General features: G+C 45.2%; 4 protein-coding genes and 2 pseudogenes across 9 annotated transcripts; 2 read left to right on the forward strand and 4 right to left on the reverse strand.

Moving 5' to 3' along the window:
• Positions 1–289: 289 nt before the first annotated feature.
• On the reverse strand, positions 290–16,167 carry DERL2 (derlin 2). 3 transcript variants are annotated; one of them, XM_059668983.1, is made up of 7 exons: positions 16,013–16,166; positions 14,897–14,962; positions 11,433–11,506; positions 8,894–8,987; positions 7,801–7,996; positions 7,460–7,550; positions 290–793 (listed from the first exon to the last, which is right to left on the reverse strand). In XM_059668983.1, exons 1-7 carry the CDS (start codon positions 16,103–16,105, stop codon positions 688–690), a joined length of 720 nt encoding a protein of 239 aa, XP_059524966.1. In that variant the 5' UTR covers positions 16,106–16,166; the 3' UTR covers positions 290–687. The 3 variants fall into 3 exon arrangements, with proteins under 3 accessions (XP_059524966.1, XP_059524967.1, XP_059524968.1); XM_059668984.1 differs by having other exon boundaries at positions 14,897–14,959; positions 16,013–16,147; XM_059668985.1 differs by lacking the exons at positions 290–793; positions 7,801–7,996; positions 8,894–8,987; positions 11,433–11,506 and having other exon boundaries at positions 7,485–7,550; positions 16,013–16,167.
• A 150-nt stretch (positions 16,168–16,317) lies between these two features.
• Positions 16,318–21,862, forward strand: MIS12 (MIS12 kinetochore complex component). 4 transcript variants are annotated; one of them, XM_059668990.1, is made up of 3 exons: positions 16,320–16,591; positions 20,123–20,179; positions 20,378–21,862. In XM_059668990.1, the coding sequence occupies exon 3, from the start codon at positions 20,416–20,418 to the stop codon at positions 21,034–21,036; it is 621 nt and encodes a 206-aa protein (XP_059524973.1). In that variant the 5' UTR covers positions 16,320–16,591; positions 20,123–20,179; positions 20,378–20,415; the 3' UTR covers positions 21,037–21,862. The 4 variants fall into 4 exon arrangements, with proteins under 4 accessions (XP_059524976.1, XP_059524973.1, XP_059524975.1 ...); XM_059668992.1 differs by lacking the exon at positions 16,320–16,591 and adding an exon at positions 16,650–16,813; XM_059668991.1 differs by lacking the exon at positions 16,320–16,591 and adding an exon at positions 16,804–16,938.
• A 6,929-nt stretch (positions 21,863–28,791) lies between these two features.
• On the reverse strand, positions 28,792–115,042 carry LOC132218168 (NACHT, LRR and PYD domains-containing protein 1-like). The gene is given in 17 exon segments (XM_059668997.1): positions 28,792–30,228; positions 30,231–30,496; positions 30,946–30,990; positions 34,809–34,950; positions 36,366–36,491; positions 36,980–37,239; positions 58,240–58,463; positions 60,837–60,996; positions 61,576–61,667; positions 63,269–63,355; positions 70,763–70,933; positions 73,174–73,344; positions 88,131–88,301; positions 93,935–95,558; positions 96,328–96,429; positions 114,118–114,474; positions 114,817–115,042. Coding segments are annotated over 17 exon segments (4,053 nt in total). The 5' UTR covers positions 114,818–115,042; the 3' UTR covers positions 28,792–30,174.
• On the reverse strand, positions 75,633–76,145 carry LOC132218166 (small ribosomal subunit protein eS25-like). The gene is given in 3 exon segments (XM_059668994.1): positions 75,633–75,907; positions 75,910–75,936; positions 75,939–76,145. Coding segments are annotated over 3 exon segments (372 nt in total). The 5' UTR covers positions 76,078–76,145; the 3' UTR covers positions 75,633–75,701.
• On the forward strand, positions 97,996–103,556 carry LOC132218470 (cytoplasmic protein NCK2-like; annotated as a pseudogene).
• Positions 115,043–118,964: 3,922 nt separating the features above from the next.
• LOC132219278 (phosphatidylinositol 3-kinase regulatory subunit beta-like) lies at positions 118,965–120,018 on the reverse strand (annotated as a pseudogene).
• Positions 120,019–128,723: the final 8,705 nt, after the last annotated feature.

Genomic DNA, 128,723 nt, shown 5'->3' on the forward strand with positions numbered 1-128,723 from the left:
GGAACCACCCTAACCCACACCATCTGACAACTTGACGTTTTGTAAAACCCCGATGAGAACGAACTGTCTGCACAGCATAAACTAATGTTCCTACTGGAGCTGCCATTCTGAATGAGTAAGATGTATCTACAGTCGCATATTATCAGCCGCATATTTCCAATCTTGAAATGAAATCCAGTCGACAGCTGTGGAGACACACGAAGAGTGGGCATGTAAACTGCTCCGAGCTCAGACCTGTGCAGGAGAGCTGGAACACAATCTCATCATGTAAAAGATCACACACAAAAGCTTTAATTAGTGAGAGAGAGATGGAACTGTTTTATTTTGTCCTCTCTGAAACTTCCATTTACACCACAGCCTCGTCTGTCAGAGGAGGAGGACAGAGCTCTGCCTTTCACCACAGAACTCGGCACGCATGTACTTGTTCGAGAGAGGTGGCAGGTATGTTTCTCCAGTTTTTGGCTCCGAGAGATTACACTTTCAGTACCAGTGCAGTGAGGAACCACCGGCAAACTGCTGGAAATGTCTTCTGGATTAATCAGTGTACCATTTCATAAAGTGCTTCTGGAGTTAAAATCTGTCAAGCTGTCAAAAGTGTCCACACTTTTGCAACACAAAGGATAAAAGAATCCCAATGGGTATGTCGTGAGTCCTTCCCGGCTGGGTCTCGTTATTGGCACTGCTGCTCTACCCGCCGAGGCGCTGGCCCTCACCCCAGGCGAAGCCTCCTGGCCGCTCTTCAGGTAGTGGATTGTAATTTGGATCCTCATCTGGTGTATCAAAAATAGCTTTCCTAAAAAACAGGAAACCGATATAATTTAGTCCCAGAATGATCTCAGGTCCTAAATGTTGCAAGGTCGAAAAGATCCCATGAGTTTTCAACCAATGGACTAGCATTACATCTGCCTACCAATGAAAAAGTTATATATTTTCAAAGGTATTTACAATTATTTCATATTTATGTTAGCTTTTACCTCCTTTACTAATTTTAAGAGAAAAAGAGGAAGGGAGACAGAGAGAGAAATACCATTGGTTGCCTCCTATATGCACCCTGACCAGGACTGAACCTGCAACCTGGATATGTACCCTGACCAGGAATAAAACCAGCAATCTTTCTATGCAGGGAATGATGCTCAACCAACTGAGCCATATTGGCCAGGGCCTCCTTTACTAAAAGAAAAAAAAAAAAAAAAAATCGTTTTTTTTTTTTTTTTTTTTGTTAATCCTCACTTGAGGATATTTTTCCATTGATGTTCTAGAGTGGAAGGGGGAGAGAGAGAGAAAGAGAGAAAGAGGAGAAGGAGAGAGAGAGAGGCATCAATGTAAGACACTTAGATTGGTTGCCTTCCGAACGCGCCAGGGATCAAACCCGCAACCCAGGTATGCGCCATTGACCAGGGATTGAACCCTTTGGTGCACTGGTTGATGCTCCAACCACTGAGACACAAAGGCCAGGGCTCCTTTACTAATTTATTTATTTATTTTAATTTTTAAAAATTTAATTTTTTTTACTAAATTTTTAAAATATATATTTTTACTGATTTCAGAAAGGAAGGGAGAGGAAGAGGGATTAAAAAGTCAAAGATAAGAGTAAATAATAATAATAATTATTATTATTATTTTTTTTTACAAAGAGGAAGGGAGAGGGATAGAGAGTTAGAAACATTGATGAGAGAGAAACATCAATCAGCTGCCTCCTGCACACCCCTTACGGGGGTTGTGCCCACAACCAAGGTACATGCCCTTGACCGGAATCGAACCTGGGACCATTCAGGCCACAGACCAACGCTCTATCCACTGAGCCAAACCGGTTAGGGCAAGATTGGTTACCTCTGCATGCCCCCTACTGGGGATCGAGCCTGCAACCTGAGCATGTGCTGTGACCTCCTAGTTTATAGGTCTACACTTAACCACTGAATCACACTGGCCAGGCTCCTGTACTAATTTTTAATACAAAAGCAATACATGTTAATTACAGAGAAGACAGGAAATATATGAGTAAAATATCCAAAATTCCCAGAGATAATCATTTTTGATGTTTTCATTTTTCTTCCAGAACTTTTATATATTTAATATTACAAAACCTAGATCACATTCCTGTTTTGTAACCTGATTTTCACCAAATTTATCATGGATGTCTCCCCACAATCATTGACAGATGAATGAATAAACAAAATAGAATATACATGCAATGGAATATTATTCAGCCTTACAAAAAAAGGAAATTCTGACACATGCTACAACAGGGATGAATCTTGAAAGCAGTATGCTAAGTGAAATAAGCTGGTCACAAAAGGACAAATACTGCATGATTCCACTTACATGAGATACTTAGAGTAGTCAAACTCATGGAGACAGAAAGTAGAAAGTAGTAGTTGTGAAAGGATGGGGGATAAAGGGACGGGGAGTTATTGTTTAATGCAGCGGTCGCCAACCGGTAGTCCGTGGACCACTGGTGGTCTGTGAGGTCTGAAAAGTTGGCGATCGCTGGTTAAATGGGCAGAGTTCAGTTTTACAATATGAAGAGTTCTAGGGATGAATGGTGGTGATAGAAGCACAATGTGAATGCACTTAATGCCAGAGAACTGTACCCTACAAGTGTATAAAATGATAAATTCTATGTTATGTGTATTTAATCACAATTAAAATTTTAAATAAATTAAATGTCCAAAAACTTTAAAGCAGCATCTTCTATTTATATTCCTATTTCTAATTGTACTTGCCCACAGTTGATAAAATCAGAAGTGTATCTGAAAACTTCTATTATATATTGGGCTCAGGAAAAGAATCTGTATTTTAATATGAGCTCCTTCAATTCTTACAAATTAATAATAAAAACAGGAGCATTTGAGATCTTGGTTCCCAGGATGTCATCAGTTTGATTCAAATAAACTCTTACAAAAATTCTCTACAGCTTTGGACAATTCTAATATGAACACAACTTACTTTCAATTTTGTCCCCAATATCAGGCAGACTACAGTAAACATCATCTCCCAAAGCTTCCTGTGCAAAATTGTTGATCCCACTGTTCCAATGAATACTTACTCCATCCTCTTACCCAATAAAGATACCCAAGATGCCCCCCAGTGATCTATCTTTTCACAACCTGCTTAAAATCTTCTCCCCTCCCCCACACTGTACAACCCCCTTCAGTGTTCACAGCCCACAACTGGGCAATGGTTCAAGGCTGCATTTTCCTCTGCATGGGTACCCTATGAGAGGCCCATAGCGAAATCCACTACCATGCTCAACCTGTTTAAAACCTTTTAATAGGAGTTGTGCCGAGAACCTTTGCACTCCTGCGAACCAACGTGGAGCTCTCAGGGCTGGGAGCCTGCAGGCAGTGGCCTGCAACGTGAGTGCCATCTCAGTGCCCACCACACCCTGCATGTGGTCCTGGGGCCTGAGGGAGGGCGATGGTAGGAGGCTGTGCACTGGCCCCAATCTGCTCTCAGTGCATAAGTTCACAGAGAAACATGAATGAATAACAACAGAAAACGGTATTGGAACAGCAGGATCAACAATTTTGCACAGGAAGCTTTGGGAGATGATGTTTACTGTAGTCTGCCTGAAATTGGGACAAAACTGAACAAGATGAGTTTGGTGTTTTGAAAAGTGTGAAAGCTGCTAGTGAACTCTACTCTCCTCTACCAGGAGAATTAACTGAAATTAATGAAGCTCTTGCAGAAAGTCCAGGATTTGTCAACAAATCTTATTATGAAGACTAGAGGCCCAGTGCACAAAAATTTGTGCACTGGGGGGGGGGGGGGCGTCCCTCAGCCCGGCCTGTGCCCTCTCGCAGTCTGGGACCCCTTGGGAGATAACGACCTGCTGGCTTAGGCCTGCTCCCGGGTGGCAGAGGGCAGGCCCAATCCCTAGGTGCAGCCCCTGGTTGGGCTCAGAGCAGGGCCGATTGGGGAGTTGGGGCGCCGCCCCCTGTCATGCACAGAGCAGGGTGGATTGGGAGGTTGTGATTCCACCCTCAGTCACGCTCAGGGTACGGCCAATTGGGGCGTTGTGGCACCGCCCCCTGTCACACTCAAGGCAGAGTTGTGGCGCCACCCCCTGTCACGCACAGAGCAGGGCCAATCAGGGGGTTGGGGAGCTGCCCCGTCATGCACAGAGCAGGGCCGATCAGGGGGTTGGGGAGCTCCCCCCTGTCACACACAGAGCAGGGCAGATCAGGAGGTTGGGGCCCCGCCCTCTATCACCCACAGAGCAGGGCCGATCAGGGGGTTGGGGCGCCACCACTGTCACACTCAGGGCAGGGCCGATGGGGAGGTTATGGCTCTACCCCATCACACACAGAGCAGGGCCTGTGGGGGGGGGGGGGGTTGGGGCGCCGTCCTCTATCACCCACAGAGCAGGGCCGATCAGGGGGTTGGGGCGCCTTCCCCTGTCAGGAAAAGAGCAGGGCCGATAGGGAGGTTGTGGCCCCGCCCCCTGTCACACACAGAGCTGCAGGGCAATCAGGGGGTTTGGGCGCTGTCCCCTGTCACAGTGATCCCGGTGCCGGGAGGCCTCTCAGCTCTTCTGATCCCAGTGCTGGGAGGCATATTACCCTTTTACTATATAGAATAGAGGCCTGGTGCATGGGTGGCGGCCGGCTGGTTGGCCCTGAAGGGTGTCCTGGATCAGGGTGGGGTTCCCCACTGGGGTGCCTGGCCAGTCTGGGTGAGGGGCTGAGGGCTGTTTTCAGGCTGGGACTGAAGCTCCCAACTGCTCCTTTTTTTCTTTTTTTTTTATTCTGGGCCAGCTTTAGCTCTGAGGCTCCAGCTCTTAGGCCTCCACTCCTGAAAGCAGGTATCTGGTTTGTTTCGGTTCTATAATCGAAACTCTGTATCAACTCCAGCTCTGAGATCCCAGCCGTTAGCGTCTATATTTGTTACAATGTTTGAAACTGCAGGCTCAGAGGCCGGAAAGGCAGGCGGGGAACGTTGGAGTCCTCCGTCACTGAAGCAAGCAAGCCTCATGTTAGTTTCAAGCTGCCTGGCTGCCGGCCGCCATCTTGGCTGACAGTTAATTTGCATATTGCCCTGATTAGCTAATGGGAAGGGTAGCGGACATACGCCAATTACCATGTTTCTCTTTTATTAGTGTAGATGTTTGGCTGATGAAGATGACACTGAGCAACCTTTCAGAACTAGATGAACTAATGAGTGAAGCAGCATGTGAGAAATACATAAAAGCCCGGCCTGTGTGGCTCTGTGGTTGAGCATCAACTTATGAACCAGGAGGTGACAGTTCAATTCCCAGTCAGGGCACATGAGCGGGTTGCAGGCTTGATCCCCAGTAAGGGGCGTGCAGGAGACAGCTGATCAATGATTCTCTCTCATCATTGATGTTTCTCCCTCTCCCTTCCTCTCTGAAATCAATATAAATATATTAAATTAAAGAGAAAAAGGAAAAAGTGTAACTTTACAGTGGAGAAGCCTCACTGACACCTTAAACAATCAGTGATTATTACCACTTTGACAAATTCAACAACCTGAAATCCTGTCCTAATAGGCTGCAATTAGAAGAATGCAATGTTACCTCTCAACATTTCTGCCAAAGATGCAAAACCTGAACCTAAATGTGAAAGAACATTAGTCAAAATGGGCCTATAATCTTCACAAATGTCTATGTCATGAAAATCAAGGAAAGCCTGAAGAGCTGTTCCAAACTGAAGGAGACTAATGAGACATAACTAAATGCAACCTCTAGAGCTGAGCTAGATCAAGAACAATGAGGACAACTTCCCAGTGTGTAACAGGGTTTCAGGATTAACGTTCGCTTACTGATTCTGACTGTAGAAGAAACGTCCTTATTTATAAAAAACACAATTAAAGGGGGTCATGGGGCATTACACTGACAATGTACTTTCCCCCCTTACCCAAGGGGGGAAAATCCTTTGTCCACGATCTTTTGGCTATCAAACCAGGAAAGAGTAAATATGATACCCCTTGCGTTTGACGAGGATGTGGGAAAGGAACACTTCATATGTTGCTGGTAGAAATGTAAACCTGAACATCCATTTTGGGTGGCGCTTTATCAATAAATAAAATAGCAATTCCACTTTTAGGAATTTAACCTTGGAAAATAATCATGGATGTGTGCAAACATTTAGCTTCAGGTATATTCATGACCCTAATCATAGACGGGAAAAACAAGAGCTAATGTCAATGTCCATCAGTAAGGGATTAGTAAAATTATGTTATATTCATACCAGGTATATTGTGTAGCTGTCACAATTTCGTAGAACATTTATGATGGAAGAACAATTATGACACATTACTTAAAAAGATTATAAAAAGCATTTTTAAAAAGTACACAGACAATAAAAGACTGACGAACACATAAAAAAGTTAACAATGTTATATCTAAGAAGTGGGATTATGGAGAATTTTGCTTTCTTTATTTTGTTTAACTATTGTATAACCAACATTTTATAATATAAAACTTACATTTCATTCCTCAAGTGAACTTTTTAATACAGTATATCCCAAGGACGCAAAATTCTGGAGTAGAAAGAGGTCTTATGAAAGCTCTATCCCCAGGAAAAATGAAGTGCAAAAAAGAAGGGACTTGCTTAAAATCACAGGGCTGGTCGGTGGAACGGCCTACACCTGGTTTGTAGCCCAAAGCTATTTCTACTCTAAGGCTTATTTCTACCACTGTTTGTAGTTTTTGACTTAAAGATTTTTAAATTATTATTGACTTTTAGAGAGAGAGGGAGAGGGAGAGAGGAACATCAATGTGAGAGAGAAACACTGATCAGCTGTCTCCTGCATGCTCCCTACCGGGGATTGAGCCTGCAACCTGGACATGTACCCTGCCTGAGAATTGGACAGGTAACCTTTTGCTGCACAGGATGATGCCTAACCAACTAAGCCACACCGGCCAGGGTACTGCCACCTGTTTGGAAGGCCAGAAACCCCACCATTAAAAACTTTCCTCTAGAACAGTGGTTCTCAACCTTCTGGCCCTTTAAATACAGTTCCTCATGTTGTGACCCAACCATAAAATTATTTTCGTTGCTACTTCATAACTGTAATGTTGCTACTGTTATGAATTGTAATGTAAATATCTGATATGCAGGATGGTCTTAGGCGACCCCTGTGAAAGGGTCGTTTGACCGCCAAAGGAGTCGCGACCCACAGGTTGAGAACTGCTGCTCTAGAAGGTTTTGCCCATTCTGCTCTTAGCTCTCTATAAACTCAGCAGCTTTCATAAACCCACAGGCTCCTCTCTGGAGCAGGAGGTGCTAGTGGTCATCCTGGACAGCAGTTAACAAGTCAGCCTCGGGACATCCTGAGCCTGTGAGCCTCCCTCCTGCCACCAGCCTGGCACTGTCTGCTCCTCCCACACAAACACTCCTCAACTGCCGCGAGATGGCTCAATCTGTAAATATTTACTGACCTGAACACTGATCACGGACCTTGTAACAAAACATGTAACTTGGCGTTAAGTACTCACAAAATAGATGGTGTTTTCAGAATTCTTATTCCACCAGGCTGATTGGGAAATACATCTTCCAAGAAAAAATATATGTGTCCGACTGCAATACCTAAAGTCAACCAGAAATAAAGGAGGGAGAGGATTAAAATTTTAATTGCAAGGGAATCTACCAACACAAATTCCTTATATTTAGGAAGAAATATCAGTATAGTAAGAATTAGAAAACTAATATTATAATCTCTGAGCATATAACTATTAAATAATCCCGTAATAGCTATTATATGAAGGCCAAACATGAAAAATAGTGACAAAATAAGTTTATAAGTAACGTAATAGAAAAGCAGTGATAAGACTCTTACCCAAGAGGTCCACAATGATTGAGTTCCCCAACAACAAGGAAAAGCCCATGAGCACCCAGGGCAGGAAGGGGGCCTGGAAATTGAGAAGGCCGAAGAAGTTCATGCGGACATACGGGTTCCTTCGGCTCCACACGTAGACAAGCATTATTGTAAAGGCCTGGCCCAAGAAAACTAAGCTCACAAACAAACCAAAAATCTAGCAGATGGCATTAAGGAAAATATCAACATTAAAATGTAATAGGGAAGACTGGGCAAGAGAACTAAGGATTGTGTTCTAACAAAAGTCTGAATTAGGAAAGCTAAGCATTAGTTACTTACATCTTTAGAAGAAAAAGGCCTGAAAATAATTCCCCAGAGCAATCAGGCAAAAACCTGCTTAGGCCAAATTATCTGGATTTCAAAGTGTTATTCTGCTTTCATGAAGTTTTTGTCTTTTTGGAAAATGTGTTAATTATTTGGTCAATAATTGAACTGAAGTTCACTCACCATTAGCACCTTTACATAGGGTGAATAAAGCCAACTGCAGCAAAACCATCTTGTCAGATGGACTACATTCAAGTCTGTAATATGGTTGACAATTCTTTCTTTTTTTAAATAATTTATCAGTTTTGGTAGTAACCAAATAAATGTCTTACCAACTTTATTTAGAAGTGAAGCACACCATGAACAATAATATAGGGTACCCCAAAAAATGTATATACATACTTTGAATAATTATAAAGGCAGTGTTTATTCAAATACACTTCACTTTCCAAACTGAAAATGCTGTTAAAGAGTATGTATACATTTTGGGGGGGAATACACACACACACACACCACATCTTCTTTATCCATTTATCGACTAGCAGACAGTAACCCACCTTGGTTAGAAGTTCCTCTGACGTGCTCATAGTAGAAAAGCATCCTGTCTAACCACTAGGCTTAGAAACTGTCACATAAAGTGTGCTGTACAATCAACAGCAGTACCCTCAAGCTAAAATCTGGAGGTCTCTGCTTATTCAGAATATCTAGTGAATTGTGGGAGACAGATGAAAAACTTAAGAAAGAGAGAGGTTGGTAAATTTTCCTGTTTGTTCTATTTGTTGAAGGATACAGTCATTAAAAATCCACCAAAAAGGAACATAAATACAAAGTCTGCTGTCCGGCCTCGGAAAGAGCCTTCTTCTAGCATTCGACAGTAACGGTATCTTAGGTTCCAGGTTAAGAAAATGTTAAGCACACAAACATGAAGGAAGTAAAATTTAATGTATCATGTACATTAATGTAATACTTGGACTCCATATCATTTATAAGTCAAGCCTTTTTTTGTAAGAATGTTTATAAGTGGTAGGATGGTTACTTCTCTCTACATTTTATGCAACTTCATATTTTACAAAAACTGTTCCGAATTGGGGAATCAAGCCAGATGCTGGATAAACATTCCTCCAGTCACCTATTAAACCCTTTCAAACTTGTATCATCTTTTCCACATCCAGCCACACCACAGTCTGCGTCACCCTTGCTTTTGCACACCTAACTTGGAAGAAATCTGCATCAAGAAGCCTTGAGTGGTAATCTACTTCTTCAGGCTGGTAGAGTATTTCTATATCTCAGTTAATGAAGTTGCATTTTGATGAAAAAATTTAATTATTAGAAACTTACCAGAATATACCATATAGGAGACACAGGAATCCATCCTAGGGCAGGAATCCTATCACTCCCTACATGGCTCTCAGGCTACTGCAGGTTGAGGTGAGCTGTCCCTGCCCTCTTTCCAGAGGGTCAGGGTGGAGGAGGAAGATCTGCTCAGTGGCCCCAATTACCATATGACCAGAGCACAGCTCTTCCCGTCTCTCAATAAACTGGGACGCGGCAAGCCTGGCAGACATTATGGCTCTGTCTTTTCAGCCAGTAGAACCAGCAACTAAGATACAAGATCTCAAGTTTCCATTCTTCATGAATCCACTCCCAGACCTGTATCAAAGCTCTATCAATTATCACTATATTCAGCTTGTGTTTTACTAGTTTCTGTTGATGTTGCTTTCTAAGCATGCATCAATCAAATCACTCCTCTCCCTTGATCAGATTTGCAAGTGACTTAGAGGCAGACATGTACTCATTTTATGGTTAAACTAGAGACCTGATGCACAAAATTCGTGCCAGAGTAGGCCTTCCTTTCCTCTGGCTGCTGGCACCAGCTTTCCTCCAGCACCCGGAGCCCGAGCTTCCCTCCGGCCCTTGGCAGGCACCTGGGACCTGGGCTTCCCTTGCAGGGGGAAGGAATTAGCATATTAGCTTTTACACTTTTATTAGCGTATTACACTTTTATTATTATAAACTAGGGGCCCGGTGCACGAAATTCATGCACTGGGTGTGTGTGTGTGTGTGTGTGTGTGTGTGTGTGTGTGTGGAGTGTCCCTCAGCCCAGCCTGCCCCCTCTCACATACTGGGAGCCCTCAGGCCTTGACCCCCATCACCCTCCAATCGCAGGATCAGCCCCTTGCCCAGGCCTGACGCCTCTGACAGAGGTGTCAGGCCTGGGCAGGGGACCCTCATTTCCCCCCATCACTGGTTCTGCCCCCAGCCCAGGCCTGATGCCTCTGGCCCAGGCATCAGGCCTGGGCAGGGGACCCCCAGACCCCTCCGATTGCTGGCTCTGCCCCTTGACCAGGCCTGACACCTCTGTCAGAGGCGTCAGGCCTGGGCAGGGGACCCCCAGCTCCCTGCGGTTGCAGGCTCCGCCCCTGCCCAGGCCTAACGCCTCTGGCTGAGGCGTCCGGCTCGGGCAGCGGGGACCCGCAGCTGCAGCGGCCCTGCGATCGTGGGCTCCGCTTTAGGCCCAGGCAAGGGACCCCTAGCTCCCGGGACTGCCAGCTTCGACTGTGTCCAGCTCCCATCGCTGGCTCCACCCCTACTTCCTGCTATCACTGGCCAGGGTGGCAAAGGCGCCTGATTCTCCGATCATGGCTGGGGGGCAGGGCAAAGGCGGCCCCAGGGCCGCCTTTGCCCTGCCCACCAGCTCTTAGCTCCCCCCTGGGTTTCCGATCACTGTCAGTGGCAGGGGGCTTCTTCCTGCTTTCCCTTTTGCCTCCCTGCATTGTGCCTACATATGCAAATTAACCGCCATCTTATTGGCAGTTAATTTGCATATAGCCCTGATTAGCCAATGAAAAGGGTATCGTTGTACGCCAATTACCATTTTTCTCTTTTATTAGTGTAGATACCTCCCCTTTGAACCAGCAGTGACCTACAAACACCCTCAAAACATTACTATCTGACCAACTACTCTGCACCATTGAACCAGTACCTAGAAGTTACAGCTAAAATGTTAACAAAGCCTTAGCTGGTTTGGCTCAGTGGACAGAGTGTTGGCCTGTGAACTGAAGAGTCCTGGGTTTGATTCTGGTCAAGGGCACATGTCCAGGTTGCAGGCTTGATCCCCAGTAGGGGGTGTGCAGGAGGCAGCCAATCAATGATTCTCATCATTGATGTTTCTATTTCTCTCTCTCTTCCTTCCTCTCTGAAATGAATAAAAATATATTTAAAAAAAATAACATGGTAACAAAAATAACAGGATTAATAGTTTCAACTTAGTATTGTATTTCCTAAGTGAACCTAAAGTTTTTATGCTAACCCCACTTAATAAAGGATACAGAAATATCATGTTAAATAAAAAATTGAATCCAACAGGCCCAAAAAATAAAAAATTGGTAATTAGCCTCCATATCTGTTAAAAGAAAAAAAATCAAGAGAGAGGTAGATTAAGTAAAATATACCAAGAAACACTTCCATATTAAGACAAAAGGGATATCCTCTGACTATGATGGTTGAAAGGCCATGGCTAGGTGATACGATGTTCTGAACCAAAAAGTGGGGCACAAAATCTGACACTGGATTTTGAAAGTCTGAATGATGTCACTCAACTCCTGAAATCTGTAACAATAATAGGACAGAAATCTTGAAATTGTGATTGTCTTTAAAAATACAAAACAAAAAAAAGCCCACACCTGCGCACTCTCCTCTCGGGAGCACACTGCTCCTGAGCCTTTCTGGTTCCCTCTTCTTCCCCCCAGGCACCTGGTACCTTTGCCTTTCTCTCTCCTAAGCTCCAAGGGTCCTTTTCTTTTGCTTCTGTAACTTGTTTCCTGAACCTACACAGCCCAGCTGGCTCACTTCTACTACCTCTGTAACTTTCTAAATAAACTTTCTCTTATAATTTGGGAGAAAAAAAATGCCCACACCACATGGTTAGGCAAATTATAGAAAAAATTTGATGCAAAGACTAGGTTAATTTGCATATTAGAAAACAGTGCTTTCATATATGTAGTATCACAATTTAATGAATCGTCTTGAGACACCAGAGAAAAACTCCAGGGATCTAATACAAATTACTAAAAAATGTTTCTATATTAAGTAGCCCACAACACCCAGAGTAAAGAGTAATTGTAAAGCAAATATTCAAATTCTAGTCTGAACAAATAGCTAACTCCCGCCCTGGCCAGGTAGCTCAGTTGGTTGGAGCATCGTCCCAATACGCCAAAATTGTGGGTTCAATATCCAGTCAGGGCATATACAAGAAGCAACCAATGAATGCATTTAAAAAAAAAAAAAAGCCAACTTCCTACAAGTAAAGACCTAATGCTCTAATAACTAGAGTCTACTTGGTAGATATAAGGACACTCATGTTCTTGTTGAAAATTACTCTTCCCTACCCGACCCATGGAGCTCACAATAAAAACAACTTCTCACAATGGTAGAGCACTTAACATTTTAAAGTAGTTTAACATATTCTAGTAGCTCATGTGATCTTAATCTTGTTTCCACCATCCCCATTTCATACTAAGAATACTTTTAAAATGGCTTGCCCAAGAACACATAAATTGTAAAGGGAGACTCTGAACTCCAACCTAAAACTTCTAACTCCTAATGCTGATTCACAGTATCAAGAATTTAACCCCAGGCAAAATCAAGCCAAGCAATTATTAACCCGAAGCAATACTTGGGTGGAGCTACAGCACCAAGCAAAGGCCATGAGTATCAAAGGAAGAAGACATGACAAGAGTCCACAGGGCTGCTTTAAGTATTATTAAACTCTTAAGAATTGCTAACTAATAAAGTTGAAACAATTCAGTTCTGCAGTCCTAGACTTTAGAGCCCGCAATCTAGCCAGGACACAAGCATATAAACAAGTGCAAGTCTGAGATAAGAGATGCTCTAAAGGAGTGGTTCTCAACCTCCACCTGCTGTGACCCTTTAATACAGTTCATGTTGTGGTGACCCCCAATTTTATTGTTACATATTGAATATAATTAAAGCATAGTGATTAATCACAAAAACAGTATGTAATTATATATGTGTTTTCCGATGGTCTTAGGCGACCCTTGGGTCGTTCAACCCCCAAAGGGGTCGAGACCCACAGGTTGAGAACTGCTGCTCTAAAGGAAGCATTTACAAATACCCTAGGGACACAAAAGAGATGGTTACATAAAAGCTTCTCTTGAAAGGCAACTGGAATTCAGTGGGTATAAAGTGAATGAAACACACTTGAAACAGTGAATAGCATGTATAGAGGCAGAATTACTGGTTTTTGGGTCTCTCTCCCATCCCAACTATAGCCTATATGAACATCCTGGAGCAGGAAAGACATCTCTCTTTTAGCACTGTCATTACTGGAAGGGACTGCCTTCCACTGCAATCTAACAAACTGGCGTGTCATTTAAGATGTCAATCTTTTGAGTTTTTGATGGATCACCTTAAAAGCAATAATAGAGGAAAGAGCATTTGAGATCTTGTTCCCCACCCCCACACTGGCATATTTTGTCAGTTCGGCTTAAATAAAATTCTTATAAAAGTTCAAAAATAAGTAAATAAAATAAAAGCACTAATAGAGTTGAGGGTCTTTCCCTCCTGGGGGCACGCTCACACCTTTCCCTCCTCCCATTTCCCCCCCAGGCACCTGTCAACTTTTGTCTTTCCCTCTCCTAAGCTCCACGGGTCCTTCTTTTACTTCTATAACTTGTTTCCTGAGCCTATGCAGCCCAGCTGGATCACTTACTTTTTTAACCTTTATTTATTGATTTTTTAAAATTTATTTATTTACTTACTTATTTTAATCCTCACCCAAGGATATGTTTAGGGAGAGGGAGAGAGGGAAGGAGAGGAAGAAAAGGAGGGAGGGAGGGAGAGAGGGATGGGGAGGAGAAAGAGAGAGAGAGAGAGAGAGAGAGAGAGAGAGAGAGAGAGAAACTCAATGTGAAAGAGAAATATTGATTGGTTGCCTCCTGTATACCCCTGACCGTGAATTGAACCCCAACCTAGGTAAGTGCCCTGAACGGGAATCAAACCTTCAACCTTTTGATGTACAAGATGATGCTCCAATCAACTGTGCCACCCAGCCAGGGCTATTTATTGACGAGAGAGAGAGAGAGAGAGAGAGAGAGAGAGAGAGAGAGAGAGAGAAAAACATAGACCTGTTGTTCCACTTATTTATGCATTCATTGGTTGCTTCTTGTATGTACCCTGACCAGAGATCAAACCCGCAACTTGGTGTAACCAGACACCGCTCTAACCAACTGAGCTACCCAGCCAGAGCTTGTAACTTTCTAAATAAACTTTCTCTTACAATTTGAAAATAAATAAATGAATAATAAAATGCACTGATAGAGCTGAATTCCAGAACTGGACAATGGTGATAACACCAAGGTGGTGGGTGTGCCAGGCGGCAAATGCACAAAATAAAGGGAGAATCTTGTGAGATTCTCCCTGGTCAGTCTCTCAAATCCAATATTAACTCTGAACTAGTGATTCCTAAATATAGGAACTGGACACATCAAAGCAAATCCATGCAGGAAACTTCAAAAAACTCCACACCGATTCTTAATTCCTAACCTTGGTTATTCTGACTTAGTGCATGAGAAGGAGCTTGAGAAACTCTTAAACATTCCCAATGAGGCCGCAGAAACACTGTTTATACTTCCCACAGTAAGACTTATAATCAGGCATTCCCACTGATTTCTCTGAATTCTTTTCTGAGGTAGTATATAGCAGGCTTTGCTACGAAAAAGTAAGAAAAACAAGTTTAAAAACTGAAACATCATGACTGCGATGGACCACTTACTTGGAAGTGTTTAAAGATTAATTCAGGATTGAAGTACAGCTGAAAAGGTGTGATCAATTCCAACTGCTGAAATAGAGAAAGAGCTCCTTAAGCGAATCAAATCAAGAAGTAACATTTCATCATCTACGATGAAGGAAGGATTAGCAGAGCTAGCAACTTCCAACTCTCAGTCACTTAGACTGAATCCTTTAAAGCCGCCGGGAGGGGCTGGTAAAGAATTCTCTACGCCTGGTACAATTCTGTATGTCCTCAATACCCAACACAGAATGAAAGTCTGTTCCAAATTGCAGTAGTTGAGGCTGGCCTGAGGGCATGGGAGGCAGGTGGTGATATACATCGTAGATATGGGGCAAGTAATGAGCCGCTGCTCCGAATCTGCCCTACAGTTGGGTGAAGCCACACATCTCACTCAAAAGAAATGAGACTCGCCCGGCCGGCCAGCGTGGCCCAGTGGTTGAGCATCGACCGAGGAACCAGGAGGTCACAGTTGGATTCCCAGTCGGGCCACATGCCCAGGTTGCCGGCTTGATCCCCAGTGGGGGGCGTGCAGGAGGCAGCCGCTCAACGATTCTTTCTCATCATTGATGTTTCTATCTCTCTAAAATCAATAAAAATATATATATTTTTTAAAAGAAACAATACTCAAGACCCTGCTTCCAGCGAACCTCTGTAATCACACTATTTTAAGCCTCTTGCCTCTGGACAAGTTCCAGCTTTCTATCCTCCATATCTAAGTTTCTTCATAGGCGGACTTTCCCCCACTAGTCACCGCGGTACCACTTGGCCATTGGTGCCACTTGGCCATCGCCCGGGTCCCCAGACACGTTTTCTGGGTGGGCGGCTCCCGCCGCGCCGCCCTGACTTGCGACAGGTCCGGCCTTCCTGTCTCAGAAACTGAGCCGCAGTCCTGATCCTCCAGCCCTCCCGCAGCGGCACTCCCTTCCCGGTCCCCGGCTAATCAGTCTGAAAGCAATTCCGAAGCCCCCAGTGCGCCCTGTCCACCGCCACCCACCCTGAGACCCAACCATCTGGGCTTCCCCGAGGCCCAAGCCCGCCTCCCCAGGACCCGATTATTCCCAGCCCGGATCGTGAGAAGCCGGCGCTGCATCTGCTCACCACGGCGGCGGTGGTGAGGACGCAGGCGGTGGTGTAGGCGCGGCTGACCGGTGGGATCTGCAGGTACTCCAGCCGGAGGCTCTGGTACGCCATCTTCCCCACCGCCGCCTGCCCCCGCCCCACTTCCCCTTCCGCCAGTCAGCCCAGCGGCGGGGCGGGGCCCAAGAGGCTTCCCGTTACCCTGTCCGCTGCCGTCCAATCGGCGCCGCGCAGCCTGCCAACCACCAATCGCAGGAGCCCTAAGGAAAGCCATTCGCCAATCAGGAGTTGCGTCTCGGCGGCGACCCAGCCTGGCTTCCTCACCCGCCCAGGTCGCTGAGAGGAGAGTCAGTGCAGTTTCCTTCCGCCAATCCCCGCGGGCCACAGCTAGCTGGCTCGCCCGGCCCCTGTCAGTCACCGACCGAGCAGCCAGCCAATCAGGAGCGCGACATCATCCCGCCTTGGCCCTCGTTCGCTGAGGCGGGCATCGTTCGGTGTTTTGAGCCGCCGCGCCACCGATCTCCGGCAGCGAGAGGTGGTTGAACGGAGGTGGCGGGAAACCACTGTTTGATCGAAATTGCCTCCCTCACGGTCGCTTCGGTAAGTGCCGCGGGGCTGCACTTTCTCACAGGAAGGGAGGGGAGGAGAGGAACTGGGTGAGGCATCACCGCGGGGCTCTGCAGCCGCTTGGCCGGCGGGGCCTCCGACCTGAAGGTCCCGGCATGCAGCGGGGTCGCGGGGCCCGACGGGAACCGGTCCTCCGACCGGAAGGAGTTCCTGCTGGGCTTATTATCTGCCACTCTGTCAACTCAGTTCGTTGCGGTATTCCGGGCACCTCGTGTGTTTACTCTGCAAATACTGATTGAGCCGTCTTTGTCCTGCCCTGAAGTCTAGGGCCAGCCGGGAAGCTGAGACGGGCCCGTGATAACATCCTGAAGCGGAACTCGGTCGGTGCCTGAAAAAAAGGCCCTGATCGTGTTCAGGGGAGGGGGTGCGCCACCAAGGAAGTGTGTTTAAACTGACCCCTAAAGGAGGTTTGGCCACGGCATCTTACCTTGAAGGGAAGACGTCACAGGGGAAAAAGTAGTTCGGTTTGGTTGGGAAGAGTAGTCAGATCTTGACAAACGAATAAGGAAGCGCTCAAAGTTTAGGAATAGGGAGTGGCCGTCAAATGTGGTAGTATGTAAGGAAGGAACCAAACCAAAGGGTGAAGAGAGTGGTTTTTACAAAAGATATGAACGGGTGTTCACGGGAGGAGAACCCAGAAAGCTAACATGTAGGAAGCAGTACCCAATTTACTGGTAATCAGAGAAATGCACTAAAAATATTTTTGCCTGCTCCTCAAATGTCGCCCTCACAATTTTGATAAAAGAATGCTTCATGTACCGCTTACCCTGGTAAGGAAGAACAACGGGCCTTGAAAGAGCTTTGGCCGTGTCTCCTAGGGAAGAAAGGCAAGATGGGAATGTTTTGAGAACTGCAAGTTCGGTTAAGATGGACCTTTCAATTTGGGGGCTTGATTAGGATTGGGTAGAGACCGTGACACGACAGTACAGGATTGGCAGGAACAGCCGAGGCAGGGGTTTCAGAGAAACTTAGGTTCTGCTTGTTGATGCTTCCCATTGAAGAGCTGATCCACCTTTGGGGCAGTTCAAGCCATTAGAACAATGAAAATAGACTGGTTTCCTAGAATAGGAAAGTCACGCTAATGTAAACAGTAAATTGCTTGTTGGGGTGGGAGTGTAGGTAGTTTCAGTCCTCAGTATCCAACTCGTGTGTGGGGCTAGATGGTTTTGGTTCTCAAAACACAACACTAAAGCAATTGTATGTCTACCAGATTGGTAAAAATTAGAATGCCTAATGGTGTTGGCAAAGATGTGAGAAATTCTCACATACTGTAAGTGAGAGTGTAATTCATTGTAGGACATCCCCACCCCCAGCAATGCTCTAAACATTTTGGCAGTATTTAGTGAAATTATGAGAAAATTCTTTGGCCAGCAATTACTTGCTTGTGTAAATACCCTCAAAGTCCCTAAGGAGAAATCATAGAAGGGTGTTTATTACAGTATCATTTCTGGTAGTAAGGCGCTGAAAGCAAACTAGGTGTTTGTCACAAGGAGAATGGACTTTAAGTGTGGTATGTGCATATGATAAAATTGTTGGTATACTTCAGCCAGAACCAATGAGGTAAACTGAAGGATAATAACGAAGTGATTGCAAACATAAAGGAAAATGTAAACATACATATGCAAAACTGTATTTTCCAACAAAACCGTATTTTTCTTTTTTTTTCTTTTTTTTATTGCTTAAAGTATTACAAAGGGTATTACATATGTATCCATTTTATCCCCCCGCCCTAGACAGTCCCCTAGCCTCCCCTATCACCCAGTGTCTTATGTCCATTGGTTATGCTTATATGCATGCATACAAGTCCTTTAGTTGATCTCTTACCTCCCTACCTCCTGCCCCCCAACCCTCCCCGGCCTTCCCGCTGCAGTTTGACAATCTGTTTGAGGCAGCTCTGCCTCTGTATCTATTATTGTTCAAAAGCAAAACTGTATTTTTCAACAACATATATATCTAAAACCTGTTAAAGTTGAATTAACATTAAAGACAAATTGAAAAAAGCATATTTAGAAACATTAGAGGGGTGTTGGGGAGGGATTGAGCAAAAAAGAAAAGTAGAACTCATGGACATGGATAACTGTGGTGATCGCTGGGAGAGGGGAGGAGGTGGAAGAGGGCATAGAGGGGATAAATGGTGATGAAAGCAAAACAAATGTTAGAGTAGGTTCCTAAGGGAGATGAAAGGTAGAAGAATAAAATAAGTAAGAGAAGACCTCGCCTGAAGTAAAAATAGAGTGAGTGAAATAGGAAGTATTATCTATCAGCTCGATTGTGAACATGTGAAGTCTTTAAAACGGACAGAATGTGGTTAGTAAGGGTTGGGTGATGAAGGCTCTTGCAAGCCATGTTGAAAGAGTTTTGAACTTGATCCTGAAGCATAGGGCAGTGTTGAGGAAATAAAAACCCTGCCAACCCAGAGACTCCTCTCCACAACATTTAGAAAAGAAAGTAGTTTTATTAATGAATAGTCATATTCAGATTACAATGCACTGTAGATAATTTGGGTGAGATTACAAAGACAGAAAGGAATTTTACCTTATTTATGCAGCCAAGCAATTACAGCCATTCTATTTTAGTCATTGCATATATAAATTCTCAAAATTAATGGCATCTTCTTATAAAAAGATTTGACTGTACCATTTGCTTCAAATCCTATTTAATAAAAGGCTAATATGCAAATTGTCCCCAGGGAGCGGGGTTGGCCCACCAACTGTCCGCAGCCCCTCCCCCTGGCCAGCCCCGCCCACAACTCCCTCCCCCTCCCCCCACCCCTGATTTTGGGGGGGGGGGGGCAGGCCTGCCAGCCAACCTCCTGCATCCCCTTCCTGGTTGTGCATGAATTCATGCACTGGGCCTCTAGTTCTTTCATAAAGTTCATCCATCCTAAATTCATCTGGTAACTGAGGTATCCATTTATTTTGCTAATTGTCTTTATCTGAAGGAATAATGAAACTTCTCTTATTTCTACAACAAGCATCTGATTATAGCTCAGGAAAAAAATGCCTAGTGTCACTCTCACAGTGACAAGGAGATAGGAAAGCTATTTTCCGAGATGTTTACAGTGTAAAGTAAAGACTTCTAGACCCTTGAAAAAACACATTGAGAGGTTGTAAAGCTGACAAGGCACTTGTTTAGCTACTAACTGCGATTTTTTTCTCTGTTGGCTAGGTTGGAAGGACAGAGAGATGAGGACATTGGCAAGGGAGTGGTTAAAGTGATGAATGGTGGAGCCTAAAATGGTTACGGAAAGAAGTGAAGTGGGATAGATTGAGTGCAAGAAAGAGAGGATCAGAGGATTGAAAGTCTTGATGATTAAGGTGTAATGTGAGTACATGAATGAGAGTTGGAAGAATAGCATAAGAAGTTGTCAGAAAATAGGGCATTTGGGGAGAGAATTTGCAAATATCAAGAGCCAGGTGGCCAAAAGAGTGAAGCCATTGAATCTCATGAAACTGTGTCTCTAGGGCTGCTTAGGTTATTTGTCTAAATTTGAATGTTTTCTAGGATGATAACAGATTTCAGAAGACTGAACCACAGGCCAGAGTCCTCAATAAATGAGAGGTAAGGAAAGTGAGAGTCTAAGGGAGGTTATAGATGGATAGAAACAGCCTCAGAGAGGCAAGGGTTGGCATCCTGTTGTGGATGAGTGAGGCTGGAATTGGCATTGGGCATCAAGGAACACAAACTTTTCTCTCTATAATGTGATTTATTACTTTCTTCAGATGATGTAATCTAATGATATTTCCTTTACATTTGCAGATTTTTCACAATCAAAATTAACAGCAAAATAAGTCAAGATGTCTGTCGATCCAATGACCTATGAGGCCCAGTTCTTTGGCTTCACACCACAAACTTGCATGCTCAGGATTTACATTGCATTTCAAGACTACCTATTTGAAGTGATGCAGGCTGTTGAACAGGTTATTCTGAAGAAGCTGGAGGGCATCCCAAACTGTGAGATTAGCCCAGTCCAGGTTCGTAAGTGCACAGAGAAGTTTCTTTGCTTCATGAAAGGACGTTTTGATAAGCTTTTTGTCAAAATGGAACAGCTGTTTTTACAGTGGATTTTGCGTATTCCCCCAAACATCTTGCTTCCGGAAGATAAATCTCAGGAGATGCATTCTTATAGTGAGGAAGAATTCCAGCTTCTCCAGAAAGAAATTGAACAGTTACAGGAGAAGTACAAGACTGAATTATGCACTAAGCAGGCCCTTCTTGCAGAGTTAGAAGAGCAAAAAACTGTTCAGGCCAAACTTAAACAGACATTGGCTTTGTTTGATGAGCTTGAAAATGTTGGCAGAAATCATGGGACTAGTGATTTCAGGGACAGCTTGGTGTTCCTGGCCCAGAACTCCAGAAAACTCCAGGATATTAGAGACAATGTGGAAAAGGAAAGCAAAAGACTGAAAATATCTTAATTTCTAAATAGTAAAAGGAGCCAGTCAAAAGTTGGTCTGTATATTTTGTTGGATTTTCTTTGAACTCTCTTGTATTCTACATTTTCCTTCTGTTTGGTCCACTCCCCTGAAGTATCTGTGTACTACTCGAAACTGATCTTTGAAGCATTTATTCCTTATAGGCCTCTAATAGGTGGGAAGGGATTCTTAATCCATTAAAGACTCATTTGGGGCTTGATAAAGAAATAAAGCTTTCCATGGCCAGTCAAAAGATATTTGTAAAAGGTGTACTTTGGTCATGAGTCCGTTGTAACCTTGATCCTTTTTACTTATTCTTTAGATGAGACCAAATGACAAAAAGGTTGAGTGGGTGGCTTCTTTTTTTTTTTTTTAAATATATTTTCATTGATTTCAGAGAGGAAAGGGGAGAGAGAGAGAAAGATAGAAACATCAATGATGAGAGAGAAGCATTGATCGGCTGCCTCCTGCATGCCCCCACTGGGGATGGAGCCCGAAACCTGTGCCTGTGCCCTGACTGGGAATTGACCTGTGACCTCCTGGTTCATAGGTCAACACTCAACCACTCAGACACACCAGCCAGGCAAGTGGGTGGCTTCTTTATTAATCAGCCACTACACTGTGGGACAGCCAACATAGAATATGTGCTCTTGCCCATAATTTTTCTTACACCAGGAAGTTGATACGTAGTTTAAAGAAGCAAGTAACAGAAAAACAACCATAATCTTTAGTAAAGAAGAAAGAAATTTTTTTTTCTAAAATAAATCCTTTCCATGACCAAGGCCCTGATGGTGTTAAACAATTTACTGTCTTGGAGCCCAGCAGTGGAAGACCTTGGACAAAAAAGAAGCAGATCTCACTGGAATAGAAAAGGAAGCCTGGAACATACCCAATAGTTATGTTAACTGACTGACTGGCATTTATGCCATTTTTTGTTTGTTTCTTTGTTAATTCTCACCTGAGGATACTTTTCCATTGATTTTTAGAGAGTGGAAATGAGGGGGAGAGACAGAAGAAAGAAACATCTATGTGAGAGGGACACATCAATTGGTTGCCTCCACCAGGACCAGGGATTGAGCCTACAACCTAGGTATGTGCCCTTGACTGGAATCGAACCTGGGACCTTTCAGTCCTTGGGCCGATGCTCTATCCACGGAACCACACTAGCCAGGGCATATTTATGCCATTTTTAAATTCGTACTTCAGATAGTTTTGGAATTTTTCTTGTGCCTAATATTTTAATTAACTTATGTATTCACACTCATAAGTATCAAATATTTATTACCCTCAGTGGGAAATTTTAGCTGTGTCTTTTGCTTAAATTCAAGGGAGTCTGATATATCCTTTTATAATTAATCCATGTAACATGTTAGGTCTCCCAAAAAAAGGGGAAGATTTGGCAATAGTTACTCTCAAGGTATTTCTTGTGTCTTCCTAAAGAACAGGATTTGGAGTTTCTCCTTTATGTAGAAGAGTAACATAGGGTGTTAATATTTACAATTAAATATTTATAGATTTACGAAGTCTGTGTTTACTTGGAATATGCTTATTATCAAAGAGTTCTTTTCCCAATCCTATACATGAAATACAGATGTTTTTAAAGGCTTTGATTGTCGATTTTCTGCTGTATGTAATGTCATGCTGTTTCCTTCTTCAATATTACTTTTTGCCCAAATGAAAAAAAATTTCCCCCCACATTTGTAGCTATTTAAAATCTACTATTGACTGGCTTGAATGGTGATTCCCCAAATGGTTTGTCCATGTATGTTGTGATTCCTGGAACCTGTGACTGTCCTTATTTGGAAAAATGATCTTTGCAGGTATAATTAAGTTAAGGATCCGGAGATGATCATCCTAAATTATCTGGGGAGGTGGGGTGGCTAAATCCAATGATAAGTATCTTTTATAAGAGAAAGGCAGTGAGGGATTTGAGACAGAGGTGGAAGCATTGTGACAAAGGCAGATGCAGCCACAAGTCCAGGAATGCCAACAGCCACCATAAGCTGGAAGAGATAAAAGACATGCTCTCCCAGAGCCTCCAGAGAGTGTGGCCCTGCTAACGCTTGCTTTGGGTTTCTGGCCTCCAGAACTGAGAATGCATTTCTGTTGTTTTAAGTCACTAAGTTTGTTATGGTAGCAACTGAAAACTAATGTACTTAGTGAAATTAGAATATTAAGAAATCCATAAGGATGTAGAGTGCTATTAAGGAACCAACGGCTGAGACCTGATTGGCCCCAATAGTCAGGATAGTAAACACTTGGTTACCCACTCTGCTTCATTGCCGCATCTCCCATCCAGCATCAGTCTCAACCAATTTCCTGCTTCCTTCTACATGGGTCCTATGATTTTGCAATATCAAACCTTCAGTTTCCCTAAATGCCTGCTCCCAAGCTTTCCCTTGTATTTATCGGTTTATTCTCCCTTAAAATATGCCTGTTCCCAACTATATAAACTTTCCTCATCCAGTTGCTGCAGTGACAGGGCCTGTTCGGGAGACAGTTTGGCATGGTATTAATGGAGAGTGGCCATTACTACCAATCTTAAAGAAATAAAAAGAATTGTAAGGAAATACTATGCAAGAGGTTCTGCACTCAATTCTGATGAGGGTTTTCCCCACACCACCAAGCAATTGTATAGGGCGCCATCTGGATAGCCTATAATTCAACTCAATCTGACACTATCTACCCAGAGATAGCATCAGATTACACAGGTGAAGGGCTCAGCCCTACAAAGACTGCCCTTCAAATGCCAACGACAAGCCTAGGTTGTTACCTATGCTGACTGACTGGCTATAACTCAGAGGTTCCAATGACCCCCTCCTTGGATTTAATTACCTCGCTAGAATGGCTCACACACTCAGGAAACCTTTATTCACTAGATTATCACTTTATTACAAAGGATACATGATCCAGTGGCCAGGTGAATGATACACAGGGTGAGGTTTCAAAGGAGCGTTTATCCCCATGGAGTTTGGGTGTGCGTGGTGGGGTTCTGGTTACCCAACCTAGAAGCTTTCCAAACTTTCCTTTTGGGTTTTTATGGAGGCTTCATTACATAAATCATTGGTCTGCTGGTGATAAAAATATAAGCTACGACAAGATAAAGTACATTTAAGTTTATTCAGATGCTTTCATTTAATATTCAAGTGTGGAAAAGTAGCCAGCCACATGGGCGAGTACTGGCTTGAACTAGCTGGTCAGCAAGGCTGTTCCTCTAGAGCAGGGGTGGGGTACCTTTTTTCTGCCAAGGGTCATTTTGATATGTATAACATTCGTAGGTCATATAAAATTATTAGCCTGCTACATTTGGTCAAACATTTCATTAACTCACCCCTAATGCCTTGGCAGGGCCAGACCAAATGATTTTGAAGGAGGTATAAGGGCTGGGCACCCTCCCCGCCCCCAACTATAGATAAATCACATTTTGTTTTTCCATTCGCCATTTGATGAACATTTAAATTTGGGGCTATTGCGGATAATCCTGCTATGGACTTTCATGAACAAGTCTCAGTGTGGATATATGTTTTTACTTCTGTTGGGTGGAAACCTGGGAATGGGATTCCTGGGTCATATGGTTGGTGTACATTTAACTTTTTATACACCTGCCAAACTGTTTCACAAAGTAGCTGCACCATTTTACATTCCCAACAACAGTGTATGAGGGTTCTATATTTTTAAAAAAATGTTTTATTAACTTTTTTTTAGAGAGGAAGGGAGAGGGATGGATAGAAACATCAATGAGAGACATTGATGGGCTGCCTCCTGCACACCCTCTGGGCATGTGCCCTGACCAGAATTGAATTGGGGATCTATTGGTTCAAGGGTCGATGCTCAACCACTAAGCTACATCAGCTGGGCAAGGGTTACACATTTTGTACCTCTTTGCCAACTAGAAGCTCTTATAGCTGGAGTTGCTAAGCTGTGAGAACGTGAGCTTGCTGATACTGTTACCAGAGAATTGCATGGGTGGAATTTCTTCATTGCTAATGGAAGTGGGGTTCTTAAGACATCTTGAGAAAAAGAGTTTTCTAAGACTCGCATGAAAGAATGAGTGATTTTTATTTGTGTGCAGTTCTATCCCTTGGTTTGCAAAGTCCCATTTCCCCTAAACCAGTCCTGGGAAATGTGCAGTTGGGGCTTCAGTGGAACTAGAGGAAGAGCCAGCGTCCAAAGGTTTTGTTCCATGGTGGAGTGGAATCCAGCACAGCATCCAGCTAATTCCAGTCCATCAGTCCATTGTGTGGGGGGTCCACATGGCTGTGGGCCATGTGGGCAAATGCAGGGGAGCATGTCCCACATCCTCCTGCAACAAGAGAGCCAGGAGCCCAGCATAAGAGAGCCGAGAGAGAGAAAGCTTCTTTGTTCAGGAGTTTATGTATCTGAGATTTCACGCCCTTGAAATGACCATACCCTTTCTGGCCAATACCCGGTTCCCAGGTGTGACTGACAGGTAATCTCTTTCCCACATCACCCCAACACACTGGGCATGCGTCTATTGTCCAGTCCCTTCTGCCATTAACCTGCAGTGAACAGACCTGGAGAATGTTGCAGCTTTCTGGCACTAATGGCATGCCTATATTATTTGGCCTTTCCTTTACTACTTTCTGGTTAATGAATAACCAAGTTATTATAACAGTATCAATACCAACAGCCATTCATTTGTTGCATCATTTATTTAATAAATATTATCTGAGTACTCACCATTATGTGTAGGCTCTGACCTTGCAAGAAGTCCCTAACCTCTGTAAGATGAGAGACAGCACCCAGATGATATTGTTTCAGTACACTGAGCCTGGTTCCCCCTGAGCCTTTCCATTGCAGGAGGTGGGGAGTACCCTGATGATAGTTGGAGTTGGGTCTGCAGCAACTGGCAGGGCTTGCCAGTGCACCCCTCCAACCCACTGGGACCCAAATAAGTCCTAGTGCTGTTCTCCCCACATTCCAACCAGCCTTGGAAGCCTGAGTGTAGCGTAGGTGCCAGGAGATGGTGGTGCCAGCAGTCTGTGGCAGCACCAGTGGAAGCCAGAGAAAGGCCTGGTGGATGCCAAGAGGGTGGGAGGATGGTTCAGGTGGGGAGCACAGAAAGTTCAGGATACACAGATACAGATGTGGATGTAGGGAGATAGGAAAAGGAAGAAGGGAAGAAAAGCAGCAACTCCTTGGCCATGTCTCTGGGTCTTGGGACTGTGGGAGCCTTTATTTTGTCACTGATTTTGCTTCTAGTGGCTTCACACTTCCATTTTCCACATATATTATGTATTAGTTGTTTAATGTATTAAGTTAAAAAAAAAACACAGACCCCCACAGTAATTGTTTCTTTTTTTTTAAAGGGGAGAATTATGATTTTTTTAATTTTTTAAAATGTATTTTATTGATTTTTTTACAGAGAGGGAGGGAGAGGGATAGAGAGTTAGAAACATCAATGAGAGAGAAACATCCATCAGCTGCCTCCTACACACTCCCCACTGGGGATGTGCCCACAACCAAGGTATATGCCCTTAACGGGAATTGAACCTGGGACCCTTGAGTCCGCAGACTGACGCTATCCACTGAGCAAAACCGGTTAGGGCAATAATTGTTTCTTTTAAAAGGAGAAATAAAATCTTGGGGAAGCCCTGCGCACAGCTGGGATCCTGGCTGGCCCTATGCATTTTTTCTTTCGGGTCAAGCTCCGCTTTTGCCCCTCTGGCTCCAGCAAGCAGCTCCCATTCCCTCCCTCCTGCGCTCCGCGTCCGGTTGCCATGAAAACAAACAATGTTTTCGCGCAGAGACCTCCCAGACGCGGGCCCTGGAGCTCCCTGGGGTCGGAACCTGTGGGGAGCCAACATCTGCCACCAGCCGGAGGCAGAAGGAGGAGCCAGGAGAAGCGGCGCCTGGGTTGAGAGGTCCCCTGCCCGAGGAGGAGGCTCCCCCACTGGACCATTTCCCGAACCTCTCCATTTTTACCTACGAGGCCGTCGCCTTCTCCATCATCTCCTGTCTGTTTACCTATACACCTGTACAGGGTGCCTGAGGGGACAGGGTGGGTGCAGGGCCGGTGGGGGTGGGGGTGGGGGTGGGTTGAGAACGGAAAAGAAGGGCTCGCACTTTGTGTTTGGGAGACGCGCTGCGCGCACTTTAGCTTTTTTTGTTTGTTTGTTTAAGAAAATGAGATTTAAGTCTTCTGTGAGATGGCTTTTTTGTTTCATTTTGTTTTTCCGATGGCTCATAACTTTTATAACATTTTTAAGGGAGCCACTACTCCCCAAAAGATTAAGAATCACTGCATTATTATGCCAACACCAAGACCTCAACTCCTATCTATTACCATCAACGCCCCACCCCATCGCAGCTCGGAGAAGCCGCCTCCTCTCCCCTCCCAACCCCAGGGAAGGTCCCCCTGTTCCCGCGCCCAGGTAGGGCGCCATCGGAGCCGAGGAGAAGCGGGCTTAGGTCCCGCTACCCGGCCCCCGTGGTTCTTAGGAAGACCTCGACTTCCCAGTACTTTCTACCCTCGGCCGCCTCCCGCTCCTCTGCGGCCAGCTCCATCCCCCCAATCCCCACCCCCGGTTACGGGTCCCCGCGACGCTGCTGTGAAGTGGAGCTCCCAGGGCTGCAACCCCGCCCGGTTCCCAGTTCTTCAGCCCCGCTGCCCCCTCCCAGTCTTCTCCTTGGACCCAGATATGCGCGCAACTAAGCAACAGCCCCGCAGAAACATGGAAAAACACCAAACTGTGTCACCGTGTTCCCGACGCCCCGGCCCTGGGGGCCCCGCCCAGAGTCTGGGAAGGACCTCACACAGGCGCCCCGCTTCCCAGGTCCGCGCTTTAGCTTTTATGTTTCCTTTCTTCTCCGCTTGTCACTACCTTTGTCCATCGGTAGGAATGTCGAAGCAGCTGCCAATAATAAAATAAGGGTCTATGTTTGCACCTGAACGTCAGACGAGAGGGCAGTTAGATCCCAATATTTAGAATCTTGGGGTGCAGTTGGGCCCCGTCTATAATAGGATAACGTCCGCGGACCCATCCACTTTGTGAGGTGGGGGCACGCGCAGGGAACCTGTCATTTGTGTTTAGGGCGCGCACAGCCTCCAGACTGTTCTGTAAGGGATGAGCCTACCACTGCCCGCGGCCTTCCAAAGAGGCCCGTGGAGAGGGTGGACGCCCTGGCCCGGGCTGGGCATTGCCCAGGAGGAGGCAGCTGTGCCCTGAGCTGTGCAGACAGGTGTTTGAGCATGGGAGCTGGGGGCCTGAGCGCTCAGGGACTTTGCGGGAGTGCAGGGCACAGTGAGCGGCCTTTGCTAGGGTGGTGCCCCTGTTCCCACCGGACTGTGCGTTCTTCCTGCTTTAGGCTTCACTGCAGCCACCACCATCGCTTGGGAGCTGAGCAGAGGCCCATCGCCCGAGGAGCTGTCCTGCCAGGAAGGGACGCTCCTCACTGAGTGCTGGAGGGCGGGACCAGAGGCTGCAGACCTCCTGGACACAGGCCTGCAAGCCCTTAGCTTGCGGTCTTCGCAGATGGGGGTCCTGGCTGGGATCCTCCAGACTGTGGCGGGAAACCTTTTACCGGTGCTGGGAGGAGCCTGGATGATGAAATCCAAGAGCTAAAGTAGCTCAGGTGGAAGGTGGTGTTCCTGTGAGGGGAGGCCTGGGAAGGAGAAGGACTCAACTCTCCGGAGGGAAGATTGGCGTGTGTGTGTGTGTGTGTGTGTGTGTGTGTGTGTGTGTGTGTGTGTGTGTGTGTAATGACGGGGTGGGGAACAGTGGAGGTGGGGGACAACCTACACAACTTGTAAAAGAGCATTGTCACTTGAGAATTCATTCGTTGCTTATTCAGCAAACATTGCTTCAGTGTCTGCCCTGAGCCTGCTGCTGTGGTAGGCCCTGAGGGTGCACTGACGCAGGGTGCTATCAGGGGAAGTAGCGGGAATGTGGTCATTGGTTTTGACTGAGGCAGTGGATATGAGAGGGTCACTTTATTAACTGGGCTGGTGCAATTGTTAACGGATGCACAGGATGCTGCCCAGTTAGAGGCTAGAGGCTTTGTCGGTGTTGCCAGGTTTGTATCCAAATGACACTGCATGGTGCGGAAATTGTCTTGTGGGAGCCGGAGCAATAAAGCTCTTTTCTTTGGGCACTGACCAGCCCTGAGCTCACTTTTGCATGCCCCAGGGCTGAAGCTGCCCAGTCAGGGAGGACCCAGGACCTTCCTCCCTTGAGCAAAGGCAGGGATCCCTGCCCAGGGTGGACCTGCCTTCTCAGGCCTGTTCTGAAGGGGGTGAGGTGTCATGGGAGCGAGGTGACAGGGAAATTCTAGGGGTGCAGAGGGGATGGCTGCTGACACTCAGGCACTAGTTAGTAGGGGCTGGCCCTGCAGGACCTAGCGTCCTTCCTCCTGGCTCTTCTCTGCCTTTTATTGACCCATCACTTTCTGGGCTCACCCTTTCCTGCTCCTGCCTCCCTCTTTTCCAATAGCAGGCCTGCCCAATAGTCTGCCTTTGTCTTCCCATTAGAGCTTATGGCTTCCTGTGCTGCCCTCTGTATTGTCTCACAAGTCAATACACTGTACAGTCTAAATCTAACATCTCACACATATTTCTCAATCTTAGGCCCTCTGTCTACCCAGTATTCTGCTTTACTGTAGTGTAGTAGCATGATACATAAATGTAGTATTATGATATAAAAAATGTAGTATCATGACATATAAATATCTACTGGTCCCTAATGATAGGGAGGCAGTCTGGGATTCCGTGTGGCATCACTGAGCATGGACATATAATTCCCAGCAAAGTTATCATCAATGATCCATAACTTTAGGGCATGAGGCAACTGAAATGGCAATGTGTTTGTTTCTTTATATATTTATCCTCACTGAGGACATGCTTAGAGAGAGAGAGAAAGAAGAAAGAAGGGAGAGAGGGAGGGAGGGAGGAAGAGAGAGAGAGAGAGAGAGAGAGAGAGAGAAGAAACATCAATCAGTTGCCTTCTGAACCCGAAACCCAAGTATATGCTCTGACCAGAAATGGAACCAGCAACCCTTTGGTGCACAGGATGACACTCAAACAACTGAGCCACTCCGGCTGGGTGATGGCAATGTGTTTAGACATGAAGAAACCTAGACCCAAAGCCTGGACAGTCAGAGCCAGGACTCAGAAGCACGTGTTCAGACTTCAGCTGCCGAGCTGGTCAGTAGCCCCGCTAGTCTCCTCCACTGCGTCACTTCTCCCCGAGATCCTCAATTAGGTGAGGATGGGTCTCCTTCAGGGCTCGGTAGAGTTGATCTTTGCAGGCCCAGTCCCAGGACTTGCTGAAGCTGAACAACATCCTCATCTTGTCCGGATTTGTGGGTTCAGCCCGCACCCTCTCATACTGCTCCTCACTCAGCACCTGTCCATGCAGCTTGTCCAGGACTGTGTCCACTGATGTCACTCGAGTCACCAGGTCCTCCCGATGCTGGTCCACAAAGTGCAGCAAAGTAGGGGCATCTGGGGGGGGGGGGGGAGGTGAGGCCAGTAATGAATAAGAAAGGGTTTCCATTACATCCTCTCCCCCTAATTCCCCAGCTGAACTCTTCACTCCCTTTATCTGCATCCCTGGCTCCTCCCTGATCCCCACACATTTCCCGGACCACCAGAAAGGTACCTCTGCCCTCCCCTCATGTCAACTTCCAGCCTAGCATTCTGCTGAGCTAACGGTGGGGGTCAGGTTCATGATGGAGACATTTGAGATTGTTCAGTGGAAGGTGCAGGAGCCATGATGGGCAGGAATAAAAGGGATGGGGGAGAACTCTGCCCTGGGGCACACACCTCTGCAAGGACTGAACCCTTGTGAGATTTAATGAGTCCCCTTTCTTTCTCTCCACCCTCCCTCCAGGACCAGGTAGCACACTCCAGAACTGCCATGGCTCCTGTGGCCTCTAACAGCTGTCACTGACCTGTCAGGGCTTGAGAGACCAGGGGAGCTGCAGGTCTGATGTCCCCTGGAGGAAAAGAGATATGAATAAGCATCAGTATCAATGGTAGTTATTAACAAATGATAAGCCTTGAAACTCCTACCCACTTTTCTCTTTTGAGATTTATTCTGAGAACAAGCTACAGACTAATTCTGATAGAATAAGGATTAAGGGTGGCAAGTGCCCTTAGAGACAATGTTGATGAATCATTTCCTCATGCCTATTGGGAAACTGAGGCCCAGTTTTCCCATTTACACCCCTTTGCACAGGGTTTAATTTTGTCTTGGCCTGAATGAAACTCTGGTGGAGAAATAGCCAAGACCTTTGCTAGATATCTTCAACAATGAGATCTCCTTATTCTGAGCGTAAATCTACCTCCTTGACCTTTTTTGCACTTTGATTCCCACACTGTTTGTTCTGGAGTCTGATGTCAGAATCAAGAATTAACATCAAAAAAAAAAAAAAAAAGAATTAACATCAAGAAAATCTTAGCACCTCAGAGTAATTGGTAAATTTCAATTGAAAAAAACAAAACAAACAAAAACAACAACAGAAAGGGGATTAAATAACTACTTGCATATGGAGAGGAAGAGGGAGTCCACAGCAGCCTCTGTGGACATGGCCTGAGGTTTGAGCTGACCCAAGTTCAGTGTGGACAGGAAGTGAAATACAGGGGAGCTCCAGTTGTGGTGTTGGGAGCAGAGGGTTCACTTGGATGGAGGGAGGAGGGTGTCCCATGTCCTCCATGCTGACTGGACAGTCTTAGAGTTTATCCTGACTCATCCTCAAATGGGCACATCTACTGAGGAGGCAAAGATGTTAAAATCCAAAATGTAAGAGGAATGATGGAAGAAAATAGAGATGTTAAACTTGCACAGGAGGAGACTTAAGGGAGGCTATAATCCATCTTCAGGCACCTGAAGGGCTTTCCCATGGGGGTGGAGATAAATTCTTTTGTCAGCTCCAAAGAGCAGGATTAAGGAGGTCATTTAACATAAGGATAAATTATAACACTGCTACTATTTATAATAAGGATAGGGAACATCTAGCCCAGTGGTTCTCAACCTTCCAAATGCTGTGACCTGTGGGTCGAGACCCCTTTGGGGGTCGAACGACCCTTTCACAGGGGTCGTTTGAAAATACACCCTGCATATCAGATATTTACATTACGATTTATAACAGTAGCAAAGTTATAGTTATGAAGTAGCAACGAAAATAATTGTATGGTTGGGCGTCACCACAACATGAGGAACTGTATTAAAGGATCGCGGCATTAGGAAGGTTGAGAACCACTGGTAGCCCATGGGCTGTATAAGGCCATGACATCATTTGGTCTGACCCTGCCAACACATTAGGGGTGAGTTAATTAAATGTTTGACCTAAAATAGCAGGCTATTTTGTGTGTGTGTGTGTGTGTGTGTGTGTGTGTGTGTGTGTGAGTGTGTGTTAATCTTCACCTGAGGATATTTTTCTATTGATTTTTAGAGAGAGTGGGAGGGGGGAGGAGAGACAGAGAGAAACATGGGCTCCAACCATGTCCAGGGATAGAGCTGCAACCGAGGTCCATCTCCTTGCCTGGAATCAAATCCAGGACCCTTCAGTCCATGGGCTAATGCTCTAACCACTGAGCAAAACTGGCTAGGGCAGTAGGCTAATTTTTAAGTTGATAATTTTGTATGGCTCACAAATGATGTTATACATATCCAAATGGCCCTTGCAGAAAAAAGGTTCCCCATCCCTTATTTATAAGGACCACTGCATGAGATATGCATTTACATCAAGGATGTACTCATGGCCCACAGGCCAACAACTAATATTTTTTGAGGCCCAGCCAATATAATGGTATGTAAGAAAGGTTTTAATAAAAATTTTGTAACTTAATTTTTACAATATCCTGTTATACATAATTATTAATGACGAGCTAAAATGTTCTCTAATGACTGATTACATAATTATGTTGCATTTATTTCCCTTATGCGCCTTACACATAGGTGCACCATTTCTCTCCACTAATACTAGCAGTGAATATTTTAGCAGCTGATTGCCATGTCATTAGTCTTGTACTGACTTGTTTGGTGTGCACGACAGGAAATATTTCGCTTTCTGAGAACAAGAAAAATAAGTTTGTTTGCATTAAACTTACTAATTTGTGCAGTTATTCAGTATCTGGTAAGTTAATATTCAAGAAAAAATATTAAATTTTATTAAAATGTTCTATTATTTTATGTTAATGATTACTCATTTATTTTAGCCCTTTGTATTCAGCATGTCTCTATTGAAATAAACCTACATTTCAATGAAAATTAAAGCTTTTATTTGCGGCCCACATAAACTTAATCCTTGTTTATTTGGCCTGTGTTAGCTTTTGAGTTTGACATGCTTGATGTACATAATTTATTTAATCTTTCCAACAGTCCTACAAGTTAGGCAATATGACCCTCTTTTATAAATGAGGAATCTGACACTCAAAAGGGTGAAGTCATTTTCCCAAGATCACCCAGCAAGTAAGTGCCAGAGTGAGATTCAAAGGAGGTCTGATGCTGGGGCTGATAGTCCACACTTGTGATTGCACCGGAGCCAAGACGAGTAAAGACCATTCTCTTTCCCCTCCCTGGACAGCCTGTTGTGGCACCTCAGGAGGCAGATTCACTACATATATTTTTGATATTGTTAATCCTCATCTGAGGATATTTTTCCATTAATTTCCAGAGAGAGTGGAAGGGAGGGAGGGAGGAAAGAGAAAGAATGAGAGGGAGAAAGAGAGAGAGAGAGAGAGAGAGAGAGAGAGAGAGAGAGAGAGAGAGAGAGAGAGAAAATCATAAATGTGAGAGAAGTACATTGATTGGTTGCTTCCCACATGCACCCTGACTGGGGCCGGGGACCGAACCTGCAACCCAAGTATCTACTTTTGACAGGGAATTAAACTGCGACCCTTTGGTCCATGGGCTGACACTCTAACTACTGACCTACACTGGCGGGGGCCAGATTCACTAGGCTTTAATATTGAACATGATCTGCTTTTTCCTTGAAGGAATTTTATTTTTAAAACATGAATTTATTATTGATTGCAGAGAGAGTAAGGGAGAGTGAGAGAGAATTAGAAACATCAATGATGAGAGAGAATCATTGATAGGCTGCCTCCTGCATGTCCTCTACTGGGGATCGAGCCCATAACCCGGGCATGTGTCCTGACTGGGAATCAAACCACGACCTCCTGATTCATGTATCAACCCTCCCCCACTGAGCAACACCAGCGGGCCCTAGAAGGACTTTTGAGGGATTTTGCTTCTTGGCGTGTTGGTGCTGGTTTAAGACACTGTAAAGTTACATTCATCCCTAAAAGTTCATTATTTGATTTCCTCTTGTTTACTTTGAAGATATCTGAATGATCCAGGGTAGTGTATGTGCTATTGCCATAATTGGCTTAATTCATACAACCATATAACTGTCTAGTTCTTATTTTTCATCTCATATCCAATCAATTATGAGAAATTTTGCCAAATGTCTTGTGGGTGTCAAAATCTGTTAAATCAAGGGCAGTATAGAGACACCATGGTGCATGGGAGAGGAAATGGAGCTTAGAGTCAGACCAACTTTAATTCAAATTCTAATCACACCAAACGTTATGTAACTAAAAAGAAATCACATAACTTCTCTGGGCTATTTCTTCTCATCAGCAAATTTTGATCTCTCTCTCTCTCTCTCTCTCTCTCTCTCTCTCTCTCTCTCTCTCACACACACACACACACACACACACACACACACACACACACACACACAGGCAGACTCTTTTATTGACTTTCTGTTTCCCACCACTGAGCTCTCTGGACTTGTCTTGACTTTACCTGATTTCACCAAGGCCTTCCATACCACAGTCTCATCATCTTTGCTTTTAATCTCCAGTCGGATCCCCGACACAAAATGACCAACATAGAACTCAGAGAAGAGCTGCGGGTTCCCAGGGCTTCGATAGCAGAGCTCCAGTTCCTGTAGAAACAGTGGTGATGTGAGAAGCCACCATTCATCCTGCAAGTGAGGTGTCTCCCCCCCGACACCTTCTTGGCGCTGCTCAGCCCCATGGGGACCCTTGGATGATCTCTACTGAAATTAATGCCACTTCAGGCTCTGCTCTCTTCCTCATTTTCCATAAATCCTAACTCAGAAGGAAGAGGACATGGCTGGGTACCCCATGGATGAGTCAGGACTCACCCATAATGTAGTGCTCACACATCCTAAACCAGATCCTTCTCCCTTCATCTTGAACCAGATCCTTCTTTCTCCATCTCCCCCATCTTGAACCCAAATTCTAATTTTTCCAGCCCAAAGACTGTCTTCTTAATGGATCCTAAGCTTGACATATCTTTTTTAAAAAAAGATAGTAACATAGTAGTTTATTATCATTACCAAGTATTATGTATTTTTAAAGTATATGTATATATACTGCAGAGAGGAAGGGAGAGAAATAGAGAGATAGAAACATCAATGATGAGAGTGAACCATTGATTGGCTTCCTCCTGCATGTTGGACTGAGCCCGAAACCCAGGCATGTGCCCTTGACCGGAATCAAACCTGGGACTTTTGGTCTGCAGGCCGGCGCTCTATCCACTGAGCCAAACTGGCTGCGTAGTCAGCAAACTGCGCCTCGCGAGACACATGCAGCTTTTTGGCTCCTTGAGTGTGGCTCTTCCTAAGCCTTAGGAGTACCCTAATTAAGTTAATAACCGTGTACCTACCTATATAGTTTAAGAAATTCTTATTACAGACTAATCTGATGCTGCCATCTCTGCTGAGTTATCCACATACGATCTCAAAATTGCCAAACTTCACCCCATTCCACTTCAAAATGAGCTATTTCAACAATTATACCTTCACACTTGCAGTGTCTGCCCTTCCCAGAGAGAAAATGTGTAGAGGTTCCCAATCATAGACTTTCCCTGCCTTCTGACAATACCAGATCTAGACCAAATCTCCATTTCCTTAGATCTTCCCCGTAATTACCCAACTAAGGCCCAAATCCTGAAATAGGTTCTTTCCGCGTCTCTTGATATGAGGGGCCCCACGGTTCCCATTGGTGTGCGTTCTCTCACTGCAATGACTAATAACCCCACTGTGTTCAGCTACAGGTGTTCTCCTGTTGGTTTTGCTTGAAGAGCATCAACACCCTATAGCCCAACACTTCTCACTTCCCCTGTCAAACCCCATTGTTATCCTTATCCTGAATATGAACCTGCCTCTTACTATCCTCCTTTCTCCCAATCTCTGAAGCATTCCTGCTTACCCAAAATTCCACTCGCTGTCTGCCCAACCCTAACTGGACCTGCCCCTGGGGAAGCTCTGAAACCTGCCTCACAGCTATTCCCAACATGACCTCTCGGCAGGGAGGGGATATCTAGACTGCTCACCTCAGGGATTATTTCCAACCAGTCTGAACCAGACACAGTATAGCGGGAGCCCAAGTAGAGTGGTGTCAGCGGGGGCGGCTTGCGTATTTGAAAAAACTGGAACTTCTTTTCTTCATCATCTATGGCCTAAGGGGCATACAGACATTGATTAACAAAGGAGGGTTTCTGTGGTCTAACGCAGAGATTCCACCCTATGGAATCTGGTCTGAATAAGGTGAGGTGGTGTTTCCACATATTTATGTGAGTGAAGGGGTTATACCACCCATGAACTCTCCCACCCCAATGACTGCTACACAGAGATCCCCACACTTGGCCAGTGCTGTGTTCAGGGTGTGAATTGGTAGAGAAGAAGTGAGAATGGAGGAGTGGGTGCAGCTCTGGGCATGGAGCCCCCCCTCCCCATCCCCCCAACCATTTGACTCCTGGAAAGAAGCTGCAAAAGGTGTCTAGCAATGAGTAGTGAAGCAGTGAGCCCAGTCGGTGGAGGCCTGAGGGACAGGAGACCAGTCCATGTCCCATACTTAAGCCCAGTTGACCCATCTAGGGGGCTCCTGGATACATGTCATGTCTCTGTCAGCCCATCCTAGCCTGCCCTTTCCAGCTATTGGGGCAACCTTTCGAATGGTGCAGTCGCTGGGGATTATGTAGAGGTGGAAGTTGACTTCCTCGGATTGGAGGCGATAGTAGAGCAACACATTGGAGATGACAGGAATGCACAGGGCTGTATGGATCATTCTCAGTAGAACGCCTATGGGGGAGAAGCTAGGGTTCTCCAGGACTATGTAATGTGGCTCCACACTGGCTGGCTTCTCCAGAAGTATCCCATCCTCTTTAATGTGGGCCACTTGGAACCAGGATATGTCCACATGTTGCCCTGAAAAGAATAAATTTGAAAGGTGAGCATTTGGTGCCCTCACTGAGTCATGTATGCCTGGGGCAGTGGAGTCCTTAGGCATAGACTCAGTGGCCTATCTGGGGAACCCAGCAAGGAAGGCAGCATCCTGGGTCTGGGTCTTTTTGGGGTTGTGGGCAATAGGTTTTCCAGAGTGGGAGCATCACAAGAAGCCACTCAAGCCAAACCTTTACAATAGCCTAGCTTCTCCATATTTTTCCTCTATGGGATTTGGCTGTGTTCTTGGCTTCTCAGCATTAGTTGGTCAATGTCTTCTTTTCCTTTAATGCGTGTGTTTAATTGTTTCTAAAGTCTATGAGCTACTCGATAATATTCTTATACATTCCTTTTCTGCCCAAATCAGCCAGAATTGGTTTCTTTGATTGCAGCCAAAATCTCTGACCAGTTTACCAGGTGTGGACATTGTCACCATGATAGAGAGCTTGAGGGATGAAGGCTGGTCATGGGAGATACACTGGCCTAAATGTCAGGAGTCCTGGCTCCATCCCTGTGTTGCCTGGCAATTGCTGCAATGCAGGCCATTTCTGGGCAGCACAGGGGCATCCAGCAAGGCTCACAGGCCCTTGGGCTGCATGGGCACCAATCAGCTGACTGATTTAATCCCAGGAGTAGCTGTGGAGACTACAGCTAAAGTTTTCTCATTTATTAATTCCTTTTCATGTGTGTGGAAAAATAATATCATAGTGGTGTACACCACCTGACAAAATGCAGAAATATTTACATCTGATCTTACCAAGCAGTACAGCTATTATTACCATCTTTCCCTTTTCCATTAGTCTTTCTCTGCAGCAACACCCTTTCATGTTTTCATTTTGAACCATGTCGCTTTGTCTTTCCCAAGCTGGTTTAAATTTCCCCAAGAGCCTGTGGACCTTTCTAATGACTGCAGTACTTGATCCCTCCTAGTGGATGTAGCATCCCTAGTTCACTGCTTCTTGTTGTAGTGTTGAGGTTGCTTTCCCCTCTTTGCTATGATAGATAGTCCTGCAATGCACATGTTTCTGCAGAGAACTTTTTATATTTCCCTTGAGCTATTACCTTGGAATTGTAAGTCCCAAGAGATAAGAAGGTGTGTGAAAGGATGCCAGATTTTGCCAAATTGCTTCCCCAAGAGGTGGTGCACTTTGCACTGCCTTGGTGACACTAATTGGATGATGTCACCTCGCCCTCCACAGAACTGGAACGTCCTCATGTGTCAGATGGGGGAACTGAAGCTCCTGGAGGGAAGTGCTTTTGCGAAGGTCATGAGTCAGCTACAGCTCTGGGCTGAGATCCCTGCTCTCAGACCACAGTTCGCAGCACTTAAATTCTGCGCCACACTAATTTTGACTGAATTCTGGATGGTGTTGTGTGTGTTTCCAACTTGTCTTCTTGCTAATGTACCAGCTGTCCTGGCTTGCCTAGGCCTGAGAGGGCTAAGAACTGCACGTAGAACCTCACCAATGAGGGTAAAAAGCAGCTAGTGCCAAATTCCTAAATGAGGCCACTATTAGTCACTGAGGTCATTGTTTCTAGGACAACAAGAAGCTTCAGCTCAGACAGCAGGTGACAGGGTTTCCTGAGGTCTTGGTTTCCTGGCTGGGCTCAGCACAGTGAGCTACAAGGAGACTTTGTGCATTTTGCCTCTTGCTTTTTATATAGCATCCCAAAGGAATAGTCCTGACTGGTTAAAGGGTGAGGTCCAGAGTTTGGCCTAGAGAACGCTGGTGGACATGGGCTTGGGTAGACCTGGGGTGAGTATTGGTGTAGCTCTGTTCCTGGTGGTAATATACCTGGGTTAGAATCTCAACTCTGAAAACGGGAGAAGCGGGACTGTCTGGCTTCGGTCAGAGCGAGGGCAGCTTTCTCTCCGAGCTTTGCAGCGGGTGCTGGGACTCAGAGAGGCAGAGCTCCTGGGGACAGGACTGAGAGCCGCCATAACTGCTCTCTCCGGCCCACCCTGTTGATCCTGTGCGACCCGCCTTACCCAAGCCCTGCACAGAGGCATTTGCCGAATAGCCTCAGGCAAAGGCTAGATTAGCACCTCCCTAGAGGACAGAAGTTCTCTCACTGCTGACACAGCTGATTCTCATAGCCACTTGGCCTGGAGGTCAAACCCTCCCTGGAATTAGCTACAACAATCAAGATTTATCTATAAGACTGCGAACAAAGACCACTAGGGGGTGCACCAAGGAAGCATAACAAAATGCGGAGACAAAGAAACAAGACAAAATTGTCAATGGAAGAAATAGAGTTCAGAACCACACTTTTAAGGTCTCTCAAGAACTGTTTAGAAGCTGCCGATAAACTTAATGAGATCTATACGAAAACTAATAAGACCCTCGATCTTATATTGGGGAACCAACTAGAAAGTAAGCACACACGGACTGAAATAACGAATATTATACAGATGCCCCACAGCAGACCAGAGGAGCGCAAGAATCAAGTCAATGATTTGAAATGCGAGGAAGCAAAAAACATCCAACCGGAAAAGCAAAATGAAAAAAGAATCCAAAAATGCGAGGATAGTGTAAGGAGCCTCTGGGACAGCTTCAAGCGTACCAACATCAGAATTATAGGGGTGCCAGAAGATGAGAGAGAGCAAGATATTGAAAACCTATTTGAAGAAATAATGACAGAAAACTTCCCCCACCTGGTGAAAGAAATGGACCTACAGGTCCAAGAAGCGCGGAGAACCCCAAACAAAAGAAATCCAAAGAGGACCACACCAAGACACATCATAATTAAAATGCCAAGAGCAAAAGATAAAGAGAGAATCTTAAAAACAGCAAGAGAAAGTAACTCAGTTACCTACAAGGGAATACCCATACGACTGTCAGCTGATTTCTCAACAGAAACTTTGCAGGCCAGAAGGGAGTGGCAAGAAATATTCAAAGTGATGAATACCAAGAACCTACAACCAAGATTACTTTATCCAGCAAAGCTATCATTCAGAATTGAAGGTCAGATAAAGAGCTTCACAGATAAGGAAAAGCTAAAGGAGTTCATCACCACCAAACCAGGATTATATGAAATGCTGAAAGGTATCCTTTAAGAAGAGGAAGAGGAAGAAAAAGGTAAAGATACAAATTATGAACAACAAATATGCATCTATCAACAAGTGAATCTAAGAATCAAGTGAATAAATAATCTGATGAACAGAATGAACTGTTGATTATAATAGAATCAGGGACATAGAAAGGGAATGGACTGACTATTCTTGGGGGGGAAAGGGGTGTGGGAGATGTGGGAAGAGACTGGACAAAAATCGTGCACCTATGGATGAGGACAGTGGGTGGGGAGTGAGGGCGGAGGGTGGGGCGGGAACTGGGAGGAGGGGAGTTATGGGAGGGGAAAAAAAAGGAACAAATGTAATAATCTGAACAATAAAGATTTAATTAAAAAAAAAGATTTAACTATAAGACTGCGAACAAAGACCACTAGGGGGTGCACCAAGGAAGCATAACAAAATGCGGAGACAAAGAAACAGGACAAAATTGTCAATGGAAGATATAGAGTTCAGAACCACACTTTTAAGGTCTCTCAAGAACTGTTTAGAAGCTGCCGATAAACTTAATGAGATCTACACGAAAACTAATAAGACCCTCGATCTTATATTGGGGAACCAACTAGAAATTAAGCATACACGGACTGAAATAACGAATATTATACAGACGCCCGACAGCAGACCAGAGGAGTGCAAGAATCAAGTCAATGATTTGAAATGCGAGGAAGCAAAAAACATCCAACTGGAAAAGCAAAATGAAAAAAGAATCCAAAAATGCAAGGATAGTGTAAGGAGCCTCTGGGACAGCTTCAAGCGTACCAACATCAGAATTATAGGGGTGCCAGAAGATGAGAGAGAGCAAGATATTGAAAACCTATTTGAAGAAATAATGACAGAAAACTTCCCCCACCTGGTGAAAGAAATGGACTTACAGGTCCAAGAAGCGCGGAGAACCCCAAACAAAAGGAATCCAAAGAGGACCACACCAAGACACATCATAATTAAAATGCCAAGAGCAAAAGATAAAGAGAGAATCTTAAAAACAGCAAGAGAAAGAAACTCAGTTACCTACAAGGGAATACCCATACGACTGTCAGCTGATTTCTCAACAGAAACTTTGCAGGCCAGAAGGGAGTGGCAAGAAATATTCAAAGTGATGAATACCAAGAACCTACAACCAAGATTACTTTATCCAGCAAAGCTATCATTCAGAATTGAAGGTCAGATAAAGAGCTTCACAGATAAGGAAAAGCTAAAGGAGTTCATCACCACCAAACCAGGATTATATGAAATGCTGAAAGGTATCCTTTAAGAAGAGGAAGAGGAAGAAAAAGGTAAAGATACAAATTATGAACAACAAATATGCATCTATCAACAAGTGAATCTAAGAATCAAGTGAATAAATAATCTGATGAACAGAATGAACTGTTGATTATAATAGAATCAGGGACATAGAAAGGGAATGGACTGACTATTCTTGGGGGGGAAAGGGGTGTGGGAGATGTGGGAAGAGACTGGACAAAAATCGTGCACCTATGGATGAGGACAGTGGGTGGGGAGTGAGGGCGGAGGGTGGGGCGGGAACTGGGAGGAGGGGAGTTATGGGGGGGAAAAAAAAGAGGAACAAATGTATAAAAAAAAAAAAAAAAAGAATCTCAACTCTGGTCAAGTATCTTCACCACTCTGAGCTTCAATTTCCTCATGGGTTTATCAATCAAGATGACATGAGCATATATGTAGCTGACTTGCATGATATTGGACACAGAATGCTCAGTAACTGTCTTCAGTTGTAATTATTAACCATGTCCCAGGACCCCTCAAAGAAAAGTGCCACCACTTGGTGAATTCACTCCTGTCCAGATGTGGCTTTCAGTCTCAAAAGCTTAGGCTAGATTCCTGTATGCTTGAACAGATTCCTCTTCTTTGGGTAAATCCCATTTCCTAAACTGACCAGAAGGAGGTATAAGACTGACCAAGGCATGGCTAGGGTGTCCTCATGACAGGGAGGGGCCAACTCATCCACCCCCAAGATAGTAGCATGATTTGGGAGCTGGGAGCAGGAGCTAAGGCACATCTTGTCCTCTTGGGCCCTGTTGGTACATTCTGACACCAGGCCTTAGACACATGAGGTTTTTCCTCCTGGAATACCCTGCTGTAGAGCAGGGAGTGGCTTTGTAGCCCTGAGCATCCCAAGCCAATAGGAGACCTGGGCAGAACTGAATCTATTGACTGTATTGGCCAAGCCCCTATCTCCCTGAGAAAGCACTTGGAGATGCCCGGGGCCAAGGTCTCACTTTGAAGAATGGGCAGAATATTTCTTTTGGTGGCATTATTCATCACCCTATAGATGGTCAGGTGGGAATAATTAACCAGTCCCAGTTTGTTGTGAGAGCCCAATGCACCTTCTCCTCAACTTTTCACATGTGAATGGGCTCTACAGAGCCTGACCTATTTCTCATCTCCCTCTGCACCCTTGGGACTGGCCTTTGTTGCTCCTGTACCCAAGCTCTCCTCCTGATGAGTAGCTTGACTTGTTTACTAAACCTTTGGTCTCAACAAATTCGTCTCTTCTGGGTCTGGTCAGTTCTTTGCTTTTTTAGCTTTCTCATTCTATTTATTTTTCTATTGGTTTGTAAATTCTTCTTAAACACACATATATACATATAAATATTATATATCTTAATGTCCATACTTAGAGCCTCAAATAAATCAATAATTCTACCTAGCAGTGATACTAAATATATTCAACTACTAGAATGGCATTTTAAATCAATATATCAATCTATTCGGTCATGCACTGCTGAACTATGGCAATATACTCTGAGAAAAGCATCTTTTAACAATGTTGTCATTGTGTAAACATCAGAATGCACATACACAAACCTTGATGGTATAGAACAGTGGTTGGCAAACTGCAGCTTGCGAGCCATGTGCGGCTCTTTCATCCCTTGAGTGTGACTCTTCCACAAAATACCACGGGTGGGCGCGCACGTACAGTGCAATTGAAACTTCATGGCCCATGCGTAGAAGTCGGTATTTTGTTGAAGAGCCACACTCAAGGGGCCAAAGAGCCGCATGTGTCTCACAAGCCGTAGTTTGCCGACCACTGGTATAGAACACTACGCACCTAGGCTATACAGAATACCACCATTGTATATGTGGTCTGTCATTGACAAAACATTGATATGTGGTACATGACTATAAATGAAGCATTATAATTACTAGTATATCCCCCTTTATTATATAAGTAAGCTTTACATATCAAAAAAGTACTTTCAACTGATATAAGCTATAACATGAGCTGTTTATTAAATCATTCCATCATAACTTCATTAGTTCTATCTGAGTCATGATTTGATATGGAGAATCGCATCAGGTTCTTCTAACTTTCTCATTAAATTGATAGACATTATGTCTGAGGCAACCAGCATTGGCTGGGTGTGCATCTCATGGCCTGGAATGGAAAGCCTGTGCCTCAGCCCCTGCCACCAACACTGCTCCTAATACCAAATAGGCTCAGACCTTGCTGCCTTTCCCTGGGTGATGTGGAGAGCTGCTGCCTCAGCCACCCAATCCATGCCTACACATGCGCAGGCCCCATTACTTATCTCTGTGGCCAATTCTGGATTATGTTGTCAGGTCACTTGTGGTCTCAAAAAGTGGAGAATTTATCTTTCCTAATCAGTACTGAAGTATTTCAGCATTTTAACCCAGATGGCATTTCTAGTGCAGCCTTCACCCTCTTGTGAACTACACTAAGATCTTTGGATTCTTTAACACTCAACTTGCTATCATTGTTGGCACTTTGTTCTTTCTTTTTTTCAAATCCCCACACATCAGGCATTATTATTGTTGCTTTACCTAGTCATTTGTTTGTTAGGTTTACCCAGATGTGTCTCAGTATCTTTGCTGATCATTTCATCTTGCACCCCATTCTTTTTATGTGTGATCATTTTGCTTAAAGTACATCCTTTAGAATTGCCTTCAGTAAGGATTTGTTCATGGAAAGCTATCTTGATTTTAGTTTGTTTAAAAATGTCTATTTAAGAGGATTAAAAATGGCAGCAGAATAAGTGGATGCTGCACAGACATGCTCCCAGGAACAAACTGGAATTACAACTAAAATACAGAAAAACGTCCTCAATAACCAACGGAAAACTTGCAGGAGAGAATCCTGATACCCGAGGACCAATAGTGGAGACTGCATAGAGACTGGTAGAAGGGGCGGAGGTGTGAAAGGGCTGGCTGGGTGCCCACATGCAGCAACTGAAGACCCGGAGAGATATCTCTGCTGTGGGGAGTTGCCACTGAGAACTCTGGGATCTAATCCCCAAGTTTCCCCCCAACCACCCAGAAGAGTGCACCAAAACTGGGAAGAGTACCCACATAACATCTGGATGTGAAAAGCAGCACCCTCTTAAAGGGCCAATGCACAAAATTCCCTGTGGTGCCACCTACCCTGTGCTCTGGCAGAAGGAGGGTAAAATGAACTGAAGCTGTGAGAGCAGAAGCCAGCACTAGGGACTTGGGGGATAGAGTTCAGAAGGCAGACATCCCAAGTTTCCTGGGCTGATTCATTTCCTCACATAGCACAGGACATCTTTCCCACATATACATTTGCCTTACCTGAGGGGAAGACAGTTGACACACTCTATTGGAAAACACCTTGCTCTGAGGCCATTTAAGACATTAAAAACAACAATTAGCCTCCAGACAGAAGCAACTGCCCCACACTGTTGAAAAACTCTCGCCACACCTGAGAACAATTGCCTGAGGGGCAATTCAAGTTGGAATCCTATCAGTCAGCCTCTGGAGATTTTGTCTTTGCCTGATCTAATTAGTCAGAATGAGCCTTTAACACTTTCCTGCACTAGCGATTGAGAAGTGTAGAGCAGTGGTCAGCAAACTGCGGCCTCTTGACTGTGGCTCTTCCACAAAGTACCACGTGCAGGTGCACACGTACAGTGCGATTGAAACTTCTTGGCCACACTCAAGGGGCCAAAGAGCCGCATGTGGCACACGAGCCACAGTTAGCCGACCACTGGTGTAGAGGATCTAGCTAATACATAGTCACAAACCCAAACATACAGCCAAAATGAGGAAACAAAGAAACAACCCCCAAATGAAAGAACTAGAGAATTCTCCAGAAGAAGAGTAAATGAAGCAGAGATAAGAAATTTATCTGAAATGAAGTTCAGAGTAATGATGATAAAGATGCTCAACAACATGAAAAAAGCTATAGCAACTATGAAAAAAGAACAGTCTGAAATAAAGAATGACACAACACAAATAAAGAACACATTGGAAGGAATACACAGCAGATTAGGCGAAGCTGAGGATCAAATCAGTGATTTAGAAGACAGAGTTGAAAATATCACTCAATCAGAGAACCAAAAAAGAAAAAAGAAAAACAATGAAAAAACAGAAGAGCTTAAGGGAGCTGTGGCACAACATGAAACATAACAATATTAGAATATCAGGTGTGCCAGAAGAGGCAGAAAGGGAGAAAGGCATAGAGAAGGTGTTTGAAAAAATAATGGTAGAAAACTTCCCTAACCTGGTAAAGGAAAAAGTCACACAAGTTCAGGAGGCACAAAGAACCCCAAACAAGAAGAACCCAAATAGGCCCACACCCAGAAACATCATAATTAAAATGCCAAAAATTAAAGACAAAGAGAGAATCTTAAATGCAGCAAGAGAAAAGAAAACTGTTACCTACAAAGGAGTCCCCATAAGGCTGACACCTGATTTCTCTTCAGAAACTCTACAGGCCAGAAGGGAATGGCATGAAGTACTCAAGGTAATGGAAAGCAAGGATCTGAGACCAAGATTATTATATCCAGTAAGGCTATCATTCAAAATAGACAGTCAAATAAAGACCTTCTCAGACATAAAAATGCTAAAGGATTACATCACCACCAAGCCTGCATTATAAGAAATGCTAAAGGAACTGCTATAATGAGAAGAAACAGAGAGAAAAACCTAACCATACAGAATTAAAATGGCAATAAATAAATACCTATCAATAATAACCCTAAATGTAAATGTATTAAATGCTCTAATCAAAAGGCATAGGGTAGCTGAATGGATACAAAAACATGACTCAACTACAAGAGAGCCACCTCAAAACAAAAGACACACAGAGAATGAGAGTGAAGGGATGGAAAAAAATTTTCCATGCAAATGGGAAAGAAAAAAAAAGCTGGAGTAACAATATTCATATCCAACAAAATAGATTTTAAAATGAAGACCATCACAGGAGACAACAAAGGTCACTACATAATACTAAAGGGATTGATCCAACAAGAGGATATAACCCTGGTAAACATACATATATGCACCCAATATGGAAGCACCTAAATATATGAAAAACTTCTAGAGGACTTTAACAGAGAGATCAACAACAGAAAGGATATTGCACCCCTATGTTCATAGCAGCACAATTTACAACAGCTAAGATTTGGAAACAGCCTAAGTGCCCATCAGCAGCTAAGTGGATTAAAAAACAGTGGTACATCTACACAATGGAATACTACCCTGCTGTAAAAAAGAAAGAACTTTTACCATGTGCAACAGCATGGATGGACCTGGAGAGCATTATGCTAAGTGAAATAAGCCATTCAGAGAAAGATAAATATCACATGATCTCACTCATTTGTGGAATATAATGAACAACATAAACTGATGAACAAAAATAGAACCAGAGGGGAGGAAAAAAAGAAAAACGATTTTCAAATATAATATAAGTAACCCTGTTATTTGCAGATTTTTAATATTTCCTACAACTTTAGTGATATACAATGCTAGTACAGTTTTGGTAATATTATATTTAAAATATTTTTTTGAAATATTAATGCTTATTGCATGTAATGTATCCTATCTAATAAAAGAGAAACATGGTAATTAACCGTAACTTCGCTACCCTTCCCATTGGCTAATCAGGGCGATAAGCAAATTAACTGCCAACCAAGATGGCGGCCGGAAGCCAGCTGAAGCGAACAGGAGGCTTGTTTGCTCCAGTGAAGGAGGAAGCCAAGGTTCCCTGCCTGCTGCTGCCGGCCTCTGAGCTTGCAGTATAAGAAACAATGTTGCAAATATAGAAGCAAAACAATCCCCATACTTTCAGTCAGCCAGCTGAGCTGGAGTTGCAACAGAGTTTCAATTATAGAACCCAAACAAACCAGAAACCTGCTTTCAGCAGCCGAGGTCTCAGAGCTGGAGCCGAGCCTCAGAGCTAAAGCCGGCTCTCAGTTCCAGGGACAGCCATAGAAGGTAAATAAATCCCAGAATTAAAAAAAGAAAAAGAAAAAAAGGAGAGGTTGTGAGCTTCAGTCACTCACCAGCCTGAAAATGGCCCTCAGACTGGCCAGACACCCTAGCGGGACCCCCACCCTGATCCAGGACACCCTTCAGGGCAAACCAGCTGGCCCCCACCCATGCACCAGGCCTCTATCCTATATAGTAAAAGAGTAATATGCCTCCCGGCACCAGGATCAGCAGAGCCGTGAGGCCTCACTGCCCCTGTGTCAAGCGGAGCCGCGAGGCCTCCCAGCACCGGGATCAGTGCCCAAACCCCCTGATCGCCCTGTGGCTCTGTGTGTAACAGGGGGTGGGGCCACAACCTCCATCTCCACCATGCTCTGTTCGTGACAGGGGAAGGTGCCCCAACCCCCTGATCAGCCTGCTCTGTGCCTGATAGGGGGGAGCTCCCCAACCCCCTGATCAGCCCTGCTCTGTGTGTGACAGGGTGTGGCACCCCAATTTCCCCATGGGCCCTGCTCTGTGTGTGACGGGGTGGAGCCGCAACCTCCCCATCGGCCCTGCCCTGAGTGTGACAGGGGGTGGTGCCCCAACTCCCCTATCGGCCCTACTCTGTGCATGACATGGGGGAGCCCCCCAACACCCTGATTGGCCCTGCTCTCTGTGTGACAGGGGGCAGCACTCCAACCCCCTGATCGGCTTGTTCTGAGCGTGACAGGGAGTAGTGCCGCAACCTCCCCATTGACCCTGCCTTGAGTGTGACAGGGGGCGGCGCCCCAACCCCCCAATTGGCCCTACCATGAGCGTGACTGGGGGTGGCATTGCAACCTCTCAATCTGCCCTGCTCTGTGCATGACAGGGGGCAGCGCCCCAACTCCCCAATCGGCCCTGCTCTGAGCCCGACCAGGGGCTGCACCTAGGGATTGGGCCTGCCCTCTGCCACCTGGGAGCGGGCCTAAACCAGTGGGTCGTTATCTCCCAAGGGGTCCCAGACTGTGAGAGGGCACAAGTGGGGCTGAGGGACACCCCCCCACCAGTGCACAAATTTTTGTGCACCGGGCCTCTAGTCTATAATAATAAAAGCATAATATGCTAATTAGACTGGACAGCTGAACACCCTTCCAGACATCCTTCTGGACGTCCTTCCAGATGAAGCAGGAGCTGCGAGGGCCGAGGCAGAGGCAGCCGCCACGGCGGCAGGGACCAAGGCAGGAGCAGCCACTCAGTGGTGGTGAGGGCTGAGGCAAACAGCTGTGGTGTGAGGGTTGAGCACCTTGCATGAATTTCGTGCATCCTGACTGTAGTATATATATAAAAGCCTAAGCGAATGTTTGACTGGTTGACCATTCATCCTGTTGACCAGTTGCATGACAGGCACTGACCACCAGGGGGAAGATGCTCAGCACAGGAGCTGCCCTCTGGTGGTCAGTGTGTTCCCACATTGGAAGCGCTGATCAGCTTACCGAGGGGCACCAGACACAGGGCTCACAGCTGGCTGCTGCAGCACGAAGACCACAGTGGAGTGAGTCTAATGAGTGGTGGCAGCAGGCACGGCGGGGTCAGGATGAACAGGAGCAGCAGGCAGGAGCAGCAGGTGGTGCTGGATGGCAGTTTCAGCCTGATCCCTTAGGCCATGCTGAGGGACCCCACCGGTGCACAAATCCATGCACTGGGCCTCTAGTATTATTATATTTAAAATCATTTTTCATGAAATATTAATGTTTATTGCATGTAAATGACTAATTGTTTTGTATCTACAAATAGATTTTTTTTGGTATCTTGTGAAAAAAATAAACGTAATGAAAAAAATAAAAAAAATAATAAAATGTCTATTTTACCTACTTTTTAAACAATAATTTTTCTGTGGTTACAATTCTTGCTTGGCAATAATTTCCTCATTACTGTGAGAATATCATTCTATTGTCTTCTGCCTTTCATTGTTACTATTGAAAATCAGTTGTCATCCTAATTGTAGCACCTTTATGGCTAATCTTTCTGGGTGCTGTAAAAAACTGCCCTTAGATGTCTGTATTCTGGTGGTGCACTTTAATGGAGTGATTGCTGATTTCTCTCTATCACTCTCTCCTGTTTTGGATATTTTTCCTTCCTAGAAATCACATCTTTCAGCAATTCTAGAAATTTATTGGCAATTCTTTGAATATAACATCCTCTCCATTCTCTCTATAATATTTTCCTGGAATTCTGATTAGATGTATGTTAGGCCTTCTCATAGTACCTTCCATGTCACTTATTCTTTTCTTAATTATGCTTTATTGTATTTTTTGTCAATATAGCTTTGATTCATCATTTTAATGCTTCTTGCTCATATTTTAAATATGATTTCTTTAAGCGTAAAAAAACATAGTTATTTTTTTCTGATAGTTTAAATGTCTGACTTCTTTATAGGCCTGATATAACCTGAGATTTCTGTTGGTTCTCACTTACAATGCCTGTTCCCTATTTCTAAGGTTTTGCCTGTTAGTTTGTATTTTCAGAATTTTATCTGTGGGAAGTCTTTGGAGATGGGAGATGTTGGGATAATAACATTACCCTTTATGACTAAGTCTCCTTCTGAGATGCCCTACTGTTGTGGTTTGAGTTTTCTTTTCTTTTATTTAATTTATTAGTTAAGGTATTACAAATGTGTCCTCATCCCCCCTGCCCCCAATTAAACTCCCATTCCCCCCCCCCCCCACTCATGCTCTCATCCCCCTGTTGCCCATGTCCATTGGTTTGGCTTATATGCATGCATACAAGTCCTTTGGTTGATCTCTTCCCCTTGCCCCCTCCATCCCCTACTTTCCCTCTGGGGATTAATAGTCTGATCACTGTTTATCTGTCTTTGGATCTGTCCCTGTTCATCAGTCTATGTTGATTTCTATATTCCACAAATGAGGGAAATCATGAGGTATTTATCTTTCTCTGACTGGCTTATTTCACTTAGCATAATGCTCTCCAGTTCCATCCATGATGTTGGAAAAAGCAGGAGTTCCTTCTTTTTTACTGCAGCGTAGTATTTTATTGTGTAGATGTACCACAGTTTTTTAATCCACTCATCTGATGATGGGCACTTAGGCTGTTTCCAAATCTTAGCTACGGTGAATTGTGCTGCTATGAACAGAGGGGTGATATATCCTTTCTGATTGGTGTTTCTGGCTTCTTGGGATATATTCCTAGAAGTGGGATCACTGGGTCAAATGGGAGTTCCATTTTGAGGAAGCTCCATACTATTCTCCACAGTGGCTACACCAGTTTGCATTCCCTCCAGCAGTGCAGAAGAGTTCCTTTTTCTCCACATCCTCTCCAACACTTGTTGTTTGTTGATTTGTTGATGAAAGCCATTCTGACAGGTATGAGATGATACCGCATTGTCGTTTTGATTTGCATCTCTCATATAATTAGTGACTTTGAGCATGTTTTCATATGTCTTTCGGCCTTCTGTATGTCCTCTTTCAAAAAGTGTGTATCTAGGTCCGTTGTCCATTTTTTGATTGGATTGTTTATCTTTCAATTGTTAAGTTTCATGAGTTCCCTGTAAATGTTGGAGATTAAACCCTTATTAGTGATATCATTGGCAAATATGTTCTCCCATGCAGTGGGTCTTCTTGTTCTTTTGTTGGTGGTTTCCTTTGCTATGCAAAAGCTTTTTATTTTGATGTAGTCCCATTTGTTTATTTTCTCTTTAGTTTCCATTGCCCTAGGAGCATTATCAGAGAAGAAATTCCTTTGGCATATGTTTGCGATTTCGCTGCCTGTGGATTCCTCTAGTATTTTTATGGTTTCCCATATTACATTTAAGTCTTTTATCCATTTTTAGTTTATTTTTGTGTATGGTGTGAGATGGTGGTCTAGTTTCATCCTTTTGCATGTATCTGTCCAATTTTCCCACCACCATTTATTTTTTTTTTAATTAAATCTTTATTGTTCAGATTATTACATTTGTTCCTTTTTTTCCCCCCCATAACTCCCCTCCTCCCAGTTCCCGCCCCACCCTCCGCCCTCACTCCCCACCCACTGTCCTCATCCATAGGTGCACGATTTTTGTCCAGTCTCTTCCCACATCTCCCACACCCCTTTCCCCCCCAAGAATAGTCAGTCCATTCCCTTTCTATGTCCCTGATTCTATTATAATCAACAGTTTATTCTGTTCATCAGATTATTTATTCACTTGATTCTTAGATTTACTTGTTGATAGATGCATATTTGTTGTTCATAATTTGTATCTTTACCTTTTTCTTCCTCTTCCTCTTCTTAAAGGATACCTTTCAGCATTTCATATAATCCTGGTTTGGTGGTGATGAACTCCTTTAGCTTTTCCTTATCTGTGAAGCTCTTTATCTGACCTTCAATTCTGAATGATAGCTTTGCTGGATAAAGTAATCTTGGTTGTAGGTTCTTGGCATTCATCACTTTGAATATTTCTTGCCACTCCCTTCTGGCCTGCAAAGTTTCTGTTGAGAAATCAGCTGACAGTCGTATGGGTATTCCCTTGTAGGTAACTGAGTTTCTTTCTCTTGCTGTTTTTAAGATTCTCTCTTTATCTTTTGCTCTTGGCATTTTAATTATGATGTGTCTTGGTGTGGTCCTCTTTGGATTCCTTTTGTTTGGGGTTCTCCGCGCTTCTTGGACCTGTAAGTCCATTTCTTTCACCAGGTGGGGGAAGTTTTCTGTCATTATTTCTTCAAATAGGTTTTCAATATCTTGCTCTCTCTCTTCTTCTGGCACCCCTATAATTCTGATGTTGGTACGCTTGAAGCTGTCCCAGAGGCTCCTTACACTATCCTCGCATTTTTGGATTCTTTTTTCATTTTGCTTTTCCGGTTGGATGTTTTTTGCTTCCTCGCATTTCAAATCATTGACTTGATTCTTGCGCTCCTCTGGTCTGCTGTCGGGCGTCTGTATAATATTCGTTATTTCAGTCCGTGTGTGCTTAATTTCTAGTTGGTTCCCCAATATAAGATCGAGGGTCTTATTAGTTTTCGTGTAGATCTCATTAAGTTTATCGGCAGCTTCTAAACAGTTCTTGAGAGACCTTAAAAGTGTGGTTCTGAACTCTATTTCTTCCATTGACAATTTTGTCCTGTTTCTTTGTCTCCGCATTTTGTTATGCTTCCTTGGTGCACCCCCTAGTGGTCTTTGTTCGCAGTCTTATAGATAAATCTTGATTGCTGTAGCTAATTCCAGGGAGGGTTTGACCTCCAGGCCAAGTGGCTATGAGATTCAGCTGTGTCAGCGGTGAGAGAACTTCTGTCCTCTAGGGAGGTGCTAATCTAGCCTTTGCCTGAGGCTATCCGGCAAATGCCTCTGTGCAGGGCTTGGGCAGGGCCGGTCGAACAGGATCAACAGGGTGGGCCGGAGAGAGCAGTTATGGCGGCTCTCAGTCCTGTCCCAAGGGGCTCTGCCTCTCTGAGTCCCAGCACCCGCTGCAAAGCTCGGAGAGAAAGCTGCACTCGCTCTGACCGAAGCCAGACAGTCCCGCTTCTCCCGCCTGAGTTTGGGTCCCTAAAGACTCGCCCGGATCTGGAGCTCAGAGTCTGCGACTCCCTCCCGATTGAAAACAACAACCGCGCCCTCCGCCGCCAGCCCGCTCCGCGCACTCCGCACCTCAGAATTTGACTTCAGCACTGCGCCTCCTCTGAGTGTCCGTATGCGTTTCTCTTTCCTCCTAGTTGTAGGACTTCCACTCAGCCAGCGCCCCTGTGGTTCTGGGTGATGTCCCTTCCGTTTTTTGGTTTCACTTTTGAAGTAGTTGTTCAAAGCAGCAAACTCCGGTGTTAACCTATGCCGCCATCTTGGTTCTCCCCCACCACCATTTATTGAAGAGACTGTCTTGACTCCATTGTATGCTCTTGCCTCCTTTGTCCAATATTAATTGGGCATAGTGGTTTGGGTCAATTTCTGGGTTCTCTATTTTATTCCATTGATCTATATGTCTGTTCTTGTGCCACTACCAAGCTGTTTTAAGTACAGTGGCTTTGTAATACAGCTTGATATCTTGTATTGAGATCCCACCTACTTTGTTCTTTTTTTTTTCAGGATTGCTGCAGCTATTTGAGGTCTTTTTTTATTCCAGATGAATTTTTGGAACGTTCGTTCTAGATCCGCAAAATATGCCGTTGGTAATTTAATAGGGAGTGCATTGAATCTATAGATTGCTTTGGGTAGTATGGACATTTTGATGATGTTGATTCTACCAATCCATGAACACGGTATGTTCTTCCATCTGTTTATGTCTTCCTCTATCTCTTTTTTCAGTGTCCTGTAGTTTTTTGCATATAAGTCTTTTACCTCCTTAGTTTATTCCTAGGTATCTAAATTTTTTTGGTGCGATGGTAAATGGGATTGCTTTTTTAGTCTCCCTTTCTCTAAGTTCACTATGGGTGTAAAGAAATTCCATAGATTTCTTGGTATTAATTTTGTATCCTGCTACATTGCCGAATTCATTTATTAAATCTAGTAATTTTTTGATGGAGTCTTTACGGTTCTCTATGTACAGTATCATGTCATCTGAAAATAAGGAGAGTTTTACTTCTTCTTTTCCAATTTGAATGCCTTTTATTTCTTCTTGCCTGATCTTAACGGCTAGTACTTCCATTACTGTGTTGAACAGGAGTGGTGAGAGGGGGCATCCCTGTCTTGTTCCTGTTCTTAGGGGGAATGGTTTTAGTTTTTGCCCATTGATTATGATGTTGGCTGTGGGTTTGTCTTATATGGCTTTTATTATGTTGAAATATGATCCTTCCATTCCTTCCTTGCTGAGAGTTTTTATCAAGAAAGGGTGTTGGATTTTGTCAAATGCTTTTTCTGCATCAATTGGTATGACTGTGGTTTTTATCTCTCAGTTTGTTTATGTGATGTATTACGTTTATTGATTTGTGAATATTGCACCATTCTTGCATCCATGGGATAAATCCTACTTGGTCATGGTGTATGATCTTTCTGATGTACTGCTGGATTCGATTTGCTAGGATTTTGTTGAGGATTTTGGCATCTATGTTCATGAGGGATATTGGCCTGTAATTCTCTTTCATTATGTTGTCTTTACCTGGTTTTGGTATTAGGGTGATGCTGGCTTCATAGAACGAGCTTGGAAGTGTTCCTTCCTCTTGAATTTTTTGGAATAGTCTGAAGAGGATAGGTTTTAGTTCTCCCTTGAATGTTTGGTAAAACTCCCCTGTGAAGCTGTCTGGCCCCAGGCTTTTGTTTGCTGGGAGCTTTTTGATGACTGCTTCAATTTCTTCCATAGTTATTGGCCTATTGGAATTTTTAGATTCTTCCTGATTGAGTTTTGGAATGTTGTATTTTTCTAGGAATATGTCCATTTCCTCCAGGTTGTCTAGTTTGTTGGAGTAGAGTTGTTCATAGTATTTTCTAACAATCCTTTGTATTTCTGTGGGGTCTGCTGTTATTTCTCCTCTTTCATTTCTGATTTTGTTTATTTGGGTCCTCTCTCTTTGTTTCTTGGTGAGCCTGGCTAGAGGTTCATCAATCTTGTTTATCCTTTCAAAGAACCAACTCTTGGTTTTGTTGATCTTTTGTATTGTTTTTTTGGTCTCTATGTCATTTATCTCTGCTCTGATCTTTATTATTTCCTTCCTTCTGCTTACACTGGGCTTTTCTTGTTGCTCTCTTTCTAACTCTTTGAGTTGTAGGGTTAGGTAATTTATTCTCATTGTTTCTTGTTTCTTGCAGTAGGCTTGTAGAGCTATGAACTTCCCTCTCAAGACTGCTTTCGCTGTGTCCCATAGGTTTTGGATTGTTGTGTTTTCATTGTCGTTTGTTGCCATGATGTTTTTTTATTTCTTCTTTGATCTCTTTGGTAACCCAGTCATTGTTTTTTTTTTTAATATTTTATTGATTTTTTACAGAGAGGAAGGGAGAAAGATAGAGAGTTAGAAACATCGATGAGAGAGAAACATCGATCAGCTGCCTCCTGCACACCTCCCACTGGGGATGTGCCCGCAACCAAGGTACATGCCCTTGACCGGAATCGAACCTGGGACCTTTCAGTCTGCAGGCCGACGCTCTATCAACTGAGCCAAACCGGTTTCGGCAAGTCATTGTTTAATAGCATGCTATTTAGTCTCCATGTGTTTGATTTTTTTGGATTGTTTTTATTGTAGTTGATTTCTAGTTTTATGCCATTGTGATCTGAGAAGATGCTTGATATGATTTCAATTTTCTTGAATTTGAAGAGACTTTGTCTGTGACCCAATATATGGTCTATCTTTGAAAATGACCCATGTGCACTTGAGAAGAATGTATATTCTGTGGCTTTGGGGTGAAATGTTCTGAAGAGGTCAATTAATACCATCTGATCTAGTGAGTCATTTAGGATTGATGTTTCTTTGCAGATTTTTTGTTTAGAGGATTTGCCCATTGGTGATAGTGGGATATTAAAGTCCCCTACTATGATTGTATTGCTGTCAATCTCTCCCTTGATCTCCTCCAGAAGATTTTTTATGTATTTGGGTGCTCCTATATTAGGTGCGTATATGTTTACCAGAGTTATTTCTTCTTGTTGGACTGCTCCCTTTAGTACTATGAAATGGTCTTCTTTATATCTTTTTATGTTCTTCAATTTGAGATCTAATTAGTCAGATATAAGTATTGCTACCCTGGCTTTTTTTTTTTCATTTCCATTCACCTGAAATACCTTTTTCCATCCTTTCACCATCAGTCTGTGTGTGTCTTTTTTCCTGAGGTGGGTTTCCTGTAGACAGAAGATATATGGGTCATATTTTCTTATCCACTCAGTTACCCTATGTCTTTTGATTGGGGCATTTAATCCATTTACATTTAAAGTTATTATTGATAGATACTTGTTAGTCGCCATTTTTATTTTTTTTTAAAAAAATATATTTTATTGATTTTTTACAGGGAGGAAGGGAGAGAGATAGAGAGTTAGAAACATCGATGAGAGAGAAACATTGATCAGCTGCCTCCTGCACATCTTCTACTGGGGATGTCTGCAACCAAGGTACAAGCCCATGACTGGAATTGAACCTGGGACTTTTCAGTCTGCAGGCTGATGCTCTATCCACTGAGCCAAACCAGTTTTGGCCCATTTTTATTCTTTACCTCTGTATTCCTTCTTCGTTTCCTATTTTTCTCTTTTCACAGCAGACCCTTTAGCATTTCTTGCATTGCTGGTTTGGTGGTAATAAACTCCCGTAGTCCTTTTTTGTCTGTGAAGCACCTGATTTCACCCTCAATTTTGATTAATAGGCTTGCTGGGTACAGTATTCTTGGATTCAGACCCTTCCTTTGCAGGACTTTGTATATTTCATTCCATTCCCTTCTTGCCTGATGTGTTTATGTTGAGAAATCAGTCGCTAGTCTGATGGGGGCTCCTTTGTAGGTGACTTTCTGTCTCTCTCTGGCTGCTTTTAAGATTCTTGCTTTGTCGTTGGTGTTTGCCAATTTAGTTATAATGTGCCTTGGCGCCGGTCTTTTGGGGTTCATTTTGTTTGAGATTCTGTGAGCTTTTTGGATTTGTGTGAACTTTTTCTTCCCTATATCAGGGAAGTTTTCTGTCATTATTTTTTCAAATAGGTTTTCTATTCCTTGCTCAGTTTCCTCTCCTTCTGGCACCCCTATTATGTGGATGTTGTTTCGTTTCGTGTTGTCCCAGAGTTCTCTTAGGCTCTCCTCCTGAATTTTAATTTTTTTTTCTAGAATCTGCTCTGCTTGGGCATTTTTTCCTACCTTGTCTTCTAGCTCACTGATGCAGTCCTCTGCTTCTTCTAGTCTAGTGTTGATGATTTCTATTGTGTTCTTTATAGCAGTGATGTCATTTTTCATTTCTTCTTGGTTTTTCTTCATTTCCTCTTGGTTCTTACACATATTGTTGAATTTGTCTTCCATTCTTTTCATCCACCTTATGAACATTTCTCTGAATTCTTTCTCTGACAGGTTGCTTGCCTCCATTGCCTCCATTTTGTTTACTTCCTTTTCTGGTGGTGCCTGTTTTTCTTTCATACTCAGGCTGGTTCTTTGTTTCACCATGATCTCTCTTCTCCAGGTGTTTGGTTATGTAGTTCTCTCTCTTTCCATGAGGAGAAGCAGGGCTCCACGTAGTCGCACTGTACCAGATCCAGTGTTTCTGGGTTAGCAACCGATCTCTGGATGCCCGTGGTTTGAGTTTTCATATGGAGTCTGGTGACCTTGTCTCTTCTCCTTGCCTCTAACAGTAGCAGTGACTTCCCATTTGTTGCTATTCTCCAGGTCCCTCAACCTTTCTCATCTGTTCACTTAGCCTTACTTGCAAATAGACTTGTCTTTGAAAAGTCTCCTAAAAAATCTCAACTGAGTACATCATATGTTTCCTGCTGAGACCCAGAGTAATATAATCTATGTGAAGAGAACTTAATAAATGATAGCTATTATTGTTATTGAGGAAACCACTTTCTATTGAGGGGAATTAATATTCAGGAATAATATGTTTATTAAATAATATGTTTGTAAATTTTTACCTGAATTACAAGTAATTCAGGTAAAAATGATTATGGTGCTTGGGGACAAAAATGTTTCAAAAAAGATATTCCCAGAGCACTGTGGAATGAGAAAGAAAGCTCTCTCCACTTCTTTAACGCCCCGCCCCCTTAGTCAGTCTAAGGAAGCCCCAAGTCCATCCCTCAGGATATTGCCATCAAAAGCCATTTTGAACTCATTCTCACCACCATCACCTTCCCTCACACCTCCCTCTCACTCACCTTGGAGGGCTATAAAGTGAGGGAGGTACACAGCTGCCACAGCTCCTGGTTCAGCCTTGATGTCAAAAAGAGGCCCCGCAACCATCCAGCTGTGCCGTGGGACAATCTGGTCCAAGAACTGGTCCCAAGCACAGAATTCAATCTCAATGGTCACTGGCCCTCTCACCACAAAGTAGAGACCTGTGTTGGGCCAGTGGTAGGAACCAGCCACAGGGAAGTGAGCTCTGGGAATAGCAGAGAGAGGTAGACATTGAATTAATTACTCCACACAAACTCACTGACTACCTACTGCATGCCCAATCCATGTAGTGTACTGTGTATGTAGTAGAGTGGCTGCAAGCTCAGAAATCACAGGCAGAGGTATTTGGGGTTGAGTCTTGGCTCCTCTGCTCTCTACTGTGTTTCTCTGAGCAAGCCATTGAACCTCCCTAGTCACAGTTTTCTTATTTTTAGGGAAAAGTAATAACAATATTATCTCTTAAAGTTGTGAGTAATAAGTGACCTACTGTATGCTGATGGCTTAATACTTGTATGGGTGTGGTTAGCTGTTTCTATAATGGTGATAATGATGAGAATAATAATTTATACATATAAAGAGCCAGGGGCCATCACATCCGAAACAACCAAATGGACGACCCAACAGGCTGAGTGGGGCGACACGGCCAGCAGGGGGTTAGTGATGGATGACCAAACGACTGAACACCAGGCTCCGTAGGGCGACCAGACTGGCAGGGGGTGCAGTGAGGGGCAACAAGGCTGGCAGAGGGGGGCAGTTGGGGGTGACCAGGCTGGCAGAGGGCCAGTTGGGGGTGACCAGGCCAGCAGGGGGGCAGTTGGGGGCAACTAGGCTGGTGGGGGGGCAGTGAGGGGCAACCAGGCCATCAGAGGGGGCCAGTGGGGAGAGACCAGGCTGGCGGGTGGAAGCAGTTAGGGACAACCAGGTTGGCAGGGGGGACAGTTAGGGGTAACAAGGCTGGCAGAGGGGTGCAGTGAGGGGCAACCAGGCTGGCAGGGGGGCAGGTGGGGGCAACCAAGCTGGCGAGGGGGGGGGTTGTGGGCAACCATGTCGGCAGGGGGGCAGTTGGGATTGACTAGGCCAGCAAGGGGTACAGGGAGGGGTGACCAGGCTGGCAGGGGGGCAGTTGGGGGCAACCAGGTCATCAGAGGGGGATAGATGGGGGACCAGGCCAGCACGGGGGGCTGTAAGGGGAGACTAGGCTGTTGGGGGGCAGTTAGGAGCAACCAGGCCGGTGTGGGGAGCAGTTGTGGGAGACCAGGCTGGCGGGGGGGGGGGCAGTTGGGGGCAACCAGGCCAGCAGGGAGAGCAGTTAGGGGCAATCAGGTTGACAGGCAGAGGCAGTTAGGGGTGATCAGGCTGACAGGGGGGCCAGTTAGGGGCAATCAGGCAGGCATGGCTCTAAAGGTGGATGGACAATGACGGAAAGGGATTCCCAGGCCTCAGAAGCCCAGTGTGAATCAGAGCAGTTAGGAGCCAGCAGTCCTGGATTGTGAGAGGGATCCCAGATTGGAGAGGGTACAGGCTGGGCAGAGGGGACCCCCCTCGCCCCTGTGCATGAATTTCATGCACCAGGCCTCTGGTGATAGTAAAAATAATATTAATAATAATGAAACAGGCAAGTGTTATTGTTTTTAAAGGGCCTAATTTTCAATAATTAATAACAATCTACATGATGATATTAATGATAACCAGTTGAACTTAAAACTTACAGAGACTTTCCTCAGGTTCCCTGCTGGTATAGAGTGGGTTTCTAGGATGTCAGGTTCTGTGTGTAAGTTGTGAGTAATATTATTGCCCAGCTGAGATCATGTCTGTGACAGTGAATGGGAATGTGCTATGTAAGAGATCAGACCTAAAATTATAGATGTTCATTACTTAAGACTGGGAACCCTTGGAAGGCATGGCTCCATATTCATCTCATGACTCCTTGTTACTGGTATGGTACTTTGCACATAGTGGATGTTAATAAAGCAGGAATGTGTAGATGAAAAGAGATTTAAATAGATTTATGATACATAACAAACCAAATAAAATGAGTGGACTTGGTTTGGATGCTAATTAGAATAAACTTATTGCAAGGACATATTTTGGACAATTGAGCATATTGAGTACAGATGGGGTATTAGATGATATGAAAATGACTTACTGTAAATGTTGTGAGATATGACAGTGGCATTGTGGTTATGACAATGGTATTGTGGTTATTTTGTATTCTTCAAAATTCATCACAAAATATATACGGATAAAATCAAGTGATATCTTGTACTTAAAATAGTATAACAACAAAAAAAGGTAAAGTAAATAATTGAAACAAATTTGGGAAAACGGTAGTTAAAGCTGGGTAATGAGTAAGTGGTAGTCCCTTGAACATTTTTCTTTGTTGTTTGCAACTTTTCATAATAAAACTTCTGTTTCCATAACAAAAGTACTAATGCAGCCTTGTCTCTCTGTCTGGTGGCTCAACAATGAGCAGGGACCCAATGGATCATGAGTGGGGTACTGAGTGTCTCTTGGGATCCAGTGTGGGGGTGGCAGGGGTGGGGAGGCCAGCCTGGCACACCAGAGTCCTGTCACTCACCGGTAAAGACTCCTGTGTTTGTCAACCATCTCTGTAGCCACAGGCTCTGTGGGTCCCCAGAAATAATTATCCATCGTTAGAGGCTCCACTGGTTGGTTCCACAGAGGTTCACGAGTTGACAGAGAGGAGAGTTCCTGTAATAGTTGAGAGAAGCTCTCCTCTGGAAAAGACAGGGAAGTGGTCAGCTGTAGGGTCTCCTGTCTGGCCTCTCCTACCCCTTAAGCTAGAAGATGGAGGGGTCCTTCTCAAGGCTGGTCTGCCTGGACTTTGGAAGGTGTGTGTTAATAGCCTCTGTTCATGCTCCTGGGGCTGCGTACCTGCTACCTGAGGAGGACCAACGCTGTTGCCCCTGATGCCACCCCTGCCCACTGGTACAGAAGGCATTTGTATTCCCTCATCCACCAGAGGGGTAGCTGATGAGAAGAACATGGCTCTAAAGGTGGATGGGCAATGACGGAAAGGGATTCCCAGGCTTCAGAAGCCTAGCGTGGATTAGAGTTTGAGACATGCCAGACATGAGCTGGAGAGGAGCAGCCTCAGCCCCTGAGCCTGGGAGGGAGGGAACCAGAGATCTTGCCAGGTTCTATGTGTGGAAGATCTTTCATGGAGCAAGACCTCTCTAGTGGTGAATTTTTCCATGGCTCACCCCAGAGGCAGGAACATGGAGGGGATGGCCTTCTATATCCTCCTCACCCCTGTCCCAGTTAACAATGCTCCCAGCCTGGCCCCTTCAAAGTACCTGATTCTGATCTCTGCCATTGGGGTGGAGCTGTGCCATCACTCGTCTGTCCTCCACCTGGGACCATCTTAGTGATCATTGCACTTGGCTTCCTAGACACAGAGTTGGTCATTCTCCCTGAGATCTTGGAGGAAGTTGGGGCTGTCTATGTGACATCCCCACTTAATTTCAACCCATCTGAATTTGAACTCATGGCCTTCATCTGATGTTCTCTCATAGACCCTGTCTTGGTGATGGCCCCCATCCACCCCTCCATCCATGCAGGAACTGGGATGTAGTCCTGGTTCCTTCTGGCTCCCTCTGAGGGTTGATTGGCCACCTTGTCACTGGCTCTACTATAGTTCTCCTTCTAGTCCCTTCTCTCCACCTCCACAGCCTCCACCTCCAGCCAAGGCTCTGGCATCTGTGGCTCCAACCACTGCATCCTCCCCCTGAAGGTGCCCTCTTCTTCTCTTGTCCCTCTCTAGGCCATTTCTACACAGAAGCTCATCTTCAATTTGAACCTGACTCATCACGTAGCTACTGAAGCCCGGAAATCTTTCTTTATTGCTTTTAAGGTAGAAGCAGAAGTTATTAACATGGCCCAAAGGCCTCTTAGTCCTCCCAACTTCCTGCCACCCCTCAGCTCCCATCCCACCTCTGCCACTCTCCCTGCTCACTCACTTCTAATCCAATGCTGCTCAGAGGCCTTGTCAAAACACAGATTCTGATTGAGCAGGTCTGGAGTGAGGCTTGAGATTTGCATTTTTAATGAGCTCTCAGGTGATGCTGACGCTGACACTGCTGGTCCGTGGTCCACACTTGAATAGCAGTGTTCCTGGTACCTGGCCTCCTTCCATTCCTCAAAGGAGCTGAGATCAGAGCCTCTACCTCTGCCAGGAAAATACCCACTCTCGGCCCAGCTAACCCCTCCCACCTTTCATAACTCAGCTCAGGTCCTTTGGAAGGACTCAGATAGGCCATCAGAGCATTCACACTAATCCCAGGCACAATGATTCATGCCGTGGGTCACCTGGGCCTGTGTCCCTGCTGAGTTAATTCCTGCGTGTTAAGCTTATGTCCATGGCCCAGTGTCTAACACACTGTGGGTCTGCGGGAATGCTTGTTCCCTGAGGAATGGCTCCTCCTAAGGCCTCCTAAAGGCTTCTGCCAGACTAGGTGAAGCAGAGGAATGAGAACCAGGGCATAGATGTCCTTTGCAGTCACAGGCCAAAATATACCAAAATGAAGGCCCATGGGGCTGCAGCAAATTCCTATCAGGAAATCATATTCTCCTCTTCCCAGGATTCCCCTCAGCTGGGCTGCGTACATGGGTGTTTATATGTGTGGAGATTGAATGAGGGTGGTCTGTCCTTTCCAAAGCTCTCTCTGCTTGTCCTTATCTCCCCCTCATGGTCATTGCTTTTCATGTTCCAAATCTCACCCACTCACTCATACACTTTTCTTCATTTTTTTAGTCTCCTTATCATCTCTTGGGAGGATTTAAACAGCGAAGGGGTATAATCTTGTTTGAACTAAACAAACAAACAAACAACCTCACTGGCTGCTGTTGTTTCTTGGTTTCTTCCTGGTTCTGTCTGTCTCTGCTCCCAACCTCACTTCACCTTACTTCTGGCCCATGTTCCTGGAACAGCCTCGAGGAGTCAGCCCTGGGCCTGGGTCAGCTCGAGGGAGTTCTGTGTCTTCCCCTTACCAACTTCTGTTGATCAGCTGAGGCTTCTCCTGCTGCAGGAGACTCAGCATCTCTGTCACCTCCTCACTCAGCCAAATCTGGTCCAGCCTGAAAACACAAAGGAAGACTGGTTATCCTGGGACCCCAGCACGGTCTCAAGGGCCTCAGGGCCCAGAATCATGGAACCTTCCATGTCCTGCAGGAACCTGTTATAGATTGGACTCCCTGAAAACATGTTCTATGACGGAAAGTAGAGTTAGGAAGTTTATTATAAGGGAGTGTTCTTGGGTCAAAACCAGGGCAAAGGAAGGTAACAGGACTGGGGTAGAGAGATAAGTTGGGGTGTGATGCAGTCCCCAGGAACACAGCTGACTTTGTGGGAAGTTTATGGTGGGGATGACACTCCAGAGCTGTCCATACTGGGAGGAGGGTCCTTATACCACTACACTAGTCACTGGATGCAGGCCACCCCAGGGAGGGGAAGTGACCTTGTGTGAGATGGCCCTTGTTGGCAGAGGCCATCCTTGGAAATGGCAACACTCACAGGGTGGGGGTGGGGTCTTGTTTCCTGAAAGCAAACTGGGCAGCACTTCACAGCATCCATCAGAGAACAGCCAGTGTCCATGGCCTAAAACTCACCACACAGAACAAGGTCCTGGGATTTCCTTCCCAGAGGCTAGGAGGCTTCCTGGAAAGAAAGAGCCTGTTTCCATTCTCACACGCCCTGTGCTCTGGGGTTTCTGTTGGATTTGGGATGGCTGCTGCCAACTTTGGGCCTTCATGTCCTCACCTCCAATAGGGAGGGACCTGATCAGCCTATTATGAGCCATGGACAGGCAGGTGTGAAGACCCTGCACCTGCCAGGGCACACACCTTCCTTATTCCTGCTGTCAGAGCTGTTGTCCCCTGGGGAGGGGAGGGGCCATGATGCAGAGGTTGTCCCTCTCATCCCAGTCCCAGGGACCTAGTAACGAAGGAGACAGAAACCTTCACAGGACGTCCTAGAGCTGCTCTGGGCAACCAAGAGGTGAGGAGTAACGGGTGAGCAGGGCATGGATGCAGACCTACTGCCAAGGCCCAGCTCTGGAGAGGTGGTGACATAGGAGATGGTACAGCCACACATGCTCAGAGTGGAGGAGCCTGGGTGGTGGTAGCCCTAGAAGATGGGGTGCCCTTTGTTGTGAAGGGACAGAGTGGACTCTGGGAGGACCCACATGTAGAGTGTTGACCTTCTGCTGCTTTAGATTTGAGAAAGGATGACTCTCAGAGGAAAAGCTGAGAGCTGGCTGGAGCCTTGGCCAACACTGAGGGGTCAGGACACAGAGGTTTGGAGCCCTGTCAGCTCTGTGCATGTGAGACAGGCCCCAGCCAGGAGCTGCAGGGTAATGTTCAGTCAGAAACTGGCTGTGGACTTGTTTTCAGGCTGGGGAGTGGGGGAGGGGGTGGCGCAACAGGAAGTGGCTGAGAGACAGTGTGGGAAATGAGGGCTGGGGGTCACTGCATCCCAGCCACACAGCTCTCCAGTTCTCTGAGCCTGTTTCTGTCCTGGGGTCTCCCCCACGTTATTCTCAGCCTGGACTGCTCCCCCTCACTGGTCCTGGTCAACCCCTCTTTCTGTTTCTGGTCTTGGCCTTAGGTCACTTCCCCAGAGAGGCCCTTCCTGACCCTGAGTCTAATTCCATCCTCCCGCCATATTGCACTCTCAAAACACAGTGCACTTTTCCTTCACAAACTACACGGAGCTCAGAAATGCACACAGTGTGTTAACATCTGTCTCCTTCTCACTGGAGTGTAAGGTTAAGAGGGCAGGACCCACGTCAGTGCTCAATATTGTCTCCTCAGTGCCTGGCCCAGTGCTTAGCACATGGGAGTTATGAAACGAATGAAAGGATGAATGAGTGAAGGAAGGAAGGAAGGAAGGAAGAAAGGAAGGAAGGAAGGAAGGTCTGCCTTGGTTGGAGGAGTAAACCTGGGAGGAATCCTCCGAACATGTGGCCTCACCAGTGGTTCTCACTGGAGCCTCTCAACTCTGTTCCCAGCGCGGCTCTAGTTTTACATGCATTTTATTTCCTCACATCTATGAGGTGTGTATGGTAGTCCTGTTATCCAGATGGAGAAACCGAGTCTCAGATGAAGACCTGCCCGGCTCATGGCTTAAGTCAGTGGTGGATCTGATAGGGAAGCCAGGCTGCCCACGCATTTTTCTGCCCCTTTCCTTCCCCTGTCCAATTCAGGGCCCCCACACCCCTTTGCATCGCTCTCCCTCCATTTCCCTGCCCTCTGCTCAGAAATGACCCCAGGGCCTTACCTCAGGTTCCTGAGTTTGCACGCAGGCTGCATGAGCCCTTCGCAGAGCAGCTTCATGCCACGGTCACCCAGGTGGTTCTGCCCCAGGTCCAACTCTGTCAGGCTGGGGCAGGCACCCAGCATGGAGGCCAGGTCCTGGCAGCATTTGTGTGTGAGGCCACAGCTGGCCAGCCTGTGGGAGAGATTTGCATGTCCTGAAGGCCCTCTCCTCAGGGTAACTGGGGTCTGGTTTCCATTTCCAGTACTGTGGTCTTTTTGGGGTCCTTAGTGATATTAAGGAAGAAAAGCACATGTCTGGCTTATAGTAACCTGAGACACTTTATTTAATTTTTATTATTATTTTGGGGGGTAGGAGGAGAATAGGAGCAAGCCAGAAGAGGTTTAAGGGGGAAAAGGGATGAACTATGTAATACTTTCAAAAATAAAGACTGAAAAATAAAAAAATAAAAAAATAAAGGTTAAAGAGACCGGCAAAAAAATAATTATTTTAATCCTCACCAAGGATATTTTTTCCATTGATATTTGGAGAGAGTGGAAGGGAGGAGAGAGAGGAGAGAGGAGGAGAGAAACACCGATGTGAAAGATAAAAGAACTGGTTGCCTCCTGCAAGCGTTCCCTGTTGGGGCACCAGGAATAGAAGCTGCAACTGAGGTTCTCACCCTTGACTGGGAATCAAACCCATGACCCTTCAATATGGGGGTCAATGCTCCAACCACTGAGCCAAATCAGCCAGAGCATGGGAGATTTTCATTTCCTCCTGCAGCCAAGGAGCCACTTGTCAACATTTCTCACTCCTGTGTGATTCTTACCAATGCTTCCTACTCCCCACATCAGCACTGCAGGATTAATTCACACAACCTTCCAGTTGTGTACTGGGCCTAATTTTTAACTGCATCAGCCCTGCCAAATGCCCAGTTAGCTGACTCAGGACGCTTTGGTGGGGTTCAACCTGAGTTTATGTGTCTGCTCCCAATCCCATTCTCCCATCCTGCCTAGTCCTCACTTTCTCTGTGATTTATGGTCTTAGGGCAACTATCTCCCCTCCTGTGGTTGCCCAGCCCTCAAAGTAATGTCCATGATGAGCAACTACAGCTGCAGCTGTGGGGTGGAGGAATAAAGCTTTATATCTTAGCACCTTTGATTTCATTTCCTTCCTGATGTTTGAGCAAGAGCACTGCATTTTCATTTTGTATGGATCCTACAAATCATCAAGCTAGTCCTGAGAGGAGGAACAGGTGTTTTTGGTTAGGGAGGAAAGTCTAGTTTAGAATACACTGCATTTGAGGAGCCCCTGGCACACCCTGGAGGAGGGTGTGGTTTTTCAGTCCTGAGCTGAAGATGGAAGCTTGGCAGGTACCCCTGAAAGGGGTCTGGGATGCGATGGCGGGAAGGCTCTGAATGAGGTGGAGGACACGAAAGTTTGGACCTGGTTACACGTCACCTGATTGGACGTCAGATAGGCCTGGTGTCAAAGCTCACCTCTGTCAGTTACTAGATGAAGCCTGGGGGCAGGTTCCTTAATCTTCAAGTTTACAGAGGTGTAACATGAATTCGACATGCCTTTGCACATGGTGGTTGCCAAGGTCAAAGGAGATAACATATCCTATGTGCTTAAACAGTTCTTAAAGGATGCTGCTTCCGTGGAACCTGAGCCCCCTGACTTGCTTCTAAGTCTCCTTCCTGTTTTTACACAGCCTCGCATCTCAGTTTTCATGTCACCTTTCATTTTTCCTTCTGTCCCAGAGGGGGCAAGGCTTAAGTGGAAGCTTAAGGGGGCAGGGCCCGTGTCTGTTGCTCAAGATTGTCTCCTCAGTGCTTGGTCCAGTGCTTGGCACATGGGAGTCATGAAGTGAATGAAGAGGTGAATGAGTGAGTGAATGAATGAGCCAATGAAGGAGACAAGGAAGGATGAAAGGAAGGAAGGAAGGAAGGAAGGAAGGAAGGAAGGAAGGAAGGAGCCAATGAAGGAAGGAAGTAAGGAAGGAAGGAAGGAAAGAAGGAAGGAAGGAAGGAAGGAAAGAAGGAAGGAAGGAGGGAAGGAAGGAAGGAAAGAAGGAAGGAAGGAAAGAAGGAATGAAGGAAGGAAGGAAGGAAGGAAGGAAGGAAGGAAGGAAGGAAAGAAGGAAGGAAGGAAAGAAGGAAAGAAGGAAGGAAGGAAGGAAGGAAGGAAAGAAGGAAGGAAGGAAGGAAGGAAGGAAGGAAGGAAGGAAGGAAGGAAGGAAGGAAAGAAGGAAGGAAGGCCTGCCTTGGTTGGAGAAGTAAAACTGGGCAGGAATCCTCTGAACATGTGGCCTCACCAGTGGTTCTCACTGGAGCCTCTCAGCTCTGTTCCCAGCGTGGCTCTAGTTTTACATGCATTTTATTTCCTCACATCTATGAGGTGGGTATGATAGTCCTGTTATCCAGATGAAGAAACCGAGTCTGAGATGAAGACCTGCCCGGCTCATGGCTTAAGTCAGTGGCAGATCCGGTAGGGAAGCCAGTCTCCCCACGCATTTTTCTGCCCCTTTCCAATTCAGGGCCCCCACACCCCTTTGCATTGCTCTCCCTCCACTTCCCAGTCCTCTGCCCAGTAATGACCCCAGGGCCTTACCTCAGGTTCCTGAGTTTGCACGCAGGCTGCCTGAGCCCTTCGCAGAGCAGCTTCATGCCACGGTCACCCAGTTTGTTCTGCCCCAGGTCCAACTCTGTCAGGCTGGGGCAGGCACCTAGCATGGAGGCCAGGTGCTGGCAGCATTTGTGTGTGAGGCCACAGCTGGCCAGCCTGTGGGAGAGATTTGCATGTCCTGAGGGCCCTCTCCTCAGGGTAATTGGGGTCTGGTTTCTATTTCCAGTACTCTGGCCCTTTTGGAGTCCTTGGTGATATTAAGGAAGAAAAGCACATGTCTGGCTTATAGTAACCTGAGACATTTTATTTAATTTTTATTATTATTTTGGGAGGTAGGAGGAGGATGGGAGCAAGCCAGAAGAGGTTTAAGGGAGAAAAGCGATGAACTATGTAATCTTTTCAAGAATAAAGATTGAAAATAAAATAAAATAAAATAAAGGTTAAAGAGACCGGCAAAAAAATAATTATTTTAATCCTCACCAAGGATATTTTTTCTATTGATATTTGGAGAGAGTGGCAGGGAGGAGAGAGAGGAGAGAGAAGGAGAGAAACACCAATGTGAAAGATAAAAGAATTGGTTGCCTCCTGCAAGCATTCCCTGTTGGGGCACCAGGAATAGAAGCTGCAACTGAGGTTCTCACCCTTGACTGGGAATCAAACCCATGACCCTTCAATATGGGGGTCAATGCTCCAACCACTGAGCCAAATCAGCCAGAGCATGGGAGATTTTCATTTCCTCCTGCAGCCAAGGAGCCACTTGTCAACATTTCTCACTCCTGTGTAATTCTTACCAATGCTTCCTACTCCCCACATCAGCACTGCAGGATTAATTCACACAACCTTCCAGTTGTGTACTGGGCCTAATTTTTAACTGCATCAGCCCTGCCAAATGCCCAGTTAGCTGACTCAGGACGCTTTGGTGGGGTTCAACCTGAGTTTATGTGTCTGCTCCCAATCCCATTCTCCCATCCTGCCTAGTCCTCACTTTCTCTGTGATTTATGGTCTTAGGGCAACTATCTCCCCTCCTGTGGTTGCCCAGCCCTCAAAGTAATGTCCATGATGAGCAACTACAGCTGCAGCTGTGGGGTGGAGGAATAAAGCTTTATATCTTAGCACCTTTGATTTCATTTCCTTCCTGATGTTTGAGCAAGAGCACTGCATTTTCATTTTGTATGGATCCTACAAATCATCAAGCTAGTCCTGAGAGGAGGAACAGGTGTATTTTGGTAAGGGAGGAAAGTCTAGTTTAGAATACACTGAATTTGAGGAGCCCCTGGCACATCCTGGAGGAGGGTGTGGTTTTTCAGTCCTGAGCTGAAGATGGAAGCTTGGCAGGTACCCCCTGAAAGGGGTCTGGGATGCGATGGCGGGAAGGCTCTGAATGAGGTGGAGGACACGAAAGTTTGGACCTGGTTACACGTCACCTGATTGGACGTCAGATAGGCATGGTGTCAAAGCTCACCTCTGTCAGTTACTAGATGAAGCCTGGGGGCAGGTTTCTTAATCTTCAAGTTTACAGAGGTGTAACATGAATTCGACATGCCTTTGCACATGGTGGTTGCCAGGTCAAAGGAGATAACATATCCCATGTGCTTAAACAGTTCTTAAAGGATGCTGCTTCCGTGGAACCTGAGCCCCCTGAGTTGCTTCTAAGTCTCCTTCCTGTTTTTACACAGCCTCGCATCTCAGTTTTCATGTCACCTTTCATTTTTCCTTCTGTCCCAGAGGGGGCAAGGCTTAAGTGGAAGCTTAAGGGGGCAGGGCCCGTGTCTGTTGCTCAAGATTGTCTCCTCAGTGCTTGGTCCAGTGCTTGGCACATGGGAGTCATGAAGTGAATGAAGAGATGAATGAGTGAGTGAATGAATGAGCCAATGAAGGAGACAAGGAAGGATGAAAGGAAGGAAGGAAGGAAGGAAGGAAGGAAGGAAGGAAGGAAGGAAGGAAAGAAGGCAGGAAGGAAGGAAGGAAGGAAAGAAGGAAGGAAGGAAGGAGCCAATGAAGGAAGGAAGGAAGGAAGGAAGGAAGGAAGGAAGGAAGGAAGGAAGGAAAGAAGGAAGGAAGGAAGGAAAGATGGAAGGAAGGAAGGAAGGAAGGAAGGAAGGAAGGAAAGAAGGAAGGAAGGAAGGAATGAAGGAAGGAAGGAAGGAAAGAAGGAAGGAAGGAAGGAAGGAAGGAAGGAAGGAAGGAAGGAAGGAAGGAAAGAAGGAAGGAAGGAAGGAAAGATGGAAGGAAGGAAGGAAGGAAGGCCTGCCTTGGTTGGAGAAGTAAAACTGGGCAGGAATCCTCTGAACATGTGGCCTCACCAGTGGTTCTCACTGGAGCCTCTCAGCTCTGTTCCCAGCGCGGCTCTAGTTTTACATGCATTTTTTTTCATCACATCTATGAGGTGGGTATGATAGTCCTGTTATCCAGATGAAGAAACCGAGTCTGAGATGAAGACCTGCCCGGCTCATGGCTTAAGTCAGTGGCAGATCCGGTAGGGAAGCCAGTCTCCCCACGCATTTTTCTGCCCCTTTCCAATTCAGGGCCCCCACACCCCTTTGCATTGCTCTCCCTCCACTTCCCAGTCCTCTGCCCAGTAATGACCCCAGGGCCTTACCTTAGGTTCCTGAGTTTGCACGCAGGCTGCCTGAGCCCTTCACAGAGCAGCTTCATGCCACGGTCACCCAGTTTGTTCTGCTGCAGGTCCAACTCTGTCAGGCTGGGGCAGGCACCCAGCATGGAGGCCAGGTCCTTGCAGCATTTGTGTGTGAGGCCACAGCTGGCCAGCCTGTGGGAGAGATTTGCATGTCCTGAGGGCCCTCTCCTCAGGGTAATTGGGGTCTGGTTTCTATTTCCAGTACTCTGGCCCTTTTGGAGTCCTTGGTGATATTAAGGAAGAAAAGCACATGTCTGACTTATAGTAACGTGAGACATTTTATTTAATTTTTATTATTATTTTGGGAGGTAGGAGGTGGATGGGAGCAAGCCAGAAGAGGCTTAAGGGGGAAAAGCGATGAACTATGTAATATTTTCAAGAATAAAGGTTGAAAATAAAATAAAATAAAATAAAATAAAATAAAGGTTAAAGAGACCGGCAAAAAAATAATTATTTTAATCCTCACCAAGGATATTTTTTCCATTGATATTTGGAGAGAGTGGAAGGGAGGAGAGAGAGGAGAGAGGAGGAGAGAAACACCGATGTGAAAGATAAAAGAACTGGTTGCCTCCTGCAAGCGTTCCCTGTTGGGGCACCAGGAATAGAAGCTGCAACTGAGGTTCTCACCCTTGACTGGGAATCAAACCCATGACCCTTCAATATGGGGGTCAATGCTCCAACCACTGAGCCAAATCAGCCAGAGCATGGGAGATTTTCATTTCCTCCTGCAGCCAAGGAGCCACTTGTCAACATTTCTCATTCCTGTGTGATTCTTACCAATGCTTCCTACTCCCCACATCAGCACTGCAGGATTAATTCACACAACCTTCCAGTTGTGTACTGGGCCTAATTTTTAACTGCATCAGCCCTGCCAAATGCCCAGTTAGCTGACTCAGGACGCTTTGGTGGGGTTCAACCTGAGTTTATGTGTCTGCTCCCAATCCCATTCTCCCATCCTGCCTAGTCCTCACTTTCTCTGTGATTTATGGTCTTAGGGCAACTATCTCCCCTCCTGTAGTTGCCCAGCCCTCAAAGTAATGTCCATGATGAGCAACTACAGCTGCAGCTGTGGGGTGGAGGAATAAAGCTTTATATCTTAGCACCTTTGATTTCATTTCCTTCCTGATGTTTGAGCAAGAGCACTGCATTTTCATTTTGTATGGATCCTACAAATCATCAAGCTAGTCCTGAGAGGAGGAACAGGTGTTTTTGGTTAGGGAGGAAAGTCTAGTTTAGAATACACTGCATTTGAGGAGCCCCTGGCACATCCTGGAGGAGGGTGTGGTTTTTCAGTCCTGAGCTGAAGATGGAAGCTTGGCAGGTACCCCCTGAAAGGGGTCTGGGATGCGATGGCGGGAAGGCTCTGAATGAGGTGGAGGACACGAAAGTTTGGACCTGGTTACACGTCACCTGATTGGACGTCAGATAGGCCTGGTGTCAAAGCTCACCTCTGTCAGTTACTAGATGAAGCCTGGGGGCAAGTTCCTTAATCTTCAAGTTTACAGAGGTGTAACATGAATTCGACATGCCTTTGCACATAGTGGTTGCCAGGTCAAAGGAGATAACATATCCCATCTGCTTAAACAGTTCTTAAAAGATGCTGCTTCCGTGGAACTTGAGCCCCCTGACTTGCTTCTAAGTCTCCTTCCTGTTTTTACACAGCCTCGCATCTCAGTTTTCATGTCACCTTTCATTTTTCCTTCTGTCCCAGAGGGGGCAAGGCTTAAGTGGAAGCTTAAGGGGGCAGGGCCCGTGTCTGTTGCTCAAGATTGTCTCCTCAGTGCTTGGTCCAGTGCTTGGCACATGGGAGTCATGAAGTGAATGAAGAGGTGAATGAGTGAGTGAATGAGTGAGCCAATGAAGGAGACAAGGAAGGATGAAAAGAAGGAAGGAAGGAAGGAAGGAAGGAAGGAAGGAAGGAAAGAAGGAAGGAAGGAAGGAGCCAATGAAGGAAGGAAGGAAGGAAGGAAGGAAAGAAGGAAGGAAGGAAGGAAAGAAGGAAGGAAGGCCTGCCTTGGTTGGAGAAGTAAAACTGGGCAGGAATCCTCTGAACATGTGGCCTCACCAGTGGTTCTCACTGGAGCCTCTCAGCTCTGTTCCCAGCGCTGCTCTAGTTTTACATGCATTTTATTTCCTCACATCTATGAGGTGGGTATGGTAGTCCTGTTATCCAGATGGAGAAACCGAGTCTCAGATGAAGACCTGCCCGGCTCATGGCCTAAGTCAGTGGCGGATCTGATAGGGAAGCCAGGCTGCCCACGCATTTTTCTGCCCCTTTACCTCCCCTGTCCAATTCAGGGCCTCCACACCCCTTTGCATCGCTCTCCCTCCACTTCCCTGTCCTCTGCCCAGAAATGACCCCAGGGCCTTACCTCAGGTTCCTGAGTTTGCACGCAGGCTGCTTGAGCCCTTCACAGAGCAGCTTCATGCCACGGTCACCCAGTTTGTTCTGCTGCAGGTCCAACTCTGTCAGGCTGGGGCAGGCACCCAGCATGGAGGCCAGGTCCTGGCAGCAGTTGTATGTGAGGCCACAGCTGGCCAGCCTGTGGGAGAGATTTGCATGTCCTGAGGGCCCTCTCCTCAGGGTAACTGGGGCCTGGTTTCCATTTCCAGGTCTGTGGCCATTTTGGAGTCCTTGGTGATACTAAAGGAAGAAAAGCACATGTCTGGCTTATAGTTATCTGGGACATTTATTTAAAATTTTTTTTTGTGGGGGATTTGGGGCATGATGGGAGGAGCAGGGCAAAAGAGGTTTATGTGGTGAAAAGGATGACCTATGTAATACTTTCAACGATAAAGATTGAAAAATAAATTAAAAAAAGAAAATAAATGTTAGAGAGACTAGCAAAAAAAAAAAAAAAAAAGAAATTTTATTTTTCATCCTCACCAAGGACATTTTTTCCATTGATATTTTGAGAGAATGGAAGGGAGTAGAGAGAAGGAGAGAAACACCGATGTGAAAGAGAAAAGAATTCACTGCCTCCTGAAAACGGTCCCAGTTGGGGCACCAGGAATTGAAGCTGCCACTGAGGTTCTCACCCTTGACTGGGAATCAAACCCTTAACCCTTCAGTCTGGGGGTCAATGCTATAACCACTGAGCCAAATCTGCCAGAGCATGGGAGATATTCATTTCCTCCTGCAGCCAAGGAGCCACTTGTCAACATTTCTCACTCCTGTGTGATTCTTACCAATGCTTCCTACTCCCCACATCAGCACTGTACGATTAATTAACTCAACTTTCCAGTTGGGCCTAATGGTTAACTACATCAGCCCTTCCAAATGCCCAGTTAGCTGACTCGGGATGCTTTGGTGGGGATCAACGTGAGGGTATGTTTCTGTTCCCAACCCCATTCTCCCATGCTGCCTAGTTCTCACTTTCTCTGTGATTTATGGTCTTACGGCAACTATCTCCCCTCCTGTGACTGCCCAGCCCTCAAAGTAATGTCCATGATGAGCAACTACAGCTGCAGCTGTGGGGTGGAGGAATAAAGCTTTATATCTTAGCACCTTTGATTTCATTTCCTTCCTGATGTTTGAGCAAGGGCACTGCATTTTCATTTTTTTATGGATCCTACAAATTATCAAGCTAGTCCTGAGAGGAGGAACAGGTGTTTTTGGTTAGGGAGGAAAGTCTAGTTTAGAATACACTGAATTTGAGGAGCCCCTGGCACACCCTGGAGGAGGGTGTGGTTTTCAGTCCTGAGCTGCAGATGGAAGCTTGGCAGGTACCCGCTGAATGGGGTCTGGGATGTGATGGTGGGAAGGCTCTGAATGAGGTGGAGGGCACTAAAATTGGGACCTGGTTACAGGTCACCTGATTGGACGTCAGATAGGCCTGGTGTCAAAGCTCACCTCTGTCAGTTACTAGATGAAGCCTGGGGGCAGGTTTCTTAATCTTCAAGTTTACAGAGGTGTAACATGAATTCGACATGCCTTTGCACATGGTGGTTGCCAGGTCAAAGGAGATAACATATCCCATGTGCTTAAACAGTTCTTAAAGGATGCTGCTGCCGTGGAACCTGAGCCCCTTGACAGTCTCCTAAGTCTCCTTCCTGTTTTTACACAGCCTCGCATCTCAGTTTTCATGTCACCCTTCTTTTTTCCTTTTGTCTCAGAAGGGCCAAGGCTTAGTGTAAGCTTAAAGGGGCATGGCCCGTGTGTTTTGCTCAGTATTGTCTCCTCAGTGCCTGGTCCAGTGCTTGGCACATGAAAGTCATGAAATGAATGAAAGAGTGAATGAATGAATGAGGCAATGAAGGAAAGAAGGAAGGAAGGACAGAAAGAAGGAAGGAAGGACAGAAAGAAGGAAGGAAGGGAGGAATGAAGGAAGGACATTTTATTTAATCTACATATAAAGTTTTTTTTGGGGGGGTTAGGGGAGGATGGGAGCAGGCTGGAAGAGGTTTATGGGGAAAAAAAGGATGACTTATTTAATAGTTTCAACAATAAAGATTGAAAAGTAAATAAAAATATAATAAAGGTTACAGAGACTGGCAAAAAAATGTAATTTTATTTTTAATCCTCACCAAGGATATTTTTTCCATTGATATTTAGAGAGAGTGGAAGGGAGGAGAGAGAGGAGAGAGAAGGAGAGAAACACCAATGTGAAAGATAAAAGAATTGATTGCCTCCTGCAAACGGTCCCAGTTGGGACACCAGGAATTGAAGCTGCAACTGAGGTTCTCACCCTTGACTGGGAATCGAACCCCTAACTCTTCAATCTGGGGGTCAATGCTCCAACCACTGAGCCAAATCGGCCAGAGCATGGGAGATTTTCACTTTCTCCTGCAGCCAAGGAGCCACTCATCAACATTTCACACTCCTGTGTGATTCTTTTTTTTTTTTTTTGATTTAATAAAGGTTTATTTTTCAAAATGTACAGCTGGTGAGATCTGTTGTTCATGCATCTTCTCCAGCAGCTGGGGCGTCCCCACCTTTGGTGTTTCTGGTGTAAATCACTTGAGCTCTGTGCTTTGAGACTAGTTTAATAAGTCCTTTACTAAGGAGCTCCTGAAGGGTTGCCCTGGCCAAGGAGCCTCGAATCTTCAGCCTCTCGGAGACCACAGCTGGGGTTATGAGCTTGTAGTTGGGAACCTCCTTACAAGCTTGTCGTATGTGGCTTTGTCAAAGAGACCAGGTTATTAAGCTTGTCCGGAACTTTGCCTTTGGACCACTTCTTCTTTTTGGCCTTGCCCCCCGGCTTGCTCACGGGGTCCTTGTCTTTCTTGGCCGACTTTCCAGCATCTTTCTTCTTCTTATCGTCCTTGGGTGGCATCGCAGGACTCGGAGAGCAGGGATGCGCTGCTGTCTCGCCAAGATGTCGGCCCGAACTCCTGTGTGATTCTTACCAATGCTTCCTATTCTCCACATCAGCACTGTACGATTAATTAACACAACCTTCCAGTTGTGTACTGGGCCTAATGGTTAACGACATCAGTCCTTCCAATGCCCAGTTAGCCGACTCAGGATGCTTTAGTGGGGTTCACATGAGGGTATTTACCTGCTCCCAACCCCATTCTCCTATGCTTCCTAGTTCTCACTTTCTGATTTATGGTCTTAGGACAACTATCTCCCCTCCTGTGGCTGCCCAGCCCTCAAAGTAATGTCAATAATGAGCAACTACAGCTGCAGCCATGGGGTGGGAGAATAAAGCTTTATATCAGTACGTTTGATATCATTTGTTTCCTGATGTTTGAGCAAGGACACTGCATTTTTATGTTGTATGAATCCTACAAATTATCAAGCTAGTCCTGAGAGGAAGAACAGGTGTTTTTGGTTAGGGAGGAAAGTCTGGTTTAGAATACACTGAGTTTGAGGAGCCCCTGGCACGTCCTGGGGGAAGGTGTGGCTTTTCAGTCCTGAGCTAAAGCTGGAAGCTTGGCAGGTACCCGCTGAAAGGGGTCTGGGTTGTGATGGTGGGAAGGCTCTGAATGAGATGAAGGACACTAGAATTGGGACCTGGTTACACTTCACCTGATTGGACGTCAGATAGGCCTGGTGTCAAAGCTCACCTCTGTCAGTTACTAGATGAAGAGTGGGAGCAGGTTTCTTAATCTTCAAGTTTACTGGTCTGGAACATGAATTCGACATGCCTTTGCACATGGTGGTTGCCAAGGTCACAGGAGATAACATATCCCATGTGCTTAAACAGTTCTTAAAGGACGCTGCTGCTGTGGAACCTGAGCCCCTTGACTTTCTTTTAAGTCTCATTCCTGTTTTTAGACAGCCATGCATCTCAGTTTTCATGTCTCCCTTCTTTTTTTCCTTCTGTCCCAGAAGGGCGTAGGCTTCTCTTTCTCTGACTCCACAATTTCTTGCCTCCCCTCTGACCCTGTTCTTTCTGGAATCCCCTCTTCAGACCTCCAACCTCTCCTTTACCAGTTCATTCTGCTTTGTCCGTGTACTATGCTCAGTTTTACATGTCCATAAAAATCAAAGCACCGAGAATCCTTGAGTCTTGCATATTGAACTGTTTTCACGAGAAATCCAATCTTTAGTTAGACTTGGCTCAAAGGCCTTAGATATTCCTACACTCGGCATGCAGGAGGCAGCTGATCAATGTTTCTCTCTCATATATATTTTTATATATCTCTTCCTCTCCCTTCCTCTCTCTCTAAAATCAATAAAAATATATATTTTTTAAATAGAAAAGAACCCAATCCAGTTCCCACAGTCAAATCTATGTGTCTTTTGGCCAATGTCCCTCTGCCAGTTCTTCTCTCCTCCTTTTTCAGTTGGAGGTGTTTCCCAACTCCTCCTAAGCCAACCTTCTCCAATTGCCTCCCTCTGAGGAAAGAGAGACCATGAATATTCCTTCTTCTCAATCTCTCATTATCCTTTATCAACATATATTCAAACTTAGACCTTTTCCTTGTTTAGTGTAAACAAGCACACCTGACCATGTGCAAACACACCACACACACACACTCACACACACTCACTCCTAGTCAGTCCCTCATTCCCTTATGTTTTAATTCTTTTCTCTTGTGTTTTTGTTTAAATTAAATCTTTATTGTTGAAAGTATTACGTATGTCCTCCATTGACTCCTTCTAGCCCACCCCCTCCTCCCCCACTACCACACCCCAGGCCTTCACCACCCAATTTGCTGTGTCCAGGGGTTATCTTTACATGCATACAAGTTCTTTCATTGATCTCTTCCCACCGACCCACTCTTCCCCACCTTGTCTCTGAGATTCTGCTGTTGGTTCTATGCTTCTGTGTCTCTGGATTGACTTTGTTCAACAATTTATTTTGGGAGAAACCAAGATGGCGGCATAGGTTAACGCCGGAGTTTGCTGCCTCAGACAACCACTTCAAAAATACAACTAAAACACGGAACGGACATCATCCAGAACCACAGGAAGGCTGGTTGAGTGGAAGCTCTACAACTAGGAGGAATAAGAAAAGCATACCGAGACTCAGAGGAGGCACAGTGCTGAAGTAAAATACTAAGGTGCGGAGTGCCTGCAGAGCGGGCTGGTGGCTGAGGGCGCAGTTGTCTGTTTCAATCGGGAGGGAGTCTCAGACTCTGAGCTCCAGATCTGGGCGAGTCTCTAGGGACCCAGACTCAAACGGGACTGTCTGGCTTCGATCGGAATTCGAAGGCAGCTTTCTCTCCGAGGTTTGCAGTGGTTGCTGGGACTTTGAGAGGCAGAACCCCTGGGGACTGGACTGAGAGAAGCCATAACTGCTCACTCTGCCCGCCCTGTAGATCCCCTGGGACCCGCCCTGCCCAAGACCTGCACTGAGGCATTTGCCCGATAGCCTCAGGCAAAGGCTAGATTAGCACCACCCTAGAGATCCAGCACAGAAGTTCTCCCACTGCAGACACAGCTGATTCTCGTAGCCAGTTGGCCTGGAGGTCAAATCCCCCCCCCCCGCCCCCCAGTATTACCTACAACAATCAAGGCTTAACTACAACAAGACTGTGCACAAAGACCACAAGGGGGTACACAAAGAAAGCATAAAAAATGCGGAGACAAAGAAACATGACAGAAATGGAGGATATAGAGCTCAAAACCACACTTTTAAGGTCTTTCGATAATTTTCTAGAAACTGCTGATAAACTTAATGAGATGTACAAGAAATCTAATGAGACCCTCGATGTTGTGATAAAGAACCAACTAGAAATTAAGCATACACTGACTGAAATAAAGAATATTATACAGACACCCAACAGCAGACCAGAGGAGTGCAAGAATCAAGTCAAAGATTTGAAATGCAAAGAAGCAAAAAACACCCAACAGGAAAAGCAAAATGAAAAAAGAATCCGAAAAAAAGAATCAGAAAATACGAAGATAGTATAAGGAGCCTCTGGGACAGCTTCAAGCGTACCAACATCAGAATTATAGGGGTGCCAGAAGATGAGAGAGAGCAAGATATTGAAAACCTATTTGAAGAAATAATGACAGAAAACTTCCCCTACCTGGTGAAAGAAATAGACTTACAGGTCCAGGAAGCGCAGAGAACCCCAAACAAAAGGAATCCAAAGAGGACCACACCAAGACACATCATAATTAAAATGCCAAGAGCAAAAGATAAAGAGAGAATCTTAAAAGCAGCAAGAGAAAGAAACTCAGTTACCTACAAGGGAATACCCATACGACTGTCAGCTGATTTCTCAACAGAAACTTTGCAGGCCAGAAGGGAGTGGCAAGAAATATTCAAAGTGATGAATACCAAGAACCTACAACCAAGATTACTTTATCCAGCAAAGCTATCATTCAGAAGTGAAGGTCTTAAAGAGCTTCACAGATAAGGAAAAGCTAAAGGAGTTCATCACCACCAAACCAGTATTATATGAAATGCTGAAAGGTATCCTTTAAGAAGACGACGAAGAAGAAAAAGGTAAAGATACAAATTATGAACAACAAATATGCATCTATCAACAAGTGAATCTAAGAATCAAGTGAATAAATAATCTGATGAACAGAATGAACTGGTGATTATAATAGAATCAGGGGCATAGAAAGGGAATGGACAGACTATTCTTGGGCGGGGGTGGGGGAAAGGGGTGCGGGGGGTGAGGGAAGAGACTGCACAAAAATCATGCACCTATGGATGAGGACAGTGGGTGGGGAGTGAGGGCGGAGGGTGGGGTGGGAACTGGGAGGAGGGGAGTTTTGGGGGGAAAAAAGAGGAACAAATGCAATAATCTGAACAATAAAGATTTAATTAAAAAACAAGCAAACAAAAAAACCCAATTTATTTTGTTCATTAGATTCCACATGAGTGAGGTCATGTGATACATATCTTTCTCTTATTGGCTTATTTCAGTTAGCATAATACTCTCGAGGCCCTTCCATGCTGTCCTAAAGGGTAAGCGATCCCTCTTTTTTATAGCTCTATAGTATTCCATAGTGTAAATGTTTCACAGCTTTTTTTTATCCACTCATCTACTGATGGGTACTTGGGCTGTTTCCAGATTTTAGCTATTATAAAATGTGCTGCTATGAACATATGTGTGCATACATTCTTTCTGATTGGTGTTTCTGGTTTCTTAGGCTATATTCCTATACATGGGATTACTAGGTCAAATGGCAGTTCCATATTTAATTTTTTGAGGAAACTCCATACTGTTTTCCATAGTGGTTGCACCAGTCTGCATTCCCACCAGCAGTGCACAAGGGTTCCTTTTTCTCTGCATTCTCTCCAGCACTTGTCGTTTGTTGATTTGTTGATGACAGCCATAAAAATTCTCTGTTCTGCCCTGACCGGTTTGGCTCAGTGGATAGAGCGTCGGCCTGCGGACTGAAGGGTCCCAGGTTCGATTCCGGTCAAGAGCATGTACCTTGGTTGGGGGCACATCCCCAGTGGGAGGTGTGCAGGAGGCAGCTGAATCGATGTTTCTGACTCTTTATCCCTCTCCCTTCCTCTCTGTAAAAAATCAATAAAATATATATATATAAAAAATTCTCTGTTCTTTCATTTGGGAGTTGTTTTTTGTCTCCCCATTTTGGCTGCCTGTTTGTGTTTGTGACTATGTATTAGGTAGACCTGCTATGACTCCCAATCTCCAGTGCAGGACAATGTCAGGCACTGATTCTGACTGGCCCTGAGTGTCCTCTTTGGGGCCATCAGCAACCCAGAGCTTGTGGCTCACTCTTCTGGGGCCGGTGCCTTTGGAAAGGACCAAGATGTGCACCAGGGTCTGCTTTTCCCAGCCCTGGGCCCAGAAGGAGATAAGGCAAAGAGTCAAAGCCTCCAAAGATCTTCCTCAGCCTGCAGTCTGATTGTTATCAGCCTTGATTAGTCTCAGGGTATTGACCACGGGGTGGAGCGAGTGGTCTTCCAAAAGGTTGTGGCAACTGCCTTTCCCCCAGCCAAATACTGCTTATGGCAAAGGTCCTTGAAGAAAGATGTCATCCACAGTGTGAGGGAATGGTCAAGCACAGGAAAGCTGGGTGGTTGCCCTAGGAGCTCCAATCCCAGAGCCCCCAACCCTAGACACTCCTCACACTGCTCCAGTCTACTCTGCCCTCCTTCTGCTGGAGCCCAAGGTCAGTGGCTTCACACATAATTTTGTGTGTTGGCCCTTTAAGAGGGTGCCTGCACTTCCAGCTGTCTCTTGCTGGCAGACAGCAACCCTGCTGCTTTTCACAGCCAGATGTTATGTCGGCACTGTTCTCAGTTCTGGTGCTCTGGCCTGGGAAGCCCAGCTTGGGGTTTAGACTGCAGAGTTATCAGTGGGACCCCCACACAGCTGAGATAGCCCTCCAGGCCTTCAGCTGCTGTCTGTGGGAGCCTGTCTACCCCTTTCACATCTCTGTACTTCCTACTAGTCTCTCTACCATCTCCACTTTCTGTCCTTGTTTATCAGGGTCCTCTCCAGCTAGTCTTCAGTAGATTTTTCAGGGTGGTTTTTCTACATTTTAGTTGTATTTCCAGCTTTGTTCTTGGAGCATGTTAGTATAGCTTCCATTTACTCCACCTCCATTTTTTTTTATATATATATTTTATTGATTTTTTACAGAGAGGAAGGGAGAGAGATAGAGAGTTAGAAACATCGATGAGAGAGAAACATCGATCAGCTGCCTCCTGCACATCTCCTACTGGGGATATGCCCACAACCCAGGTACATGCCCTTGACCGGAATCGAACCTGGGACCTTTCAGTCCGCAGGCCGACGCTCTATCCACTGAGCCAAACCGGTTTCGGCACCACCTCCATTTTTAATCCCCCTTCCTTTCTCTTCTTCATTACCAAAATCTTTTTAAAAAGTGTTTGTATTTGTAATCTCATTTTTCACCCCTGTCTTCATCTTTAATTCATTCCAATTTGGATTCTGGCTTCATCACCTCACAAAATTGTTCCTGCTATGGACATCCATGACTTCCCTATCACAAATTCAATGGACGACTTTCAGTCCTTATTTTACTTGACCTCGCAGCAACAATGGATCCTGAGGACCACACACTCCTTGAAACCCTCTATTCCTCTAAGTAACATGACACCACACTGTCCTGGTGTTCCTCCCACCTCTCTGGATGCTCTTCCTCAGACATCTTTGTTGACTTCTCTTGGCCATTAAAATTGGGAAGGGTGGGTTTCCCAAGACTTGACATGCAAACCTTTCGTTGCATATAAATTTTAGGATCAGCTTGATCATTTATGCAAAAAAAAGGCAGCAATGATTTTGATAGGGATTGAGTTGAATCTATAGACCAGTTTGGAAAACATTGCTGTCTTAACAGTATTAGGTCTGCCAGTCCATGAACATGGAAAGTCTTAACATTTATTTAAGTTTTGTTTAAATTCTTCAACTATGTTTTGTAGTTTTCAGTATACAAGCCTTGCTCTTCTTTTGTTAAAATTATTCCTAAATATTTCATTATTTTTGATGCTATTGTAAATGGAGTTGTTTTCTTAATTGCATTTTAGATTGTTTATTGCTAATATGTAGAAATACAATTGATGTTTATATATTGACCTTTTATCCTGAAAACTTGCTAGTTTATTAGTTCTAATAGCTATTTTTGTGTGTGCATTCCTTGGGATTTTTACATAAAATCATGAAAGCTGCAAATAGAGATAGTTTTACTTTTTCCTTTATAATCTGGAAGACTTTTATTTCATTTTCTTGTCTAATTTCTCTGATGAAAACCTCTAGTGTAAAGTTAAATAGACATGGAAAAAGTGGAGAGGTTTGTCTTGTTCCTGATGTTAGAGGAAAACATACAGTATTTTCAGCATTAGGTATAATGTTCGTTGTGGGTTTGCATTGAATCTATAGATTGCTTTGGGTAGTATGGACATTTTAATGACATTGATTCTACGAATCCATGAACATGGTATATTCTTCCTTTTGTTTATGTCTTCCTCTATCTCTTTTTTCAATGCCCTATAGTTTTCCAAGTACAGGCCTTTTATCTCCTTAGTTAAGTTTATTCCTAGGTATCTTAATTTTTTGGTGCAGTGATAAATGGGGTTGTTTTTTTTAGTTTCTCTCTTTCTGTGAGTTCATTATTGGTGTATTAAAAAGCCATAGATTTCTGGGTGTTAATCTGGTATACTGCTACATTGCTGAATTCATTTATTAAGTCTGGTAGTTCTTTTTAAAAATATATCCTTATTGATTTCAGAGAGGAAGGGAAAGGGAGAGAAAAACATCAATGATGAGAGAGGATCAGTGATCAGCTGCCTCCTGAATGCCCCCTACTAAGGGACAAGTCCACAACCCAGGCATGTGCCTTTGACCAGAATCGAACCCAAGACTCTTCAGTCTGCAGGCCAATGCTCTATCCACACAGCTAAACCAGCTAGGGTAAGTCTAGTAGCTTTTGATGGAATCCTTGGGTTTTCTATGTACAATATCATGTCATCTGTGAATAATGACAGTTTTACTTCTTTTCCAATTTGGATGCCATTTATTACTTCTTCTTGTCTGATTGCTATGGCTAGTACTTCCAGTACTAGGTTGAACAGGAGTGGTCAGAGTGGGCATCCCTGTCTTGTTTCTTAGAGAAAATGGTTTTAGTTTTTGCCCGTTGAGTATGATGTTGGCTGTGGGTTTGTCAATATATGGCCTTTATCATGTTGAGATATGCTCCCTCTAGTCCCACTTTGCTGAGAGTTTTTATCAAAAATGGGTGTTGTATTTTGTCAAATGCTTTTTCTGCCTCTATTGATATGATCATGTGATTTTTGTCTCTCAATCTGTTTATGTGAGGTTTCATGTTTATTGATTTGTGAATATTGTACCAGCCTTGCATCTCTGGAATAATCCCACTTGATCATGGTGTATGATCTTTATAATATATTGTTAGCCTGAGAGCATGTCCATGCAGCATCCACTTACTCTGCCACCATTTTTAATCCTCTAGAGCAATGGTCGCAAACTCATTAGTGAACAGAGCCAAATATCAACAGTACAACGATTGAAATTTCTTTTGAGAGCCAAACTTTTTAAACTTAAACTATATAGGTAGGTGCATTGTTATTAACTTAATTAGGTTACTCCTAAGGCTTAGGAAGAGCCACACTCAAGGGGCCAAAGAGTCGCATGTGGCTCGTGAGCCGCAGTTTGCCAACCATGGTTCTAGACTATTTCTCTTTTATGGAATAGTTTTAGTTTTTCAGCAAAATTGGAAACCTCTCCCACCTTCCTTCTGAGGTTCTACAATCTGTTCTGTGTTTCTATGTCTCTGGAACTTTTTGGAGAGTTCTTATATACCTTTGCCCCCACATACACAGTCACCCCCATTATCAATGTCTGGCAAGAGAGTAGTAAATTTGTTGGAATCAGTGAACCTACATTGACACATCATAATCACCCAAAGTCCATAGGTTACATTATGGCTCACTTTTGGTGCTTTACATTCTATGGTTTTTTGAAATATAAAATGACATGTAGCTGCCATTATAGTGTCTACTCTGTATATGTAACCTTACCTCCCCCAAAACCCTGGCAATCACAGATCTTTTTACTGTCTTCATATTTTTGTCTTTTTAAGAATTTCATATTGTTGGGATCATATAGTATACTAGAGGCCTGGTGCACAAAATTCATGCATTCGGGCGGGGGGGGGGGTGGTGTCTCAGCAAGGCCTGCACCCTCTCCAATCCGGGACCCCTTGGGGGACATCCCTCTCACAATCCAGGACCGCTGGCTTCTAACCGCTCACATGCCTGCCTGCCTGATTGCCCCCTAACTGCTCCCCAATGCTGGCCAGATTGCCCCTAACTACTCCCCCCTGCTGGCCCAATCACCCCTAACTGCTCCCCGCTGCTGGCCTAATAGCCCTAACTGCCCTCTCCTGCTGGCCTGATTTCTCCTAACTGCCTCTGCCTCGGCCTCCACCACCATGACTTTGTCTGGAAAGTCGTCCAGAAGATGTCCAGTGTAATTAGCATATTGCTGGGGTCCAACCCCAGCAGGTCCAGGGGTTCCCCATAGGTGTGGACGGAGTCGGCAAAGAAGGAATGACACGGAAACAGCGTTCAGTTGATCAGCAGCCTAGCCAGGATCTCTAGCCAAGTTCTGATCAGGATCTCCAGCGAAGTTCTGATTTGGATCTCCAGCCAGGTTCTGTGTCCATGTTCTCTTGCTAGGTTCTCCAGGTTCTCCAGCCAGGTTCTGTAGCCAGGTTCTGTAGCCATGTTCCCTTGCTAGGTTCTCCAGCCAGGTTCTGTCCAGGTTCTCCAACCAGGTTCAGCCACCAGGTTCTAGTCAGGTTCTCTTGCCATGTTCTATTGAGGTTCTGTCTCTAGGTTCTGTGTCTAGGTTCTTCAGCCAGGTTCTCTCGCTAGGTTCTGTGTCTAGGTTCTGTTGCCAGTCTGTCCAGGATCTTTTGCCATGTTCTGTCTCTAAGTTCTGTGTCTCTAGGTTCTGTGTCTCTAGGTTCTGTCTCTCTAGGTTCTGTCCCTAGGTTCTGTGTCCTGTTGTCTTGTTACATCTGTATTTATACCAGTTGATTCCAATCCTATCAATCTCTATTCCAAAGGTTAGGGTGTTTCTTATCTCCATTCCAGGGAGTAAAGATTATGTAGCTTAAGCAATATTGTTCGTAGTTAATGTGATTAATTACCCGCCTGGCACTTAGTTAAGGGGTTTTATTCCCTCCCTAACTTCAGGGGAAAATCCCTACCTGGGGAAACAACCTTTCTCAGAGAGGTGACCTTGGTTAAAACACATAGTGCCAAGAAGGTGAGCAAACATATTAAGAACAGTATGCCATATATGCCAGGTCCCTTGAAACAGCAAGGATGGACCGGCTCCTGGCAGCATATTACCCTTTTATTAGTTTAGATAGCTTTTCAGAATGTCCTTTTTTCAACGAGTAATATGCAGTTAAGTTTCACCCATAATTTTTTTTAGATATATTTTATTAATTTTTTTACAGAGAGGAAGGGAGAGGGATAGAGTCAGAAACATCGATGAGAGCGAAACATCGATCAGCTGCCTCCTGCACACTCCCCACTGGGGATGTGCCCGCAACCCAGGTACATGCCCTTGACCTGAATTGAACCTGGGACCCTTGAGTCCGCAGGCTGATGCTCTATCCACTGAGCCAAACCGGTTAGGGCTCGCCCATTCTTTTTATAGCTTCAGAGCTCATTTTTTCACATACTAAATAATATTTCATTGTATAGATATACCATGATTTATTTATCTGCTCACCTATTGAAGGACAACTTGGTTGCTTTCCAGTTTGGGCAATTACAAATAAAACTGACATAAACACTGTTGTGCAGATTTTTGTGTGGACATAGGTTTTCAACTCATTTGAGTAAATACCAAGGAGCAGGATTGCTGGATCATATGGTAAGGGTGTGTTTAGTTCACTAAGATTCTGCAAAATGACCATATTTTATTCCCGCTAGCAATGTCTGAGGGCTTCTTTTTCTCCACAACCTTGTCAGCATTTGGTGGTGTCAGTGTTCTAGATTTGGCAGTTCTAATGGGTGAGTAGTTGTCCCTTATTTCTAAAATCCTGGCATTGATAATATACATTTCCCTGTAAGCACCGATTTAGTTGCATCAAATACGTTTTGTTTTTGTTTTCATTCATCTCAAAGCATTTTAAATTTCCCTTATGATTTGTTCTTTGACCCATTGTTTATTTAGGAGTGTGTTGTTATAAATTTCCTAAATTTCCCTTTGTTATTGAGTTCCAATTTCATTTCATTATGTTCAGAAAATATAATTTTCATGGTTTCAATTCTCTTAAATTTGTTGAGATTTGTTTTATGGGGCATCTTATTTTTGCACAGAAGTTAATTTGATACCTGCTTGACATCTCCCACTGGATATCTCAAAAAAACTTGAAGATTTTGCACAAAATCACACCCTTGACATTCCACCCCCCCATTCACTCCTCTTCCAGTATTTCCATCTCAGTGAAGGTGCCACTATATCCCATGCGTATCTCTGGTCTGAACCTAGGATTATCTTCTATATCTCCATCTCCCTTTCTCCATAATTCAAATCTATTGGATTTTACTTTTTTTTAGATCTCTTAAATCCCTTCACTTTTTTCCATGGCCGACACCATAGTCCAAGATACAACCATTTCTTGCAGAAACTATGGTAACTTTCCTTAGTGCAACCTCTCACCATCTTTATTGGAAAACTGAAACTTTCCTGTGAACTGGTTTCCCAATCTCTACCGTTGCTCTCCTCCGTTCCCGGTTTTATATGACAGTCTGTTTCTACTTTGTAAATGTACTGGTTTTATCAACCTTTTGATTATAATCACATTGCATTAGAACAAACAACCACCCCAGATTCCAAAAGGGAATTTGCACAGACAGTCTTACTTCATGACCTCTGAAGCCGCCTGTGGCTCCTTTCTTCTCCATCCTCCAGCCTCACTTGTCTGCTTTCATTCCCATGACAGCCCATCCTCCCTCCTGCCACAGGGCCTTTGACCTTTCTGCCCTCCTGCTTCACTTAGGTAAACCCTCTGTATTCTTCATATGCCCTTCAATATTCACTTTATAAGGTAGTTTTCCACTGAAGGCCCTTATCTGGGTCTGTAATGACACATTTGTTTGTGTGGTTAATGTCAGTCACTTGCAAGTTCTGTGGAAATAGAATCCTGTCTGTGTTTGCTTACTGCAGTAGCCATGGTCAGAGAGGGGCTCAATGAATATTTGTTGGATACAAGGATTTTTCAGGTTGATCACTTAGTAAGTTTTATAATGTCTAATCACTGGAATGTACACCTGGAAATAATATAATATTGTATGTCAACTGTAATTGAAAAATAAAAAATAATGTTAAAAACCTAAACAAAAACAAAGACCACACACCCATACTAGACACAACTTCTATCTTGGATCTCCTGACCATCCCTGTTTCAGATCAGAACCCAGGCCAGACTCACCTCAAGGTTTCCAGGTGGCAGTGAGGGCTTTTCAGGGCGTCACAAAGACTCTGTACTGCAGAGCAGCTCAGAGAGTTCCCACTCAGGTCCAGCTCCCGCAGGCTTCCAGGGACTTTGAGAATAGAGAAGAACATCTTCCACCAGGAATCTGTAAATGGGCCCCAACTGTACCTGAGGGAGAGAGAGGGACAGGAGAGATGTGATGTGTGTGTGTGTGTGTGTGTGTGTGTGTGTGTGTGTATACTTATGTGCACACTGTGCTCAACACCGTGGGATTTGGCCCCTCTGAGTGCCAGGCTGCAAGGGGCAGGGCTATTGCCAGGGGTGATCAGTCTCTGGAACTGCCCCTCTGTTCCCATCACCCTGGGCTAACTGCCCCTGTTCCGTGTGGTTTCTCACGGTGCAGCCCTTGCCATTCTACACTGCAGTGCTCATTTAGTGTGTCTGTTTCTGCCCCAGTCTGGCAATTTCTTGTGGGCTGGGGCAGATGTTCATTTTTTTATTTTTATCTTTAGTGTCTATCATAGGGCCTGACAAAGACCTTGGGGATGCAGACAGTCTTCCTCTCATCAATACAGACATGCCTTTCTCCTTTGGCACAGATTTTGTGGAAGTCCCAGTTTCCAGAAAGGAAAGGAAGAGATGGGAGGTGGGAACAGAACCTGGGAGAGGTGTTTTAAAGGTAGTTTTGTGATGGGATTGTTGATTATGACTATATATACTGTTGTCCAGATTGGCTTGCTTGGGACCATATCCCCTTCCCAGGATAGCAATGCCATAGAGAGGTTCCCCAGGAGAGAGATGGCAAAAGGGAATGATTTAGGAGAGAACATTTGCAGGATGTGGGAGAGGAGGATGGGCTTTGTTTGAAAGTTATAGGAGAGACTGCCTTATATAATTTCCACCAATTTAAATTCTACATGTCACACACTATTTAAGTGATTTTATCTACTCCCAAATAAATTAGATAAAATTTTCAAGATGCAAACTGCCATCTCTATTTTTTTAAAATTAAATCTTTATTGTTCAGACTATTACATTTGTTCCTCTTTTTTCCCCCCCATAACTCCCCTCCTCCCAGTTCCCTCCCCACCCTCCGCCGTCACTCCCCACCCACTGTCCTCTTCCATAGGTGCACGATTTTTGTCCAGTCTCTTTCCGCATCTCCCACACCCCTTTCCCCCCCAAGAATAGTCAGTCCATTCCCTTTCTATGTCCCTGATTCTATTATAATCACCAGATTATTTATTCACTTGATTCTTAGATTCACTTGTTGGTAGATGCATATTTGTTGTTCATAATTTGTATCTTTACCTTTTTCTTCTTCTTCGTCTTCTTAAAGGATACCTTTCAGCATTTCATATAATACTGGTTTGGTGGTGATGAACTCCTTTAGCTTTTCCTTATCTGTGAAGCTCTTTATCTGACCTTCACTTCTGAATGATAGCTTTGCTGGATAAAGTAATCTTGGTTGTAGGTTCTTGGTATTCATCACTTTGAATATTTCTTGCCATTCCCTTCTGGCCTGCAAAGTTTCTGTTGAGAAATCAGCTGACAGTCGTATAGGTATTCCCTTGTAGGTAACTGGGTTTCTTTCTCTTGCTGCTTTTAAGATTCTCTCTTTGTCTTTTGCTCTTGGCATTTTATTTATGATGTGTCTTGGTGTGGTCCTCTTTGGATTCCTTTTGTTTGGGGTTCTCTGTGCTTCCTGGGCCTGTAAGTCTATTTCTTTCACCAGGTGGGGGAAGTTTTCTGTCATTATTTCTTCAAATAGGTTTTCAATATCTTGCTCTCTCTCATCTTCTGGCACCCCTATAATTCTGATGTTAGTACGCTTGAAGCTGTCCCAGAGGCTCCTTACACTATCTTCGTATTTTTGGATTCTTTTTTCATTTTGCTTTTCTGGTTGGGTGTTTTTTGCTTCTTCGCGTTTCGAATCTTTGACTTGATTCTTGCGCTCCTCTGGTCTGCTGTTGGGTGTCTGTATAATATTCTTTATTTCAGTCAGTGTATGCTTAATTTCTAGTTGGTTCTTTATCACAACATCGAGGGTCTCATTAGATTTCTTGAGGATCTCACTACATTTATCGGCTGTCTCACCAGTCTTTTCGAGGGCCTTACTAAGTTTATCGGCAGCTTTTAGACAGTTCTTGAGAGACCTGAAAAGTGTGGTTCTGAACTCTATATCTTCCAATTCTGACGTTTGTGTCCTGTTTCTTTGTCTCTGCATTTTTTTATCTTTTCTTGGTGCACCCCCTAGTGGTCTTTGTGTGCAGTCTTGTAGTTAAGCCTTCCTTGATTGTTGTCAGTAATACCAGGGGTGATTTGACCTCCAGGCTAACTGGCTATGAGAGTCAGCTGTGTCTGCAGTGGGAGAGCTTCTGTGCTGGATCTCTAGGGCGGTGCTAATCTAGCCTTTGCCTGAGGCTATCTGGCAAATGGCTCTGTGCAGGGCTCGGGCGGGGCGGGTCGCACGGGATCAAACAGGGCGGGCTGAGCGAGCAGTTATGGTTGCTCTCAGTTCCGTCCCTAGGGGCTCTGCCTCTCAGAGTCCCAGCAACGCTGCAAACCTCGGAGAGGAAGCTGCCTTCGAGTTCCGACCGAAGCCAGACAGTCCCGCTTCTACCATTTGAGTCTGGGTCCCCAGAGACTCGCCCGGATCTGGAGCTCAGAGTCTGAAACTCCCTCCCGATTGAAAACAACAACCGCGCCCTCCGCCGCCAGCCCGCTCCGCGCGCGCACTCTGCACCTGAGTATTTCACTTCAGCACTGCACCTCCTCTGAGTCTGGGTATGATATTCTCTTTCCTCCTAGTTGTAGAATTTCCACTCAGCCAGCCTTCCTGTGGTTCTGGATGATGTCCGTTCTGTCCTTTAGTTATATCTCTGAAGTCGTTGTTCGAGGCAGCAATCTCCGGCGTTAACCTATGCCGCCATCTTGGTTTCTCTCCAAAGCCATCTCTTCTCTCCAAAGCCATCTCTCTATTTTATTGCCAGATAAATCCACCTCGATAGCCCAGTAGCACCCTGACCCAATATGTCCCCAACTCCATTCATCTTTCCCTTCAGGTTTGCAGACATTGAATTAACTGGTAAGTGGCTCCAGTCTCTTACCCCTTTCTTTTGGGGCTGTCCTGCATATTTGTCTGGGATAATTGGGGCCAGGCTCTGGGCTGTGACTGCACAGCCACTCCCTAGGTGACATCCAGTGCTGGTCAGGACACACTCCCTGGGAACCATGTTCCCTGTCCACCTGCCTGTGGGGACGCCTACTGGTCAGGTGTGATCGCCTGAATGTTTCTGACACTCAGATGGAGAAGGGGACGCCTTTCTCTAACTTAGTGTCCACGGGAGATTAGACTCAAGGCCCACTTATGGGAACACACACTCGGCCATTCCCGTACCACACCCCTGGGATGTCTTCTTAAGAATCTACAGGCCCTAGGGTTTGCTCAGGACTTATGTCCCAAGTGCCTCATTTTCTATTGCAATACTGCTTGGCCGCAACACAAATTAGACAATGGGTCCTAATGGCCTGAGAATGGTACTTTAGATTTCCAAATTCTCACTGATCTTGGCAACTTCTGCTGCCGGCAGGGCAGATGGTCTGAGTTCCCATATATCCAGGCTTTTTTACACTCAAGGACACATCCTTTTCTCTGTAACAGCTGCTTTCCCTCACAGATTTTCTTTCCTCATGCTAAGGCCCCCAGCCCCCTATCTCAAATCCTCCTCCTCCTTCACCACTTTTGATCCTGCTGACCATCCCCCAGTCCCCCAGCCTACGGCTCCTCAGTCTCAACAGCCTGAGAGTCTGCCACCCTACCCAGCAGATCCCACCGCCACCATCCTATCTCATACCCGCTCCGGAGCAAGTTTTTGGCTCTCTTCCTCCCCCCACTTTGGCATTAGCCTTAAAGTGCCCCCTTCGGGAGATTGCTGGTGCCAAATCTGGCTTCATGCCCAGGCCACATGAATATTCTCCGCTGGCAGGCCCCTGCCCTCCCACTCAGAGCAGATGTTGTCCCTAACAGGATCCACAATGGAACTATCAGGAAGGGCAGACAGATCACAGGTCTCGAGACCACATGGTTCTCTGCCTGCTAGAAGGACTTAGAAAGGCAACCCACAAAGCAGTTAATTATTAAAAATAAGCAGAGGTCACCTAGGAAAGTCATGAAAATCCAGCAGTCTTTCTCTCTCGCCTTACACAGGCCATGAGAAAATACACCAACCTTGACCCTATACGTCCAGAAGGAACTAAACCCCCAAAGAGACCTTTTAAACATGACCTTTAAGGTTTTTAATAGTAGAGACAAGGAGACCCCAATCCAAAAACGAAGATGAGATCAGGCCAAGGCTGGGGCCCAGACGAAGGCCTTTCAGCCCCTAGCCACCACTCTCATAAACCCCAAATAATGTGACCGTCCTCCAACCAAGGGTAGGTCAGGGGCTAAGCCTCCTCCGGGCCCATGCTTCAAATGCAACAAGAAAGTACACAGGACCAAGTCCTGCCCAAACCCAAGACCCTGCCTGGGTCCTGCCCAAGGTGCGGGAGGGAAGGCCAGTGGAAATCAGACTGTAGTCTGGCCCCTCCAGGTCAGACCTCAGCAAGGCCACCCTCTGGATCTGGTTTGGAGCTCCCAGACCTCCTGGGACCGGCCACCAAAGACTGAAGCTGCCCAGGTCCCGAGAGGGCCCCACAGACTTACATCACCAGGAGAGTGCTTTGGGTAATGATTGTGGTGGGAGTTAAGCTGATCTCCTTTTTTAAGTGACACCAGGGCCACTTATTCTGCCCTCTCCAAATTTGCTGGGACCCTTGTCCGCTCCTCAGTCTTTATTATGGGGGTTGATGGATCAGTCTCACAGTCCTTAGTTACCTCACCTCTACACTGCATCTTACTAAATACCTCCTTATCCACTCTTCTTGCCCGACAGGAATGGTACACGCCTCTCTTACCATGGACTTTGCACGCTGTTCTAGTTATTGGATGGATATCTGTCTTCTCTTCCAGATTTGAGTCTGTAGTGGACAGGGCTGTGCTTTACTAATCTGTGATCTTTAGGAGCTGGTGTAAAATCAGTTCTTAATACACATTTATGGAGTGAATCATTTAAAGGGGGGGTGGCACCTCAAAGTACTAAAGGATCGAAGCTGCCACTGAGGTGGGGAACCCAGATGTGGAAGTCAACAGGGTTGCTGGTACTGGAGGGTAATTTGAGAAATCTATCCTGTCATACTCAGATGGTGGGTTTCAGCGGAGTCCCTGGGGCAATAGTGCATCATTGAAACAAACAGGGAAGCTGGTTTTGTAGAGAAAAAGAAAGACGCCTTTTCAGACAGACACATTCTGGTGACGGGGGAGAACTTAGGACCAATGTCATAGTCAACAGCCATCAAGGAGGTGCCTGAAGCAGCGAGTGAGCTGTTGCATGAAGGAAGCATGTGTGAGCGAGAATCACAGGCAGGTGGGCTGGGTGGAGGGCAGCTGACGTCAGCATGGGGGTGGAAGTGCACCCAGGAGAGAAGGTGGCCATTGTGACAGAGACAGGAAGAGAAGCAGCAGTGCAAGGCAAGGCCACAGCAAGCCACCCAGAAGCAGAGAGGGAAGGTCACATGGTCATATACTGCTGCGGAGGACCCTAGGTGGACAGAGAATGGGGGTCAGATTTGGCTGTTAGAAGTCACTGGTCACATCAATCCTTTAGCCCCTGGGGCCAGGCTCAGTGAGAGTGCCCCCCGTGGCCAGGACAGTGATACCAACAGAGGAGCAGGAGAGAGGAGAGAGGGGGAGCACTTACAGAAATGCACCGGAAGTCCTTCCTGCTTGTCTGTGCTGTCCACTCTCATTCAGTTGAAGCCTTTCAATGCGGTGGCAGAATGTAAAGAAGAAAGTGAACAGCAGGAGCTCCATGTTGGTTTGGACATATATCCTCATTTTATTGAAAGTGAAAATATTTTTCATAAAGTTTTCATCCTGAATCTCATAAAAACAGTGCAGCAAATGCCACGAATATGGGTGTAGGTTCGAATGCTTCAAAAGGACCTCCCTCTTGGCCAAGTACAGCAGAGAGCAAATCCTCTCACAAAACAGGCTGCATTTGAAGATGCTCTCCATCTCTCTCATCCCCTGATCACTCAAAAGACCAAACAGGAAACATGTGGTTGGTTCCCCAAATAGGTCATGCCTGTCATATACAGCTATCAAGTCTGTTATAATTTTGATGTTATTAAAGCGATCACTTTCCAGCACTCTATCGCCTAAAGCATAGGACATTGCTGCAAAGAACTCCTGGAAGCACAGGTGAATGAAGCTGTAGCTCCGAGGGTTGGGGTGCTCTCGAAGAGCACCCATGTTTAAGAGACTGGAGATGTTGTCCCCATCTAACCCGTGTTCCCTGAAGTCCTTGGGGCTGAACAGAGTCTTTCCTTGACAGGTGCCTTCAGCAGCCAGAGAGCAGAAGCCCCTCAGCTTAGTCCCGAGGGACTGAGCCTGGAGAACGTGGAAAAAGTAGTGGAGACAGAGGGCTGTGGTTGTCTGGGAGGTCAGTGAGAGTGGTTGCTCCTGCTCCATCTGCTGCTTCAGGCAAGTGCAGACCAGCCAGGACACCAAGGGCATGAGACACATGGTCAGGAGAGCTGGGTTGGATTCAACCAAGGTAAAGGCTCTTATTGCTTGCCTCCTATCAGTGAAATATTTGTAGAAATACTCCTTCCTGGCAGACTCGGAGAATCCCAGGACCTCCACCCAGCGAGGATGCTTTAAAGAAGGAATGAGTTTTCTCAGAGCTGTGATCCGAGCTGTGATCAGCAGGGAAGCCGTGGGAAGTAAGGTTTTCTTCAGCAAACTGCCCAGCAGTGTGTGCACCTGCTGCTGCTGGCTCCAGTGTGGACAGAGCTCAGAACTCTGCTCCTTCAAGTCCCATTTTGGTTCATCTAAGTTGTCAAGAATGAAGAGCAGCTGCTCTGGCTGAGACAGGATCTGCCCAATGGGAGCATCAGGAGCAGCCCAGTCTTTTGTGATGAGCTCAGCGAGACTCACTGTCTCAGACTGGGCCAGCTCTCTGCAGTTGAAGTAGAAGACATGCTTGAAGCGGTCCCTGAATAGCCAGCCTTCCTCCCAGGCTCCCCTCACCTGCCTGGCCAGGGTTGACTTCCCGATTCCAGCAACTCCATGCACCACGACAGTGGGAGGCTCCTCCTGGGTACTTAGGCCTGGGCCAAATAAGTCTTCGATCTCCATCAAATGTCTTTGTTTATCTACCACCTCATGATACCTTCTCCAGAGGAGGAAGTCATAGCCTCTGGGTTGAGATCTGTGTAGAAGTAGCAGTTGTGTGAATTTTTGGTGCAAATATTCATTTCTCCATGACTGTGTGGGGTGGGAACTCTCTCTTCTTTGGTTCTGGTATTTTTCTTTGATTCCTACAGAAACAAGAGAAAGATGGAACATTTGTTTAATGGTTTCTCCATTTATTCATTCCACAATTGTTTTTTGAAGTCACTTGAAGCTACACACTGTGGTGGCTGCTGATAGTGGTACATTCTTTTCAGATGGTGGAGGAAATATGGGTTTTTGGGGAGAAGACCCCTGCTCATGTTTTGACTTGAGCAAATCATTCCCATAGTGTGATGTTTCTTCCTTCTGCAAATATTAATCAATGGCTAACACTGCCAGACACTGATTTAGAGGCTTGGGATAAAGAGTGAACAAACAGACACACCTGTTTGCTCTCATTAATTCCATGACCTGAGCTATTAGCTCCACTGAGCTTACAATTTTTTATTAATAAATTGTAAGTGGTCATGGTCGAGTGAAGGAGATAATAGATGGTGAAACAGAGACTATGATTCCTGACAGAACTCTCTTTGCACCCACCACTGAAGTACATGCCAAGGATAATCTGCTACAATCAGGTTATCTGTCTGAGGGCTCTCTCCAAGGCGATGAGCATGACAGGCCAGAAGCCCCAGGGAATTAAAGCTCCAGGATGAGTGCTTAACCCCTGACAGAGGCAGTTCCCTGTCCCCCAGCAGAGACATCTCTGACGTGTGTTCTCCACTGTCTCCTGAAGATCCCTATTACATCGAACCTCAGTTGCTCTACAATGCAGGTTTCATTCTTACCTTACCTTACCTTACCTTACCTTACCTTACCTTACCTTACCTTACCTTACCTTACCTTACATCTTACCTTCCCTCTTCTCTCTCCTAATGGTGCTTCCAGGAAACCATTTCCTGAATAAGCCACCTGCTCTCCAATTTAGTGTCCGGGTCTGCTTCCGGGAGAAAACACCTGGACAGAGAAGAAAGTGGTTTGTGAACAGTGAGGAGCTGAGCACATGTCAGGGACTGTGCGCTCGGGAAGGAACTCAAGCTCATATCTTAGTCAGATTTCAAGTCGAATTACTGTTACATCCTCTTCCCTTCAGAATATTTTGAGTGACTCTTACTTTCTTCTTAGGTGAATGTTTGAGATGATGCAAGTGACCCACCTGGGATCCTGAAGCCCAGTTCATCTTGGGCAACCTGCTGGACCTTCAGAGCATGTGGGGCCAATTTTCACCTGTAGCTTGGTGAGAATAGGGTATTAGGGGCCCACTCTCTCCTCTGGAATCATGATCTAATGATCCACTCTTACTGTCTCTTGTGAAAACATTTCTGGCAAAATGAAGATCTTCCGTATGGCCACTCTGCATCATGGCTATGCCCCCCCTCCCCCCGCCCCAATCTGAATTGTGATTTCCTGAGGTGCCAAGAGAGGGCTTAGGTCTTTTGTTGCGATGTTCTCCAAAATATCCTGGTTTTAATGAATCTGCTAGCATTCCACATATCTAAATCCTCTTGATTTAGTAAAACTTTCAAAATTCTCCCCCCCACCAATAATTCTAACAAGTTACATTTTAAAAAATATATATTTTATTGATTTTTTACAGAGAGGAAGGGAGAGGAATAGAGAGTCAGAAACATCGATGAGAGAGAAACATCGATCAGCTGCCTCCTGCACACCCCCACTGGGAATGTGCCAGCAACCAAGTACATGCCCTTGACCTGAATCGAACCTGGGACCTTTCAGTCCGCAGGCCGACGCTCTCTCCACTGAGTCAAACCAGTTATGGCAAACAAGTTACATTTTAATATTATGCTTTGGACCAGGGGTTGGCAAACTATGGCCAACTCTTGATGACCTATCTGTGTCCTAAGGATGTTTGAAAAAGTCAAAGAAGACTATTTCATGACATGAAAATTATATAAAATTCAAGATCTGCAAAGAAGTATGCACATCCAGGTACATGAAACTCATAAGTTCTGATACAGATCCAACTCTAAAAGGATATCACCTATCACATTATAATAAAATTGTCAAAAATGAAAGACAAAGACAATATGAAAGCAGCAAAAGAATGACTGATCACATACAAGAAGACTCCCACAAAACTATGAGCATTTTTTTTTCAGCAGAAACTTCACAGTTCAGGAGGCAGTACATGACATATTCATAGTGCTGAAAGAAAAATAGTCAAGAATAATTGACCCAGGAAAGGTTCAGAAATGAAAGAGCTATAAAGGTATTTCCAGGTAAACAAAAGCTGAGGGAGTTCAACACCATTAGAGCTGACTCACAACAAATGCAAAAAGACATTCTCTAAGCTGAAATAAAGAATGCTAATTGGAAACATGAAAACAGATGAAAGTATACATCTCATTGGTAAAGGTAAATATATAGTCAAATTCAGAATATGCTGTACGGTAATGATGGTAAATATCTCCAGTAGAGTGGTTCAAAGACAAAAGTATTGGCCAGTGGTGTGGGGCTGGGGTAGTCAGGCTGGAGCAAATCCTGGAGCTGGTGAAGGGGGCCATGGAGGCACTACCACAGGACAGTGATGTTGGGGTATGCAGAGGGTTATTGGATGCTGAGCAGGCACCTGACTTTAGCATTGTAACAGCTTCAGAGACCATGTGAGAATGTGAGTGGATTGGCCCTATCACTTTAGACAGTTCAGAGTTTATATGTTCCTTTTGTACAAGTGATTTTGCAGATTACAGTTCTCTGCTGAGATTTGAGTGGGATTTGAGAATTTGGGGAATACCTGCAGCTTTGTAACTTCAGAGGTGCAATCAGCTAAAACATTCACCTTTTAAAACAATATATATTTTATTGATTTTTTATAGAGAGGAAGGGAGAGGGATAGAGAGTTAGAAACATCAATGACAAACATTGATCAGCTGCCTCATGCACACCACCTACTGGGGATGTGCGCACAACCAAGTTATATGCCCTTGACTGGAATCGAACCTGGGACCCTTCAGTCTGCAGGCCGACGCTCTAGCCACTGAGCCAAACCAGTCAGGGCAAACATTCATCTTTTGAGGAATTGTATTTTGCCAGTTATCTCTCCTAACTGAGTGCCAAAGGGCTCTGTGAAAGATGACAGAAGTTATTGTTATAGGCAAGGAGACTAAATTGTCCAACAGGACCAAAAACTTTACATCCAGAAGAATCAGTGTATGTGGTTGCTGAATGACTCCAAGATGTGGTGGCGGGTGAGGACGTGGCCAACAGGACAGGCCATGGTGCTGTCCAACTATGTGGAGAGGAAGAATGGCCTGAAGAGGGGCTCCCTCATGAAGAACCTGAAGGACACACCAGGCCTCGGCAATACCAAGAGGAAGACCAGCATGTGGGATTGTCCCTAATACCCTGCACCAATGCTAAGTACCCTGACAATGAGCGGAGGTGGTGCCAACTGCATCCAGGACCTTAATATCCTGGACTTTGAAAATTTGCCTACCTGATGGAGGGACAGATGAACTAATCCTGGTAAAGGAGTCTGATGGCACTGTCATGGAGAAGTGCAGCAATGGCTGGTGGTGTGGCAGCTACAACTGGCCTTTGGGCTTGTTTCCCTAAAACTACTTTCTGAGGAGGTGGACAAGCTGGCTACTGAGTCCCCCAGCTTCCTCAGCCTTCTGCAGGGTTCATCTCCAAGCAAAGGCCAGGGTACTGCATCCTGCATGTGGTCCATAAATTGTACCCTTTCAGCTTGGTCACCGAGAAACTCAACTTCCAGAAGAGAGAGACCATGAAGGCAATTGAGAAGCCCAAGAACTGTCAGAGGAGGGGGAAATGCAAAAATGCCTGGTGGCAGGAAGGCCTTGTTCCCCTCCCTCTACCCCCAAACTACATCGTGGTCCTCAGCCACGGGCCTGCCCTATCTACGTCAAATGCCCCATACATCACATACCTGAGGTAAGGGCAGTGGGTGCTTTGCAGGTACTATGGAAATAACACGCCACCAGGCCACATGTGCCCTCAATAGGGATGCCAGAGGGTGACTTTCTTATTGGGGACAGCAAATCCTCACCCAGTGACTTGTCATGTGTCTCTCAAAGCATCAGAGAGGAATGAACATTTAAAGGTGCAGCTTGTGAAGAATACCATATTTTTCCATGTATGATACCCCATGTATAAGATGGCCCCCACTTTTCCAACCCGAAATTAAGAAATCAATATTTTAGACATAAAACAGGACACATTTTTATTTAGTAATTACCACAGGTAATGTTTACATACCAGTACTATGATAGCATGCAGCATATCACTTCATTCAGCGTCTGTTGCATCACTGCTCTCCTCTTCATCACTATGAGTTCCAGACATAGCAATTTCTTCAACTCCTATTATATCACTGCTGTCTTCTGAGTCACTGTCTATATATGTGAGATCATCCTCATAAACTGGTGGCATATTCTGAGCTAACTTTGTTCATGTTCTCACGTCCAACCGTTCTCTCCTCATGAAATTGAAGTACCATTTTCCGTCTTGTAAAATCAACAATATTCATTTTGCTTGCAAACATTCTTGCCTGACATTGAATAAGCTTGGTTGACACACATAAGCCACTCTGGTGCTGCCCCATAACCCAAGTCTTAAGCCTCTGCTCCCATTTTTGCTGCTTTTCCTCTTAAGGCCTTCTTCTTCTTCTCCTTCTTCTTCTTCTCCTTCCTTCCTTCTTCTTCTTCTTCTTCTTCTTCTTCTTCTTCTTCTTCTTCTTCTTCTTCTTCTTCTTCTTCTTCTTCTTCTTCTTCTTCTTAAGGGATTATGATCTTAATTTTATTTTTTTTAATTAAATGTTTATTGTTCAGATTATTACATTTGTTCCTCTTTTTTCCCCCCATAGCTCCGCTCCACCCAGTTCCTACCCCATCCTCCGCCCTCACTCCCCACCCACTGTCCTCATCCATTGGTGCACGATTTTTTGTTCAATCTCTTCCCGCATCCCCCACACCCCTTTCCTCCCCAAGAATAGTCAGTTCATTCCCTTTCTATGCCCCTGATTCTATTATAATCACCAGTTCATTCTGTTCATCAGATTATTTATTCACTTGATTCTTAGATTCACTTGTTGATAGATGTGTATTTGTTGTTCATAATTTGTATCTTTACCTTTTTCTCCTTCTCCCTCTCCTCCTCCTTCTCCTTCTTCTCCTCCTCCTCTTCCTCCTCCTCCTCCTCCTCCTCCTCCTTCTCAAGGATACCTTTCAGCATTTCATATAATACTGGTTTGGTGGTGATGAACTCCTTTAGCTTTTTCTTATCTGTGAAGCTCTTTATCTGACCTTCACTTCTGAATGATAGCTTTGCTGGATAAAGTAATCTTGGTTGTAGGTTCTTGGCAGTCATCACTTTGAATATTTCTTGCCACTCCCTTCTGGCCTGCAAAGTTTCTGTTGAGAAATTAGCTGACAGTTGTATGGGTACTCCCTTGTAGGTAACTGATTTTCTTTCTCTTGATGCTTTTAGGATTCTTTCTTTGTCTTTTGCTCTTGGCATTTTAATTATGATGTGTCTTGGTGTGGTCCTCTTTGGATTCCTTTTGTTTGGGGTTCTCTGTGCTTCCTGGACCTGTAAGTCTATTTCTTTCACCAGGTGGGGGAAGTTTTCTTTCATTATTTCTTCAAATAGGTTTTCAATGCCTTGCTCTCTCTCTTCTTCTGGCACCCCTATAATTCTGATGTTGGTATGCTTGAAGCTGTCCCAGAGGCTCCTTACACTATCTTCGTATTTTCGGATTCTTTTTTCATTTTGCTTTTCCTGTTGGGTGTTTTTTGCTTCTTCGTATTTCAAATTGTTGACTTGATTCTTGCGATCCTCTAGTCTGCTGTTGGGAGTCTGTATAATATTCTTTATTTCAGCCAGTGCATGAATAATTTCTAGTTGGTCCTTTATCACAACCTCGAGGTTCTCATTAGATTTCTTGTGGATCTCATTAAGTTTATCGGCAGTTTCTAGAAAATTCTTGAATAACCTTAAAAGTGTGGTTTTGAACTCTATATCCAGTAGTTTGCTTTGCTCCATTTCTGTCATTTGTGTCTTGTTTCTTTGTCTCTGCATTTTTTATGCTTCCCTGTGTTGATAAAGTGGTTTTCTGTGCTAAGTGTCCTCTAGGGCCCAGTGGTTCAGCCTCCCCAATTACCTGAGGAGGACACTCTTGGTGCACCCCCTTGTGGTCTTTGTGCACAGTCTTGTTGTAGTTAAGCCTTGATTGTTGTAGGTATCACTGGGAGGAATTCACCTCCAGGCCAATTGGCTGTGAGAATCAGCTGTGTCTGCAGTGGGAGAACTTCTGTGCTGGAGACACCCCTCCGGGGCAAGACTTGCTTCAGTGGGGCTTTGTTGCTCACTGAGTCTGCCCTCTGAGTGTGTCCTTTATGGTTCCACGAGCTGCAAACTGGATGGTCCTACTCTGACCTCTGGGTATACTGGCTCCTGGATCTCTAGGGAGGTGCTAATCTAGCCTCTGCCTTAGGCTATCCAGAAAAAGCCTCCCTGCAGGGCTTGGGCAGGGTGGGTCCCATGGGATCAACAGGGCAGGGCTAGCAGTTATGGCTGCTCTCAGAGTCTCTGCTTCTCAGTGTCTCAGCAATTGCTGCAAGCCCCTCCGAGAGAAAGCTGCCCTCGAGTTCCGACCAATGCCAGACAGTCCCGCTTCTCCAGTATGAGTCTGGGTCCCCAGAGACTTGCCCAGAACTGGAGCTCAGAGCCTGAGACTCCCTCCTGATTGAAAACAAGAATCGCGACCTCAGCCGCCAGCCCGCTCCGTGTGTACCTCTGTACCTTAGTGTTTTACTTCCGCACCACACCTCCTCTGAGTCTCGGTATGCTTTTCTCTTTCCTTCTAGTTGTAGAATTTCCACTCAGCCAGCCTTCCTGTGGTTCTGGATGATGTCCGTTCTGTCTTTTAGTTGTATTTTTGAAGTGGTTGTGGGAGGTAGCAAACTCCGGTGTTTACCTATGCCGCCATCTTGGTTTCTCCTCAAGGCCTTCTTCTTTTTTGGCATTTTAAGGAGTCATTCTTCCTGTTTTTTCCACTCTCTGATCATACACTCAGTGGGAGGGAGTCCAAATTGTCTCTCTGTAGCTCTATTTCCATGCTGTTTTGCATAACTGATTACATTCAGTTTGAATTTTGTGGAGTAAGACAATTGCTTACCAGTATTTATCTTTATTTTTTGACATCTTTATGGGCTCAGAATGCTCCAGTCCACACTCTCCACCTCCACCTCCAATTATGGCATCAGTTGATGTCAGTAACAATAAGGCTCGTCATTGGAGGAAGCCTGCTTGATAAGGTATGGGCAGCTACACACTAATGAGGCTCCCTCCTCGGATGACTTCCGTGTATAAGATGCACCTCGATTTTCAGTCTAACGATTTTTATTTTTTAAATAATTTTTACATATTTTTATTGATTTCAGAGAGGAAGGGAGAGGGAGAGAGCAATAGAAACATCTCTCATGAGAGAGAATCATTGATTGGCTGCCTTCTGCACGCCCCACACTGGGGATCAAGCCCACAACCCAGGCATGTGCCCTTGACCGGAATCAAACCCAGGACCCTTTAGTCCGCTGGCTGATGCTTTATCCACTGAGCCAAACCTGCTGGGGCCAATCTAATGATTTTAGACAAAAATAGAATCTTATACATGGAAAAATATGGTATCTACTGCATCAGGCAATGGAGGTTTCCATCCAGGGACAGGTGGTGGAACATTACAAAAAGGCACCCATCCTCACCAGTGAGCATGGGGAGAAGCTGTACCTCATCGGAGTGCTTCAGTGATGTCCTCCCAGGGCCCTGCCACTTCCAGGCCTTGGTGCCACACTTACAACCCCAGAGCTGAGTGGGTGGCTTTAAGAAGACATGGTGGGTCACTAGCTCCCCTATGGTCCCATCTGTTCAGTGGTTCTTCCCCTACTGTAGTGATTCTCAACCTTCCTAATGCCCAGACCCTTTAATACAGTTCCTCATGTTGTGGTGACCCCCAATTTCATTGTTACAATTTGAACATAATTAAAGCATAGTGATTAATCACAAAAAAATATGTAATTATATATGTGTTTTCTGATGGTTTTAGGTGACCCCTGTGAAAGGGTCATTTGACCTCAAAAGGGGTTGCGACCCACAGATTGAAAACCGCTGCCCTACTGGCTTCCTTTGCCTGGTTGATGTTTCTGTCCAAGTTCTTTATTTCCAACTGCCTCCCCCTTGCCATCCCAGCCCCTCATTCCAGGGTTCAATGTCACCCCTCCCTACTGTGGTCAGTTTTAAAGAATGAAAGATGGAAGAGCGCAAGTTTGTCCAGTTTATTCTTCTCAATTAGAAACAGCCATAGACTCTCCAAACAGTTATACTGTCAGCACCCCTGATAGTGGGGCTAATGGAGATGCACTGAAGCTGCCCTTGGTGAAGTGACCTAGGTGCCCTTCATGGTGAAGGTCCCTGGTCCCAGCAGCCTTTGTTGGGGTCCTTTGCCCATACTTGGCTCTGCGACTATCCAGGGAGTGAACAAGTTTGCTGGTAGCAATACTGGAGCCACCAGTGAGACAGTAGTGAGGAAGTTGTCCAGTGCCTTTGGGGTTGTCTTTGCAATAAAAAAAGAATTTCCTTGGAATTCAACCTGGAAGACGGACAGCTGACTTGGAAAGACAGATGTTTTGGTTCTTTACCCCCAAATACACTGCCTGCCTATGTATTTTCCTCTTGTCTCCCCCGCTCCCTGGCTTGTTTAAATTTCCCAATTATGTATTTAATTCTCAAAGTAATATGTATCTGTGCTCATTTGTGGACACTAATACAAATGATTAAGGAAAACACCTGATCTTAGGGAAGGGTAGCTAATAACACTTAACTCACACAGACATACCATACACTGAGTGGCCAGACTATTATGACCACCTGACATTTGTAGGCAAATTAGCTATAATTTCCCACTGAATTTGCTAGAGGGCCAGACCATTATAAATAGGGAAGCAGGTTGTTTACCACGACAGTAGAAGTGATTTTTTTCTGAAAATATGGGTAAACAACTCGATTTAACAGCCTTTGAACATGGCATATATATACACTGAGTGGCCAGATTATTATGACCACCCCATCAGTACTTCGTTGGGCCACCTTTTGCCTTCAATACTGCTGAGATTCTTCTTGGCATTGACTCCATGAGATGTTGAAAGGTGATGCAAGGAATCTGACACCATGCCTGATGAATAGCACTGTCCAGTTCTGTGAGGTTTGATGGTTGTAGAACCAGCTGTCTGATGGCTCTTTTAACTTCGTCCCACAAATGCTCAATTGGATTGAGATCTGGTGATTGTGGAGGCCACCTAAGCAAGGTAAAGTCTCCCTCATGTTCTTGAAACCACTCCTGCACAATACGAGCACCATGGCATGGTGCATTGTCTTGTTGGAAGAAGCCATCTCCATTGGGATACGCCATCAACATGATAGGATGAACTTGATCAGCAACAATACTTAGGTATGTTGTGCTATTCAGACATTGTTCCACACGAATTAAAGGGCCCAAATCATGCCAGGAAAACATGCCCCAAACCATAACACTGTACCCACCAGCTTGAAGGGTTGTAGTCATGCATGTGGGTGCATGCTTTCATGCTGTTTCCACCAAATTCTCACTCTGCCATCTGCATGATGCAACTGGAAATGTGACTCATTGGACAACATGACTTTTTCCCAATGCTCAACTGTCCAATCCTTGTGTTACTGTGAGAATTGGAGACGTTTTATCTTGGTAACTGCAGAGAGCAAAGGTGTTCGAACAGGCCTTTGACTTCCATATCCCATACGATGTAGTATATGGCAAATTTGCCTACAAATGTCAGGTGGTCATAATAATCTGGCCACTCAGTGTGTGTGTGTGTGTGTGTGTGTGTGTTTAAATTTTCTTTACAGGTGTTTCTTTTTTTTTTTAATTAAATCTTTATTGTTCAGATTATTACATTTGTTCCTCTTTTTTTCCCCCCCATAACTCCCCTCCTCCCAGTTCCCGCCCCACCCTCCGCCCTCACTCCCCACCCACTGTCCTCATCCATAGGTCCACGATTTTTGTCCAGTCTCTTCCCACATCTCCCACACCCCTTTCCCCACCAAGAATAGTCAGTCCATTCCCTTTCTATGTCCCTGATTCTATTATAATCAACAGTTCATTCTGTTCATCAGATTATTTATTCACTTGATTCTTAGATTCACTTGTTGATAGATGCATATTTGTTGTTCATAATTTGTATCTTTACCTTTTTCTTCCTCTTCCTCTTCTTAAAGGATACCTTTCAGCATTTCATATAATCCTGGTTTGGTGGTGATGAACTCCTTTAGCTTTTCCTTATCTGTGAAGCTCTTTATCTGACCTTCAATTCTGAATGATAGCTTTGCTGGATAAAGTAATCTTGGTTGTAGGTTCTTGGCATTCATCACTTTGAATATTTCTTGCCACTCCCTTCTGGCCTGCAAAGTTTCTGTTGAGAAATCAGCTGACAGTCGTATGGGTATTCCCTTGTAGGTAACTGAGTTTCTTTCTCTTGCTGTTTTTAAGATTCTCTCTTTATCTTTTGCTCTTGGCATTTTAATTATGCTGTGTCTTGGTGTGGTCCTCTTTGGATTCCTTTTGTTTGGGTTTCTCCGCGCTTCTTGGACCTGTAAGTCCATTTCTTTCACCAGGTGGGGGAAGTTTTCTGTCATTATTTCTTCAAATAGGTTTTCAATATCTTGCTCTCTCTCTTCTTCTGGCACCCCTATAATTCTGATGTTAGTACGCTTGAAGCTGTCCCAGAGGCTCCTTACACTATCCTCGCATTTTTGGATTCTTTTTTCATTTTGCTTTTCCGGTTGGATGTTTTTTGCTTCCTCGCATTTCAAATCATTGACTTGATTCTTGCGCTCCTCTGGTCTGCTGTCGGGCGTCTGTATAATATTCGTTATTTCAGTCCGTGTATGCTTAATTTCTAGTTGGTTCCCCAATATAAGATTGAGGGTCTTATTAGTTTTCGTGTAGATCTCATTAAGTTTATCGGCAGCTTCTAAACAGTTCTTGAGAGACCTTAAAAGTGTGGTTCTGAACTCTATATCTTCCATTGACAATTTTGTCCTGTTTCTTTGTCTCCGCATTTTGTTATGCTTCCTTGGTGCACCCCCTAGTGGTCTTTGTTCGCAGTCTTATAGATATAGCTTGATTGTTGTAGCTAATTCCAGGGAGGGTTTGACCTCCAGGCTAAGTGGCTATGAGAATCAGCTGTGTCAGCAGTGAGAGAACTTCTGTCCTCTAGGGAGGTGCTAATCTAGCCTTTGCCTGAGGCTATCCGGCAAATGCCTCTGTGCAGGGCTTGGGCGGGGCGGGTCGTACAGGATCAACAGGGTGGGCCGGAGAGAGCAGTTATGGCGGCTCTCAGTCCTGTCCCCAGGGGCTCTGCCTCTCTGAGTCCCAGCACCCGCTGCAAAGCTGAGAGAGAAAGCTGCACTCGCTCTGATCGAAGCTGGACAGTCCCGCTTCTCCCGTTTGAGTCTGGGTCCCTAAAGACTCGCCCGGATCTGGAGCTCAGAGTCTGCGACTCCCTCCCGATTGAAAACGCCAACCGCGCCCTCCGCCGCCAGCCCGCTCCGTGCACTCCGCACCTCAGAATTTGACTTCAGCACTGCGCCTCCTCTGAGTGTCCGTGTGCGTTTCTCTTTCCTCCTAGTTGTAGGACTTCCACTCAGCCAGCGTTCCTGTGGTTCTGGGTGATGTCCCTTCCGTTTTTTGGTTTCACTTTTGAAGTAGTTGTTCAAAGCAGCAAACTCCGGCGTTAACCTATGCCGCCATCTTGGTTCTCCCTGGATGCATTATGTCTTTACAGGTGTTTCAATGTTTACAAAAGAATATGTGATTGGTAATAGGAGTCAGAATGTTTATAAAGAAATTGCATTCTTTTCTCTTTACATTTGAACTTCTTTATTTAAATATACAGCCTTGAGCCCTATCTGCTTTGGCTCAGTAGATAGAGCATCAGCCTGTAGACTGAAGGATCCTGGGTTCAATTCCAGTCAAGGGCACATGCCTGAGTTGTGGGCTCAATCCCCAGTAGGGGGCTTTGCAGGAAGCAGCCTGTAATGATTCTCTCTCATCATTGATGTTTCTATCTCTCTCTTCTTCCTCTCTGAAATCAATAAAAATATATTTTAAAAAATACATACAGCCTTGAGAAGACACTTCTACAGTTGAAGAAGGGGTCTTGACACCTCCTAAACCTACATGCTCAGTTTTCTGGCTATTGTAATAAAAATATTATGGCAAAACTATGTGTGATTATCTTTGGTAAACTCTGACTCAATGATGTGACAGCCATGACTGAGCTATTACTGAAAACTTTGTGCCTAAAGGGAGGAGTTTAACAAATTTATTAGTTATGGGAATTAATTTCTGTCACAACATTTTTATTATATTGAAATAATAAATTTATTTGATGAAACTCCAAGAGGAAACAAGAACGAAAGTATTAAAAATAACTCATGCAAACACACAGACAAACACACACACATGCAAATAACTCATGCAGATTAAAATAATTTGGTAATGGATACACAATATAAAATATGTAAATTGTGATCACAATGGGGGAATAAAAGGGTAGAATTTTTACATGTGATTGAAATTAAGATGTTATAAGTTTGAAATAGACTCTAATAATTATAAGATATTTTATGAACATTTCATGGCACACACAAAGACAAACCACTAGCAGATACACAAATGAGAAAGAAAGGAATCATAGCATACCACTATAGAAACTCATCAAATCACACACAGCAAGAGAGGAAGAAAGAATAGAAGAAGTATATAACATCTACAAAAACAATGGATAAATCCTTCCCTATCAATAATTACTTTGAATAAAAAGCATTACCTGCTCTAATGACAAGATAGGGTGACTGAATGGATTAAAAATAAAAACAAAGCACAATAAAATCCAAGATCTGACTATATGCTGCCTACAAGAGATTCTCTTTGGCTTGAAAAACACACTTAGGCTAAGGGAAAAGGATAGAAAATATTCAATGCAAATGGAAACCAAAGAGAGCACGATTAGCTATTATTATGTCAGACAATGAAGCTTGAGCTTGTAACCATCACTGCCAGGGCCTGGGGGCAGGAGGAGGGAGAGTGGCACAGAAGGAAGGGAAGAGAAAAGGGGACATGGAAACGGGGTGGGGTCCTCAGAAAGCAGCAGCAGGATGGAGGGAGAGATCACTGGGTCTGGGTTCCAGCCCTGGCTGTTTCCAAGTGCTGTGTGAGTGTGGATTTGGATGCTGGGATGAAAAGAGAAAGAGGCAAGGGTGTCGCTGAGATTTCCAGCCCAGGTGACTCCATATGTGGAGGCTGAAATCAGAGAAGTCAGGAGAGGGGACTGGCTTGAGCTGAGGAATAGGCCTACGCTCCTCTTGGGGTTCACCTGGAGAACAGAGTCCTCCTTGGAACTTTCTAGACCACCCAGACCCCAGGGAACTTCAGAGTTATTATGACCCCAGCTGTGCCTGGCCAAGGACCATGTTACACATGGCACCTGGTTGGGTAAGATTCACTGCTGGCCTGTCTGGGACTCATTTTACCCATTTTTCAAATTGGAGGGGGTGTAACCTCAACATTGGAATGTTCCTGAAAGATCATTTCTAGGCCTACTGACCCCACCACCCTGGTTTTTCCATCCTTCTTATGGTGTTTTATTGGCCCAGGTCCTCATGCAGCTCTGGGCTCACCTGGCTGGGAACTCACTTGCTGCCTTGTAGTCCCACTTCAGCTCAGCAAGCCTCAAATTTCTAACTCTGTCCATATGTCAGGCAAGTGTTTCAAATTCTTTCTATCTTTTGGAGGACCCAGGACTCAGGGTCAAAGAATTTCAGCAGCGTGGTAGAGGTGAACCCTTTGGGGGAATTCTGCTTGGGTGGAATTGGGGAGTAAGCCAGTGATGGGTGAGCTCGGGGTGTCAGCATTTTGAAAAACCCTAACTTAACTCTGGTGCCCTGTCACATATAGAAATTTTTTGATATTTGCAACCATAGTAAAACAAAGATTTATATTTTTGATATTTATTTTATATATTTAAATGCCATTTAACAAAGAAAAATCAACCAAAAAATGAGTTCACGTGTCACCTATGACACACGTGTCATAGGTTCGCCATCACTGGAGTAGGGGGATGGGAGCAATTGGGCTGTGGGAAGGAGATTAGGGGTTGATGCTTGCTAGTAGGATGGGCAGGAGCCAGGCATTGAAATTGGGGGTTTTCAATGGAGAGGAACTGTGCTGGCAGTTAGACAGACATGAGCAGAGCAAGGACGATAGGCCAGGTACAGAGGTCACCAGGGTGTAGAGCTCTGGAGGCCTAGCAACTGGCAAAACTTGGAAAACAAGGACTTCAACCCCAGGGTAATCTTACTTCCCCTGGCATATCACTCTTCATGGGTTTTGGACTCCCTGACCTTTCATATCTCTGGCTCTGCTGTTCAGACCTCCTGTTCTGACAGGTCTGGTCTGACCCCACTGGTCTAACACCTGGTGCTGTTCTCGCAGTCATTTGTAGTCAACAGCTGCTGTTCATTCCTCCCTAGAAATAACATCTGGGTGTCAGTTGTATTTCAGCTCCAGGCCCAGAAAGGCAGCAAAACCACTCAGGACCATCTGCATTGACCCTTTGCCCTGAGGGCAGAGGATATGTTGTCTACACAACCCTGAAAGGACCAACTTGGAAAGCTGATGAATATTCTATTGAGATCCTCCCTGGGATCTCCCTTAAGATCTCCACTCTTAAAAGCTTTTAGGATGGAGGACCCAGTGCGCTCTCCCTCCTGGGAGCATGCCCTTGCCTTTTCGCACTCCTTCCCTCCCATCCCCCAGTACCATTACCTTTATCTTCCTCACTCCCAGCTCCAAGAGCCCTTCCTTTGCTTCTGTAAGGTGTTTCCTGAACCCCTTTCTTCTACCATCCATTTCTGATACCTCTGTGATTTTCTAAGTAAAAGTTATCTTACAGTTTGAGTCTTGGCTCTGAATTCTTCCCTAATCAGAACTCAAGTACGGAGAAACCAAGATGGCGGCATAGGTAAACACTGGAGATTGCTGCCTCGCACAACCTCTTCAAAAGTACAACTAAAAGACGGAACGGACATCATCCAGAACCACAGAAAGGTTGGCTGAGTGGAAATTCTACAACTAGAAGGAAAGAGAAAAGCATACCGAGACTAAGAGGAGGCGCAGTACAGAAGTAAAATACTAAGGTGCGGAGTACATGCGGAGCGGGCTGGTGGCTGAGGGCGTGGTTGTCGTTTTCAATCGGGAGGGAGTCTCAGGCTCTGAGCTCCAGTTCTGGGCGAGTCTCTAGGGACCCAGACTCAAACGGGAGAAGTGGGACTGTCTGGCATCGGTCAGAACCCTAGGGCAGTTTTCTCTCAGAGGAGCTTGCAGCGATTACCGGGACACTGAGAAGCAGAGCCTCTGAGGGCAAGACTGAGAGCAGCCATAATTGCTAGCCCCACCCTGTTGATCCCGTGGGACCCGCCACGCCCCACCCGAGCCCTGCACGGAGGCTTTTGCTGGATAGCTGTAGGCAAAGGCTGGATTAGCACCTCCCTAGAGATCCAGGAGCCAGGAAGCCCAGAGGTCAGAGTGGGACCATCAGTTTGCAGCTCCGTGGAACCATAAAAGACACACTCAGGGGACAGACTCAGTGAGCACCAAAGCACGATTGAACCAAGTCTAGCCCCAGAGGGGTGTCTCCAGCACAGAAGTTCTCCCACTGCAGACACAGCTGCTTCTCATAACCAATTGGCCTGGAAGTCAATTCCTCACAGTGATAACTACAACAATCAAGGCTTAATTACAACAAGACTGTGCACAAAGCCCACAAGGGGGTGCACCAAGAGTGTCTACCTCAGGTAATTGGGACACTTAGCACAGAAAGGCACTCTATCGACATAGCGAAGCATAAAAAATGCAGAGACAAAGAAACAGGACACAAACGACAGAAATGGAGGAAAGCAAACTGCTGGATATAGAGTTCAAAAACACACTTTTAAGGTCTTTAAAGAACTGTCTAGAAGCCGCTGATAAATTTAATAAGGCCCTCGAAAAGATTGGTGAGGCCGTCGATAAATGTAGTGAGATATTCAAGAAGAATGGTGAGACCGCCGATAAATGTAGTGAGATCTTCAAGAAATCTAGTGAAACCCTCGATGTTGTGATAAATAACCAATTAGAAATTAAGCATACACTGACTGAAATAAAGAATATTATACAGCCAAAACCGGTTTGGCTCAGTGGATGGAGCGTCAGCCTGCGGACTGAAGGGTCCCGGGTTCAATTCCGGTCAAGGGCATGTACCTGGGTTGCAGGCACATCCCCAGTGGGAGATGTGCAGGAGGCAGCTGATTGATGTTTCTCTCTCATCGATGTTTCTAACTCTCTATCCCTCTTCCTTCCTCTCTGTAAAATATCAATAAAATATATTAAAAAAAAAATTATACAGACTCCCAACAGCAGACCAGAGGAGCGCAAGAATCAAGTCAAAGATTTGAAATACAAAGAAGAAAAAACACCCAACCGGAAAAGCAAAATGAAAAAAGAATCCAAAAATACGAAGATAGTGTAAGGAGCCTCTGGGACAGCTTCAAGCGTACCAACATCAGAATTATAGGGGTGCCAGAAGATGAGAGAGACCAAGATATTGAAAACCTATTTGAAGAAATAATGACAGAAAACTTCCCCCACCTGGTGAAAGAAATAGACTTCCAAGTCCAGGAAGCACAGAGAACCCCAAACAAAAGGAATCCAAAGAGGACCACACCAAGACACATCATAATTAAAATGCCAAGAGCAAAAGACAAAGAAAGAATCCTGAAAGCATCAAGAGAAAGAAAATCAGTTACCTACAAGGGAGTACCCATAGGAATGTCAGCTGATTTCTCAACAGAAACTTTGCAGGCCAGAAGGGAGTGGCAAGAAATATTCAAAGTGATGACTGCCAAGAACCTACAACCAAGATTACTTTATCCAACAAAGCTATCATTCATAAGTGAAGGTCAGATAAAGGGCTTCACAGATAAGAAATAGCTAAAGGAGTTCATCACTACCAAACCAGTATTATATGAAATGCTGAAAGGTATTCTTTAAGAAGAGGAAGAAGAAGAAAAAGGTAAAGATACAAATTATGAACAACAAATACACAGCTATCAACAAGAGAATCTAAAAATCAAGTGAATAAATAATCTGATGAACAGTATGAACTGGTGATTGTAATAGAATCAGGGACATAGAAAGGGAGTGGACTGACTATTCTTGGGGAGGGGAAAGGGGTGTGGGAGGTGAGGGAAGAGATTGGACAATAATCGTGCACCTATGGATGAGGACAGTGGGTGGGGAGTGAGGGCGGAGGGTGGGGTGGGAACTGGGTGGAGAGGAGTTATGGTGGGAAAAAAGAGGAACCAATGTAATAACCTGAACAATAAAGATTTAATTTAAAAAAAAAAGAAAGATCTCAAGTACCAAGGTTGCTGAACCACGGTCCAGTCTGACCCCTCTGGTCTAACACCTGGTGCTGTTCTCGCCGTCATAGTCAACAGCACCAGAAAACAAGAGATCCAATCATGCCCTGGCTGGTTTGACTCACTGGATAGAGCATCGACCTGGGGACTGAAGGGTCCCAGGTTCAATTCCCATCAAGGGCATGTACCTTGGTTGCGGGCTCATCCCCAGTGAGGGGTGTTCAGGAGGCAGCTGATCAATGCTTCTCTCATTGATGTTTCTAACTCTCTATCCCTCTCCCTTCCTCTCTGTAAAAAATCAATAAAATATATTTTTTTAAAAAAGAGACCCGGTCTTAATGAGGAGAGGTCAGGAGGAACCAGTGAGCCCACTGCAGCCTGCCCCACCCTCTCATTGGAGAATGGTGCCCTGACACTGCTGGGCAACTGTCCCGATCTGGCCTCCAAAAACTTTGCATCTCTGGTTCTGCCTTTACCTCCCCATATATGTCATGACTCCTCTCTGTGCCTCAAGTCCCCTCACATGAGGCTGAGAGCCTCTGCCACCCACAGCTGTCAGTAGTAATAACATCTGCAGTGACAGCAACAGTAGCAATAGAACAGTTCATTGAGCACTTACTAGGAAGCGGACTCTGGTAGGTGTCTAACATGGATTACCTCTTTACCCTCCTACAGTCCAGGGGGCAGGCTCCTACCCTCTCATTTTACAGATGGAGAGAAGATGCAGAGAGCAGTGAGGCGACTTGCCCAATGTGGTGGTGCCAGGAATGGAACTTGCTTCTCCCCGACTCCCTTCTGTGCTTATAGCACAAACCAGGCAAGTGGCCTCTTGGGAGGTGGGTGTGAAACCCACATCCTCCTGCTCGTGCCTCCTGAGAGTCAGCCTCTCATCTCTCTGGCCCTCTGAGTGCTCCCTCCCAGGGGCCGTGAGGACCCATGGGTTGCTGGGAATGCACTTGGCATTCTTCCCCCACAAGCCTCTTAGCTGCAGTCTAGTCTGGGTCTGGATCCCCCCTTTGACAGGGCAGTGCCCAGAAGAAGGTCTGATGGGGTTCAGTGGGTTGGGTGTGGGAAGGAGATCAACAGCAGGCAGAGGGTATGTTGTCTACTCACCTGACTTCATAGCTGGCTCTTTCCAGGGTGGGGCACACAGCTCGCTCAGGCCCATCTGCTCCCAGGACTGCAGGGCCAGGTCCCAGGCTTGCAGCTCCCCGAATTTAGCCACCAGCCATGAGGCCACCTCCTCTGGTTGAACTGGGGTTGCCCCAGGAGAGTGCTGGCAGAGATGCTTATCAGGCAGCCACAGTAGGAACTCCCTCAGCTGCTCCTTGCTCATACACTCTAACATCTGGGCCAGCCACTGCTGGTCTCCATGGGCCATCTCTGCTGCTCTGGCCGTGTCTGCTGCACTGGCCATGTTTACTGCACTTGTTGTCTCAGTTCCAACTCCGAGGGCCTCAGGGATGTCCACTGGGGAGGGGATGGGTGGGGAGGGCATTAGGTAGGCAGAGAATAGCAATCATTCTTGTCCCCTACTATATCCCAATACCAGACTCGCCCCAGGGTCATTACTGGTTCCCTGGCAAACTCCTTTTAAGCACTACGAACCCATTTTTGTTATCCTCTTGGTTTCTTCCAATAGATGATGCTGGGAGAAGGGAGGTGAAGGTAAGAGGCAGGGAAAGCCATAAAGGGAGGAACCCAGAGAAGGCAGAGACATTTGCAAAAGTCAGGTTACTGAGATGCTGGGGTAGGGGCAGTGAGAAGAGTGAAGTGGTGGAGATGGGAGGATGGGATCTTTAGGATACTCACTGTTCTGTGCTCTTCAGTCCTCCCTCCTGTGAGACCTGGAGCTCTGGAGCCACCTTGAGCTTTAATGCTGACAGGCGATGGGGTGAGGGGAGAGGCAAAGCACAGGGTGGGTTTTTAGATCCCAGGGTGGAGCTCAGAGCTGCTCCACCCAGGTCTCTTTAGAATTCTCCTGGCCCTAGGCAACCAAAGGGCAAGAATGGCCTCACCCAGCCAGAGCCTGATCAGAGGGTGTAACCAGGGGAGGGGTGGAGCCAGGACAGGCCTGCAGAGCTTTTACTACTTAGAGCAGTGATTCCTAAAGTGGGCGCTACTGCTCCCTGGTGGGTGCTGCAGAGATCCAGGGGGGGATGTGATGGCCACAGGTGAATTTGTTTTAACTTTTTTTGTATTACCTTAATTTCCAGGGGGCGCTGAGTAATATTTTTTCTGGAAAGGGGGCGGTAGGCCAAATAAGTTTGGGAACCACTGACTTAGAGCCAGACATCCACTGGCCACATCTACAGGCAGGCCATGGACATGAGTTCTGGTAGGGCACTGTGCTAGTGCATGAGACAGGTCAGTAAGCCCGGACAAGTGGAATAGGGAAACTGAGCAGATATCTGAACAAACTGGCAGAGCAATTTACAGCAGGCACAGGAGGTCACCTCCATTAGAGATAACACCTAAGCCTCAGTTGTATTGTTACAGAAGTCCTAAAAAAACCCAAGCGACACTTTTAAAGAAGAGGAGCGACACTGTTTTAATTACGCAGGGGCAACTCCAGGAATAATTTCCAAATCAGAGTGAAGAAACATGCAGAGAGCCTGTCTATATATATTCCGCTGGGGTCTTTGTCTTGCAGATATGGTTCCGCCCCCTTTCATGGGCTTACTGGAAGGCCCCCAGGTGTTGGGGGTTCCCAGGTAATATCCCATGATCTGTCCTGGGGCCAGTGATAACGACCTTCCTCCCCCTCCCCCCCCCCACCTCCCCAGGGCAGTGCATTGTTTACAGTTTTTATGGCCTGACACACCTTGCAAGACCAGTTTCCTCCTCAGTATTTCAGCTCCAGGCTCAGAAAAATAGCAAAACCAGGTAGGTGACACCAGGACAGCTGTAATGACTAAAGACCCACTGCCCTGGCACTGACCAATCAGTAGAGACCAGGACCCTGAAAAAGCCCACCTAGAAAACTGATGAATACTCTGCTAAAACCCTCCTCTAGGATTCCCACCTGCAAGAGAGAAAAAAACTCTCAAGACAAAGGACCCAGCATGTGCTCTCCCTCTTGGGAACACACCCATGTCTTTCCCTTCTCTCTCTTCTTCCCCCACAGGCACACATCTCCTAAAGTCTAAGGGATCCCACAAGACTTGCAACCAGGGGAGCCATGGGCAGCAGCAGCAGCAGCTCATCCCAGGCTAACCCCCTGAACCTGTCTCCCTTTTCTCAGACTTCCCAGTGAGCTTAAGCAGCCCTGCCTTGGCTCATTTCTTTCCAAAAACATTTTTAGAAAACCGAAGCAGCCCAGCCTAGGTCTCTCCTGTTGTCTCTTCTGTGCTAAGCCCTTCCTTGTTTTACTGTCCCCAGCTATAATGAACACACCCACATAGTCACTTGGTCTTGTGTTGTCAAGAACACACATACTGGCCATCCTTATGCCAGCCTGCTCAGGGCCAGGTCCCCTGTCCAATAACATCTGGTGCCCCAGAGGGGACATTTTTTCCTGAGGCTACGAAGCCCAGCTGGCTCACTTGCTCTGCCTAGGATTGTCTTATCATGGTATAGAGTGGCAGGATTCCAGAGGAGCCCACCCAGAGCCACCTCGCAGACTCAGACCCATGCTAGTACCAGCTGGGGCCCTCTGGGTGCTACATGCTCCTCATTTTGCATTGGGTGAGCTCCTTTGGAATTCTGAACCTATCCCTCACCCCTATTTTCGGGTAAGAGGCTCACTTTCTTTGATCTGTTTTTAAAAAAATCCTTGTGGTAGAGCTAAAGGTTAAGGGTTGAGGGAACCCAGGCTAAGGCAGGACAGGTGGACAAAAATGAATGGCTGTTTTTTAACTCCCAGCCTCAGCCCTCCTTAATACTTCTGCCGATATACAATAAACAGGAAGCCTTTACTTGCAAGTATTTACAGAAATGGGAAAATGTAACGTTAAAACATAGCTCTTTTGATGCCGAAATCAAATTTTGCATGCAAAATTAGAAAAAGCTGGCTCTAAAATTAAATGGAATGAATAGAAAGCTTATCTTAATTCCAATCTAGAAGCCCCTAGGAAAAGCATAGGTAAATCACACTCACAGTAGAAAACCAGAAAAAAACAGTCTCAAGTAGAGGGAAAATTGAAAGATCAGACAGAGGGCGAAAACCAGGACTACAGGCTTTATTAGAGGAAAAGCACCTGCCGGGCTGCCTCACAAGGGGAGGACAGCAGCACGTGCAGGGGTGGTCACACCTTTTGAGGGGCGGAATGGGAAGGGGGTGGGGCTTAGTGTACTCGGCGCACACTGATTGGTGGCTTACTGCATTGTCCATATAGGATAAGGGCTTAGGGTATTTGGCAGGTGTGGATTGGTGGTCCAATGTATAGTTCACATAAGGTACCTGGTTAGTCACCCAGGCACCTCCGGGCTGCAGGTTACGTCGTACTCCGCCCACCAGTTGGGGGAAGGGAGGATCTATCAAAAATACCAATTGATGTATTCCTTGTATTACTGGTGCCTGCAGGTAGTCTGTGGGTTCTTGACTTCATGTAGGAAAGATTTCACAATATGAGTCCAGATGATTTTGAGACTATGTTTACTAAAAGTGGGAACAGTGAAACAAAGGAAGGGCTGAATGTCGAAGTGTAACCAGACAATCAATGGGTCCGTGTTGCCTGTCACTACTTGAGCCAATTAAGCAGGGAATGTGTTGAACCATATCTGATCATTTATTCCAATACTGCCAGCAGCCTGAGAGAGTAGCAGGTCATCCACAAAAATCTGCTCTCCACCCCACCATAAGCCAGCTGCTTATATTAGGTAGAAGGACAAACATTACAGGGGGAAGTAGACAAAAAGGGCAAATGGGCAGTTTACAGATATGCAAAAGGGCTGGGGTCTTCAAAGGGCTAGTGATATGCAAAGGCTGGGGGTCCTCAAAGGGCTGGCAGCTCTGGTTTCTGGCTTTGGTTTCTGCTTTCCATGAGAATAAGCAGCTCCCAGATTAGGAGGATGGGCTGCATTTCCAGGTGAATTCCCAGGTCCCACAGGCAATTGCCAGCCAGGTTAGAATGTGCCTTCTTTAATCCAAATAAAACAATCACAGTCATCAGAGCATGATTAATATTTCTTACAATTATAGTTGGTCCCTAATATTTTATTCCTGCCCCTATGAGAAGAAGAAACAAAAGAGAGCCTAGGTGAGGCTGCTTTGGCTCACTGAGAAATAGAAGTCACAGTGACAGAAGTGAGTTCACTGGAAAGTCAGAGAAAAGGGGGGCCTTGGAGACAGGTTCAGGAAGTAAGCCTGAGATGAACTGCTGCTGCCCACTGCTTTCCTGGTTGCAGATCTTGCGGGGTGCCTTAGTATTTAGGAGACAGAGAGCAGAGATATGAGCTGTGGGCATGCTCCAGCAACAGCATGCCCTAGGTAGAGTATGTTTATAAAAGCTGGGGACAGTGAAATGAAGAAAGTGCTTCAGATAGAAGAAGCAACAGAAGAAAGTCAGAGAAATGGGAGCCCTGGAGACATGTTCAGGGGGTCAGCCTGGGACGAGCTGCCACTGCCCACTGCTCTCCTGATTGCAAGTCTCATGAGGACCCTTAGAGAAAAAGAGCAGAGATGGAAGGTGCAGCCATGCTCTAGCAAGAGCACACCATGGGTTCTTTGTCTCGAGGCTTTTTATGTTTCTTTGGCGGGACAGAATCCTAGGGGAGGTCAAAGGGGAGGGTTTTAACAGAATATTCATTAACTTTTCAGGTGTTTCTTTCAATGTGTTGATTCATTAAAACATAGGTACAGAGACTAAGAGAGATAGAGAGGACAGAGATAGGGATAGAAAGAGTGACAGGAAGAGAGAGACTCAGAGAAAGCAAGAGAGAGATTGAGAGAGAGAAAGAAAGATTCACAAAAAAAGAGAGACAGACAGACAGAAAGATGGAGTCCTGCTCTGTATGAGTCAGCAGGCTGAGTGTGCGTGTGTATGGGGGGGGTGGGGGGGGGCTGGGACTTGCACGGGATGTGCCAGTGTGCCAGTAAGTGCATCATTGTGTTGCATGAGGGAAGTGTGCTGGTAATACAGCACCAGCTCCTTCAGAGACCGTACAGGTTGTAGGGCTCCGCAGAACCCAATCCAGTGGCCGAGCGGTAGATGACACAGGGCTTGGTATCACCGTCCACCACCACAGAGCAGGCAAAGCAGCCCCGCTGGCTACTCTCATGAATGAGGAAGGTACCATCCCGCCTGCCCTTCAGCATTTCCTCAGCCTGCGTGCGGTTGATCTTGCCCACACACCAGGTTCGTTCCTCATGGTGGGGAGGTCACCCTCATCCTCCACCAGTGCATACTGGTCTTCAGGCTCATTTTTGACTCCCAACCACTGGTTGATTTTCTTCTGCCAGGTGCCATTCTGGGGGAGCCATACCAGGTACTGGTCTCGGATCTTGTGCTGCTGCATGAGGTCTGGCTTCAGGCTGTTCATGCGCTTATTGATCTCCCGTTTGTCCGAGGCCTGTTATCCGCATCTCCTGTTCCAGCTTCGTGTGGCTCTTGTAGACCTTGGTGATAAGAGACTTGAGCTGTTCTGAGTTCAGCAGGGTCCTCTGCATCTCGTTTTCATTGCCCTCACACCGGAAGTGCTCCAGATACACCTGGCTGCACTTCTCTTGAGTTTGGCCCTGCTCTTCCAAGACCTTAATGGTTTCATTGAAGGCTTTGATTGCTGTGCGCTTCATCTGCAGTTCCTGGGAGGTGCGTGTGTACTCCCCATAGAGCTGGTCGTACTCCCAGCTCTTCTCCCCCACTTCAAACCAAGGTAACAAACAAATAATTTCCCGCCAGAAGTCACATCAAAATACTGCGAGACTGAGGACCATAGGGCTCACTATGTACATGTGCAATAACAGGCTCACAGCAGCAGGCACCCAGGCGGCCTCCACAATCCCACAATCCTCTGGTCACACACTTCCAGTTTCTCTAGCTCCTCCTTAAGTGGTGTTTCCTTCAGTTGCATTGCGGCATCCAGAGCCTCCAGTTGGAGAGGATTTTTCTGTTTTGGCGTTGATAGCTGTTCACTATTTGGAATTGTTATGCCTAGATTTCAAGATCCCCCAAGACAGACCACTAGGAAGCCGAGTCCGATGCAAAAGCATAGAGTCTTTTATTCAAGCCCGGGACTTGGTTCCCCCCCTCCATGCCTCCATTACTGGATGCAAGAGAGAGCCCCGATTCCCAAGGGAACAAAGAATTTATAGGGCTTGGGGTCGGGGGGTGGGGGCACAGTCTGACCACTGATTTGGCCGATTCCGGTTGGTTGAGTGAGGGCCGGGGGCTAGTGACGCAAGGGCAGGGTGCAGCTAGGGTTTGGTTACACAAAGACAGGGGGGTGGCTAGCATACTCTTGGCCTTGGGCTAGTTTCCCCCGCTTTCCCATTGGCTGAGATAAGGGCAGGCTGAGTAACTGATACATTCAGCGGCTTTTTCTTGGAAGAGAGGTTAAGGACACAGCTATCAGTCCTGTTCTGTCCTTTCAGAATCAGTGAAGTTTCGGGAGCACTGCCACTGCCATGAGCATGTCAGTTCCAAGTGCACTCATGAAACAACCGCCCATTCAGCCCACAGCTGGCGCCGTCCTGGTTTGCAATGAGAAAGGTACTGTGCTGAGCCGTTTTCCAATCAGATCTTCCTCTTCCTTCCCTAGCACACTCCAAACCTACTCGGGCCGACCACCCCACCCCGCAGACCCTTAAGACCTTCCCCTCCATTTCTTGGACTTTCCCCCATCACACTCACACCCTATCGCATTGCCTAGGGGTGCCCCTAACCGCTCCCTGGGGGGAGGGGCCAGCTGGTTCTGGTCTTGACTTCTGGCCTTTAGGATTAGGTCATCTGGATACCAGATGGGCTGAGTCCCCAAATGGCGCCAGCAACCAAAGACAGGAGTCAGAGTTTCTTTCTGGTTTGTTTAATTTTTAAAGGATGTCATCAAGAACATCATTGAAGAGGGACCAGGACTAAGGCTGTTCTATCCTGAGAAGGTCTGGAGTGTGTAAACCATTTCCTCCTGAGTTAGAGAAGATACTTGGTTAGAGAAGATAAAATCTTATGATTCATTAGCTGGGTGTGAAGCTCAAATCGTTTGGCCTTGTTTAATTGTTTTGTCCTATTTTCCCTTATTCCACTTGTGGAGGAATTTCCCTAGCTTCTTACTATCCTACCACACTTGGAGTAGAACAGAATTAAGGAATCTGCCCTCATAAAGATTTCCCTGACTTTCTCTGGGACTTTGATGGGTTTTGCAAAGGACTTTAACTGTTAGAGAATATGGTTCTGGCCATTCTGATCTATTCCAATTAATGTACCCTTTAGTTTCTGGGAGCAAAGCAATAGAATTACCAAATAGAGTCTGCTGGAAAACTACTATAGAGAAGTCTGTCTTTATTAAAGAAAGCCAGGTCACTGTAAGAAAGATTATGGGAAATGGAAATAGAATTTAGAAAGAGAAAAGAAACAAAAGTTACATAGAGTTGATCTGAGGACATTTCCCCTTCTCTTCACTGATAGTTTGGAATTATCTTTAAAAGGGGAGCCACTAAGACCCTCATAGATAATGGGGCTATTTATCTGTTCTAAACCACACCTAACTAAATTGCCTCCTTCCTCAGAATAAAGCTTCTACACAATGGTAGGGCTATCTAATCAGTGTCTATTTTTTTTTTTTATAAAATGTCCATTATTTTATTTTTTAAAATATTTTTTTAAATTAAATCTTTATTGTTCAGATTATTACATTTGTTCCTCTTTCCCCCCCCCTCCCCATAACTCCCCTCCTCCCAGTTCCCGCCCCACCCTCCGCCCTCACTCCCCACCCACTGTCCTCATCCATAGGTGCACAATTTTTGTCCAGTCTCTTCCCGCATCTCCCACACCCCTTTCCCCCAAAAGAATAGTCAGTCCATTCCCTATCTATGTCCCTGATTCTGTTATGATCACCAGATTATTTATTCACTTGTTGATAGATGCATGTTTGTTGTTCATAATTTGTATCTTTACCTTTTTCTTCTTCCTCTTCTTCTTAAAGGATACCTTTCAGCATTTCATATAATCCTGGTTTGGTGGTGATGAACTCCTTTAGCTTTTCCTTATCAGTGAAGCTCTTTATCTGACCTTCAGTTCTGAATGATAGCTTTGCTGGATAAAGTAATCTTGGTTGTAGGTTCTTGGTATTCATCACTTTGAATATTTCTTGCCATTCCCTTCTGGCCTGCCAAGTTTCTGTTGAGAAATCAGCTGACAGTGGTATGGGTATTCCCTTGTAGGTAACTGAGTTTCTTTCTCTTGCTGCTTTTAAGATTCTCTCTTTGTCTTTTGCTCTTGGCATTTTAATGATGATGTGTCTTGGTGTGGTCCTCTTTGGATTCCTTTTGTTTGGGGTTCTCTGCGCTTCCTGGACCTGTAAATCTATTTCTTTCACCAGGTGGGGAAGTTTTCTGTCATTATTTCTTCAAATAGGTTTTCTTTTTCTTTTTTTTTTTAAAAATATGTTTTTTATTGATTTCTTACAGAGAGGAAGGGAGAGAGATAGAGAGTCAGAAACATCGATGAGAGAGAAACATCGATCAGCCGCCTCCTGCACATCCCCCACCGGGGATGTGCCCGCAACCCAGGCACATGCCCTTGACAGGAATCGAACCTGGGACCCCTTAGTCCGCAGGCTGACGCGCTATCCACTGAGCCAAATCGGCTTCGGCCAAATAGGTTTTCAATATCTTGCTCTCTCTCATTTTCTGGCACCCCTATAATTCTGATGTTGGTACGCTTGAAGTTGTCCCAGAGGCTCCTTACACTATCTTCGTATTTTTGGATTCTTTTTTCATTTTGCTTTTCCAGTTGGGTGTTTTTTGCTTCTTTGCATTTTGAATCTTTGCCTTGATTCTTGCGCTCCTCTGGTCTGCTGTTGGGAGTCTGTATAGTATTCGTTATTTCAGTCCGTGTATGCTTAATTTCTAGTTGGTTCTTTATCACAACATTGAGGGTCTCATTAGATTTCTTGAGGATCTCACTACATTTATCGGCGGCTTCTAGACAGTTCTTGAGAGACCTTAAAAGTGTGGTTTTGAGCTCTATATCTTCCATTTCTGACATTTGCGTCCTGTTTCTTTGTCTCCGCATTTTTTTTATCTCTTCTTGGTGCACCCCCTAGTGGTCTTTGTGCGCAGTCTTGTTGTAGTTAGGCCTTGATTCCAGTGTCTATTTTTTAATCAGAGCCAGTTTCCTATTCAAGTAGGGAATGTTATGGGACAATATGTATTTTTACTAATTAAATCTGCTTGATTCACCTGATAGGGTGATATTTTCTTGAAATCAGTGACACCCACATATCTTTTTTTCCCCGAAAAGGGTGATATGTATTTTTAAAAATCTACCCAGATGGGGGGAAAAAAATTCAAAAGTGGGTGAATGATCGCCCTGTCCAGGTAGCCCAGTTGGGTAGAACATCATCCCAATACGCCAAAGTTGTGGGTTCAATCTCTAGTCAGGGCATATACAAGAATCAACGAATGAATACATAAATAAGGGGAACAACAAATCATCTATGTCTCTCTCTCAAATCAATAAATTAAAAAAAATGGGTGAATGGATTTGTCCATCCTGAACCAACAACATTTGAGTGGCAACCCACTATTGAAGTATTGAAAATGACTGTCCTTGTTTTACAAATGAAGTATTTTTAAAATATCCTCAACAGAGGATATTTTTTCCATTGATTTCTAGAGAGAGTAGAAGAGAGAGAGGAGGGAGAGACAGAGAAACATCGACATGAGAGAGACACATCAATTGGTTGCCTCCCTCACATGCCCCTACTGCTCTTGCTCCCTGAGCAAAACCGGCCAGGGCTACTAATGAAGTCTTTACAAGGCCAGAGATGTGAATCCAGAAGGTCAAAGCCCACCAAATCTTTTACCTTCTAATATCTCCCCTATTCGTCTTAAACAACATACAGATAATTGACTTTATGAAACCAAAGTCCTTCTAGGAGAAGATTGATTTTCTTTCTCTACACCTTTGAAATGCAAGTACCTGATCTTCTTCAAGAACTTGTCTGGGCCATCTTTTAAAATACAAATCTCTGGGAAGTAAATCTTATCAAAATGGGAAAAACCTTAGCTCTCTCTGAGCAAATCAATTTAACTTATTTCAGATATTCCTTCTTAAATTAGTTAGATATTCCTTTTTAATTTTGACTATAGTTATTGAATATCTACATACTTTGAAATAACATGAATTACTAAAATGTTTGGTTCAAAAGTCTTACATTCACCTGCCTTTGGCGTTCTATTGCAGAGTGTCTATAGAGTGGTTTTGAAACTGTTGATAAATGTCCTGTGCTTTGTTGGAGATGTGTGACTTGAAAGTGAGAGTGTTTGCCAATGGAGAAGCTTATGCTTCTAAAGGTTATAAAATCTATATTAATACAAGAGTAATATGCTAATTAGGCTGGGAGACCTTCCGGACATCCTTCTGGACAAAGGCATGGTGGCAGTGCCAAGGCAGAAGCGGTTAGGGTTATTGGTTCCAATTTAATACCAATAGAAATCTTCCATTTGGTGTGTGATGAAGGGGGAGACTTTATTTAATACAAACATCTCAATTGTGATACCTTGTGACTGGGAACCAAATGGCTGTGGAATAGCTCAATGTTGTTACAGCTCAATTATGAAACAGCATGGCTGTGGAACAGCATATCTGTGAAGTGGCACTGGGCATAAGCCGGCTCAGCCCAATGTTGTACCTCAGCCAGGGGTTGCCACTTGGCTGGGTCTTATAGGTCGACCTTTTTCGAGCTAGCCAATTTTGCTCAGCTCTGGTTCACACTGGTCAGCGGAAACAGGACAGCTTTACTCCTGTCCAGTGAATAGTCTCTGTTGTTTCATCTCTAGCAGGAAATGCAGTCTTAGGAGGAGAGGAATGTGAGCTCCATTGGGATTGACTATATAGAGAATTCTGGCCCCTGCTCCCTGATTTGTCTGTTCTGATGAAAATTGAAGACTCTAACCCTAGCCAGTTTGGTTCAATGGATAGAGCGCTGACCTTCAGAGTAAGGGTCCCAGGTTCAATTTTGGTCAAGGGCACATGCCTTGGTTGCAGGCTCCAGTCGGGGCCGTGCAGGAGGCAGCAGATCAATGATTTTCTCTCATCATTGATGTTTCTATCTCTCTCTCCCTCTTCCTTCCTCTCTGAAATCAATAAAAATATATTTAAAAAAAAGAAAATAGAAAACTCTAAAGGTTCACATTTTCGTCCAAAATGCACTGTTCTGATTGGTTGAAATAGAGCCACTCTGGTTACTAAAGATGCTAATGAGGATATAGCTGCACAGTTCTGATTGGATGGGGAAAGTCTCAGTCCTATTGGTTGAAATATGATTTCAGGAAATCCTTTAATTAATTAATTAATTAATTAATTAATTAATTAATTTTTTGTTAATCCTCACTGGAGGATATTTTTTTCCCCATTGATTTTTAGAGAGAGTATAAGGGAGAGGGAAAGACAGAGAGAGAGAAACATTGATGTGAGAGAGGCACACCAATTAGTTGCCTCCTGCACGTGCCCCATCTGGGCCTGGGGTTTGAACCTGTGACACTCCATTGCACAGGCTGACACTCTAAGCCAGGGGTTGGCAAACTTTTTGACTCGAGGGCCACAATGGGTTCTTAAACTGGACCGGAGGGCCGGAACAAAAGCATGGATGGAGTGTTTGTGTGAACTAATATAAATTCAAAGTAAACATCATTACATATAAGGGTAAGGTCTTTTTTTTTTTTTTAGTTTTATTCATTTCAAATGGGCCGGATCTGGCCAGGCCAGCAGGCCGTAGTTTGCCCACGGCTGCTCTAAGCACTTAACAACACTTGCCAGGGTTGCCTCTGTTGTTTTGTAAAATGAGGATGATAGTATAACCAGACAAACAATGGGTATATGCTGCCTATGCTGCCTGTCACTACTCAATCCAGTTAAGCAGAGACAGGGTTGAATCATATATGAGCGTTTATTCCAGTATTGCCATCAGTATGGCAGAGCAGCAGGTTGTACACAAAAATCTGTTCTGCAGCACCCCCCCCCCCATAAACTGACTGCTTATATAGGTAGAAGTTTAAAGGAAAGTAGACAAAAGGGCAAATGGGCAGTTTACAGATAAGCGAAAGAGGGCTGGGGATCTTCAAAGGGCTTGGTGATATGCAAGGGCTGGGGTTACATGGGGAAATAAGGGGAGGGTAGGCCAGGTGGGTAGTTAATAGGTAAGCAAAAGGTCTGGGATCTTCAAAGGGCTTAGTTATATCCAAAGCTTGGGGTCTTCAAAGGGCTGGCGATTCTGGTTTCTGCAACAAAGTTGTTAATCTTTCCAGGATAATCAGCAGCTCCAAATGGGGAGGGTGGGCTGCACTTCAAGGTGAGCTCCCAGGTCCTGAATGCAGCTGCCAGCCAGGTTAGAATGTGCCTTCTTTAATTTGAATAAAACAATCACAGTTAACAGAGCATGATTAATATTTCTTACAATACTAGCTGATTTCCCAACATTCTATTTCTGCCCCCTTTCAATAGTAGTACCTGTCATCATAGTGTTTGTAATGATTAATTCTATGTCAACTTGACTGGGCCACAGTGCCCAGATATTGGGTCTCACATTATTCTGGATGTTTCTATGAGGGGTTTTTAGGTGAGATGAACAGAAATTAGTAACACTGGAATTAGTAACATTGGAATTAGTAGAGCAGATTTCCCTCCACTGTGTGGTCAGCCCGGTGTAATCAACTGAAGGCCTGAATAGAGCAAAAGTGATGTCCCCTGAGCTAGAGAGAACTCTGCCAGCAAACAGCTGCATCAGGTCTTCCCTGGGTCTCCAGTCTGCCAGCCCACCCTGCAGATTTTGGACCTGCCAGCCTTCATAATTGTGTGAGCCAATTCCTTAGACCAAATCTCTCCCTGTATATACACACATCCTATTGGTTCTGTTTCTCTGGAGAATTCTGTCTAATACTGACTTGTCATTAGGGTTAAATAATTTATACATGCAATACTCAAAGATTCGGACAGGAGTGGGTGGCCGCACTAGCAGACTATAACTTCAGTGTTTGCACCTGTCTGGGTTCAGCTTCATGGATGCCTATGTTCTCTTGCTCTTTGAACATACCCGGGGCTACTGAAAATACCCCCATTCCCTCAGCAATCATTGAGGGCCATTTGGGTCCCCCCAAAGGTCAGCCACTGTTTCTGTAATCTGAAAGGGACCGGGACGGGGCTGAAATGGGTCTGTCTGGCATGGCTTGGAATGCATGGGTTCCTGACTTTGTGCAGGAAAGAATTGAAGACATGGGTGTAGGTGATTTTGAGAGTATGTTTATTAAAGTGTGGGATGGTGAAACAAAGGAAGGGCTTAGGATAGGAGAAGCAAGATCACAGTACCAGAAGTGAGTCTAGGCCAGTGGTTCTCAACCTTCTGGCCCTTTAAATACAGTTCCTTATGTTGTGACACAACCATAAAATTATTTTCGTTGCTACTTCATAACTGTAATGTTACTACTGTTATGAATCCTAATGTAAATATCTGATATGCAGGATGGTCTTAGGCGACCCCTGTGAAAGGGTCGTTCTACTGCCAAAGGGGTCGCGACCCACAGGTTGAGAACCGCTGGTCTATGTAGACCATAGTAGCAGAAAGGAAGTCCTAGTAACAGAATTAAGCCTAGGTGGGTCTGCTTTGTGTTCACTGAAAAGTTATTAAGAGGAGGGATCCCACAGCTTAGGAGAAAGAAAGTAAACTTATGTGCATGAGGAAAGGGGTGGGACACATGCATGCACTAGGCCCTGTGGGAAGCTATTTCTGTCTTTTGCAGGGAATTTTAAGGGAGGCCTCACTCAGAATATTCATCAGCTTTCCAGGTGTGTCCTTTAATATGCTGATGCATCAATCTCTGCTCAAATTCACCTCTATCTTGGATTTGTTAGGCTCTAATTGTTTTTTCTTTCTTTCTTTTGATTCCCCTGACTTTATTCATTTGGGTTTGGCTGGCACTAATGGCACTAACTGGGTCTCTGTTATCTGTCTCTCTGACTGGGGTTATTTAAGCTCCCTGCTCTCTGGCTGGGAAGGAGACATGTAAACCATCAGCTCCTAAGGGTCCTTGGTTAGGGAGGAGAGGGACTTGTGATTTATAAGCTGGATGTTAATTGCTCAGCTGTTCCTGTAACTAGTTTGTCTCATTCCACTAGTTTTTTCTCCTTCCACTTGTCCAGGAATTTTCCTAGCTTCTTACTATCCTGCCTGGCATGGCAGGAAGTGGGAGGTTGACCCCTGCAATGACTGTCTACCTTGTGGCTCCACAATCAACAGAGACTCAGCTGGGAGTTAAAACTTGGAGGACAGTGCCTGGGACAGGCCCTGAGCTACCAGGCTCCACCTGCAGCTTCCTGTGGGGAGGAGCTGAACTTCCTCTACAAGATTCTGGATTTTACCTTGAGAATGAAGTAAATTAGAACCAAGAAATGGGCACTGTCCCGTGCAATGTGACACCAGTGCAGGGTGTGTCCTGAGAATATTCTTCCATGCTTCTCAGGTTCTTACAGAGAGCTTTGGCCTTTTGATGAAGAAAGAAGCTCTAAGACATATTGGCATGTTCCTTTATTTCTCTTAAGATAACTGAGGACATCAAATTAAGA

The sequence above is a fragment of the Myotis daubentonii genome, chromosome 16 (genome assembly GCF_963259705.1).
Source record: "Myotis daubentonii chromosome 16, mMyoDau2.1, whole genome shotgun sequence".
Lineage (NCBI taxonomy): Eukaryota > Metazoa > Chordata > Mammalia > Chiroptera > Vespertilionidae > Myotis > Myotis daubentonii.

Excerpts from the sequence above, each read along its gene's own strand:
- DERL2 (XM_059668983.1), bottom strand. The coding sequence starts at position 16,105 with ATGGCGTACCAGAGCCTCCGGCTGGAGTACCTGCAGATCCCACCGGTC. Across the intron at positions 8,988-11,432 it reads TTATTTAACATGATATTTCT|ATACCGTTACTGTCGAATGC; the intron begins GTATCCTTTATT and ends CTGGAACCTAAG. Across the intron at positions 7,551-7,800 it reads AATCATTGTGGACCTCTTGG|GTATTGCAGTCGGACACATA; the intron begins GTAAGAGTCTTA and ends GGTTGACTTTAG.
- MIS12 (XM_059668993.1), top strand. The coding sequence starts at position 20,416 with ATGTCTGTCGATCCAATGACCTATGAGGCCCAGTTCTTTGGCTTCACA.